The 138,275-nt window shown below is 43.6% G+C and overlaps 16 protein-coding genes across 28 annotated transcripts in view; 7 read left to right on the top strand and 9 right to left on the bottom strand.

Moving 5' to 3' along the window:
- LOC306709003 (medium-chain acyl-CoA ligase ACSF2, mitochondrial-like) overlaps positions 1-5,149 on the bottom strand; it is a 6,358-nt gene extending 1,209 nt beyond the window's left edge. The window contains exons 1-13 of the mRNA XM_079177008.1: positions 4,978-5,149; positions 3,366-3,561; positions 2,769-2,897; positions 2,503-2,556; positions 1,830-1,948; positions 1,532-1,694; positions 1,330-1,425; positions 1,095-1,246; positions 919-1,010; positions 732-808; positions 519-626; positions 281-432; positions 23-164 (exon numbers count right to left, since the gene is read on the bottom strand). Coding sequence (XP_079033134.1) covers positions 23-164; positions 281-432; positions 519-626; positions 732-808; positions 919-1,010; positions 1,095-1,246; positions 1,330-1,425; positions 1,532-1,694; positions 1,830-1,948; positions 2,503-2,556; positions 2,769-2,897; positions 3,366-3,561; positions 4,978-5,081 — 1,584 coding nt within the window. The 5' untranslated portion in view covers positions 5,082-5,149. The remainder of the gene's footprint in view (positions 1-22; positions 165-280; positions 433-518; positions 627-731; positions 809-918; positions 1,011-1,094; positions 1,247-1,329; positions 1,426-1,531; positions 1,695-1,829; positions 1,949-2,502; positions 2,557-2,768; positions 2,898-3,365; positions 3,562-4,977) is intronic.
- Positions 5,150-15,638: 10,489 nt separating this feature from the next.
- Positions 15,639-22,059, bottom strand: metrnla (meteorin like, glial cell differentiation regulator a). The gene is made up of 4 exons (XM_079178126.1): positions 21,710-22,059; positions 19,680-20,068; positions 16,709-16,768; positions 15,639-16,564 (listed from the first exon to the last, which is right to left on the bottom strand). The coding sequence occupies exons 1-4, from the start codon at positions 21,808-21,810 to the stop codon at positions 16,251-16,253; spliced, it is 864 nt and encodes a 287-aa protein (XP_079034252.1). The 5' UTR covers positions 21,811-22,059; the 3' UTR covers positions 15,639-16,250.
- A 26,571-nt stretch (positions 22,060-48,630) lies between these two features.
- On the bottom strand, positions 48,631-69,047 carry tbcd (tubulin folding cofactor D). Of its 2 annotated transcripts, none has more exons than XM_079177857.1 (34): positions 68,961-69,047; positions 67,805-67,937; positions 67,019-67,064; positions 66,337-66,469; positions 66,095-66,237; positions 65,948-66,008; positions 65,752-65,826; positions 65,491-65,585; positions 60,429-60,585; positions 58,113-58,170; positions 57,995-58,024; positions 57,602-57,687; positions 56,720-56,800; positions 56,364-56,437; positions 56,131-56,248; positions 55,985-56,045; positions 55,879-55,901; positions 55,759-55,790; positions 55,580-55,642; positions 55,439-55,497; positions 55,103-55,184; positions 54,882-55,000; positions 54,647-54,738; positions 54,185-54,325; positions 53,439-53,522; positions 52,874-53,032; positions 52,615-52,753; positions 50,710-50,831; positions 50,217-50,294; positions 50,039-50,125; positions 49,869-49,956; positions 49,320-49,429; positions 49,157-49,241; positions 48,631-49,076 (listed from the first exon to the last, which is right to left on the bottom strand). In XM_079177857.1, the coding sequence occupies exons 1-34, from the start codon at positions 68,969-68,971 to the stop codon at positions 49,053-49,055; spliced, it is 2,949 nt and encodes a 982-aa protein (XP_079033983.1). In that variant the 5' UTR covers positions 68,972-69,047; the 3' UTR covers positions 48,631-49,052. The 2 variants fall into 2 exon arrangements, with proteins under 2 accessions (XP_079033983.1, XP_079033984.1); XM_079177858.1 differs by having other exon boundaries at positions 48,631-49,073.
- Positions 60,759-65,418, top strand: znf750 (zinc finger protein 750). The gene is made up of 3 exons (XM_079177418.1): positions 60,759-61,760; positions 63,192-64,456; positions 64,565-65,418. Exons 1-3 carry the CDS (start codon positions 61,719-61,721, stop codon positions 65,136-65,138), a joined length of 1,881 nt encoding a protein of 626 aa, XP_079033544.1. The 5' UTR covers positions 60,759-61,718; the 3' UTR covers positions 65,139-65,418.
- A 999-nt stretch (positions 69,048-70,046) lies between the features above and the next one.
- On the bottom strand, positions 70,047-71,458 carry LOC306709227 (tubulin-specific chaperone D-like; the record flags this gene model as incomplete). Its single annotated transcript, XM_079177294.1, has 5 exons — positions 71,004-71,458; positions 70,860-70,910; positions 70,660-70,757; positions 70,358-70,459; positions 70,047-70,202 (listed from the first exon to the last, which is right to left on the bottom strand). The coding sequence occupies exons 1-5, from the start codon at positions 71,179-71,181 to the stop codon at positions 70,047-70,049; spliced, it is 585 nt and encodes a 194-aa protein (XP_079033420.1). The 5' UTR covers positions 71,182-71,458.
- A 1,200-nt stretch (positions 71,459-72,658) lies between these two features.
- fn3krp (fructosamine 3 kinase related protein) lies at positions 72,659-74,594 on the bottom strand (the record flags this gene model as incomplete). Its single annotated transcript, XM_079178218.1, has 6 exons — positions 72,659-73,299; positions 73,392-73,514; positions 73,626-73,708; positions 73,858-73,949; positions 74,085-74,236; positions 74,454-74,594. 6 exons carry the CDS (start codon positions 74,592-74,594, stop codon positions 72,961-72,963), a joined length of 930 nt encoding a protein of 309 aa, XP_079034344.1. The 3' UTR covers positions 72,659-72,960.
- Positions 74,595-74,827: 233 nt separating this feature from the next.
- arl16 (ADP-ribosylation factor-like 16) lies at positions 74,828-76,010 on the top strand (the record flags this gene model as incomplete). Its single annotated transcript, XM_079177847.1, has 5 exons — positions 74,828-74,904; positions 75,201-75,255; positions 75,358-75,474; positions 75,590-75,705; positions 75,802-76,010. 5 exons carry the CDS (start codon positions 74,828-74,830, stop codon positions 75,965-75,967), a joined length of 531 nt encoding a protein of 176 aa, XP_079033973.1. The 3' UTR covers positions 75,968-76,010.
- Positions 76,011-76,607: 597 nt separating this feature from the next.
- epn3a (epsin 3a) lies at positions 76,608-86,384 on the bottom strand. 7 transcript variants are annotated; one of them, XM_079177840.1, is made up of 12 exons: positions 86,368-86,384; positions 85,602-85,693; positions 82,877-83,627; positions 81,001-81,119; positions 80,348-80,425; positions 79,834-79,923; positions 79,215-79,298; positions 78,764-78,893; positions 78,355-78,513; positions 78,164-78,238; positions 77,832-78,071; positions 76,609-77,709 (listed from the first exon to the last, which is right to left on the bottom strand). In XM_079177840.1, the coding sequence occupies exons 3-12, from the start codon at positions 83,472-83,474 to the stop codon at positions 77,423-77,425; spliced, it is 1,860 nt and encodes a 619-aa protein (XP_079033966.1). In that variant the 5' UTR covers positions 83,475-83,627; positions 85,602-85,693; positions 86,368-86,384; the 3' UTR covers positions 76,609-77,422. The 7 variants fall into 7 exon arrangements, with proteins under 7 accessions (XP_079033970.1, XP_079033966.1, XP_079033969.1 ...); XM_079177844.1 differs by lacking the exon at positions 86,368-86,384 and having other exon boundaries at positions 76,608-77,709; positions 78,355-78,510; positions 78,764-78,850; positions 79,238-79,298; positions 85,602-85,882; XM_079177843.1 differs by lacking the exon at positions 86,368-86,384 and having other exon boundaries at positions 78,764-78,850; positions 79,238-79,298; positions 85,602-85,881.
- A 1,833-nt stretch (positions 86,385-88,217) lies between these two features.
- On the bottom strand, positions 88,218-90,643 carry LOC306709679 (E3 SUMO-protein ligase ZBED1-like). Its single transcript, XM_079177926.1, has 2 exons — positions 89,421-90,643; positions 88,218-89,302 (listed from the first exon to the last, which is right to left on the bottom strand). The coding sequence occupies exons 1-2, from the start codon at positions 90,542-90,544 to the stop codon at positions 88,636-88,638; spliced, it is 1,791 nt and encodes a 596-aa protein (XP_079034052.1). The 5' UTR covers positions 90,545-90,643; the 3' UTR covers positions 88,218-88,635.
- Positions 90,644-93,430: 2,787 nt separating this feature from the next.
- Positions 93,431-94,720, top strand: rasd2a (RASD family member 2a; the record flags this gene model as incomplete). The annotated part of the gene is made up of 2 exons (XM_079177209.1): positions 93,431-94,003; positions 94,209-94,720. The coding sequence occupies exons 1-2, from the start codon at positions 93,454-93,456 to the stop codon at positions 94,718-94,720; spliced, it is 1,062 nt and encodes a 353-aa protein (XP_079033335.1). The 5' UTR covers positions 93,431-93,453.
- Positions 94,721-96,385: 1,665 nt separating this feature from the next.
- Positions 96,386-100,117, bottom strand: rsad1 (radical S-adenosyl methionine domain containing 1). 2 transcript variants are annotated; one of them, XM_079178298.1, is made up of 9 exons: positions 99,779-100,117; positions 99,415-99,548; positions 99,125-99,329; positions 98,682-99,047; positions 98,227-98,290; positions 98,000-98,147; positions 97,674-97,728; positions 97,439-97,542; positions 96,386-97,094 (listed from the first exon to the last, which is right to left on the bottom strand). In XM_079178298.1, the coding sequence occupies exons 1-9, from the start codon at positions 99,926-99,928 to the stop codon at positions 96,944-96,946; spliced, it is 1,377 nt and encodes a 458-aa protein (XP_079034424.1). In that variant the 5' UTR covers positions 99,929-100,117; the 3' UTR covers positions 96,386-96,943. The 2 variants fall into 2 exon arrangements, with proteins under 2 accessions (XP_079034424.1, XP_079034425.1); XM_079178299.1 differs by having other exon boundaries at positions 98,227-98,287.
- A 1,609-nt stretch (positions 100,118-101,726) lies between these two features.
- LOC306709381 (GTPase IMAP family member 9) lies at positions 101,727-103,440 on the top strand (the record flags this gene model as incomplete). Its single annotated transcript, XM_079177484.1, has 2 exons — positions 101,727-101,745; positions 102,416-103,440. The coding sequence occupies 2 exons, from the start codon at positions 101,727-101,729 to the stop codon at positions 103,438-103,440; spliced, it is 1,044 nt and encodes a 347-aa protein (XP_079033610.1).
- Positions 103,441-103,871: 431 nt separating this feature from the next.
- Positions 103,872-109,387, top strand: cldnk (claudin k). 2 transcript variants are annotated; one of them, XM_079177598.1, is made up of 8 exons: positions 103,872-103,998; positions 104,801-105,073; positions 105,160-105,237; positions 105,326-105,574; positions 105,658-105,805; positions 105,899-105,925; positions 106,027-107,338; positions 108,345-108,531. In XM_079177598.1, the coding sequence occupies exons 2-7, from the start codon at positions 104,804-104,806 to the stop codon at positions 106,569-106,571; spliced, it is 1,317 nt and encodes a 438-aa protein (XP_079033724.1). In that variant the 5' UTR covers positions 103,872-103,998; positions 104,801-104,803; the 3' UTR covers positions 106,572-107,338; positions 108,345-108,531. The 2 variants fall into 2 exon arrangements, with proteins under 2 accessions (XP_079033724.1, XP_079033725.1); XM_079177599.1 differs by lacking the exons at positions 103,872-103,998; positions 104,801-105,073; positions 105,160-105,237; ... (1 more) ...; positions 105,658-105,805; positions 105,899-105,925 and having other exon boundaries at positions 106,567-107,338; positions 108,345-109,387.
- A 1,665-nt stretch (positions 109,388-111,052) lies between these two features.
- On the top strand, positions 111,053-119,568 carry hgs (hepatocyte growth factor-regulated tyrosine kinase substrate). Of its 4 annotated transcripts, none has more exons than XM_079177645.1 (20): positions 111,053-111,190; positions 112,674-112,758; positions 112,889-112,964; positions 113,097-113,189; positions 113,649-113,766; positions 114,111-114,163; positions 114,298-114,366; positions 114,512-114,636; positions 115,231-115,342; positions 115,589-115,687; positions 115,768-115,863; positions 116,032-116,070; positions 116,176-116,340; positions 116,449-116,659; positions 116,748-116,920; positions 117,013-117,153; positions 117,367-117,550; positions 117,648-117,784; positions 117,890-118,072; positions 118,175-119,568. In XM_079177645.1, the coding sequence occupies exons 1-20, from the start codon at positions 111,154-111,156 to the stop codon at positions 118,313-118,315; spliced, it is 2,337 nt and encodes a 778-aa protein (XP_079033771.1). In that variant the 5' UTR covers positions 111,053-111,153; the 3' UTR covers positions 118,316-119,568. The 4 variants fall into 4 exon arrangements, with proteins under 4 accessions (XP_079033771.1, XP_079033770.1, XP_079033769.1 ...); XM_079177644.1 differs by having other exon boundaries at positions 116,446-116,659; XM_079177643.1 differs by having other exon boundaries at positions 115,231-115,348.
- Positions 119,569-119,789: 221 nt separating this feature from the next.
- On the bottom strand, positions 119,790-120,994 carry LOC306709678 (methyltransferase-like 26 B; the record flags this gene model as incomplete). The annotated part of the gene is made up of 6 exons (XM_079177925.1): positions 119,790-119,837; positions 119,925-120,003; positions 120,087-120,154; positions 120,267-120,326; positions 120,444-120,606; positions 120,795-120,994. The coding sequence occupies 6 exons, from the start codon at positions 120,992-120,994 to the stop codon at positions 119,790-119,792; spliced, it is 618 nt and encodes a 205-aa protein (XP_079034051.1).
- An 814-nt stretch (positions 120,995-121,808) lies between these two features.
- On the top strand, positions 121,809-125,298 carry mrpl12 (mitochondrial ribosomal protein L12). The gene is made up of 5 exons (XM_079177723.1): positions 121,809-121,999; positions 123,303-123,501; positions 123,603-123,671; positions 123,855-123,992; positions 124,639-125,298. The coding sequence occupies exons 1-5, from the start codon at positions 121,941-121,943 to the stop codon at positions 124,753-124,755; spliced, it is 582 nt and encodes a 193-aa protein (XP_079033849.1). The 5' UTR covers positions 121,809-121,940; the 3' UTR covers positions 124,756-125,298.
- Positions 125,299-138,275: the final 12,977 nt, after the last annotated feature.

Raw genomic sequence — 138,275 nt, 5'->3', positions numbered from 1 at the left:
CTCCAGTGGTGCTGAGTCTTACCTGCACCTCCTGTACTTTGGGATGTGTAAAGAGAAATTGCTCTATCTCAGCGGGGTAGATGTTCTCCCCTCCTCGGATGATCAAGTCTTTTATGCGTCCTTCAATGCGGCAGTATCCCAAACTGGTTAGACTGGCCGTGTCACTTTGTAGATGAAAAATCACACAACATGTAACATGTGTAGCATCAACCCTGCTCCGGTAACAGGTCTCTGGATTTTCTCTTTCAGAGAAACATGCAGTAGACATGTAGTATCTTACCCAGTCCTGTACCAGCGGTCTTGAGAGATAGCCTCTCTGGTTTTCTCGGGGTCGTTCCAGTATCCGTGCATCACACAGCTGCCTCTGATCATCAGCTCTCCTGAGGCCCCCAGAGGGACAATCTCCCCAGTATCAGGGTCCACCACTTTAGCCTATAGTAAAGACACACAGGCATAAGTCACAGCGGTGTTACAGCGATATGTAGATACAGGTTTTTGCAAAAAAAAATAAGGCATACCTCAGTGTGGCTCATGATACATCCAACAGTATTTGTCTTCAGCTCCTCGCTGTCTTGTGGGAATCCCAGAAATGTAAGGGGGCTGTTCTCAGTGGTCCCATAAGCTATCTATTAAAACATGATGTACACATGTTCTGTTATGCTGGTGAAGCTATACTCCAATGAGTTTTGAACAGCGTTATTTGAAAAGGTTTAGGACATGTCACTGCTCACCGTTATCTCTTTCATGTTCATGTCTGTTTTCAGTTTTCTCACAATCTCCGGTGGGCACGGAGAACCTGCCATGATGCCTTAAACACAGCAGCACATAAGCAAAGAGGCCTCAAATGCTTGCTGAACATCACACCAAGTTCAATACAACATATTCATCATGTTTGTACTCATCAAAGTCTTCTATTACCAGCTTCAATTGATGACAAATCACACTTGTGTAAATCCTGTTGGATGAGCATGTCGGTGAACATAGTGGGTGTGCCATAAACAAAATTACACCTTGAGTGGAAAACACAAGAATCAATTTGAGTGCATCATGTTGCATATTTGAAAGTCATTTGGGTGATGAGCTGCGCGCCGTACTTTTCGCTCTGAATGGCCTCGAGGTTGGCTCGGCTGTTGTAGCCGGCGGAAGGAAAGACCAGTGTGATACCATGTACAGCCATATTCATCCCTGCCACCACAGAGCCAAAGCAGTGGTACAAGGGTACGGGCACACACACTCGCACCTGAGGCTGAGAAGAATACGGAAAATAAGATTACTTAAAATTCACTGTGTTTTTCTCTTGCAAATCGAGAGAGAAAAATATGGACTTACTCTAGATCCATAACCCATTCGGAGGCCCATAAAGTAGGCATTGTTGACAATATTGTGGTGGGAAAGACAGGCTCCCTTCGGACGCCCTGTAGTCCCCTGAAACAAATAAACATGAATTGATCTGAATCATAGTTATGTCATAATGTCAGTCAAAGTTGTATAATAAATGTGCCTGTGTGAAAGATGCAATGTTGAAGGTTACTGATGTGAACTGGATGTTGACGAGCTCATCGGAGGACAGCTTTCTCTGCAGATCCATCAGCTGATTGTGGTGCCGACTCTCCCCTGCTTGCATGACATCATCAACGTGGAGCATCCCTGGCTGTCTGCTATCCATCACAATCACCATACGCAAGTCTGGCAACCTGGCAGACCCAAGACGGGATATTAATATCACATCCACAGAACTATTATTATAGATTGTGAAGTATTTGCAGCCTCTTACTCCCATAATGACAATAGAGGAAAAAACATGCATCTGAGATTGGCTTTTGTCGAACCTGGAGCTTTTGATCATGCCTTCTGGCGTCGTGCCGATCTCCGGGCAGAGCTCCCGCAGCATCTCACAAAAATGTTGGGTTTTAAAGCGGGCAGGGCAGACCACAGCTTTACACTGGACCTATTATGACAAATCAGTTCTGTTAAATTGACTGACATGGTCATGTGTAAGGATTACTATTTCTATGAAAAAGGTAAATTGTCAGTACAACGTACAGTGTAGAAATACTTTGTTACTCTGCATTTCAACTCGAACTAAAGTAAAAGTTCTAAAATATTTGCACCTATTACACTTAAAGGTTCACATGCTGTATAGCCTGTCTTAAAATAATGTATATCATATTAGTTCAATATAACTATTGAATGCATATTACTTCAATGTTGCAGCTGGTAAAGGTGGGGCTTTTTACAATATATATTTCTGGGTAGCTTGTAAATTTCACCAACAGATCAATAAATACTTATCTTCATCCAGAATAACACGTCATATTTCATTCGTTGATCATTTTATATTATTAATCTAAATCGGGAAAGTTACTAAAAACCTTTGTGCGAGTACGGCAGGGATACCTCAGTTTCTCTTTTATTCCTTTATGCACTTTGTGCCCCCGGTTCTGATAGCACCACTGGTGGTTATGTAAGTAGGCTAATGCCCTGTAACACAACTCGCCGTACCTGCTTTAGAGTAAACTCCACTTCTTTCACCTGATAGGCCGGGTTCAATGACACCTGCACGTATGAAAACAGTTTAAATTCAAGTGAACGTATACAGACCCACAACACACATTTTCCAAAGGGCTTTACAGTACATACCATATCATACACATATTATACTGTATTCTTGACAGCAGGGTGTTTGGTAACACAGAGCAGCCGTCTGTCTAACCACAAAGCTACACAGTAAATGTGATTTTAACATTATAAACTACTCACAAACTGACCAGTATAATTCCAGCTTTTGCTGATGCAAACTGGAAGAGGATCCACTCGTACGTGTTGGGTCCCCAAACTCCCAGTCTGTCGCCTCGCTTCAGGCCCAAAGCAAGCAGACCTGCAGCCGCCTTGTCAACCTGCAGCAATGAATGTCCCAAAAATACAAAGTAGGATCACTTCTGGACATTTACACAATTATTCTAGCTCTGTGGATGCGATAGTGCTTGATGGAAAAAGTTTCCTGTGATTTAGAGAAGCTTCGTGATGACTCAAAGAAGAGAACCAATTCATACAGTAAAACTAAATGTTATGGGTGCTGCTTCACTTAGATTCATTGACAAAGCAGACTTAGTTTTAAGGAGGCACATTGTGTGTCTCAGGGACAACACATGTGATTTCAGTATAGTTTTCAAAAGGTCAAACAACAATTCTATTAACCTAAAAAGTTAACACAGAAAGAAACGGTACGAGCTATTTGGCAATGATTTGACGTGTTGATCTGACTCATTAGCTCCAACAAATTGTCTCGTTATTGAAACAGGAAACCAATTTGCATAGCATTGAAGTGTTGGTACATGCATGGAGGCCCAAAGTAGGAGACGCACATCTTGCTGAAACTGTGCAAAGGTTTTCCGAACGCTGTCCTGCAGGAAGACCATAGCTTCGCGGTCCGGCCAGCGCTGGACTGTGGACTCCAGGCTCTGGCCTACAGTCAGGGGGAGCAGAGAGAAGGAGGAGGTACCGTGCACATAGCTGCTGGTCAGAGAGGATGTGTGCGGAGGACTGTCCACATGGAGGGATCTGGCAAACAACGATTTAGGGGAAAAGCACCGGGGTCAAATACAGTACATGGTCTAGGATTTAAACACCAAAATGTACTGCAGATAAAAAGTGCAAAAGTTCCAGCAAGTGATACACGAGATACACAATTTAAAGTAAACTAGTACAATTGAAATCAAGTAAAAATAAAAAATAAAATAAAAATAAAAAATAAACACAGCAAATACTCCCACATTTATAAATGTAAAAGCAAGATGTTTGAAGTCAATTCTCTGACAGACTGCAGCCAGTGTAAGTATTTCACAATTGGTGAAATCTAGTTGTATTTCCTAGTTTTCATCAAAATGTCTGGCTTGACTCTTAGTTATGAGAGACAGGGTTAGAGAGAGAGAGAGAGAGAGAGAGAGAGAGAGAGAGAGAGAGAGAGAGAGAGAGAGAGAGAGAGCGAGAGCGAGAGAGAGACAGAGAGAGAGAGAGAGCGAGAGAGAGAGAGAGAGAGAGAATTTTATTTTAAACGACATATTCAAAGAATGAGACCTCTCCAAAGGATAACGTTTCCCAAAGGATAATGTTTCCCTAAAAAAGACACAAACATGTTTTCTTCCGTCCTGCTTGAAACTTAAGTCGGAGGTTTGGTGGGGGTGGATTCAAGTATCACATTCCCAGTACTAGCGTCCAGCCAAGTCTCTGTTAAAAACAAAATCCAGCTTGTAAGAAGTTATGAAGTCATTGATTAAAAGTGATTCGCTACACAGGGAACATTAATGGGGCTATAGTTTTAGTTTGAATGGAGCAGGGCATGCGTTACTTGGCTTCCACGGAGGGCAATCAGATTTGTAGGATTGGTATATTTGACTGCTTATTTGATCATCTTTGCGAGAAACACAGCGGCTGAAGCGAACCATGACGCGATCGATTGGAGGAGGGGACCAGAAACTGAACAACCTGTTTACTTTGGAGCAAGAAAGAGTCGAGGGGTAGGGTGACGCCATGGTTGAGTAAAAGGACAATCGGACCAATACAATCAGACGCAGTCGCTCTTGACTTGGCCAAGAAACACATCTAAATCAGTGGACTGCTGCAAGCAAAAGCTATATGGAGGAGCTATTGTTTCCCAACAGAAGACGTCATATTATTTACTGACAGAATAGTCGTGGTCAGTCCTTGAATGCACGTGGGCAAAATGTTTTTTATTCTTTACATTGTCGGTGGAATATCAGCAACTCCTTCTTTGATTACGTGAGATCGTGGTTTCCTTATTATTATTATTATTATTATTTTATTTTAAATCAGAAAAGTTTTAGCCTGCTGGGTCCTTGTGACCTTTCAATGTTCAGATGATTTCATAGTTATTTGCAATGAACCATTAAGGGAACACTAACTTCAATACATTTTTTGCGTGACACATGTTGCCACTGAACATGAGTATAAACTTACCGACACCACGGGAGCAAACTTGTGCTGCATATCTTCCACGCCTTATGTTGGAGTCCTTCCACATGTCTGAGTTTGTAAGCACAGGAGCTCAGCAGTGCAGACATTGGTCTATAAGCACCCGATCTGTTTTAACTGGATGTAAATACTGTGTAGTTAGAGGGTACTAGGTCTTGACAACAAATGAGCTGGTTCTTCCCTGCCTACCTTTACAAGGGTTGGATTATATCATTGTGTAATCTTTAACTTCCGCTCACCTCTCTCTGTTGGCTGAGAGCCAATTGGCCACTTCAAACCCATTTCACCATATTCTAAGAAGGCATAATTATAAAGAAAATAACCAATGTAAATAATTCACCAACAGGCTATTGACAAGTTAAGATAAGATAATTCCTATAAGGTGAGCCACCATTCATTCTGCCACATTATGTTACGAACAAAATATGTATAATGTCTGCACTCTAAAAGCAAGAGACAAGAAGCTGCTAACCAACGTGAGCCATCGGGAGGGGAAAAGGCTTTTAATACACTTATTTTATAGAAGCATATTGATAAATGTATTAATTAATCAGAGGTCTAATTTATTGAAAACTACTTTGAGATCCTGCTTGAATAAGTTGTAATTCTGTTTTATGAGGTCATTTCCGTTTTACCACCCGGAGTTTGACTGAAGTCGACCTGCTTTTATGGTTTTAATAAAAATAAAAAAAGCAAATATACTGAACAAAATGTTCGTCTGAATTATTACAGCTTCACATGATGGAGCCTGTAGTGCCACCTACAGGCCATGGGTTACTTTTTCTTGTATATTAACAGGGAAAAGATCCCTTATTACCATAACTAACAGTTTTCCACTCAGACTAAATTAAAGGTGCATAACACGAGATTGGAAATATTTGAATTGGCTCTTAAAATGGCAGCACCTGAGCTGGCGGCTCATATGTGACATCAATAACAGAGCTAACAGTACAAACTACAACAAAGGTGCTGACAGAGCTTACAGAGCTTACAGTGTTTACCTGAGGGTTAACCGGTGTATGGGTGCAGTGCAGAGCGGCGCCCTGGAGCGATTCAGTGGGGCCCAAACATCCAGGAAAGGCTCACACAGGCCACCCAGCTATGTAAGTAGCTTTATTTTTTATTGTTTCTGATGTAGCAAATTGGGACTACAATCTGAAATTTCGTTATGCAACCCTGTTTTACAATGACAATTAAAATAACGTTGAACGTTGAACCTTAATTAAAGAACAGAGAAGCTCGGATAACAACATACACAGTGGGAGAGCAACTTTATTCTATGCTCAGGTAGACATTATGCCATTATATCTTTACATAACAAATAGTTGTTTGCTGTTGTTGGTGTTAGAGCAGAAGCATGAAGTACATTTAATTACTATTTCTAAGGTAAATAATGAAACTTTAAGCTCAAAGATGATATAAGCTCGCTGTACTTTTATATCAACCTTAAAACAACAAAGTAATGTGGAGTGAGATGTGAAGTAAAAGTAGAAGAATTTCAATAATCAGTAATGCCAATTCAGCAGCTAATCAGTTACAGAGTCCCAGTTCAGCTCTGGGTAAAGAAAACATTAACTCAACACTGTTTCCCAGCTGATGCACTCAAACACGGTCACAGCCATCAGGATAGTTCAGTTGGTGTTCGAGCAGAAGTATCGTACCTTTCCAGAGCCTGTCAGAGGGTAGCTGTCTACAAACATCATGTAGTGTGGGATCCTTGAAGTGAGAAATCTAGCGGAATAAAACACAACATGTACAGCCTTGCTGATTTTGAGTGTGTTGAGCAGTTTCATTGAGCACATCACCTACACTCACCTGGCCTTTGCAGAAAGCTCTTATCTCCTCTGCACTGGATGTCTGGTCCTTCCTCAGCCTGATGCAGGCACACACCTGCTCACCCAACCTCTCATCCTTCACTCCAACTCCGGAGAGTAGATTCAACACCTCGCCTCATGAGTATAACATGAAGTATATTCTCATGAATTGCACAATACAAATAACGTCTACAATTGTGTCCACATTCAGATTCACATTTCCTGTTTCACTGTGACCTTTGGATAGGTGTTGTTTGCAGTTTTATTTAAATGTGTGCATCAACTGAGTCATTCTTTTACTTCCATTGAGCTGATAGACACCTACAGCTTGAAACATACTGTTTCCCAAACGATTGTTCCAAGAAATAAATCTGATTCTAACTTATTTTTATGTATGTTTTTATTTTCTTGATTCTACTGGAAACACTTCTTCAAAATCCTCTTTTGTCCTGATCCTGTGCTCTTCCTGACCCAGCTGGAAGAATTCATGAAAATTATTCCCTTTGACCAGATGTCCAGAGCAGAGCAACACTTTCTCAGAAACTAAGCTAGTGGAAGAGAAACATCCTTACTGGCCATAGAAACCCATTGTTGAACTGTACAATACGTGTACAATTCTTGTTTCATCTAGTCAGGAGAAAAATGACCGAAATGTTTTTGTTTTTTCTCACTGTAAGAACTGCAAGAGTGTGTATGAGAGAAAAAAATGAAACAAATGAAGTGATTCCTGAAAGTAAATCCTGAAAATATGGTACAACTTTCTTGTATTTTGTGATCACTAAAATGAGTCAAAGGTTGTCAGTGTTCACAGGCCCATTGAAAACAACCTCATAGACCCCTCACAGGCGAACAACTGTTATTTTATTACTGAATTTCTTTGGAGGCGTCATGAACAGAACTTGATCTGTTGGACCATGTTTTCTTTCTAAATTTGGTATGAAACATCCCCCAACACTCACTGAAAATCGAACCCTTGTGAATACACTGATGAGTTTTTAAGTACACACTCGGCCAAATCACTCTCAGCAGAAAGCAGAGTAAAGTTTCCTTCCCTTGTGGGGTCACTGTTGTCTTTAGGACAGCGACTTGTATTTGTCCGTTTTCTGCATCAGCAGGGCAGCAGTACTGCAGGTAGTCACGGTCTTATTGTGTTCCAACACATCCACTGATACATTAGACAGATTCAAGCCAACCATCGGTGTGTGGACGGCATGTCTGCAGTACAAATGAGTTTCAGCCCTTTTGTTATGCCGTGTCAGACTTGTTCAGGCTTTGTTATGACTACAGCATCAATCTGCATTTCACCACGGCTGGAAATCTGAGCGCTCTCTCTGGGATTCTTTACACATAAAGCCTACTTTCTGTGCTCTCACTACACTGTTATTATGGGTTTGGTTTGTGGGTTAATACATAACTCGATCTTTTGGTGCTGACATGATGGTGATAAGTGAAGGGACGTACTCTGGACCCAACCTCGTCATTGTCTCAGGATTCATCATAAACAGCAGTTGCAAGAGACTTTCTTCCTGCAGGGGGCACCATCTGTCCTATTAAGAGAGATCTGTGCAGAAAGAAAATAGTCAAGAGTGAAGTTGTATGGGTCATATTTTTTCTTTTAAAGCAAAGGTGATGCTTCTGATCACCAATTCACATGTATAACTCAGATTGATGAAGTAAAATAAGTAATATTCCCCTATAATTAATAATCTCTTTTTCATACGACATCCTATAACATGATCTTAAATACTGAAGGTAAACAACTTAATGGAACTCAACAATTGAGCCTGTATGGTATACCAGTATTGCACTTCCAAAAACTTGGGTGACTTGCGTGAAACAGCTTTAAAGAATAAGTAGTGGTTCAAACTACAAAAAACACTCACATCCCTAGTAAATAGCAAAAATTGGTAGTCTCCAAGCCCAAACCTAGATGACTCTGGTGACACAATCAGAATTATTTGTTTAGGTTTGGTCGTCCAGAGCCACAGGAGATATGATACAACCCTCTCCACAGGCTGAGAAGTAGTCCTCAAATGCAGTTTCAATGAGTACACTATACATGGTTCAGGAACATTGATCTGATTTTCTATGCACATATCTGACAGTATAATGTGAAAGAAACATGTAAAACTGAGAGTGGAGTGGAGGCTTGTGAAATATTTAAGACTCCTTAGAGCAGCCTCACATTTTTTTGAACCAGAATCAAACTGTCAGCACATTGTGAGGCTCCTGTGTCCTCATGGCTACTCTCCGTCTCTCTGATTTCCCCACTCAGGCGTGTTATGCGCATTCCACAGCAGATCGGTGATAATCCTCCCAAAATCGACACATTATGTCATGCCACTGAGTGCTTGTCTCTTCAGCCTGCAACATGGGTAAACTAGAATCGACTGTGGTGCGACATTAGCCCACAGCTCCACAACAGCTTTCTCAAGAAATAGCTGCAAGTGGAGCAAAGACCCGAAACAGGCTGCGAGTCAAAAGGGATGAAATACCATTTTTTTTTTATGTTTAAGTGGTTTCCCATGTTTGTGGTCTCATTTATCAAAAAGGAAAATGGCCTGTTTTTATTCTCTTTCTGTCCTGTCGTTGCCATGTGTTCATTCTCACAAGCTCAACAGCAACATTGTAATTTGAATTCAGTTCAGCGCTTTGCAGTTGTGGATTACGTCCTCAATGCTAATTAATCAGGTTGACATGTGACCTTTGCAGTGCCAGCAGGTGCCCATCAACATAACAGGGTCCTGAACTCTGATTACGGGTCACTGACTGTCACCCGTGCCAAGCTACTACGTGAAACAGTTACATGCATGTGCATACAAGTGTGTGTGTTTATGTGTGTGTGTGTTTATGTGTGTGTGTTTATGTGTGTGTGTGTGACCCCCTGCAGCTCTACTTTCCCTACGCTCAGCCATTCTTTTCCCAGCTGACCGTTCAGCTGTTGCCAACACTTGTCCACTTAATATCTGTTGCCGTAATTCAAAACTCAGCATGCTGGTTTACGCAGTAATGATTTTAATGCAACCCCTGTGTGACACATAACCCAGCAATTCAACATGGATCTTATTTCAAAGGCTGTACAGAGAGAAACATTCTTTTAAACAATTTAACCAAGCATTTGCAAGAGTACACATTCTGTTAATCCAAGTTTGACATGCCGGGATGCGTGCTGAGCTGTGCTATATGTGAATTGGTGTGTGACAGGCCCTAAATTCCTCTGACGCTATCCTGAATTAGGCAGCGCTTCTGTTGGGTTGAGTTTAACATGTGCTCATATTATGTTGAAGAAGCACACTCGAAATATTTGACAGCTTTTATTGATTTTCTTTTATTGCCAATCACCCTCAAATTAACATAACTCGGTTAATTTTAAGATTTTAAGAATTTACACCAATCTCTGATGATACAGCATGTAGTTGTATTTACTTAAAATTAAATGGAATGAATACAAGAACTTTCAACCATCTACCACCATCACATTCAGACAAAAAAACTTCACTGGTGCATGAATTCTTTGTTGAATTTTTGTCTGAATAATCCTGAGGGATTATGGGTGAATTTTGCACATACAGGAAGATTATAACCTATGTTGTATGCTTTCCATGTCTAATTTGTATCTGCCTTATTGAAAGTAACAGAGCAACATTTGTAATTTTTGATTAGGATCACGATGGTTGCTGTCGCTTGGCTTTAAATTGTGTTTACGCGTGAAACCATCCACAATAAAAACAGAACCAATCTAAAAACTAAACAGCAGTACGATGCATTTATTCCCTCGTTTGCCCAGTCCTCCTCCCTCAAGAATCGATCTGTCAGCCTTTGTCCAAAACCAAACAGCTCACATCCGCTTCTGTGTGAAAATCTAAGTGTTCGCTTCCTACCTATCCATCACACAAGCTATTATGCCCCTCATCTAGACATCCATCAAACGTCACATGTTCCATTACACAATCCATCACGCTCTGGCTGATGATCATTTTCACCCCCCAATGCCCAAAGATGCATATTTCCTTTAGAGGCTAGAGGGCACGCCCCCGTCTCCTCCAGATTCTAATGGCTGGAACCATTTTTTTTATTTTCCCACCCAAAGGCCACAACCCAGGCCAGAGTTCAGAGGGGGTCGGCCTGGTTGCCAAGGAGGAGTCCACCGGCAGGGCAAAGCCACTGGTGCTCATTGGACTGTGCAAACAGCAGATCTGCCGAGTCTGACAGGCCTGAGAGCAGAGGAGCCCGGGCACATCGCATTATCACAATCAGACAAGAAGCAAGGGTTAATGAGTGAAAGGTTGTATAGAGCTTGCAACAACACGCTCATTCAAAGCCAAGATTAAGTCAAGAGAGCTCTAGTGACAGGACAAGCTTTTGTTATTGTGATCAGGGAAATTTTCTGTAACGGTCCATCCACAATCCATTGTATCACTTAGAGCTGTAAATGCTAGAAAAGAAGTTTATAGAACGTGTTGCCTTCACATCGGAGGGACAAAGTGTTCCGTGCTACGAGGTGGGGTGAAGAGCTGGCCATCGGATTACAGATCGTCAGTTTAAGGAAGTTATAGAACAAATCCGACCTCGGAAATGTCTGGGGGGGGAGGGGCTATCTGAAGCTATTCAACAGTCTGACAAGCAGTTTGATTGGCGTCTTTACTATGGTGATGGTGAAAGAAACTAGAAACAACAGAACAGAATTGTGGGAACATAACATACAAAACGTGATCCTTAAAATACTTGACTTCATAGTTCAAGGTTCAATAGCAAAATCCAAATTGTGGTTGTAAAAAAAAAAATCAGTTCCATTGCGATGCTGACAACTCGACTCTCTGCAACAGGCCGCTAATAACCATGACATGGTGACATCATGAGAAAGTTGTCCCCCCCGTTGACAAGGCCGACTGTTGCCATGGGCCCCTGGAAATGGCACTGCAGATCCCAGTAAATGAAGGCTGTTGGGGGCGGGGACGTGAAGGCAAGTAAATAAAAGTGCCATTTGCAGTGTGTTTGCTCGATGTCCTCGGAGCCAAATCCTGCTCCGTTATTAGGCTGCCGTGCATTGGGGGGCTCCCAGTAGCTCTGTGCAGCAGGACCCCCCACTCTGGAGGACATTGGCGTGTTTGCTGAGCGAACAGGGCACCCCGACGCGGCCTCTGGGAGCCATGTGAGCTGACAAGCGGCCGCGCACATTCACTCATTTAGAAAAGAGGACGACGGGGGACAAAAGGAAGAAGGAGACAGTCTTGTAGCAGCAGACTGCAGCAGCAAATCACCATTCACAAACAGAAATAATTAGTCATAATACAGACATCAGCCAAGAAAGAGGAATTTACATGATAAAGCTTTGCAGTGTGGAGCTTTCTATCACATGCATGGGTACTAGTTTCATCAACAGACTATTGCTACTGTATGTTTGTGAATTGGATGTGATCCCATGAGTCTCTGCCAAAATAAAGCAACCCCGATCTCCACACCATCCGATGAAGACAGTGCCTGGTCTACTTCATGCACACTACCCATTACTCAGTCGGAGCACACAACTCCCAGACCCCCTTTGATACCTGATATTTAGACATGTAGGCCCATGCTGTGACCCCGCAATCACTTTCTGCTAGAGACACCCAACACCAGAGTCCTTAATCCTGCTGCACTGCTTCGGTGGGAGAGGCGGGGCTAAGGAGGCGACTGCGAGGTATTTCATGACTGGGAAACTCATGACCCACTGGGGATTAATGAGCATTCTGTGGGGGGCTTTATTGGCTTGCTGACCCTCGCTTTCTGATATGTTCACCTCTATCTGGCTTGAATTGGAAATGACATACATGAAGTTGTACTGTTATATGTATTGTTATCAAAAGATAAATCTTATTTAGATCATTTTAGGTACTTGTATACGGGAAGGCCCATTTCAGGCACAGCAATGGATTTTTAGTGGCTGTAAGGATGACATGTCGTCAGTTAGTCAGTCCACCTATTTGACTAAAATATCTCAGACCTTTGCATGGATCGGCTTTTAATATGGTATAGATTTTCAACATCCCTAGGGGATAAATGTTAATGGTTCTGGTGCTCCGTCAGGTCAAGTTTACGATTTGCCCAATACTTTGTTGATTATCAGATAGGCATCCCTGCAAAAATGCTGTTCCCTTCAATCCCAGCTGGACTCTGTGTTAGTGCTAATTATCAAATGTTTGCAGGCTAACGGGCTAAACTGAGATGTGAAAATGGTAAATATTACCTGCAAAACATCTGCATGTTAGCATTGTCCTGTGAGCATGTTAGCATCGTAATGTTAGCATTTAGGTGAAAGCACGGTTGTGAAATCACCTACCAACAGCTTATAGCGTACTGATTACTTTTAAACTGCAATTGAAACATTCGGCTCACTTCCTTTGTTTGAAATCACAATGTTATCAAGAACAGGACCCTGGGATGACCCCCTATAAAGGTGCCTGTCTTTCTCTCTGTGTGTAACTGGACTTATTTAACCAGGGACAATTTAAATAAATCAGGAATCATCGTACAATTTTAGTCTCCCATGGTCTCCCTGACATCTGACAAACAAACACAAGGCTGAAATATATAGGCGAGGGAACCCTGCAATCCTAAATCAAAGTTGTTAAAACAAATAACATAAGAAAAGGAGTAGTTTGCACATTATTATTGCGGTGATTATTGAGATTTTAAACCTGAAATGTGAGCATGTGAGGGCTGCTTCACAGAAGTGTCAGGGCAGCATTGAGTCAGATCGGAGGTGTTAGGACCGCAGCTGCAGACTCAGTTGTGGCTCAGTGTGGGTGGCGGCTATCTCGCTTGCTGGGGCGGTGTGTTTATGTGTGCTGGGGTTAGGGCCACGCGCACAGCGCAGGCATACACACCAACACACACACACACACACACAAAACAGAGACTCTATTGATTACAGCTAATCAAGGCAGCGGCACTGAGGGAAGCCGTGCACGCGTGTGTGAAGTCAACACATTCCCCACATTCCAGCACTTCCCAAAGAGGCAAAGAATATTTGCCACTGCACTGAGCTCGCAGGCCTCCTCTCACTGCTGGGGACCTCCTGCCGTTCAACTTGACTGCTCTTCTTCCTGCTAAGTCACCGTGCACTCTGCCATTGGCTGTAGTTTTCAACAGAACTTCTTTTTTTTTCTTCCTCTTTTTTTTAATTCCGCCCACGAGATGACCACGCAGTGACTTCTGGCTGAATCACACTAACGGCACAAAGGCTCCTCATATTCACGCCTGGTTTAAACTGGTCCTCCTTAGCTATCACAAAGAAATCTGACCTCGCCCAGAACGGTGCAACCAATTGCGTGTGCATTTGTAACAGATTAGTCAGATTAATTGAACGAGCTACACCCAGTGACACTATGTCCAAATCCTTTCTTCTTTTTTTTTTAGCCTAGGCCTGCTTATGAAGTCAGTCAAACCCAGAAAGAGAGTAGCTCTTAGCCAAAAGCTATTAGAGAACAGTGAAACATTTCTATCACAGTTTTCATATAATCACATGTAATGCAAATTTAAGAAGCTGGAACTAATTGTTAATTTTGAATATAAATGCTGCCTCTGTTGTGTGCAGTTGGGGGTGGAAAGAGTTTATATGCACTGGATTACAGCGCACATCAACACGTTGGACAGTGAAGCAGATATTAATTATGTTGCAGTGAAAACAGCTGACCGCTTTGTGTATCTGAGGAAGGAGAGGGGGAGGTCTGACAACCAGGACAGAAGCAGCAAAGAACACACCAGCCAAGTTATGCCCACTGACCTCCTCTCCTTCTTCTTCCTCCTCCTCCTCCTCCTCCTCCTCCTCCTCCTGGTCTTAAAGCCGGAGCAAGAAGGTTCACAGTAAGGCATAGTTACCATAGAAACTCTGTTTGCATTTCCCAGTGAGCAATTCAGGGACCGCTGGCTTTCAGCTGGAATTCAGACATTCAATTCAAGTCATCGTGCTGTCTGGAGAAGCAATTGTCTATGCGGGGCAACTTATTGAAAGACATTCTAGGTGCATTTCCGTTTTAAGAGAAAAGGCGGACAAAAAGGGCCTCGGCCATGAAGTGGACGTCTTCTCAACAGGCCTGGCTCACAGGTTGCATCTGGTGTGGCAGCACAGCTAAGAGCTCCAATAACCTCCTCGGGCTCGTGATGTGTTCCTCATGTTTGATTTGAGGTGATGAAAATGAAAAGCCTTCGTTTAAAAACAGGGAGCCTGAGCCGGCCTGCACATGCCAATCAAAATTTGGAGTGTGGTTAGAGAGTGCTGCTTTCTGCTGCGTGCCCAGGCACAGGGCTGTATTCAGGTCTGTCTTCGGTCCTCTCGCTCTCATACCAGGCTGCTGCGCTGGAACAAAGAGGCCTTTCACATTGACCTTGACACACGGCCACCCCCATCACCACAGGAACCAACGCAGAGGAATCCAGTCCAACTCTCCGATATCAATCTCTGTACCCCTGGCAGACGGTCCCAGCTCAAGGCTGAGGTGAATCTCGGAGGAGGAGGCTAATGCACATCATATGAGTGTGGCTTTATTCTAACGGAGAATATGGGGGGGGGGGGGGGGGGGGGGGCTATTATGATTAGGGCTAAAACTATTTCAGTGCAATAATCTGCCAATTGTATTTCTAATTGTTTGGACTGAAATGTCAAAAATAGTAAGAAGCACGCACACCAAAACCCCAGAAAATAAGGTTACTATGATATAAACCAGAGAAAAGTATTTCTTTTGTTTAAATCAATAAACCAATTAACTTTTTTTCTGTTATTATAGAATTTACCCAATGCAGATTTTGTCAATTATTTATTTTACATGTAAACACCACAGACAGTAACACTCATTCAGGGAATAAAAGCTTTTATTCTCAATGGCAAAAAAGTTTTTGCTTTTTTTGGTCTGTTTTTCTACAATTGTACAGCCTGAAAAAACTAAACATGAATTCAGGCATTCAAATTGCAAATCGTTTTTTTTTTTAAACAAAATAAAAATAACAGGCTTTCACTTTATACATTTCTTTCATAAGTAATAACTTCAAAACTGTACATCAAGCTGTTTTTACAAAGCACGCAGAGCTTCAAAATATACAACGTCCATTCACATTTTATACAAAAGAAAAACCAAATGGGGGTTTGCTACATTTAAAAACTGGGAGTTACTCGTCTGCGAGAAAAGCAGTCCGAACACATTCCACGTTGCATCACGTTCGACTTTGAGAGCCGAGTCCATCCAGCATGCTGCTTGGCAACATTCAGGAGCTCCGGTCTTTGTCTCCAAAAGAGTCACGAGACAGCAGGAGAGGAGAGAGAGAGACAGAGAGAGAGAGAGAGAGAGAGAATCTGCCACTGGAACAGTCTGTCAGCCTCTTTCTCTCCACAGCATGAACTCTATTTTCAGCTCTCCTCCCCACACAGTGAGGACTTGTCATTGTTCAAAGCGAGGGTAGGTAACCCACTCAGTCTGTGTCCACGTGACAGGGGTTGGTCCCCCGCTGCTGCGCCTCGCCGTACAACCGCAGGAAGTCTTTGTAGCGCGGGGCGCAACCCATCCAGGCCTCCCCAAACCTCACCGTCCCGGTGAAGAGGAACTCGCCCTCCCCTGACCTCACCCCACACTGCAGGGGCATCTTGATGCGGCCCGTCCACCTCCGTACCCTCACCCCCCCAGACACAAAGACCTGGGTTTTCTGTCTGTAGAGGCGCTTGAGCTCCACGGTGACAGACGAGTGCTCCTCCTCCAAGTCCACCTTCTTAATGCTGCCCCGTGCCACTGAAAAACACCAAGAAGGAAGACAGGATTTAGGTTCTGGTACTGGCCGCGTTTCATGCTACACAGAGTCGTGTTGTTATTGGACATTTATGTACATACAGCAGCAGGACGCTTATAATTCCACCAAACGGCGGTTGGACTTACCGAAGTCATTGGTGCAGACGGCTAGAAGCATCTCGGCGTCGCTGCAGGGCTGACAGGGTGCTGAATGAAAACAGAGAGGGGAGGCGGATGAGTTTGGTAGAGCACGACAAACAGGAACAGGAAATGTCCACTCCGTCTTTGGCATGATAAAAATCTTCATTGGGTCCACAACGTTCCAGTTAAGTACCACTTTAACAAAACACAACTGTGGGCCAGCCATGTAGGAATTGGGGAAACAGTCATTTATATTCCCCCACAAATGATTATTTATATCCAAAAGATGGCAGAAAAAGATTTAGCTGTCATGAACTCAACTTGGTGTTGAATACTCACGGGGGCTGTTCGGTCAGCTTCCCCCGCCACTAGAGCCCATGACGCTCCGTGACAAAAAAGGACCAGATGAGAAGGGGTGAGGAGAGCACAGACAACGAGGAAAGGCTTCATCTCTGACCCGAGCAATGTTAGCGCTTCAGCGGGCCTGCTGGGACTGAAACAGTGAGCACTGTCTCAACCATAACATCCAAGTAGAGTTTTTTTTATCACAGCCTTAAAAGTGAAATCACTTGAGAAAGGAGCCCGATAAGAAGGGCACAGCCTCCCACATCAACATATCTGGTTTTGAACAATAAAAAGGCAAGCCAAGAGAGGACATGCTCTCATGACTTAAGGGCAAATAATTGGGTGGAATCGGCAGTACTTTAAAAGCCTGACCCCGGGCTACATTTTACTGGAGGCTGTAGAGCAGCAACACAGACTGCCCGCCTCCAGAGTGTTTTATAGCAGGAGAAAGGGCCCTAAATGAGAGCAGTCAAGTCGATGATTAGTTGACTCAGGTGGTCCTGCGGCCGGCTTTACCAGAACGCCTTTACTGGCCCGAGAGCTGCTGTGGTTTTACTTTGCGGCAGATTGGCACACAGGGGCAGGTGGGGTGTGGGCCGAGGGAGGGGTGTCGAGTCAGCAATGAGCCGAGGGTTGGGCAGCAGTGGGCGTCCATCAATTCAAATTGGAGAAAGAATTCTTAAAAACCGTAAACTCGGGTGGATCACCGTAGATGCATAGTGTTATGAATCCTGATATGAGGCCCATTACGCTGAATTAACCAGAGATGTCATCTTTAGCAGCTGGAGCTTATCTTTAGCTGGCCTGTCTGAAGCTGAGAGTTTAGGGGTGAGGGGTGAGCATGTCTCAGGTCAGCTTGCGAGGCGCTGCTGCATCACCGGAGAGATCAAAAAAAGGTCAAACAGCCACAAGCTCGGACGGCTTAAGAACAGCTGGAGCGCCGGGAGACTTCAGAGCGGCCGACCTCGCCCAGAGCAGAGTGCAAAGGGCCCTTTGAAGTGAGCCTACGTGCTGCTATAGCATTAGGCAGAGCGGCCCAAAGCCGAGGCCTAAACCCAGGCATGTTTTTTTTTCCTTCCCTCCGAAAGCAGAGCCGAGCTCACATGTCAGACATGAAACAGAACCACAGGAATGGACTGAGAGCAGAGTCAGCATCTCTCTCTGGCCCATGCACATGCAGCAGCACTCCAATCAGAACCACTTCACAGGAGCAGAGAGGGAGATGAGGGATGGGGCGAGTGGTGAAGGAGGGGTGGAGGAGCACCATCCAGTGTCCCTGCAACATCTGGGCCATGGTGCATTCCACTATAATGGAGCACAACTTCGCTAATACCACTCAGCACGGACAAAAAACCACTTCAAACAGCCAGGAAGAGCAGAGGGGAGATATATGAAGGGGGGAGGAAAATACTAGAATGATAAATAGACGAGAAAGGAGTTAAGGAGGTAGGAAATAGTGAGACAGAGAGGAGGAAAAAGGGATAATTTAAGTGGGAGTGACGAATAAGCCTATATGCTCCTAGAAAAGGTCCTCCCAACATCTGGGTGGAGACGCATTCCAGCTCGACGGTGAGCAACTCAATCCCAGCACAGCGGGTCACGGAGAAGAGGAGAGATGGAAGAGACAGAAAAAAAAAAAAAAGAAAGAAGAAGATGAGAAGAGGCGAAGCAGCAATCAATCCATCAGTCCAGGCTTCAGATGACACGAGACCGCTGTCTTTGTGAATCATCCCAGTGCTATCTCAGGCCACATCACACAACCAGATTATACTGCCGAGCGGAGCAGAGCACCCTAAATGTGGCCAGAACAAGTCCACGCTCACTGCTCCCTGCGTTTAACCCTCGCTGTGCCAGAGAATGACGCAGGATGTGGATGTGTGAACCCAGAGAGCCCCTAAAAACAGATGTTGGCCTGATATTGCTCATATTTTGGCTTTAGGTGGAAAAAAAAACACTGTTGCGCAGCTGGAAACTGTGCAGGTTTCGCAGGTACTCAGCGTGAAAACAGACGGTTATTTATCCAACGGAGGCCCCCCCCCGTTTGGCTGTGCCTCCACACACACACACACACACACACACACACACACACACACACACACACACACACACACACACACACACACACACACACACACACACACACACACACACACACACACACACACACACACACACACACACACACACACACACACACACACACACACACACACACACAGAAAACAATTACAGCTCAAACTAAATCAAGCGTGGATGGTTGTGAAACAAGATGAAATGTGAACGTTTAAATCCTTTAAAAAAAAAAGTTCCAGAAAGACTCTGATGTCTTGATAATCACAGCACGAGTTGGATTTTGACAGGAAATATATTTTCCCCCCAAAAAACTAAAACGTACAGACAATGCTAGCAGAGGAATGGTACTTTGGCTTCAGCATTAGCAGTCTGCTGGAGCGAATGTTCAGTTTCCTACTGTTGTGGTCCAACGGAATAAAAGTTTCCACCAGTAGATGGCTGCATTTAGTGCTCAGCACACACACCATTTGGAATTAATCAAAAGCAAGTCGGCAGACCTTTATAATGGTTACCTACAGGTTGACCACTAATATTACACCATAATGGAGGTGCATCTTACCTCCCACTGAGTGTGCCTCTGGCCCCAGCCGGTCGCTGACCAGCTCGTACTGGAACGCCGTGATCCGGCGGCTGATGTCCGTGTGCGGGACGGCCTCGATGAAGAGAGCGCCCTCCTGGATGCCGAAGCACTGCACCTTGCCCCGAGCCTGGTCCCGATCGCGCAGCAGCAACCGCAGCTTGCCTTTGCGGTCCAGGTAGACGTTGGTGCCGCCGGATTCCGCCGAGGGCTTGATGCAGACGGAGAGGCGGGCGGCGGCGGGGGACGCCGTGTTGGGTCGGAGGTTGACGATGATGGCCCCCGTGGGATAGAGCCACTCCAGGGAGCCCTGGGAGCAACGCAGGTACACCTGCTCCACATCCCGGGTGTGGCCTTCGTGAGTCAGACCACTGGGAAGGAAAAGAAAGAAGAAGAAAAAAGAGGTCAGCGGACATCTACGGCACAAATCTTAAAAGCAGCAGGCATTGTCAAGTGTAAAATCACAGAAGGCCTTCTTTGTGGAGTTTATCAAACTCAACTTCAGTGTAAAGGGAGTTATTTTGAATAGCCTGAGTTATCTGACCAAGGGGAAGACCTCTGGCAGACTGTAAGGACATTAGACCACATTCCTCCTGAAGCATTATGGCCGTCGTCGGTGCGCAAGACTGGCTGCGTGACCAGTCACGAGCCGGAGCAGCCACAGTAACCTCAGCTTCAGCTCCAGCACCCCCCCCCCCCCTCCTCCTCCTCCTCCTATACCACATTGTTCTTCCCAGAGCTTTTGGCGAAACGCACCACTGGCAGGCTGCCTTTTGGGAAGAGCTTGGAAGCAGAAAAAAGGATGAATGGAGGGACACAGGGGCTTCTGGGCAGACAACGGCAGCAACAGTAGCCGGGCCCGCTGCATGCAAGTGCAAATGCAGGTCACGCACCGAGCCCTCCCCTTTGCTTTCAAGCCACCAAAGAGACTGGAAGAGACTTGTCCGGGCAGCACTTCGGACTCTGGCGCCAGCGTGACCAAATGACTCCCTCCAGAACTTAATGCCTGGTCAGGGTTTGAAAAACTCCCGTCAGTCAGTCAGTCAGTCTGTGGCAAAGCCAGAGGCAGGAAGCCATCAGCAGTCCACCAGCATGCGCGTGCCAAGCCGGCGGTCTGACTCTAGGGAGAGAGAGAAACGCCCAGCTTCCTGAAGATGAGATGCTGAAATTCTAATTCGCCAGTAGATCTGAAAGTAACCCGCGGCACATGTCGAGCATATGCATGCCCGAGCCCCCATAACCAGGCTCTCCCCTCAGCACGCCTCTAATTAACTACTTTCTAACTCCATCACTTCTGCATGCAATTAGAGGAGATTAGTCAAGAGGCTCACTAATGAGCAACAGATCACTGGTGAAGGGCTCAAAGTGCTGCACGAGGATGAAAAACAAAAACCACACTATCTGAGGCACAGCCTCTCAAGTGCAAAGCAAGATTCCAGCAGATGTTTGATGGGAGGTTAAAATGTTCCAGTATATGCTGCCTGAGGTTTGGGAAATTGGTTAAAACCCAAAATACTTAAAAGCTCTTGGGAGATCTGTGTAATCCAGAGACTATTTCAGTATTGTGTGAGGGGGATATTAACCCTCAGATTTAAGTATGAGTAGATATATAAATGTATAATTCAGCACTATTTTTTATACTCACAAGCTCATAATAGAAAGCACTTTTTTTTTTTTAATTGGAGAGTCATATCTTGATTAAAAAACGTCGTCAGTCATTCATAAATTCAGCACCACCCAGACCAAAACTCACGTGTCTGTAAAACATCTATACAACTTTTCATTTCCTTTCACGTCGTATAATTACTTTTTAAACAGAGTACACATGTGTTATAAATATGTATTTAGTACTTTTCTCGTTAAACTCCGCCGCTTGATTTCACATCACCGCGCTCTGAGTTTCGGTCGCAGTCATTTTTTTTTTTTTTTTTTAGCTCGCTGCAGCTCACATACTTTCAGACTTCATTACGTTTTTTAAGCACATTTAGTGAACAATGGCCGGTAAAGCTCACCTGCCCTTCCAGCTGCACTGGTCGCTTGAATATTGGCAGAAAGAAATCCGACAGAGGAGCAGAAGAGGCAGCAGCAGGGAGGCCAGCATCGCGGTGAGCATGTTTTCAATCTCACTGCGCCTCTTCGTGAGCGAAACCGTGAAGAAGTCCACCGCCGTATCTCCAGCTACATGGCGTGTCCATGAGTCCCCGGTCCGTCCGTCCGTCCCGGCCGTTGGTCCCCCCGGGGTAGTCTGCGCTGATTCCCGGGAGGTTTCTGGTGAGTATACGGCGCTTGTTTTCAGACTCGGTCCAGTTGCTGACAGTGAAAACAAAAAAAGTGCGGAGAGTGAAGCTCAACTTCGTCTCGAGCCCTGATTGCTCTTCTACGTCACACCCCATCCAACAGCGGTTTATCGGGGATGCTGCCTTCAGGTGCTAGACTGAGAGTCCGATCTCCGAGCGTCACAGTATAAAACTGTGGAGTGGGTTTAGCGTCTTAAAAAAAAATAGGTTCATGTTGTTGTTGTTTTTATTTTAGAAACATTAAATGACTCCGGGGGAATTTACAGGATTATAGCAGCATATAGTATAGTGCAAACAAGAGACATAGTAAAAAGAAAAACAAGATCAAAACAAGTATTATAAATAAGTAATTAAACAGTAAAGAATATTAAATAAGTACAAAATCCACAATAATTACAAATATTATACATACAGACAGAATAATTGTTGTCTATACTTAAATAAATGTATACATGCGATAAACATTACAGTTGCAGATTAAACCGATTATTAACCCAATTATCAACAGAGTTTAGGGGAAAGAGTTGTTGTTGCTTATTTTATTGTTTTTTGTTTGTAATCATCACAATTATTTACATACCAACTGCGTCAACTGTTAACTGTTTATTTGAGATACAAACACCTTCTTTGTGAAGAATTACTTTTTTGTTGTGAACATTAAGTGTAGACTATATTTATTTTGTGAGTAAGAAACATCAAACAACAAAATACTAAAAACAACAAAGAAAATATATATATGAACAAATAGGCCAATGTGCATTATTACATTTGTTGCGTTACATTTGAGAAATGTGATTATGATAGAAAATGTGGAAAGTTCCGACAGCACTTGAAGTAAGCATACAAGTCAAGTATTTTGTTTGCAAAGGATTACAACAGCCCTACATGTTCGCCTTTATGTATTTCGACAAAACTAAATGAAGCAGTTTTTCATTTTAAGAAGGCCGATCAGCACTATTCCTAAATGGATCGAGGCTACATGAAGTTGACCCTGTACTTAACTAAATCAGGGATTTTGCAGAATTGTCCTCCAAGAGCTTTCTAATCATGTCTGTCCTGAAGTCAGTGAAGTCAGGCTAAATGGTTTGAGATGACAAGGAGGAAAAGTGGGAGCATCTGTAACTTCAGCAGAGAGGTGACTGAATACAACTTGACTAAACCAGTTCATTATTGGTACGTGGATTGGATTTAGTTACCATCATGATTACAGCTGGCTCCCTATATTAAATTAAGGATCTGATTAAAACTTTCATGAACTGTCGCCAGAATAAAGTCATATTATATTTAGCTGCAGCGTTACTGAAATAAAACTGTATTTATTGCTCAGTTTTGCTGCAAGTTTTCAGCAATTGTACAGTATGTTGACATGTAAGGGCTGAACATGGTATTTGTGTCTGAAAGAATACATTAGCAGCTACCCTGACAACCACCATAGTCAGTTATTTATATGTGAAAATAATAATAATAATAATAATAATAATGGTGGTGGTTCTATGCCTAAATAGTTCATTCATATCATTGGGGATCTAGAAAACCACACCATGCATCCAAGCTCCACGGTCAAAGAGTCATTTCAGAACATCAAATAAGAATAGTAATGCCTATTAATACTTTGACATTTGATCGATAGCTTTATGACACAAAACGTGAAGACAAACACTCCCTTTATAGTTCAGCTCTGTTTCCAAGTGCAACAAGAGCTGCAGGGACTTGTAGAGCGGCGGGGTCCGTTAACCACTGAGTGCATCTGTAAACATAAATTACTCATTACTCAAGTCGTGGATCTTTTCTTTTCAAACAAGATGTTGTTTGGCATGGGAAAGAAACCTGTCTGACAAGGAAAACCAGAGCAGTTTCTAACTGCTACTTTTCCTCTCTGGTTTCTTAGGATTTGGTTATGGCTGGTTGGTGATCGATGTCTCTATATGACCTGACATGCAGGGTACATGTCCCAGCCTGGGCCGCATGCCACCACAGAGCCCCACAAACCTCAGGTGCACAGTGCAGAACGGTCCTTAATTTGACAATAGATTCTCCCTCTTTAATAAAACTGCCCAAACTCTCAGCCATCTTCCAGACTTTCAAATTGAGCAATGTCGTCGTATCGTTTGTGTAATTTAGTCACTGTATCGGTTTGTCTGGTTTCTGTAGTCCTTGCATTGTACGCTGTCTGGCATAAGACCTCTGGATGACGTAAAAAGAACCACGAGGCGTGTCCGAACATGAAGCCTGAGGGGCCATCACAATGACACCTGCACTGTTACACCAAAGCTACCTGTAAGAGTTTCTCAATCATTTTATCATAGTTACACAATGTTTGGCTTCCTTGTTATATTCTAAGATTAAAGGAGAACAGAAGTGTCATAACACACTTGAGTCTCTGACCAAACTGTTGAATGTCAAGTTGCATTGTGGGTAATGTAAGCTTTTGTTTGAGTCCAAAAAGTATAGTATATATTAATATTGACAATGCATAATTTTAACAGCCAGTTTACAATGAAACGACTTGACTTAACTGTATTGTATAACGTGTGCAACAAATATTTCACTTTTTAGCCATCTTTGAGTATTTAACAAAGTATTTTAGCACTTATTATGCACACTGACCGTTTTTTTTGATGGACTTCAATGTCACAGCTAGAGCATAAACAATTAGTTAATCGACAGAAAAATGATCAACAACAGTTTTGACAATCATTTAAGTCAATGCCAAACATTGAGATTTGCTGTTTTTGAACATTGTAAAAGGAATATTTGGGCTTTTGAAATGTCTGCCAGACAAAACAAGTCATTTGAAAACATCACCTTGGGCCCTGGGAAATTGTGATGAGCATTTTCACTATTTTTTTGACATTTTATAGACTAAACGATTAATCGACAGATAAAATTAAGAGTGAGTCTGTCATGAAAATAATACGTTGTTGCAGCCCTATACTCAAATCCTGGTTAAATTACTATATATTATACAACACATACTTAATCTCTTCCAAGAAGAGGGTGTTTGCCCTTTTCTTGTTATTCCAGTTGCTTGATCACTTGCTCTCTGTGTTTGTTATTTTCTTAAAGGAAGCAGGTTTAGCTCTCTCACCCTCCACCTGTCAGAAGTTTCACTGGGTGGTGGGAGCGGAAAGTGGGAAACGAAGGCGGGAAAAACAACGAATCGATGACAGATAGCAGGAGACTGACAGTTAATCATACAGTGTGCTCCCGTTTTAGCTTGAAACTTGGCAGCGAAACCGTCATGTTCAACAGATAAAGAGTGAGGTGCAGATTTAATTAGAGGATCAGGTGGTAAATATGAGTTACGTATGCCTGGGATAGTGGAGTTTATTGGGAGTCGAGGAGGGGGAGGCTGCTGAACCTTGAGGGGGAGGGGCAGGATTGTTTTTTTTGTGGAGCCTGTTGTCCCAAACTCTTGCTGAGTGTGACTCACTTTCATGCCCGGAGCTAGCCTCCAGGTGAAAAAGCAGTCATAAAGTAGATTAGGCTGCTGACAGGATGTGATGTTTATGTGTGTGTGTGTGTCCTCACGGTCCCCTCTTTCTTTGACTCTGTTTTTTTTCCTTTAATCCTTTCACTGTGGGAAAACAAGAAACCAAGCTTGTCAATAATTAAACAAGAGAACTGTTTTTTTTCTTTTTTAAAACATCAGACCATGAACAAACCCATTGTTTGCACTTTCTCCTCTGGGTTCCTAAAAGGTCCAGTTTATTCATCCGTTTGGCCGAGATCTTTGGTGTTGAGGGCTGAAAGCTTGTCTGGAGTTGATTTTTAACAACCTTCCCCTCTGAACCAGTGGGGTGAACACCTAAACCTCTGCTCTGCTACAGAGCCAGTCTCAACCTGTTTCTTTAAGTCTGCTATCTTGGACAGATAAACCGTAAAGTCACACAAGCATGTCCGATATCTTGTGGTATGCAAAGGCAGAGGCTGATATCACCGAGAGGCCGTCTGCCTGTCATCATCCCTCTCTGGCTGCTTTCCAGACTGTCAGACATGCAGCTGAGCTCAAACCTGCATGAACATTTCTCTCAGTAAACAGGAACTTGCCGTATCTGAGGAGAGACATGGTGTTTGTCTCTTCCAACACCTTGCATTACTCCTTCTTGCTTAGACAACATGGTACCACACATTCCAGCTGTCAATCATCAGTCCTGGTTAGTGGTTGTATTGCAAATAGTGAAGTCCATACATCCAGTTGTGGAGCATATGTGGGAGGAAGTGACATATTTGAAGTATGCAGCAACTGGCCCATCGCACTCAAAATTCCCCGAAGTTTTTGCAAGCCAGGGAAGACAAAGCCTGTCTTTTGTTTCAGCCCTGTAATGGTGATGTATAGCTAACGTGCTTGTGGGGGGGGGAAGGGGGAGAAAAAAAAACATGTTGAAATACGGAGAAAAGAGAGGCCAAAGAGGAGAAAGACAGAAAATTGTCACGGTGGTGTTCCTTGGTGTTAGTATTGTAAGCAGTGTGAGGGGTAGCAGAGGAGATTAGCTGTTGCCAAGGCCTCCACACAGCGACATGCTCAAGTCCATGCTGAATTAGCCCTTGATGCCTTCAAGCTGTTTCCAACACCATGCTATCAGCTCCTTCATATCCCTCACTCAGCAGAAGAAACCTGAGGAACTACAGCGCTGGGTGCTCATGAGAGGAATTTGGGTCAGAGCTCATTTTGACAGGGCAGGTGGGCAACTCTTATGAAAGCAACATAATAAAAGTGAACCCAGCATGCGCTCTGCTTTCAAATTTCACAGAGATCAGATATGGATTAGGCCCGCAGATCCAGGTGGCTCAGAGGCTCCAGGATTAGCCAATCAAACACAACTTTGCAAGGGAGGAGGAGGAAGACAGGGACCAGCACTGAAGGTAAAATGTGGCTCACTAAGGAAAAGCAGCTCTGTGTCTTTACAGCAGCCTTTCTCCAGGACGACTTCCGCCCGACAGATTAGCCTCGCTGATCTGATTCTCATGGCTTCTTGTGGAGAAAGAGCTCACGGCCTTCCTTGATGTGTACACTCATTCTTCGATTCACTCGATCAGTCCAGGATGCTGTACACAAAAAGCCTCAGCCATTAGGCTCCCTGATGCTGGGTGACAGCCATGATAGACCCAGAGACTGCGGGGGGAGAGAGAAGCAGGAGCGCCTTCTTTTGTTAATGCCCAAGTTCTCTGGCTCACACAGGGAGCTCCCTCTATCTACCCAAAAGCCTCTGGCATCATTCCTGTGCAACGCTTTGGCTCTCTCTTGAACACTGCAGGAGGACATTTAAACATCTGACTATCCAAATAATATTGATTTCACGAAGGCCGTGCCGATCTCTGCGTCTCTGAAACAAAGCAAAACAGATTTATTTTATGGCGCTTCAACATTGCAGGAGATGTCGTCTGTCTTCAATCAGAGATGCAGTAATCTGCCAGCGAAGATGAGGCTTAGCCAGACTCCCTGGACATTTTCAACTGTTCATTGAAGTTGTGTTTTTTGGTCTTTATACTTCTCGGATGAGATCTTTCAGGAGATATCTCCTAGCTTTCCCCCCGTGTGGTTTTGAGGGTTGAAAAGTGAACAAAGAACACTTACCTACTTGAGGCCTTGAAGCCTTATTTTTAAAATAGTTGTTTACGAGATTGGAAGCATTTCTATTGCGTCTCAACATGGTGATGACTGAGGTGGCGTCTCAACGGTGCTGACAGAACCCCGCCGGCCGAACTATGACGATAAAGTAAAGAGACGCTTGGATAAAAAAAAAACACACACACAAAGAGTGACTTCATTATTTTTTTTTCACTTACCCTACAAATAGAAGACTTTTAGGACTCAATCACTAGTAGATAATTACTTAGCAAGATGGAGGGGTTAAAATCAGCTCCACCTTCACCAGCATTAACATGTTATTCCAATAGTGTGTTGTGTGTATAATGAGTTCTTTTACTTTTGATACTTAAATCATATTTACCTTACACCCTTTCTACACTTACTTAAGTAAAGTTTGGATGCGGGACGTTTACTTGTAATGGAGTATTTTCCCACTGTGGTATTGATATTTCTAAGGACCTGAGTATTTCTTCCACCGATGCACAGCTGACACAGCCAACAAGCACATTGATTTACATTACAAGCTCATGTGTTTACACAGGGAGAGAACGAGAAAGGGAAACGCAGGAGAGGAGAACAGTTGGCCTATTGTGTCCATCCACATGCAATGTTGTATATTATCACATGGTTTGCCTGGAGAAACAACCAACAAACTATTAAGAACATAACAATCATTAAACTAAGCACGATGGCTCTTTATGGAAATTCTGACCTAATGGTCTGGTTCTTGTAGCGCTGAAACAGAGGGGTCTTTAAGATCCTCTGGCACCCGTCTGAATGCATCTCATTCTGCCCGTAATGAGAGCTGGATTTCGGAAACCCAGAGTTCTGCCGGTTGTGTGGTCTGCTCTGAAGGCGATACTCGCCTCATCTGCTGATTCACAAGCTGGGGACAGCTGTGGTCACAGGTGACAGGAGGTGGCAGGTTGATGGGAAAGGTAGGGTTCAGGGAAAACCATATGAGGGTCAATGAGGAAGACAAAGAGTTCATGTTTGGGGTTACTAGATACAAACACTCAATCCTGAGGTTTTCAGACACTGAAATCAGGAGTTTTTACAGTGTATTGAGCTTGATCCCGTTGTACAGTAAATCCTAGAAACTTGCATCCAATTGTTTTACATGTTCTGCTCCAGTGCAATTAGGTTAGGTTTTTATGCGCCTATCAAGATTCTGCAAGTGGCGAGCCAACTGTTTAATAGCTCACTGTAAAGCAATAATGAAAAAGAAGCAAAGCTTCATAGATACAAGTCTTATTTTGGCTTTATCTGTTGAATTTTGCCTCCAAGATAAGCCTGTTGCACAAATGTAATTGTTATAATGATGCTTAATCTACTTCATATCAAATGGGCATGATACATTCATACCAGGATGTCGGAGCTGTTTCTTCTTCCCATGCCTTCTGTGAAGTATGTTCTCTATTACCTAAAATCATCGTTTGTCAGCTTTGAGCCGACTTAATGTGTAGGATATTAAATTAGGTTCCAGTGCCTTATTTGATTTGTTCTTCCTGAGTAGTGGCGCAGATGTTCCATCACTAGCTCACCGCTGCAAAGCTGAAACTTTCAGACATGTTTTAAAGGAAGTGGCACTTAACTTATCAGAGTGAAAAGGAAATACACACTCAAGCTTTTGTTTTTGAGATTTTACAACAGCTTTTCTTGCAGAGAGCATGCTGGTTGTCCCGGGTATAAAACAAACACATTTTCATCATCATCTAGTCCCTCGGTACGCTGTAAAGTGCCCGTCTCACTAATGAGGAACAGGGAAGGAAAAAACACATACAGTACTCAGTGCCAAGTCATTGCCAAACACTCAAATCCCTCCTTTGTTTCGTGGTCTCACATGAGGAAAAAAAAACAATGCGGACATGCTGAGACACGAAGCATTAGTAAAGAGCGTAACACAACACACAAATAACCTGTTAGGTCTGTATCTTCCTGTATTCGTTCTAAAGTTATGTCAGGCAGTCCGCCAACAGAGCCCGTGGTGAAACGAAGAGCCAGTTTAGGTCGAACAGGTATCCAGTAAACAATGATGGAGATGTAGTCACCATTCAGATTAATACTGTTAGTGAGCAATGAGCCTTTAGAAACACCTTGGATGAAACCACCTGCATTATTACACTTCCACTGAGTGACTAAACGCTGAAAGGCCACGTCCACATCAGGAGATTATTTCAGGGCTTAAGCAGGTGGCGCTGAATGCAGAGCGAGTCTTAATATTCAGTAACCTGGATGAGGTTGAAAGCGGCCGATGTGCTGACTGAGTGGAACATGGAGGCCAGATCAGCTGCGGGATCAGCTGAGGGATCATGCGAGCTGGGCATTGAGGCCACACTCTGTGATCTTATTATTGTGCTTTGTGTTGCTCGGCACTCTACTCCACTCTTCGCCTGCCCGGCTTAGCCAGGCTAAGTAGCTCAGCGTCTAACACACGCACACACACACCCACAAACACACACCTTTAGCAGTTCGGTGTTGAATCAGCAAGTTGTTTGGCCGGTTTGTGTATCTGACACACACACACACACACACACACACACACACTCATATCTAGATCCTCCCATATACTCAAGGCTGGCACACTCTGCACGCACCCCCAGGGTCATATGTCCCCAGTACACAGACACGCTTCAGCGGGTCAAAAGTCGTGTGGAGCCACATGTGGAAACATATCAGATGTGCTCACAGCAAAGCACAGAAAGTTCACAGTGTGAGGACAAATGTATGATAGAAGTTACACTGATGGCACGTCACTGGCAATCACATTCTGGTGTTGGATACAACCTCATCAACACGTGTTGTTAAATTAAATTAGATCAAATGTCATAGATTTAAGAAAACAACTAAATCATACTATGTATTCTAGTTAGCATGTACCTTAAGAGAAAACTCTAGTTTAGCATCATTTTTTAAATACACACACTCTTTTTGTTTTTGTATCCCTTTGCTGAATATGGCCTCATGTGAAGGAGTTCATGTTATTGTGCCGCCTGACACCTGTTGAAACACAGGAGACTCTGTCATGATGAGACATGCAGGTGAAGAGCTGCAGCAGGTGACACAGCCACAAGCGCACACACACACACACGCACACACACACAAAGGAGGCACGAGCAGAGTGCTTAGTGCAGTGTATAGCGTCCAATATAAAGCTACAACTCAATCAAAGTCATGGCTGAAATCCGACTAATCATCATCAGAAATCAAACATAGCACACATTCACACAACCTACGCAACTATTTAACACTGTGTAGCATTATTAAATGCATTATGTGTGCCTAAAACTAAATCCAGATGGATTTAGAAACTGATAAGACTTCCACAAAGCACGATTAGATGTGCCTTCACATGTGTCTGACAATGTGCAGCCCAGACTACAAGCAAAGCTAAGCAGCTTTGAGCCCCAGCCATTTCGACCGTATGATCAAAATCCCAGGATATGTCTGCAAACAAAGCCAGCGATTCAGCGGCGGGCTCGTGCTGCACCTCCACCCGGTCCCGCTCTCCTCTCGCCAAGCCTCAGATCCACCAGGAGCCTGGGGAGTTGTACGTCGCACAATGGGCCCATTGTACGTGCTGAGGTAACACCATAATTGTTACAATCTTCCCATTCAGGTGAAAACCACACCCACTTTTGACTCCCAGTGACATCTTGAGAGGTTTGTGGCTTTCAGCGATGTAGCATTAATCAGATATAATGGGGGGGGGAACGTGGGTGGCTCGCGCACCTGAGGTTGTGGCTTGAGGCCTAACTACAGTAAGCTCCTGTTTGTATCTTCATGTGTGTCTGTGTGAGCCGAGGTCCAGACCACAAGCTCCGTAGAGCCGGAGTGACAGATTTAATAACAGGCTGATATTTCCACAAGGTGGGTCGGTGATCTGCGACGAAAGAACAGTCCACTGGAGAAGTTTAATAATCCCTCGCTGCCAATGTTAAACCCCAAATGAGAAATAATTTTTCCACAAGCAGGCCATTCTGACGGAACATAAACAGATGTGCTGAAAAGAGAACATCTATATTCTCCAAGATTGGGTTTCTCTTTTTGGTTTTATTTATTTATTCTATTCTTTCCCTGGACTGCCTCTTATCATGGGGCTTTGCATTTAACGATGGGGATGTCAGGCCCGGCCTCCTCCCCACGCGCCTTACACATCCTGGGGACATAAATCACAACTATGGGTCTGCGTCTGGGAGGGGCCAGTGAGGAGGAAACAGTATGGAGGCCTGGGTGGTTCCAGCTGGTCTGCTTCCAACTCTTAGGTTGAGCCTAATGCAGCCTTGTGAGGAGCTTCCCTGCCTTTCATCCGTTTAGGAAACATCTGGAATCATCTGACGGTTGAATGAAAGCGTGCACGTGCATGTGTGTGTATTTCAGGCGGTTTGCCAGGAATGTTATCACTGTGTAAAAGATTAACCTCACTGTCCAGCAAATAAATTAAGGAAGCTCACTGGTGAATTGCCAACAGATGTTTGGGCTTTGACATCATCTCCAGTGAGCAAATTCCTGCTGAGCATCAACAAGTAGTTTACAATCAGACCCCTCCTCATTACTCCTGGAAGGACGGCCCACCGTGTATAACTGTGCCATTATCTGCTGCACTGAGAGGAAAACTGAAATATCTGCAGGCTTTATGTTCAACCACCACATAATTCTATGGCTTTTAACTTGTCAAAGACTTGCTTACAAGAGCTGAAGAGTCAAAACCAGGTACAAGCGCGTACTGTTGCTGTTCAGCAGAGTGGTTATTGTATCCAGGTGAGCAGACAAAGCCTGTGGTGGCGCAGCGTGTCTCTCCACGCCCGAAGCCCCGGCATCAGGCCTGTATGTGTCGACAGAGGTCAGGAGTCGCACCTGTCGGTAAAACACCTCTTTCTCCGCGCACGAGGCGTCGTCACCTCAAACACTAGACACGCGGAGCTGCCTCTGCACGCGCGAAAACATCTTTTTGAAGAATAACAAGTTAAAAAACATCATCAGTGCTTGCTGTGTGGTGGAAAACCTTAAAAATGTCAGCTTTAAAGAAAATAAGAATAATTACCCTGTTTTCAGTTTTTGGCCAACCGTGTATTTTTGAGGACGTTCACTTCGTATTTAAAGCTCATAGTATTCTCTTTACTTAAAGTTAAAACATGAAATATCCCAAAGCGGTTGAGATAAGTGGCTTTCACACCACCACCGCAACAACATACAAAAATATCATGCGAACATCGCTTCCTCTTTTGCCCCTCTATTTTGTGTAAACAGTGCGTAAACACCCTAAAAGATAACAGACGGCCCTCTCAGACATTACAATCTGAACAGTTTTTACAGCTGAATTTCCCGTAGCAGACTAGGTGTGTAGGGAAGAGAGTTGCTGTGTTTGGACCGGGGAGAGGATGCTTAGGTCTGGCTGCAGCGACACCAGGGGATGTGATTTTTGGGAGTATTGCGGAGGATGTTTTGCCTCCTGTGTGGTGACTCCTGACCCCCACCATCCTCTCCCAACCTGCTTCACCTCTGTCCCATTGTAGCTCTTCTCAAAAAGCAGCATGTTGTGCATACATTCAGTCCACTGGCCTGTACAGGAGATAGCACTGTCTCTGCCTCTGTTCTCATTATTGTTTTGTGAGTCATGTAACCCCCCCATGTACAGTATCTATTCCATAAGCATGTATATTTGTATGTATCGCGTCCTGTACACATTTGTTGGCCAGCTCTCCGTCCTCATCTCAGCTCCTGTGCATGGGTGTTTTGTCAGTCCTGCGTGACTTTCTCGCCTGCTAAGACAACATGGTGTCGTCCTGAGGGTGCAACGTGGCCCCTGCTGATCACACTCCGCTGACCTGCGCTCGTACCGCTTCTCATCTTCTCTAACACGCACTGACATGGCCCTTTGAAGTCATGGGGAGCAGCGTGGACCTGGGACCGGTCCCAACAAAAGCAATCTGATCCTCGGCTGATGTGTCCAAGCATGCCTGTGGCCCCCCCCACCCCCCCTCCCCGACAATGGACTAGGACAGCAGGGGCCCCTTTTGCAACTTCTGTGTGTACCTTGGAGTGGACCTGCATGTTGTTCATGGGGGAACTGGACATCTGATGAGAGAAGGTGCTGTTACACGCAGATCTTTATAGATAGCAGTGATTAAATGCTATCTCCACTGATTCCTCCTTGACTTTAGTGTGTATCATAACAGAAAGTTTGAAAAAAGTTAAGTTTGTCATTTAAAGTTGACCTTTAACTTCAGCATTTTATTTGCATTATTTTGTTATGTTTGCATACATTTGGAAATTGCTAATTCTTTATTCTTTATAGTGTTCACATTGGCAGCTATTGTGAAAATGACTATTAGTTGAATGGAACATTTAACGCCCCCACTGCAATCTTTTTCACACAGTCCCTTACATAGCCCAAACAATTCAAACTATGTACTCTTTCAAGTAATTGCCAGGTGCGTTTGAGCGACTATACAGCCTACCAATGGTTTTGATTTTCATTCTCACCTAGTTTCAGTTCACAGATTAGAGCTTATTTTGTCTAACCACCACAGCGATCCACGTCTGACCTGTAAACCCAAACCTCTAAATGCACATTTGGAAACGTTAGATATGCAAAGTTCACCTTCAGCAGTATTTGCATACAGAGAGGGAGGAGCCTTGAGTCGCAAGACAGACGTGCTTTTTGTTATCTTGACATTGCGGTCTTTGTCGTGTGTGCTTTGTGTTTACATGTGCTGATATGTAAGCATCCGACAAGTTAGAACAGCTCAAACCCAGCTGGAGGCCTTGTTCTGGACTCAAGGTCTCTCCTCCCTCCTGGAGAGTATGAGTGAGTAAAACCTTGTCTCCTATACCCGCAGCAGGTCCTATCTATGTCTGGGACCATTATGGACACAAGGACATATAAGAACTCGTTTATCTAACGTGGAAAAACATGTAATCTGGCCTTCGATGCCTCTGCAAAGAACTATTTGCCAAGAAAAGCTCCAAGTCAATTACTTGGTATTTGATAGGAATCCATACTCCAGAATGGTAAAAGACCAGTGGAAGAGGGAAACAAAAAACAGATCAAAATAGAAGAAAAACATAGTTGAGAAAGAATTTCTCAACCATAATCAGCCAACACCAGAGTCTCACTCTGCAATCTATCATCATTGCGCAATAACCATCTTTTTACGCACGCGTGACACTGCAGTCTTTATAAATAAGCCGTCTTCATTCACTTCCCATTCAGTAAACCAAAGGCTCCGGCTGGAAGGACTGTATCCACTCTTACCATGAATTAATCCTCAGGATATGGAGCACAAACCTGCTTGACTCTGCCAAAAGAAGACTATATAGAGCAACCACGGCTGTGCTCAATTCAATCCCATTTATCCGCTTTGGGATCACTCAACACGCCGACAGGAAGGGCAACACCTCATTCACACCCGCCCATAAACACTTCCTTGTTTGTCTTCAAAGTTAACACCAATACCAGCGTGCAAATGCTGTACTATTGCCAAAACTGAGCCCAAGAGTGACCTCAGCGCAGAGCAACGCAGCAAATCCATCCACTACATCTGGTTCACTTTAGCTTCAGCATCAACAAGTGCTTCCACTTCCACAGTGCATGCATTTTTATCACTCTTGCAGAGCACATAGGAACCACGGAGGATGATGTGCTGCAAAGCTTGAGAGCGTAGCACCCGATGTATATTTCATGAGGCATTAGACGCCGTTTTATTCATGCTGGTCTGTTTTGTTTGGGAGACAGAGAGCGGAACAATAGATTCATGGCATAGTGATGGAGGATTAGAATACCTGCAGTCCACAAAAGCCCACAAGCACTCTTTATTCACTGGAGGGGCCCATTCATAGTTGTATTAGGTGATTTTCTGTGGAGTAATTCTTGTAAATCATTCAGAGGAATTTCTTTACATAAAAAAAAAAAAATGAGTGATGTTATGGAGGCCGGATGAGAGAGGCGGCTGGAAACGGAAGGTTTAGTTGTGGACTGGAAGATACTGTAGCATGAGGAAATGTTTTGTGGCGGGAAACCATGAGGATCAAACTTCATCAAGAGACCGTGATGTGTTGGATAATCATCTTTCAACATCAAAACCGTGTCTGGAACTGACTAACTTTACCCGGGCGCTCTGCATGTCCCGAAGAAAATTAAACATTCACCGAACCACCTTAACATTGACCTAACCCCATCTATAAAGCTGCTTCTATACGGTCTCTGCATCCCGAACAACGCTCCCTTTGTTCCCCCGTGTGAGGAGTGGAAAATGAAGGAGACCATGGTCCTATATGCTGTAAATCACTTTGAAACAGACGGGTTCACAGGTTTTGGTTGTAGTTTATAACAGCTAAGCTTGCTGAGTATCAGTCCCATGAGCTCGTTTCTCTGCTCCAGCTGCTTTCTGCAGAGCTGACTGCAGGTAGCTCAGCAGAAAGCAGGCGCTCGCTCCTGTGGTATTTATTTGAACACATGAAATAATTCTCTACGGAGGACTCAGAGCTGTCATACAGCTCCTGATACATTCCAGTAGATGAGTGGTTCATGACGAATAGTGGGGGGAATGTTTACACCTTCAAAAAATATTTCCTTTGGTTGCGTTCATATGCAAATTTAAAGGACTGGTTGTCCTTAAAGCAGCTTTTTATTATTGTACAAAGGATGTTTAAAGCACTTAAGTTAATTAACATGTACTTGGTCATTTTAAGGCAATCCGTTTGCATGCTTGCAGACAGAGTCTTTCATGTTATGGTCTGCAACTTTGCTTTGTCTCATCGCTGTCATAGCGTTGTATTCAATCACAGCAGGCAGCTGTTTTCAGCGAAAGGCTTAAAAAAAACTTTTTACAACACCTGCCGAGCAAACAGACAAAGTTAGTGACTGGCTGGTGAAAACTAGAGCTAAAGTGCACTGAGTATTGGACTTATGTTCGCCCGGTGAACAGAAACGGGAATCAAAATAAATGTTTATGTAGCTGGATGAGTAACTAGATAAAAAGTTAAATATCAACTTAAAAGGTGATACAATGTTGGATTTGGTTTAACAGCTTGTTTATGCTACGACCACAGTCATAATATTACTGGTTTCACAAATGTATCGTGTTTTAACAGTTGACAAGAGGAAATAATCGCAAAAAGTGTGTCTTTAAGAGCATTTACCTTTACACTAAAGATATGCTCTCATAAATATATGTTTAAAAAAACAACCTATAGCAACATATTCATAAAAACATATCAACACATCAACCATCTGCATGTACCTGATTATCACTTCACGTAGCGAAGCCATTTAGATCTTGTTTTAAACAAAATACAGCCTCTGATTTTCATTTATTTGTCTTTTCTTAGGCCTCCAATTCTTTTTGTATTAGTTCTAAAGAAGATATTCTCCATATTCTAAGTAAATATGAGTCTTTTTAGATGTTGAGGATCCACAGAAAACCACGCTTCTATACATCTCTTGATACATTCCAGTGAATGAGTGGTTGGTGACAAATAGAGCTTGGGGCAGATTCTTCTCACAGCGTTTACATCTTCGTTTAAAAATACTTTCTTTGTTCCCCTCAAATGTAATATTGAAGTGTCACTTGTGTTTTTGTTAGATACAATACTTTATCACTATAACTTGTGTACCACATGGCAGGTGTTTGTAACCCAGTCATCATTTTTATAGGTGCACACCAGAAAGGTTAGTACTGGCAGTAGAGCAGAGACGGGGAAAAAAAGCAACATTGAGAAGAGCAAGAGGCAGGAACACCGAGCGAACTAATAAAAGAAGGAGCAGAGACGACAAAGTGAGCAAATCCAATTTAGCCATATGTGATCCTATCGCCACAGCAACTCTTTGTGTTTGGAGCGAGCAGTTTGTGAGCATTGGCACCAGCCGACTCTTCTCCCCGCTCTAGCCCCTTCCTTCCTGACTGCCATCCCTGAAAAGACGAGCAGGCAGATAGAAAAAGGCAAAATGTGATGTGGGACGACGTGGAGAGAGAGAGAGAGAGAGAGAGAGAGAGAGAGAGTGTGAGGGAGAAGAGGAAAAATAAAGAGCGAGCGGGGGGATAGGGATGTGATGAAGTGAGTGGAGACTTGAGAGGGGAGTCAAAAGGACATTCCTGGGCCAGCTGTGGGTTGGAGGGGGAATTCTCACTGAATGCCTGACAAATAAAACAAGACACAGGCTATTTCAGTATTCCAGGCAAAAGACCCACTGGCACATCACAGCGGAATGAGGGGGGAAAGAGAGATTTTTCGAAGGAAAAAGAGGCAGCTAATGAGAGAACCAGCAGGCTGCGTGGTCCTGTAAGGCCGGCCTGAAACCGCAGCAGTCCAGCGGTTAACCTTTCGCTGCCTCTCCCTCTCCTGTCTCCTCCAAAATGGAGGCAGAAAGCTGGCAGCAGCAGTGGCGATTCTCCTGCACCCTGACAGCACACAACACATTCCTCTTTGCACAGACAGGTGGTGGGGCTGTTTAATAAATACAGGATTTGATGGAGGGAGTCAGCAGAAGAGGGAGGGGGGGGGGGGGAGTCAAAGGCCATCACAGACTGTAAACAGCAAGAGTTGAGCAGCCATAATATGGCTACTGCTCTTCAGGGGATGCAAAACCCCGGACTCCACTCATAACTCCTTGTTAAAGGCTCACCCATTCAGAACGACTGACTACAGATGGCTCACTGTATTAAGTGGTGCTCAGCTATACAGCTATGAGGTTCAAGAGCGAGCAGTTCAAATAGTGAAGTTCAATAATTCTGCTGGAGTGGCTCAAAAGGCTCAGACCACACAAGCCGGACCAGCGTTTCCCAACGTTTTATGTCCGTCTGTCGATCCACGATGCTCACTTTCCAATTGATTTTAAAGTGCACGTTATTTAATACTATTACTTAAACGTGGATATGGTTACAAAACGGGTTTTTTTGTACAATGTATTATGTCTTTTGGGTTTGCATTTGTCCAGGGAGTGGTATAACTGGACATTTGAATCATTTATCTGTTACTTTTAGCGAACTGTTTCATCTTCTGTCCATTAGTTTTAGCTATGAGGCTAACTGTTTGTACTTTTAGCTATTTATTTTAACTGCTTATTCATTGACGTTATCCATTTGCTACTTTTAGCTGAGAATTTAAAGTGTATTTCTTTTAGCTAAATAATGACAGCTTTAACGATTTTGTTTATCCAGTACTTTAACTATTTTATCCTTTTTTTCAATGACTTATAACTGTTTATCTAGTTTGACTCAGTTTCTAGTTTTAGTGAGTTAGTTGTATACATTTGGCTCTTGATATCAACAGGTTATAAAATACTTATAGTTAAAAATGACCGTAATTATTTATCCAGCACTTTAAGATGATTTCAAATTCTCAGCTCACTTGCTGTTTGTACGATCTCAATGACAACAGGAAGTGTTCAGGTGTCACTGACTCAAAGATGTGGGAGGGTAAGAAGACACTTATTTATGTGACTTATTTTTTCAACAATTGTCCTTAAAATCGTTTACTTGATTTATTAACTAAACGTGTGCAATCAAATAAAACACAATCCAACAGCCCTTCAATAAATAAATCCAATCTTAAAAAGTGTCGTTGTTGCTGCACTTTATCAGAGAGAAATTGATTTGACTCCACTGTTGTTTGATTGAACTATATTAAGGTGTTTATAATTCAAACAAATGTTGTTTAAAGGCACAGATAACCTTCAGATAACAGCAGTCATTTCAAAGAAAAGCCTTGTCATGAGCGGAATCACTCGTAACAGCCCAGAGCTCAGAATAGAAATAAAAATCCCCTCCTTTGTTCACACTTACTCACTTCAAGAATCAGTTGATGTTGTTTCCCATCTACATCGGCATTTAATATTTCGCACTTTAGCCGTTTGATTCACCCACATTCATTTTGACAAGTGAACTCATGCTGAACTTAATCTGCTGTCAGGATGTCAGTTGGCTCACCTGGATGTCAAGAGTTTCTTCAAGATACCTTAAAGTGATAAATAATAAAAATATATATATATATATCAGAAAGGACCACACAGTAGAAGAAAGGACCTTTTAGCAAGCCACAAAGGACTGATGGTTTATAGTGTTGCATTGTTATCTTCATGGATTTCTTGCCATCATGACAAACACTTGCTATTGTTCCATCTGCATGCAGAGACGCGTAGCGTCGGCGTGCACGTCGGTAGGCGGGGTTGAGCTGACAGCCGGCAATAAGACATGACAGACTGATTCACTTGGACGAATGCCACAACGACATGTGATGGGCCGACTGCACCACCTGCATGACAGCAAGGAGTAATTTGTATAATGTGTGGTCCTGAGAGGACCTGTCACGTACGCGATTTATGTCTTGCATTCGGACTGATCAGTGTAAACTGGACTGTATCGCGTCACCAGTTGTCTCGTACCAGATTCGGGGCCCTGCAGGGAGAGGAAACACATACACTGACTTCTTTTAAAGTACTTTTTGTATCATGCAGCAGGAGACCGAGGCTTTTCACGATGAGCAGCGCTCCGCTGTTGCCACCCAGGGACAGAATTGGTGGCCATGTGTGTCAGCGGGCTGCCACATAACAGAAACCCTCCCGCCAAAGTCTTTGTGATCATCCCTGCAGCGTGCGAGCTGGCCTGCGCCCCTGCACGCGCTTTTTCCTTCCTCTGCCTCACCCCCTTAACCACATAGATGAGAGGGGCAGAGGGATACTCATTGCACAGGGGGAATCCCACATCCTGCAATTTGATCTTCTTGTCGGTTTGAGGAACCTCAGAAAAATATGATACGGTTACTTAAGGGGCGAAGGGGAAAAATAGACATGGCGTAAAGTAGACATCGGTGACAAAACTGCTGCTACTTTGACACTGGGTACGTTCATTTTCATGTGGAGAATAAGTACAGATGAACAGTTCAGTGTAGAGCAATGTGCGTACTTCCTTTACTGGAGACTGTATGTCAAAAGCCACTTCCTAGAGTTGAGTCAGTCATTTGGGATGACAGCTGCTGGTACACCGCTGCAACCGCATCCAATGTCCTTTCTTCCTCCGTCCACTCATCCCCGAGTCTCTGCTCTCTTCTCTCTCTCTCCTCAGCACTAGAATTAGTATGCACACGCTGCACCACTCTTGCATGAGTGACGCAAATCATGGATAGTTCCAAAGGCTCCTCAACGAATGGCAGTAGTGCGGTGATCTTCTCTGAACCGGTAGAGGACATTAATGTGGATGGTGAACGTGCCTCATGGAAACAGCCCCGTAGCTGCAGAAGAGCTCAGTCCCTTGCTCCGTATCCCACGTCACTGATGGAAATGATTAAGTATATTGGAGTGTAATTCCAACCCCACTCGGTCTGGCTCTTAAAATAGTGAAATAGAGAGAGCAGGGCGACTGGCCCGGGCGGATGTCTGAATTCCTCTGATTGGAGGAGAGCAGCAACTTGTTATTAGTCTGATGTCGACCCATGACCGCGCCAGCAGGCCTGCCATGTGGGGGAGAGGGGCATGGCATCACTCACTCAGAAACCCCTCTCCCCTTGCCAAAACTCCCCCCTGCCTCTTGCATTGCCAGCCCGTGGTTTTTTTGTGTGTGTATTATTCATTTTCAAAGACATTCCTTACATTTGAATGGAAACACAAACATGTGCTTGCAGTGCAACCAGAACGCGAGTGATTCCCTCCGAAGCGGACGGGCTTTGGGAGCCATGATGTATCTCTAAACATCTCATTTTTGTATGCAAAACTGTGTTTGAGTGCATTATCAGAAGTGTGAGTGAATAGCAGCTCTGTAACTAGTGTGAAATTTATCATGTTAATAACCTACACGCGTCTGGCACAGTGTAACCGCTCTGGTCATTGTGTTCACTGGAGGCTGGCGGGAAATGAGGCATGAACAGCTGAAAAGTTTCAAAGGAAGCGGGAGGTTATGCTGAGTATGTATACTCCAACCACCTGAAAGGCACAGCTTCCAGCCCTGTAATTTGGAGCGCTGCTAAAAGACAAGGCGATACAATAACAGCAGAAATAGTGGGAAAGAAAAAGAAACCGTAAAGAACTGGCGCTCTGCCGTGCTGACAGACACGGGCGGCTTTTGAACACAAGATATTGATTCGTCCCGCTGAGGTTAACCAGACTGAACCACACGTCAGATGTTACAACTCTCGATACACAAACAAACAAATAGGATTATTGAACTGAGGGGAAGGTGTCGAAAACGTACCAAAAATCTGATCTGACCAACAGATGTGCAGTTTACAATCGTCAACTGTCAAAATTGAGTTGATGCTTTACCTAAAATAGGATGTTACAGCTGATGCGCCGAACCACATAAGAGATTTGCGTTTGAAATGGTTGAGATCTGTTCGGGAGGTCCATAAAGAAGATCATTGCAACCGTGTCCTTGACAAACCTAGTTCACCATTCTGAATGGTTACTTGACTTGAACTCTTCTAAACTAAACAACCCTGAAGCCCTGAAAACAAATATATATGTATCACACCATAACACTGCACATATTCAACGTTACGGCCCCGCAGAAATACGGTGGCAGCCTCTTGCATCACATGACAGGACAACATAACTGTGGAGAAGCTGTCAACACAACAAGACAAAAAGACTTTAACAGCGACCGTATCATCTGATTTGAGAGTCCTGTGATGATCTTTTTGGGCCCCCGCAGTCGTGAAGTGTCCGTCTGTTTGCACGTCACAAGTTCAAGACCAGCCACGGTTAATACACTGCCCTGGAGAGACCAACTTTGGCTCATCAGATAAAACTCTGATGCTGCAGCCTCATCACATGCTCCGACCACACACTAGTGACTGTCTATGACCCAGTTCACTCTGCTAATTGGTAGCTTTTAGGTTTGCAAAGGAAAAATGAGCGCAAACTCCACGTTTCTCCATGCAAACTGAGAATAATCATCCGAGGCCACATGGCTGAGACGTGCAGATGTGCAAACAGATATGGAGGATGTGTGAGTGGAACATGAATCATACAACTGGAACTGATGCTATCTGATGTGACTCATCTGTTTTTCTAACTAATAAAAAGTCATCATCACTATTTTAGTTTTGCTTAATACATATTATGTTTTGTTAGAGAAAACGTCCTCTGCACCACAACTTCATTTGACATTATTTATGAATTCATTGAACTGAATAAATGTATTTGGACAGAGGTTTTATGTTACTTCTGGCTGCCATCACAGCTGTTGATTTTTATTCTCGTATAACGTGGACATTGGAATAATGGGTAACGGGTTTTTTTTTATCGAAGTGGAAAGCACATACCCATTTAAGCCAAGATCTAATAATAAAAAAGTCAACGCTGTCAAACACAATTTCAGAGACGTGGGATGAACTCAACCTGACCACGTGCACTTCTGCTGGGATGCTTTTATGATGTTGCAGCAATGAGCTGCAATCACAGTGTTTCTGACCTCTGCCAAACACTGCAAGCAGATCCAACTGGGTCCAGAGTTAACCCACGGATAGGACTACCCAGAACAGGACGAAGCGACAGATGTTTTTGATAGATTTTTTTTTTTTTAGCAAACCACAGCTCTGGCCTACTCCACGTTGTACCCCAGATGAACGTCTCTTCTCCAGCCCTCTTAAAGACCCTCCTTGAATCCTAAATCCTAGCAACTTAAGACAACTTGTCCAACTCATGGACTTGGCTCACCACCATAAGCCCCCCCCCCCCCCCCCCCCACCCCAAGGCCCTTTTCTTCCAGCCCTGGAGCCTCCAGAGCACCCACCTTCCCACTGATCCCAGGGAACGGCCGTTAATCTGAGGGAGAACGTTGGATAGAACGTCTCCTTTTAATTATCAGAAAACTCGGAGCCGGGTTGGAATAATGGTTTCCAAATGGTGAGCTCGGGCGGGGGCGGGGGCGGGGGCAGGGTTGGAGGAGGTGGCCCCCGGAGAGAGCACGAGATCAGGAGGAGGAGCAAAGAGATATGACTCCGTCTCAGGTCCTGACCTTTGGCTGCCCCCGCGCTCAGGCGCTTTGCCACAGATTGAGACCAGATTGACTGTGTTAGCCCAGGAGATGACTGAGTGACAGAATAATCTCACTAGCAGTATCGCGCACACAGCCCAGTGGAGCTATCTTCCCCACAGGGGCTATCTTTGTGGGCTGTGGATACCTCATGTACACCAGAGATCTGTAACTCAGGCTGATATTACTGATAGAGCGGCACCTCTCCACTCAGACTGTTGCATGGGTTGCTGGGGCTGGCGACTCTCTCTGCCTTTTAACTACTCTTAAACTCTTCCTCAGCACCAGAAGCCCATCGGCATTTATCTTCGCCGAAAAGTTGAATGAGTTAGAACCATAATCTCGTATGCGCCGTCCGCCTCCCTATTCCCAAGACACACAGGGGGGGCTCGACAAAGACGGAGAGATCTTGCAGCCCGAAGGCTTAGCGCTGAAGCAAAAATAATAGAATCACACAAAAACAAAACACAAGCTAATCATTATGGCTCCAAAACACATCACACATGCACACACATTCACACACACGGACTACAAGACCACCCCTGAGAGCTGACCTGGCCATGCCCCCCCCTGCCGCTCAGTGCTGGCGTGTGTCCAGAACAAACTGGGCCTCTCCGTAGGGAACAGCGGAGGCCCGAGGCCGCGCTGCTTAGCAGGCGCCGAGGGGGCGGCAGGCTGCCAGTGGTCAGTCGCTGCCGGAAGCTTCTGGGAACCGTGTCACACTCGCTCTAACCCTCATCCTCACACCAGCCGGCTCCTGGGTTCAGGGCCGGGTGCAGAGGTCGAGAGAGAGAGAGAGAGAGAGAGAACCCCGCACTCCTACGACCGAGCAGCTGGAGTCGCTGTCACGGATGAGCTCATTTTGGCCACCGTCCAAACTCGAGGCCCCCCTGACGTCTGAGCTGTCTCCGTGAAGTCACTCTCCGAGCATAGATCAAGACAGAGCAGCAGCACACGGTCTGAGCAGACAAGAACCACAAAACAAAGTCGTGAGACTTAGTTCAACCGGGGCCAGAGTGATGACAGAAAGGAGGAGGTACATCTTAAAGAAGGATGCTTCGGCAGGAGAAAAAGAAAAACATGCCTTCGAGGCTAAATTTAGTCTTATCACACCCATATGCAGGGTAATGTGAAAAAATAACAACAAATCTTATCTGCAAGAAAGACCATGACAACTCCAAGTGTTGCCAAGTAAGCAGCCCCCAGCGCCTTTCATCAAACAGACGCAGCACAAAGGAAGATTCCCAGAAGTCTGCGAGATGCTCAGCAGGCCTCTTGATATCATTTTAACCCCAACAGACCAGCTGGCCGACGGACAACCTCCTCTCCTGCTCTCTTGCTCAGCGATAACGCCGGAGCATCTGTCCCTCACTGGTTAGACAGACATAGTTCTCACACACACACACACACACACACGTTACAAATATAGTAAACATGAATGGTGAGTGAGGAATCTGTGAGGAGCTGGAGCTGATGATGGCTGTCTGACTCCTCCAGGACAGCAGCAGCAGTAAGGAAGGAAGGCTGCTCTCCGACAAAGGCCAGCCAGTCACGAGCCAAGGAAACCGTTTATCAGGTCTAAACCACACTTTGTTTTGCATAGACCACACGACTGCTGCGATAAGGTGGTCAGAGCACATACAGAGTGGCCATTGTTAAAAAAATTAAAATGGAATGGAAGAAAACTTTAAGGCTATGAGACATTGTCATGCTTGCCCAATCCAGTTTGGTAAACTTGTAGCAGACAAGTGTCTTTCTGTCCCACATGGAATCAAGAGGAACAGAGGTCAGCAGCTGAATATGTCATTTTTTATTCAATTAGCCAAATTATTTATAAAACCATCTGTGTGTGCCGTTGGTATAAAAACACTCTGCCCATTAACCTGTGGTCCATAAAAAAAGGACAGATTCTTAGCAATTAACCCACATTCCCAAACTTAGCCAGCTGCCTTCATTTCCAAAAGACTATAATTCTAAACAACGTGGTAATTTACGAGGCACAGAGCGCATGCCTGGCGCAGGCTGATTATGGCTTTTTGGAAACGTTTAAAGACCGTGGTTTCCTGGAGGGAGACCGCATCAGCTGTCATATTTCATAATTATAGCATTTCTGCTATTTCTAACAATCATGTCATTTGCGTACCTCTGCTATTTCTATCAGTCATGTAATTATCATATTCAGCCGTTTCTACTAGAAACTTAAGTTTTCTGCTCTTTCCTGACGTTGATGTCGTTACATTCAGAACAGTGTTTGTGTGTCCACCTCATTTTCAGCACGAGCTTTGCTTTGAGTGCTTGACTTGATATTTGTATGGCTAAGCCACTCCAGACTGTGATCATATGATTGTGGACAAAGACAAGACGCTGTCTTTACACGGCATCACATACAGGCCGGACCTTTCTGTCGACAGCTCCCTTTTCAAATCACATACTCGGTACGAGTACAATTACTATCTCTCAAAACTATGACAAGTCAACCTTAAAAACAATGTATGATCATATGTTTGAACTTCATTTGGAGGGCCGTAAAGCGTCCTGAACTCAAAGCACAATCTTATTGTAACAGCTGCTCCACAGTACCCTCACTCCATAAATTTAGGGCAATTAAGGCCTGAGCTCCACTAATGAAGCTGAGCAACGCGCTGGAGGAGGGCTGTTGCTCCTCCACCACCAGGTGCTGAGGCCATACACAGGAAGTCTCAGCAGGAGTAACACCTGGGAGTAATAAACTCTCTCAGCAGACAACAGCTCCATCTCAGGGCTGTGCCACAACGGAAATACGATAAAAGCTTCAGCGTATAGAAGCCATAGCGAAGCTAAACACCATGACTAAAACAGTTTAACCATAATTAGGTGCACTTCAGAAGTACCTCTAAACTATTATCAGGAACAAGTTAAATGGGGTTGGCATAATAGCAACATGTCTGACTATGACCCCCATATGAATCAGTCGGTGCACTATTTTATGTATACATATATATATATGAATAGAAAGTAAAGTAGTATTAGTAGTTCCAGAAAAGTATTCGGATATAGAAAATGAACGAATAGAGAGGTTATCTGGAGGGCAATTAGTCCAACATTTGCCTGTGTCCACCACAAGTTGAGTCATTGTTTGTTAAAAGGGGAAATGATACAAATTATACATGCTGCTGTGATGTTGATACCAATCAGAGGACCATGAGGGAAATTAGAAACACAGTTTTTCTCTGAGCAATAGTCACATTTTCCACCGGCGCACAAAAACAAGGTTGAACCATCATAAAAATCATCAGCTCTAAAAAGGTCTATAATCTGCTGTATCATTTATTTTCAGAAGGAATTCGGTATGGAGACATGGAAGTATAAACAAAATATGAATGCAGTATCAGTATTAACAATGCTGTAGACAAACCTGACCATGTTGTGCGTGGACAGATCTCAGAACAGGACTGGCCTCTCCGCTGCATGGTCGTTAACTATGGGTACCACTTAATCTCCTAATAACCAGAACAGTGGAAAGCAAAAAAAAAGAGGTCTTTCCTAATATCACACCAAACTGAGTGAACGAGGGAGCGCTGCCCTCCCTTCTCCCCGCTCCTCTAAAAGGCCACCATTGTATGTGAAGAATTGCCATGGCTACTGCCTGCGAACTGTAAGCCTTTTAGAATTATTAGCATTCCTCTCTTCCCCGAGCACTGTCGCAAAAACTGCTCGCTTTACCATCAATCCGCCTCGAGAGGAACACACCATTTCTTTTATTAGAAACTACAGGAATTTCCATCTGGCTGGGAATTAATTAAAGTCGAATTATGGGCTGCAGCAATATTGGACTAGCCAGACAAATTCAACAACACCCATGGAGGGTAAGAGTGAATGTGGCCTTGTTAACGAGCACAGTACGAGGCGAGCAAAGCCACTCGTCGGAGGCACTAGCTCAGCAGATACAGGGCGAGAGAGCCGTGAGACAGATAACAATGTGACCATTGATACGTCCATGTTCCTCGAACACAAATCCTCGAAATTCTCTTAATATCTTTAGACCAAACTAAGATATATAAGATGAAGGGTAACAGCTAAAACATACAAAGTGTGGCTTTAAATTTGAACGACCTCAGAGTTAGTGCCATTTCCTGATTCTATTAGTACAATTACATCATGTTAAGATATTTTATTTATCACCACAGAAGTAGATTAGCAGTTGTATTATGGTGCAGAGATACTAATCCAATGAAGAGATTCTTTTTATTATTTTATTTGATTGGAAATGAGAAAGTAAATGCTAGTGAGGACACATTTTAACAGCGCATGGAATCAAAGTCAACACACTCAAAAGCGTGCACAGCTGGGCTGACTGTGTTAACAAAGCAAAGTGACGACATATCTTTACATAGAACATAGTGGTTTGCTGCTACATTAATGTTCTGAATGTCTTATAGAGACCCTTTAAAGAATAACCACCAGATGTTACAAATGGTTTGGCAGCACACGCACAACTACAAGAGCTGCTGAACTACAGAAAGTCAAACACATGGGGGGAAAAATAAACAGTTTTATGAGACTCAACATATACGTCAGCTTCCATGGGAATGGCCCAACCTAGTTAAATTAATCATATTACAGAAAAATGTAATGCAATATAGTGATTACTCGGCCCGGGGAGTTTCTGCGATGTAGGATAAACAACCAGAAACCACCTAATTCTAAAATAATGTAACATTTGTATCTTTTGTCAGTGTAAGACAATGTGGCCACTATTGGACTGTAATGAGAACGCCTGGACCAACGGTGACACAACAGGCTCTGTTCAACAGGCAACCAGGGAGGCTCCGCTATCAGGCCTGGTGCTCCTCCACCGATGCAGAAAAAGTAGGTCTGCGGGGGACCCAAAAGGGGGAGCAGCAGCGGGGCCCCAGTGTCATTCCACGGCGTGTGCCAAAAAACGGCTAAATGGCAACCATTTCCCTGGAGGGTACGCAAACTAAAGGTTCAGTTCCACCTATCGGCGTTGTTCCAGGTACAGGTTACAAGTCAACAGCTCTAATGAAACCTTCTCCAAAGTGTCCTGAATGGTACATGTGAGAAAGGCGGGCGTGCACAGAAAATGACAATGAAAGCCGTTTACAGATTTGGAATTTGTAATAACAAAAATCAAGAACACTGTTGATTATTTTCACTCACTTTAATAATATTAATGTTTAGACCTCCTTCAGGCAAGGAGCCTAAAGGGCCAAAGCATTGTTAACAAAGTAAGGGAGTACAAGTGAATGTGACAGTGTGCTGGAATAGTTGATCACAGTCAAGAGTTTTAGATCTGTGCACATGCAAGAACTTCGTAGTAACGATAGCGGATGTTTTCATCATATCTATTGTTATGTAAACTGTCCGATTGTGGTTCATTCAATGTGTTGTATGTTGTCAGATGTACAGACCGATGATACAGGCAGCTTTAGAGAAGGTCCTTCTTCATTCTTACAGCGTGTGGTCCACATACATGACTTACAGCCGCAGGTGATCAGGAAACCTGGACAGCGCTCTGCTGATGAGAGAGGCGGGGTTAACTCAGTCCATCATGGGGATAAAAGATACACACATTTGCTGTTTGCATCTGCATCCTACCTTGGTAACCGCCTGTGGCCTGGGGACTGCCAACCAATCACAGAGCTGATTCCTCTGAGTCCGTACTGTGGAAAGGTCGCTCTCCCTGGAACAGACAACGCGTCACATATACATACACACCAAACGCCTTTTAACACTGAAACAATATTTAGCATCCACTAACCAATTAGTATCACTCAGCAGGGTCATGACGTCATCCAACACTTCCGGCTCTATGACATCATCGTAGGTCAGAAGCATCTCGTACATCTGGCTGGCCGTGGTCTTTCTGATCTGGAGTTGTTAGAGAGGAGCAGTTCATTATGTCGTCGCATAAAGCAATGACTAGAAGCCTGCAGCCATGCTGCCGTCATCCTGACGGGGGGGGTGGGACATAAATGTTTCACTCAAAACCACAAATGTCAACCTCGTGGTGGGGTTAGATGAAAAAAAGTCAGGGGAACACCAGCGTCATTAGGGTTAATCCTCTTGGGACCATGCATTTCAGTTCAATTCATCTAATAGCTGTTGCAATATCTCAGTCTGGAACAAAGAGGCGGACCAACCGACCAACCAAACAACTGACATTGCCACACCTAAAGAGCGAAAAAAACAACAATGCAATACAATAATATCACCGGCAGTTTGAGCAGGATGAAGACACATTTCAGCGTGTCAGTGGTTTTATAGATCTAGTAAGGACAGGTGAGTGTTCCCGTTCTTGTGAACTTACCACAGGGAAGGAATGGCAGAGCAGCATCAGCAGCTGGGACAATACTTTCTTCCTCACGTCACCCTGGAACTGGATCAGCCCACACAGGCTGGGAAACAGCAAACAGCACAGTCAGCATGGATGGTGTTTTCAGCATATAACTGAAGAAGTCAATAACGATGGAGACTTACACAGATATACAGGCGCGCAGCTTGGAAATATCTTTGGCCTTCCTGAACTCTTTGCAAAGATTCAAAAGGTCCAAACAGAACGGGTGACTGAGAAGAGAAAGGGACAGAAAAATAGAAGCTCTCACATATAGCACTGATAGTTTTTTCTTTTTTAAAATAAAACTCTTGTAACACTCACTTCTCTTGTGTGGTGAAGATTTCAAAGCAGCTGTTAGCGAGGATCTGATTGAGCATCTTAAGAAAAGGAATAGACACCCTGTAAAAAAAAACACACAGAAAACACCGTCACTGACGTCACAGAGAGAGTCTATTATGTTTTAAACTGGTAGTTTATAAGTGTATTTGTTAAGAATGAATCCCTAAACATTGACAATAAACATGAGAAAATTAACTGGAAGAACAATCGGCATATATAATCACTTTTTAAACACATAAAAGTGTTCCATCAAAAGTCATAATTTGCATAATCATATCAGCAAAGCACAAAATAAAAGCAAAATGAAAACATTACTACACGAAACCAAAAGGTAAAGAAAAATGTATTAAAGGTTAAAAACACACCACTCTGAAGTAATACATCCGTGTGTGTGTGTGTGTGTGTGTGTGTGTGTGTGTGTGTGTGTGTGTGTGTGTGTGTGTGTGTGTGTGTGTGTGTGTGTGTGTGTGTGTACTTGTCATTGCGGAGGTTGTCTCTGAAGACGCTCAGCAACGCGTCTCCAAACTGAGTGAGAGCAGCACTGTGGTCCTGAATCCCTCTCAGATAGTCGAACAACGAAAGGGAAGAGAAGTGCACCTGAAAGAAGCAGCGGAGCGCGACGGTTAATGTGGAGCAGCCGCGTGATTACAACCGTGGAATGAAACGTCCACTCGTGGTGGCGAGGTCCATGGCGATGGCTGGGACTCTTTATCTCATATTATTTCGGTCTTTAAGTGTCCTTCAGGGTAATAACTAAATGTCTGTGTGTTTATTAGCGATTGTGAACCTGGGGGGGCCTTGGAAAGACCAACTAAAATTGATGACATCATCAGGCTGCAGGAAATAAAGTGTTGAATGTCGACACTTGCAACATAGCAACAAAACATAGCAACACAATGTGCTACAGGACGACAAATTAACACGTGTTTCAATGCTTCAATGTTACTTAAAGCATTTAGAATTCATATTACCAACTATAACACACATAAATACTTGGTACAGAATAAGGTTTCTCCGTCTTGGGACCGACTGTAAATGTTTCTGCTGTTTGGCTTTTGTGCGGCCTTATGATCGCTCTACATTGAGGCAGTTCTTGGAGAGTTCTTGGATGCTCCGCCTCTCTCTGGCCGGTGTGAATGTGTGCCTGCGGTGTGAGAATGGTAATCTTGGCTCGGGTATTGATGCAGCATTGGCTCAGTTTCCCGCATGCAATCCAGTACAAACATATCAGTCCTTGAGAATGCATCTGTGGCAAAGATATAGGAGGTAAAATCAAGACGAGAGGCAGATCGTCTCCGAGGGGGGAAGATGTTTCACAGCCTTCATTAGCAGACGAGTTCAACTTCACTGCCGCTACTACAGCCTTTAAAAACGTACATCCACTAACCCTGAAAGTTAAAAATAACCAAAAGCACCACAAATCTTTGTGAGCAGCACCTCTTGTTGAATGATTGGCTGTAACGGGTTAGGTCAAACTGTAACAGGGGGGGGAGAACCTGATCGGCCCCTGTTGGGGCCCCTGCTGAGCCTCCTGCTGGGCCTCCTGAGTGATTCTGTGTAAGGGGTCAGGAGTGGGAAGTGTCAGACATGCTTTTAAGCCGTTATGAGATTCAAATGATGGGAAATCCTCGCTTGCCAGTCCCACGAGGGACCCGTCGGATCAATTTGTTCTGGATGAGTCTGGATCAATGCTTCAAGCTCAGGTGGTTGCCACAGTACTGAGAGCAGGGACACGGTGAGATGAGTCAAAGTAACACAGCCTGAGATCTGTGATTACAATAATGAATGGAAAGTCAGGCATTCTAGAGTCTGGGATTACAGTGACTTCATTAGACACATAGCTCCCTCTGTTGGCTGAAACAGAGCCGACTGTGCCAACTCGATACAGGCAGCAAGATTTACCACCAATCCAACGAGCAGTCAGGTGTTACTGTGTGAATGAAATGCGCTACGTAACAGCTTGTTGATGAGCAGAAGTACAACAATACGCCATTAAATGTCCCTATTATATGTCATTTCCAGGAGTTCTATATTTTATACCAGTAGTGAAATGTTGAAGCAGCAGATTTATTTCCCACAAACACTAGATTTTCCATCATGTGAACTTCTTGTTTACGGCCTTGACATGCGAATACAATTATAGACGCTTCTACTAAACCAACTAAAAGGAAATTAGAACATTAAGTGTCTTAATAAGGAGAGAGAAAGCATGAGATGGAGACATTTTGTGACTGCAAAAGCCAAAGCATACGATAACATCCAGTGACCATCTCGTCTGCATTCGTTTTCCCGTTTTATCTTTCAAAGTTATCCCCCCATCTATACGTCACAATGCTCTTGATTTGAGCATTTTCTACTCCTCTCGTCACAGATGACCTACTGTGGACTCGGTGATCCCTCCCACGGACACAGTGAGGCCCAGCAGGGTGTGGTACTGATACTGGGGGAGTCCAAGCAGCTGGGTGATGTACTTGAAAGCCTGGGATGGAGCATTCCAGTTCAGACTGGTTGTGGTCTCACTGAAAGACAAGTGGAGGGGAAAGATCATCAAATATCAGTTTTAAATGTTCGCAAATACAATGGTTCCACATCAAACTTTCATATTTTGGGCTGGAAGTTGAGGGCGGGGGGTGACTCACACGGGGAAAATGCTCATCAGCTCCTCCCGCTGGGGGATGTGAGGTACTGCCGGCTCCGTGCTGTGGAGGAGGCGCAGGAAGGCGTTGCCAGCGTGGGCTCTGTAGCGGTCAATCTTCTCTGCTGCCTGCTGCGCCAGGCAGCACATCATACACTTCACCCTGCAGACAGAATAGTGGGGAATAAAGTAAGGACGTGCAATCGTTTACCTGACTTCATCAGAAATCCATGCAGGGTGTCACTTCACTAAACTTCACAAAAAAAAGGTATCAACACATCAGCTGTTGTGTTCGAACGTTAACCAACTTTTCTGGTTCATGAATTAATCAATATGACACAATAAATAAGCCCGAAGGCAACAGTGCGTGTGAATTTATCCATAATCAAACTGTATCCTGTTCATTTATCCTACGTTGGGTTGGCTAAGAGGCAGAGGCATTGTGGCCACTCCTTGAGCCATTGGAACAACAGCGAAGGCTACAGTCATGAACTGACTGACATTACAACTTTTATATCACCTGCTGGTGACATTTAACACAGCGTGGAGTCTTTCCGGTTGATACTCACAGATCTGGCTGAAGGATCTCTGGAGCGCTGCCGGCCACCAGCAAAGTCACCTCCATCAGACTGCTCATCGCTGCCTCTCTCACCCTGGACACAGCGCAGGAAGAGCAAAGACTTTATGATCGCAATGACATGGGCTTGAATCTACCTTACACACACACACACACACACACACACTGACCTGGGTCAATATGATCCAAAGACTTACATTAGCAGCAACTCCTTAAACATACTCTTTTAAAACAGAGATGACAAATGATACGGTGATACATATAAAAGTTTGAAAGTCAAATTAGCTTCATGGCCGCAGGGCACACTTTGTTTATGCGAAACATTAATCAAGACGAGGTCACACCCAGAAACAGGTGCACGGCGGAGAGAAATCTCTCCCTGCGTGGGTGTGGCCTGGCAAAAGAAGATGAAATAACAGGAGAGATAAGGACGTAAACAAAGTCAATTCACGAGAAAGAAAAAGATTACGAGAGAAGTGTGAGAGAAGCCCATCCCATGTAGTGAGGACAAGTGACAAGCCCGGTGACATTCCTGGCGAGACGGCAAGCATGGCCTGGGGCTACAAGTGAGACAGGCATGTATGTCATGTCTTTGTGTCCCTAGATGGAGAGACAGAAAAACACCAGAGGCCTCGGGCCGGGGAGCATTCCTAATCCCTCAGGCGAATTAAAAGCGAATGCGTGTAATAATGTGCAATCTGTGTGTGTTTTTTTACGATGAGGTGGAAGTTAACTCACCAAGCGCCTACGTCTCCTCTGCTGTCTGTCGTGTAGTCGTTCATGCGGTGGAGCAGAGCACCGTAAACCTCTGCTACGTTCTCCGAGCACAGAGCGGAGTCTGGGGTGCCGTGGGCACAAACGGCCACCTTCACAACCACTCTGATGGAGGGTGAAAAAGAAATACAAATTTAAAAAAAAAAAGACTCCAAAAAGGTTCACCAGAGGCGATAACAGAAGCTGATGACCTGGGGAAATTAGAAACTATTCGAATTTTGAAGGAAAATGCAAGACAAAGTTTAGAGAAACAGGTCGTGCAGGTAGTCAGCCGGGTGTTTATTTTAGCATTACTGCCGACACAGCAAGCCAAGACAAAGAACAGAGGAGAGACGACACAAGCCTGAACCATAACAACTAAATTAAGTAAGAAAATAGGAAATAAGACAACAAAATGAATAAATGAAAGTGTATATGGAAACTCACTGAGCAATTGCTCTGACTGCATCTCTTCTGGACTCTGTAAAAGTCCCCTCCTTCTGGCTGACAGTGCACATCTGTGTGAGGCCTTCAAGGATCTAACACACACACACACACACACACACACACACACACACACACACACACACACACACACACACACACACACACACACGCATCTAAATACTGAGGCAGTGAGGTTATAAAATGCCTAGAAAACGTAATCATCCTCCAAACATACCTGCTTCAGTTTTCCATGGATCATAAATCCTGGCAGACAGCCGAGGGCCAGTGCAGATCCACAACGAGTGAGCATCTGGTGACTCTTCAGCCCTTCAATGTACTGAGACACCAGGACATCTACACACACACACACACACACACACGCGTGCCATGCAGAGATTACCTTCAAACTCAGCCACAAGTGGAACTAGTGGAACAAGGAAATAGTATTCAACTCACCCTGCATTTGGGAGTCCGCCGTGCCGAGCTCGGTCTGGTAGTACTCCTCACACAAAGCGGACAAAGCCGACACCACGGCAACCTGCAGACGCAGGAGGACGAAGCAAATGAGCAGTAAACTTACTGAATGAACAGCAGCAAATAAAGAAATAGTGGCACTCTCAAGTATCAAAATGAAACATATCTGTTCATTTGAATTTCTTAAGAGAAGCCTCGTTTTATCTTCTGCCAAAGAGCTGCATGTCTTTGTGAATGTGTAACATTGAACTCGTATTTAATCGGCAAAGTAAAAGGGACAATGTGTATTCTCTTTGTTCCATAATGCTACTTGCTCACCATATTGGCATCCTTCACACTACTCTTTATGGTGTCGTCAATGAGCCACTGCCAGCCAGCTGAAACAAAAGTGTCACAACATTACAGACGTTGGATGAAATACAAAACATTTAAAAAGCACAAAAGCAAGAGTTAACTTACAGATGACGGGGTCGTTCTTAAAAGGCATTTTGGACAACGACAGCTTTTCAATAAGACAGCACACTGTAGGGGAAAATAAAACTGATCATATCTACTGTATTGTGAGAACTTAGCATCATGTTTGTGCAACAACTCATGAAAACCAATGAATTGCCATTTTTCTAATTGCTGTTGCTTACTTGCTGGCCTCATCAGCTCTCCACCAAAACCCCTGAAAACAAAAGCAGAATTGTTATTAAAGACATTCTAAGAGATTTTTCAAACATGCTGCTAATGAAAAATATCTCCTTTCCACCTACCTGTACTGTTTCCTGTCATTAACCTGAAAGTAAGCCGACAAATGAACGTCAGCAACAGTTTATTCAACTTGGAGCATTTTGATTAAGCTCGTTCAGGTACACGTACCGTGTGGTGAATGTTCTTCAATGCATCCACACATTCTGAAGAAATGATGTCCACCACAGACCTGTAGGACAAATACATGAGACTCATCCCCAGCTCAAAGCAACAATTCATAGAGCAGACTAGGACACCTGGGTATTAAAGTCTACCTGTTGGTCTGAAGGCCCAGTTTGTACAGCGCGTGTGTGATCTCTGCACATGCTAGGATGGCTCCATGGCGGCCATGGAGGTCAACACCCACTGCCACGGGCAATAGCTGTGGCAAAACTGACACAAAGAAGGGGGGGGAAAGAGCAAATCTGATTATAGGTTTCAGACCATTTCCATAAGGCATGTGTATTAGGAATCAGGCTTTCTCCACAGGTAAGGTGACATTGTTTACCTGTTGTCGCCATATAATCAGGAGCTTGAGGCGTCAGGTTGTGGAGTGCTTTAGTGGAGAGCTCTCGGATCACTCTGCAAAGCATACAGCATTGTGGTCAGAACAACTATAACCCCCGTATGTGGTGACATTTATGACGACGGGCAAATAATTCAACTTAAAGTGCACATCACCCAGAGAGAGTCTGTGTACTTTATAAGTCAGGAAGAAATACACAAAATAAAACACAGGATGTTATATGCAAATTAAACACACACACACACACACACACACACACACACACACACACACACACACACACACACACACACACACACACACACACACACATGCACATGCGCAAAACAAGTACGTACCCATCCCAGTGGTTGATCTTCATGGCTATCAAATGATCTATCATGGCCTTGGTGTACTCTGGGAAACTCGCTACATAGACACTTTGAAAACAAAAAAAAAGACAACATTAGCTGCTAATGTCTACAGAAAATGAAAAGCAGCTTCAGACCTTTCACTGTGAATCCACCTCTCATCCTCTTCTACATCTGTATTCTGCTTTCTTTGTTGTGTGCAGTTCTACAGTCAGTCATACCCCGAGGCTAGCATCTTTCTCCGTTTGTTGTGCTTGAATGTTTGCTCCGCTGGTGGCGACACACTTCTGCCAAAGGTGACAATTCCTGAAAGGGTTGTGGAGCCGATGTTGATTTTGTATGCGGAGCATTTTCACATCTTACACGCCAGATATGCGCATACAAAAAGGTGGCAGAAGTTCATCATTGTAGTTGAAACAACATGTTCTTCACGAGCAGTAAACTGCACAGCTATAGCAACATTAGCAATGGCTTTCGACACCAGATTTCGATAACTTCGCTTCAGCGCCACATTAACTTTGCTATATTTAGTTGGATTCGTTAAAAAGTTGCACATTTCTGGTTACTTTACTAACCAGAAATGATGTAATGTCTGCACACAACTCTCCTTTGATCCAAGTGTATTTTTCTCTTTGGCCAATGGGACAGGAAGACGAGAAGAAAATCGTGTGGCCGCAGGTTCAGCCTTGAAGTCGGACTGGTTTCTTTTTGTCACTTTCTTTGTCAATGAGGAAGGAAGGGACTCAACCTGTTCCCACCCATTTAGTCGTGTAGGCTCTTCTAGCATTTGTAGCCCAAGTGCAGCTTCCCTCGATTACCGTGCGACTAAGAAAAAATGGCCGCCATTGTGCAGAACACACAGTTTCTTACCTGATGTTCAGAAAGCAGTTGTTGAGATTCCCTACAGCGTAGTAGTCCGCTGCAGTCAAGATGTCAATACCGTGAGGAAACGTCCCCTGTGGACACACAAGCAAGCAACAAACAGCTGAGACGTGTTCAGTGCATTGTGTAGGAACGGCACACGCTGTTCAGGGACGCAAGTGATTTGGTTCAGAATTAAAGTGATGACCTACGATATAAAGAGAGATTTGCGGCTCAAGCACTGTTGACTAATCAAATGTCTGCTGGTGCCCTGTAGCGGTCGCTTTGCTTCAAAAGCTTTCACTAACAAGGCAAGTTTGAGCAACACCCAAGTGATTGGCAGCAAATAAGCATCAAATCATAGTAATTCAGTTACCCATAATACACAAAGTAGTCACAAACCTGTCTGCCGACATTCTCCTGGAAGGCGGCCTGGAACAAATGAGATATAAAAAAAAAAATGAACATCTGTCAATGTAACTGAAGATCTTTAATTAAGGACGTCGATCGGAGAACTTACGGAGGCCGCTCTGCGGCAGTTGACGTTTCTGTCGAACACAGCTGTGATCACCAAAGAGCTGCAGAGAGAAACACAAAGAGTAGAAATGATCTGATAAAAGAAGTGGACGTAGAATTGAGTGTTTTCAGACACAGAATGCTTAAAAATTAAAGTATAAAAAGGTAGACAACGCTTATGTGCATAATTTTTTTTTTTTTTTGACCATTTTTATGCTTCGGTATCGTCCCTTTTTGCAGCGTTAACAAATGTAGATACTTTACATAGATGCGTTTAACTTCTATACCTCTGTCCTGTAAGAGTCTCTCAACATCTCAATAATTAGTTAAGGGTCTATGACGCAGATTGAAAGTGATGTTTAAATCTAGATTACATCATCACAGCGAAACTATGACTGAGGTGCACAGGTTCCTGGAAAGGCATAGAGTGCAGATACAATATGATTAACCATGAGTCTCCAGCAATACTGGAAGTTGTGTCGGAATAATGTTTTTCACCCCAATAATCGCTCCTCTGTACGCTGTCTCTACAAGTCTCAGGAGGGTGTGTGAATGTCAGTTATTGAAGGGGGGGGGGGGCAATTTACTTTCACACCCCACGCAGTGACAGCCTGAGACCAACTGCTGTTGGCCTTGTTTGCTCTCCTCCCATGTTCCCTGTTTCCTAACAGCAAGACTTGCAGTCCTGGAGCTTTACTAACTGCCCCAGCCCTGAGGGCTTGGAAACCAAAAAAAAACACTCCTGATTGCACTCTGGATAATACCCTACAGGATATTAGTGAATTGTGTCTGTGGATGATACAACTACTAAGTGAACAGAGATATAACTCTGTGTGTGCGTGTGCCTCTAAGTCACTTAGTCACAGATTTACAAAAGTAAGTTTTCTGTTATTGTCATCAAGTTGTGATGAATAGAGCAGGAACCAGCTTGTCGGAGCGTTGCTGCCAAACGGCGACCGAAACCTACAGCAACAGGCGAAACCTGGCAATCCTGTAGGCTAGGGAAAGGGAGGGTGTTGTCCCGTCTGCTGGTGGTAATGTAGCAGTCGCAAGGGGTTCAAACTGACACTGCAGAGCTGGTCTGCACAGTCAGAGGCCACAGGTTCATACACGCAGGAGGAGGCAAACCGTTACTATTGACAAAGACAGAGCGTACGTCACTGGATGATATAGCACCCTGGTTGCCGAATAGAAGCACGTGTTGTAAGATGTTACTCATTACTGTTCAGGCTGGCTCCAGCGTCTGATTCTAGAAAGAGGTCGTCTTCGTCATTTTGTATTTTAGCCCACTGACCAAAAAAAAAAAGCCCATTTCTTTTTGGTCCCTACAGCAGAGCAAATAAAACCGTTTATTGACCCCTCCAAAAAAATATTAGTCCCACTCTGGAGATAACTCATAAGCCCCTTACAGACATGCACCACTTCTGATAATCTGATGGTCATTTAAAAAGCGGTCACATGTCTGAATAAGCAACATGGCCACTTTTACGCAAATGTCTTCGAGGAAATCTAGTAACATGAATGAATCGACGTTCTACATGCAGCATGTGAGCAAACAAGACAAAAACAAGTCCCAACTGCCATTCAACGCTTGTGCGCTGCGAGTTATTCGATTACAACGAGCAGAATTCACTCTCTTATAACGTTAAAGAATTTAAATAATGCAAATAAGTCAATTTGTCTCTCTCTCTCTGCCAAATATCACGTGAGCATGCAGCTCTTTGCCTTTTAAACCGGAGGTTGTCATGAAAATGAGTGGAAGTCGCCTATGTGTTACTGGCAAAAAGCCAACAATTAAACAGGTACAAGAAGCCAGCAATGCTACATATTGCATGTCTAAACAAGGGCTTTGCAGGTTACATGTTATTTCATATTTCACTGTATCTTTTTTCTTAGAATGGCATTGCGTAATTAAGACCGACTGCAGCATACACGTATCAGCTGGTTATGTGGTGACAGGCAAGACTGATGTGGCTCAGAAAAACTGGTTTGAGGCAGTGAATGGCTCGTAAAAACCGTACGGTTATTTAAACAGTCTATCCTGCTTTCATCTCTCGAATGTAACTGCTACCTCTTTTTAAAAACAGTAGAGGAACATATTTAGAGTCTGTACATACTGGTGGGACGGTATTATTGGCGGATAGTGAACTCGTCACAAATACATTAAGTGTTGAGGGCGGCAATTATGGCATACTGGTGAGGTTATGCTGTGTAAATGTACAGTACATTCACAGGGAGGAAATGTGTTTGTATGATCAGCAAACAGCAGCAAGAGATCAATTTAAATATCAGAACATTATCACAAGCCGATTGAGGTTACCTGGCGATCTGAGTGACAAAAGGCTCGAGCTCTTTGGGTTCATAAGCTCTGGCGAAAGACCAGCACACGTAGCAGGCGGCGTCCCGCACGTTGGAGCCGACGCTGCACGCGCCCCTCTTTTCGTCGTAGGTCAGGGATTTGACGATGAGCGGCACAACTGCAAGTAGACAGCAGACATGGATGAAGAACAAGAAATAAAAACACAAGATCAAAGAACGACAGCCATGCCAATGAAACGTGTAGCATGTGCTGTGCACAATATTTGTGGTGAGCATCAGACCCAAAAAAAAAAACAACGCCCGACTACACAGAGTAACAACGAGCTGAATCAAGGTTGCGTGTGTGTGTGTGCTAGATGTAGTGTTTATTTTTGAGATGAACATTGTTCCATACACTTAAGCCTTCAAACTGTGGAAAGCATTTCAGATTGTAGGAATGGCAATTTAAAGCAACTCGTTTGCAGCATATTAAGAAGAAAAGAAAAGACAAGTGCCATCATACCGCTGATGTGTCTTTTTGAACACTTGAAATAATTTATGAAAAACAATAGAGTGAACGTTTGAAATTACAGATTTCAATTAACATCCATTAGAAGAACATGTTTTTGTTTGATTAATCATGTTCCAGAGTGAGACTACTGGAGTCCTAATTCATTGCGAGGAAATGCCGGCCCACCTGCATCAGTAAGATGAGCGTCATCGTTATTTAGTAAATGATGACTGTGCGTTATGTCAGGAAAAGAAAGCACAACGCCATTAACACTGCAGTAAAGTCAGCACACTTAGTAAACGTTCTAGTTCGGTTATACATCTGTAGCACTTTATTAGTTTTCTTTAACACAATAAACAAGATCAGCCCTAATTGAACCTGCATGTATGCGTATGTCATGCCAGCTTGCTCCTGGGCTTCACTAGAAACGTGGCGCGTTGGTGGAAATCAACAGTATTTACAGTAACTGAAGGCCTGTGTGGTCCCTTCCTCAAGAGACAGAGATGGAGCGGGTTAGAGACAGAAGGAGCGAGAGCCCCCACCCCACCCCGTCATGTAAATCATCGCTTGAGGCTTGACTAATATCAAGTACATCAATGTTGCCTGAGGGCCCTGCTGTTTGGGCTGAAGCCCCACCCACTAGTTAGACGACATCTCAAGAGAGAGAGAGAGAGAGGAACTCACCACACAACTAACCAAATACAGCACACACACGCACCATCACACACACACTCTCTGAACTTTTTATTGGAGCGACCGTCCTGACTTGTGCTGGCTGAAGACGGCGGAGCGGCTCTCTGCATGCTGAACACTGAGGAGAGGACACTGTTACAACCGAAGCTGGTAATTCCCTCTTTCTCATCATCCCTTACATTTACGTATTTACAGGACTCCGTCAAAGCCTTTCTGTGTCATTGGAAAAGACCGTCTTTGTAAAAGCTACCATTAACTAGTTGGTATAATATAGAGTTGGTATAAGCTGCGTATGCACCTGTTACTTATGGATGTTAATTAGCCCCTTCTTGACTGATTCACAGGTAACGCTTAAAGAAGACTAGATACTTAGTTAGAGAACTCTTCAAAACATTTTTAAAACATTAACACACTCATCTGACAATTTTTTTAAAACACACCACCTGAGCTGAAACCAAATATATTTATTTTAGTAAAAAAAAAATCAGAAACTAAATGTTTTGAGGGGATTCTTTTCACAGTCGGAGAGAAACGTTATAAAAAGGGATTTTTCGAGTGAATTTCAGTTCTTGAGAAAGGAGTGGCTTTGCATGCTACAAAAACTGGACAGAAACTTGAGTGACAACTTGTTGCGACAGCGCACGACAAGCAGGTTCCTCCATGCGGCACCCAGCAGCACTTAACTCACAGCTTTAGGAGACGTTTCATTTCAAAAGGCTGAAACTGAAGCGGTTCAGACGTCTCCTGCTTCACCGTTTTTTAACAAAACGGCTTTATTTTACCGATTGCCTCTCATGCTAACCGGTACATTACTATGCTATGCAATCATTAAAAGAAGTATTTATCATACTTTTGCATCTTCAGAGCCGTTGAGCTCATCAAATGATGATTTGGGAGGCTGAATGCATCCCGCAGGTGTAGTCATGGGAAGCAGGTGGCTTGTAGTTCCCACGCCGACAGCAGAGTTTAGTAAGGTTGATAGAGAGAGAGCAAGTCTCTGCATGTCCTCCGGGTCTGCAGAGGCTGCGTTAGTCAGCGTGAAGTCTGCCCAACACCTGTCTGCCTAGCGCCTTAGCGGCTCTCTCGCTCTATAAGACAGACGAGCGGGGTGACATCAGGTCGGATAGACAGGTGGACGGTCAGGTAGAGGCGTTTTTTTAGGCTGCTGCCAATCAACCAGAACCACACAAAGACAGGTGTGCACGTATGCAAACATGTGGGTACGCTTTTGCATACAGTAGACAGGTGTTCCCCTATTTAACTATTTCTCTGTTGCTATTTCTAGTCCAGTGTGCAGTAACAGTTACAGAAATATATTAGCCTGAGGGTGCGGTGTTTTGTGCAGCGAGAGATTTTTTTTTCCTGCGCAAGCAGCTTAAAAGGAACACCGAGAAAAAGCAGCCTCCCTCCACCTGAACCGGTCAGACAACTCTATTAGCCTCTTTAGCTCAGTGGACATTTGGGTGCAAAAGCTGCTTTCTTTTATACACTTTAGTGTCACATTCCCAAATAATTTAGGAGCATAAAAAAAACAAAGCAACATAATTTGCTTATCTGTATTGCGATGTATTTTTCTTTCAGAAAACATCCATTGGAATCAAGATGGAAACCGCTCAGGAACGCAAGCCGAAAAGGCCCCACTACATTCCTCGACCGCCAGGCAAGCCTTACAAGTACCATTGTTTCCAGTGTCCTTTCACCTGCAATGAAAAGTCCCATCTCTTCAACCACATGAAATATAACTTGTGCAAGAACTCCATCTCCCTGATGTCGCAGAAAAATGGGCAAACGGCCCGACAGGTGAAGCCTGCAGTACGGGAAGTCCCCGACAAGTCTAAGGACTGTGCGAGCCCCCCGCCAGCAGAGCCGAAAAATAGTCCCAAGAACCACGATGCTGAGAGCAGAGATGACACAGAAGACATAGACGTTGGGTGTGACAGTCCAGTCATTAAGGACAGCCAGAGTGCGACAAACTCAAATACTGCAATAGAGGGAGAGAACAGCAATGAGAACAAGTCTCTGCCGCGCCCGTCTGCCTTCTCCCTCGTCACGCCCAAAAGTGACAGCGCAGAAGCCTTCAAGTCATCTGTGCAGCAGCCAGAGGACTCACAAGCTCCCGTTCCCACTTTCAACCACCCGGGCTTCCCATGGGGCACTTCTTCCATTCCCTTAAAACCATTCCCTCCTCCCATGGTTCCCGAATACGCTCCTTACCTCCTGCCTGAGCGGCCCCTGTACCAACCATACTACCTCCCGGCAAACCACCACGCGAATGAGCCGAATCCTCCTTCTTTCCAGCCAGAGTTTATGGATCCCCAGAGGCCCGTGGTGCCGCAGCCCATTGCCCCGCCTCACGCCTCCCTCTTCCCCCCATACCCATACAGATACTGCCACCCTCTTCACTCGGGCCCCCCTCTGCATTTCACCCTATACAGACCCCATGAGCTCTCCATGCCAATCCCAGGACAGAGGTATCTCCCTTTGGATTTGTATGGGCCGGCCCTCGGGCCAAAGGATTATGACTTGTACATGCATTCCCGGTCCAGTCTCAACAGCCTCAACACATCTACACAAGAGGAGAGCAGACACAGGCAAAGTGGAGACAAGGAAACCAGGCGGAGTCCTAAAGAGGGCTGTTCGGCGTTGGGGTCCCCTGACAGACCCAGTCACGCACACGTCATCCAGAGAGACACAGAAGCCCCGCACTACACCACCGAGAGCGACCCACAGGCCACCACCCAACCCGGACACACAGCTACACCCGCTCAACCCGTCATAACCGACACGAGACTGGAGGAGTCTGCCAAAAGCTTGCTGCAGTTAAGAACTCTACATGTGGACGGAGGGTGAGTAAACATGTCCGAATCTTTACTCTTGGCTTAGCAGAGCTGCAGTGTGTTGTTTTTGTAATTAATGGAGGGCAGTCCTGTAACTGGGTATTTTCATCCCTTCAGATCGGCCGAGAGCAACAGGTATTCCTCTGAGCCATGTCCTGAAACAACACCGGACCGAGATGATGAGACCAGCAGAGAAGATTTGACCCCACTGAACCTCTCGACAAGGAAGCAGGACAAAGAAAAGAGTCCATCTGAGCACAGGCCGAGGTGCTCAGACACAGAGCTGCCTCTGAACCTCAGCCTGCGAGCTTCTTATAGCGGCCCCGTGCACAGCGCTGCCCTGAGCCCTTCAGAAGATCTTCAGCCGAGGCAGGACACCGATCTGGATGAAGAACCATGTGACCAGAGGCAGAATGCAGCACTGGCACTCTGTCAGCTGGCCATTGCAACCTCTGCTGCTGCCTCTTCTTCGTGTGACTTTAGCGCTGCAGACAGGCCCTCAGAGGATTCCACGGACACTAGCAGTTCTGGCTCTCCGAAGAAGACCAAACACACAGCTATGGCTAAGAAAACTGGTGTGAAACGAGCAAACAGTGGCCAGGCTGATAGCAAGTGCCACAAACCAAACAAGAGAGCGAAAGCACCAGGATGGGCTCTGAAGAAGAGGAGGAGGCGGCCTCGCTGCTGCTAAACTCTGCCTGTTGTAATTACTTGGTATGAAGCATCTCAGTATCTCTAACCTTCAACCTAAACTTGAAAAAGATCAATTTTATTGAACATAATTAATAATGTCTGCAGCACTGCCACAGGGTCAACTGTAAAAAAGAATTGTTAAATGCAAAGACTTGATTTGCATATTTTGTCTCGTTCTCACATTTTTTTATATGGGATGTTAATATTGAAATCTGTACATTTTCGGAAGATGTCGTTAATGTATTGTAAATGTAAATATGTTGAATAAATAAAATGACCAGAACTGACTTACTTACACTCTTCCATGTATTTTATGATAACTATCTCAATGGGAATATGTGGTCACATACCATCTGTCAACCTGGAAGGCAGCAGCAGGCCTCTCCTACCCAGTTCTGCCAGAGCCAGGCAGCCTCCATGCCAAGCATTGTCTGTTTCCTGGAAGCTTAAAAAAGGAACACACACACACACATACGTGAAAACATGACACACACTAGTGGAATATGTGGCTGTTTGAGAAATTGGCCATGTGCAAATAATAAAAAAAAGAAATGATAAATGGCATAACGTAGCTGATGGAGAGAGCCAAAACGCCCCAAGCATGAACCTACCTGAAGCAGTCCAGCACTGATCCAACCACCTCGTCTGCCAGCTCCTTGGGAAGCCTCCCAGTCACCCTTCCAATGCTGACGGGTTAAATAAAACAGATGGTTATTGTAACACATGGACTGATTTTGACATAAAAGGATACAGAAGACAAGCAGCGGTGAGGAGGACTTGTTAGGCGACAGATGAACAGACAGTTACCCCTTTGCTGCAGACCAGCGCACAATAGTTTCCTTATCTTTCAGTCCTAACAGCAGATGCTCTGTAAAATAAAAACGGACATTAAAGTTCCTGAGCAGAGGTAATGCAATGACAGGCGACTTAAACAGAGTGGAGGCTGAAACTGACCAATAACAGTCTCCACTTCCTCAGGAATGTCATAGTCCTCCTCCAGGTCTTGTGTCTCGGCTACAGGAGTCGGAGCGGTAGAGACTGTCGTAGATTGAGACGCGGAAAGGTTTGCTGCTAGCGAGCGGTTGCCTCTCTGATACCTAAAAAAAACATGGATTTAAAGTTTATTAAAAAGGCACTGTGGCTGGAGACCTAGCTTTTCACAACATTAGGTTTAATGAGCTGGCGTTAAGTCTGACCTCCAAGCGGCCAAACGTGGCTTCAGGAAGGTGAGGCCAAGTCTCTGGATTAGTTTGACCCCAAGCTTCCTCAGCATGGCCTGGCTGCTCTCTGAGAGACGTTTCTGCTCCAGACACTGCATAACCGCAGGAGCTGGGGACAAATAAAGACGTCAATATGATCTGTCGGAACACCGTTATAACGAATACATTGATAAACGTAGACAGGAATGTAGATATTTTGTAGGTATTTGGCTCGAGGCTACAGGTGCCTTTTTGTTGGGAAAAACTCATGATGTTGACAATTCAAAAATGTAAATATTTGCATAATGTGGTTGCATATCTCAGGTAAACAAACAATAAACAATCCTAAATGCTATTGACAAGAGTCACATGTCAGCTACGTCTGGAGAGTCTTTACAGAAAGTGCCATACGTAGTTGAATTGTAGATCATAAGTATGGGAAGGCTTTGTTTTTATACTTTTTAAATTTGGGGAAATATCCTTATGTCTGCATTCAAATATCTCCTCTCCAGCATAGGCCGTTTAACTTAGTGTGTGAACACAAATAATTCTGTTAGCAAACACAAAAGCAACTGAACAAAGACTACAATGTCACAATCACATGATTCAGGAAATTCTGTTTTTGCTTTGACCTCCACTGTAGAGATTAGAGCAGATAAAAGGGGGAAAGGGAACCAACCATACTGGAGGACGTCATCTCGTTTTGCATGTTTGAAGAGCGTTGCCTACGGGACAAAAACAAGATGACCAAAATCAGTTTAAGATACATAACAGCAGTAACACTTGGGAAGGCATCACGCCATTTTATTGCACTAACAACCACACGTTACTCTCAAAAACAAACGTCATACTAGCTAATTTCTTGACAATTGTTTTTGTCCCTTCATCGTGATTCTTTGCAGCACTTTAACATCAATGCACACATACAAGGGTCCTGTAGGTTGACTGAACACAGAGAGACAGTTTTGAACGCCCTAAGCACCACATAGGCTGGAACCAGGTTACATGGATTACAAAGAAAAGCTTTCTAAACATGTTATGCAAGTTTATGTGCCAATGATATGAACCCAATGTACTCGCTTCAGGGCTGCATTACACTTAGCCGACATTAAAATGAAATCTTGATTTGTAGTGAGAACAGGTGTATTGTGAGGGGGCGTCAGGGGGATTTCATTGGGACCAAACAGTCTCATCGCCATTCTCATTTGATGAAGAAGCGGTTATCTTAAAAGCAGTGGATTAAACTGACAGAAGTCGCTTGAAACAGCAGATCCCACACACGCAACAGGTGCATTACACACCTGCCAAAACCACGTTAGGTATTGTGTGAGACATACCAGTCATGTCAGCTCTTGTAAACCATCATTGAATAGAGCAGCGCACACAGATTAGACTGGTTTCAGACACACGCAGACAGGTGGTGCATGACAACACCACAGGTTTGAGGGGGGATCAGTATGTTTACCAGAGACTGCAGGGCACCGTCCAGCACCATAATGTCTCTCATTGACTCATCATTGGTCTGGGATATAGTGGTCAGGCTCCAGTCCAAAAACTCTCCGAGGCACTTCTGCTTCACATCGGGGCGCGTCATGAACCTGTACAGTCACGTGCAATGAAGACACACAAACAGTGAAAAGGTTTCATGTGGAGAAACAAATTCAGATGCCAGGAAAGAGTCAAAGAGCAACCTCGCCCTCTACTGGCTGAAAAACATAATTACAGTTACAATAACTTTATCTGGATTGTATTATATATTTACTGCAAGTTGCCTTATTTACATAGAACTTTTTGGAGATTGGCCCGTACTTTACATTCTAGACACAGAGCAGATGTCTGGCCTTGACATATGCAACAAGCTTTTTGTTATTATCCCAAATTCACTGAGAATAATAATGATTAGTTGTACACTTCGTGACCATAGCATACATTCAGTACAACACACGAAGGTGGATGATTGAAGATTATCATCATGTACAACAGAGTTATGTCTCTTTTTTAATGCTTTTTAAGACCTAAACAAAGCAAATGCACTCTTCCCAGTCTATTAGGGCGTGTCAATATGTTGTAAATCAATCACAATATTAAAATGTGATATTTTTACAATATTGATTTTTATCTTTTTAAAGCAAAAATCACATCTAAATGTTTAATATAATGAACTGCAAACACCTGAGACACAACTCCACATAACTACTTGTGTTAGCTTTTAATCACAGTAATTTCAACAACAGATATTTGTTCAAAACATTTTACAAAATAAATATTAAATGTAAAGCTATTGGTCAACCGTAGTGCACTTCAGTACCGGTGGGGCCGTCACCACCACCCCAGGATAAGACTGAACACAGACAAACTCAAGTCCTGACTCCGAAACAGGCCTGAGAGGGACTGAGTAAAGACCAAGTCCAACAAAGCTACATTTTAAAAAGTAAAATATGATGACAGTATCCTTGTTGTTATAATAAAATGAAATGGTTAATCGCCATTTCGCCGGTGAATAGCTTTCTTAGGGCCCTTCACGTGCTCACACCTGCCCTTCATCTCTTCTTTTGTCCGTTCTGTCAGACATTATGCTTGTTAACGTCGGCCTCCGGTGTTTTCGACATGTTTGCACTAACCTCTCGTCCATATTAACGCGTAATCAAACTCGCTGGAGCGGTCACTAGTTTAATTGACCGTCGTTTGCCTCGCGCTAAAAAACGAAGACGGGCCGTAACGTCCAGATTCTAGCAACATATCAAAGAGATGAGGTCATAAACCGTCACTTCTTCCTTAAAATACCGGCGAGCTATCATTAGCTTAGCGTCATCTGCAATTAGTTGTTTACTTCCTCAATTCCTGTAACCTGCAGGGGAAATTGCAGGAGGTCCAGGAGGCGCCCGCCAGGAGGCGCCCGTTGGAAGACCAATACGATGATGCAACATCTGGACTGTGTCACGGAGCAGGAACAACTGATGTTATTCTCCTACATGTAGCATTACATCACGAGGGTAGATCTGATATCTCATTGAGTTTTAAAATTAAAATGTGACATTTCCTCATAACCTATGTCAAGTATTGTAGATGAGAAATGAGTTGCCACTGATTTTGCGATGGCACTGACTTCATCAAAAGAGTAACTGGATTTGTTTTCATTACGATAGTATTAATACGTTCATACGTTCACTAGCCTATCAACATCAGGAATGCTCAGGGTAAGACGTGGGGAATTGTGTGGCTGCAAAAATACATTCACGTTTTATTATGAATGTCGTCTGAGTCAAATTAAGTCCAGTTGTAAGTATTGAAAAACGTTTTGTGAACAGTATTATTGTTCCAATGTGATGTTTTTGGATACAACCACAATATGAACATATGATGTATTACTTATGTGGTGTTCACGCACTTACTTTGATACCAGTACAGATGCAGCATCCCGAGGACTGTCACTGACGAGTAGATAAGACTGGAACAAAAATACATGTGTTACTCGTAGTGATAACATTAATGTAGCTCATCATCCCATTCTTAAACATTGGAGTAACTACAAACAAATCCACAAACAAACATTAGCCAGGCTTAAAAAATGTGTGCTGTCAAAACATTTAGAAAGTTTATTCAGTTATTATTGAAGATGAACAAATCCTGACAACAGAGTCAAGCCACTATGAGGAGCGAGACCTAAACATAAAGTCCAATCTCTCTTACAAAAAAACAGCATATGTTTAACTTGCCTTTGCAATAGCGAGAATGCGGTCCATGGTGGGCTCTCTGGCCGTGCCACCGTCCGACCCCAGATGACCATCCAGACGATAAAGGTCAAAGGGTATGAGGCAGGTCATGGACAGCCACAACAACAACATGTAGCGAGTTTCCCAAGTCTGGAACGAGTAGGTGGTAAAATGCACTATTGTTCAATGTTTTCTGAGGCGAACAACAACAAAAATGATATACGCAAACCTGTTAAATTTATAGAGGTGTAATTGTGAAGGCCTGAATGATCATGTTTGCCTTCGATGAGTAAGGCCAGCCTCACCTCAGAGTCTGTGGGATCCTGTTTGGACAACAGGTCCAGGACTGGCTGGACATCTGCCACCTCATGGGGGAGAAGCTGCATGAAGATTTTGTAGCCTCTGACCTGACCAGGAAAAATATATATATATATATATAAATTCAAACACACAGAGGACTGCATCACATATCAGGATTACTGAATTAGCTGGATAACTTTCCTGTGTCAGAGAAATAAGAGTTGCTAGGTTGTACTCCGTGTAGTACACTCTGGTGAGTAGTAGTAGTAGTATAACAGAGGTGAGGTAAAACCTGTGTTTGACTGACCTTACAGATGATGTAGAGAAACTTGAAGGCCAAATGAACCAATGAATCAGGAGATTTTTCACTCCTCACCAACTCCAGTATCATGTTCAGCATCCATTCTGTAACCACATTGAACAGCAGCAATAATGTATATATTATATATACACGTTCTTCAGGTCAATCTACAATACTGGTACAGATTTAATTAGGATATATTGTACCTGAGTGTGGGTCCAGCAGATGAGGTTGCTCTTGATATCTGTTCATTATCACTGTGGGAGGAAATGGGCAGTGTGATGAATTGCGAGACTAAAAACAACCAAAGCACCGATTCATTTGTTTGTCTTCGTGGGTCATCATCTCACCTAAGAACTTCTGTGTGGCGGACTCGGTTGTCACAATGTCGTCGTGGACCTCCAGTAGGCTGGAGAGGAGAGCTCTGGTCTCACTGCTCTCACTGAAGCCTCCCAACACACACGTTTGAACGATGGACTCTCCTCCCTCACCACCGGGACATCCATTCTCAGTCTCCGACAAGGCCATTGTGCCGGGCTTCTACCTACAAACACTGTCTTTGTTGAGGAGGCTGACGTTGGCGTTTGTTGTTAGCACTTATGAACAAGTTAGCTAGCTAACATTAGCATTGATTAGCAACAGGGACGAATGTGAATTAAAAATGTAGCTGAGGAAAAACAAACTGTATTACATTTATAGCTAATACACTGACTTGTTCTGGAGGGTATTGGCGTGAAAATGACTGCACGCTAACTAAAATTAATTTCACTGAACAATAGCGACGCAGGAGTCTCTCATTGCATCTTTCTTGAATGCGTAGCGGTTTGTACTCATGCACGCCCTGCCCCCGTACGGAGAGCGAGAAGGTTCAGACGTTCACGCCTATTGTAGGTCACGTGATGCGCCAAGCCCTCAATGTTGTACATTGTTTGCTCATTTCATTTTATGGTACTTTATACTTGTTCTCTACTACCTTGCAGATGACAATATTGTACTTTTTTTGACAGCTACCTATAACCTACAAGTTAGTTTTCAGATAAAGATTTTACAAACAAAAGTGATCAGTAGGCCTATAAATTATGATACCGTGTTACAGATCTAACAAGAGTATATCAACGATTTTAAATTAGCTCAACCTCAAACAACTATAACATTTAAGTGCTTTTAATGCATCAATAATAATGGTCCAGTAATGTGGTAATATCATGCTGACAGGGCCCATTCAGACAGACAAATAATCATTTGCTGTTAATACTTTTGTACTTTTACTCAAGTTAGTTACATGTTGAATGCATGACTTGCATTTGTAGTATTTGTAGTGTAGTACTTTTATCTTAAATCATTGAATACTTTTTCCATCAGTGCAATTTCCCAAGCATTTGTTAGGCTACATAGCAGAGCTGTGAATTACTGGTTCAATGGCACAGCCTGTACCACTGTGATTTGTCATTTGAAGTCAAGTTCATATAAGATTGTGAATTTATAACTGAGAAAACATTAAGAGCATAAAGACAAAAAAATAAAATATATAAAGTCTATGGGTGCATCAAAATCTGAGAGCAAGTTCTGAGTATGTCTAATACTTTGTTGTATGCCAGTGCTTGGAAGAAAGGTGCACAACGGCCTGGGAGAGGAAGCTGTTGTTCATTTTGGTGGCAGGGATCAAACTAAGACTTATTTATGATGATGGAGGTCTTACAGTCTGATTCCCTACCGTTCTCATACCAGATAGATAACAAATACAGCAGGTCAGGACAAATACTTTGGTTCATCCCAGGATGTACTGTTGACTAAGCGGTGGATATTAAATATTTCAAGGATTACTTAAAATACAGCGACATTTTGTAGGTGTACATGTAGTGACGTGAATAAAGTATAAAGTATCGCATTCACCGGGAAAATGTGATGTCCTTTGCACAGCCGTCCAATCAGTCAGTGGCTGGTTCAATGCAGCCAATACAATAATTAAAATAATTAAGAAAAGAGCTGAGGTATTGGTGTGTGGTAAGCCTTTCCTTTTTAAACAGTTTTGCATATTAAGGGTCATGTTTGGTTGTCAGCAAGCTACACACAAGTCAATATAGGAAATACAGAATTTAAAAATACCTATAGAGCATATATATCCTTGTTCAAACATGCAATTAAAGATTTCATACGAAGCACGTTGGTAGAGATGGAGCAGACAGGGCAAAAATCTTTAGCTATGTTGATTCTGTATTGTCTACACATTAGCATCTGGCAATATATACATAATACTTGGTTTGAGTTTAAGACTATGAAGCTTTCTACAAGTGAATGTTAGCGCAATTACTTCAGTAGGTTCTTCATAATACTTATTGAAGAGCCCCTGTAGCCCCCACCAAAGTGGTTCCAGTGATTCAGATAGTGGACGAGTTGGTAAAGCTGGTTTCTCTTTGCAAAGCCTGGTGCTTGAGGAATCTTTTCATGGTAAGCAGAGTGAAAAGAGCTGTTGAAGCCACCAAACATCCCTGCGATACCAAGCTCATACTCTGAGTGGCCGTAGAAGGAGGCTGGGTCATAGATGACTGGGCCCTCGGCACACTGTGCCACGTTGCCTCCCCATAAGTCTCCATGGAGGAGAGCAGGGACAATCTCCACATCTGTGAAAAACTGAGGGATCTTCAGCTGTAAATAGAAGACACAATATGTAAGTTGTTCTGTCAAAGCATTGATACAATCATAGGAACGTGTGTAAAGTATGTTTTGTGTCTGTGCACCTGTAGCTTGGCCCATAGTTCTCTGGCCTCCCTGTCTCCATAAGATTTCTCCACCATGTTAAGCTGGTGCTGCAGCCTCTGCTGGGAGTAAAACATCACCCAGTCATCCTGCCACTCATTTTCCTGGGGAGGTAAGGGACAAATACAGTAAGGACTACCGTCACATCTTCAAGACATAGACACCACATACTTAGTACACAGCCCAGTATACAGACACAATACGTTTCTTTTTACCTGAGGTAGATATCCACAGCATGTAGGTACACTGAAGCCAAATTTTTCAACAACCGCCACCTCTGATTGTCCAGCTCCTTTCCCTGTGTACAGTCAAATAAGTTATCTTTAATCAGCAAAAAACTAATTTAAATGATAAGAGTTAACTGGTATTCACTGTAGCAATGGCAAGAGGATGAAAGATGTTTTCATGCATTTGTCTATGTACGAAAGTTAGGTTATGGTGAATTACCCACAGTCTGCTGCTCTTTATTTAATTTGTCCAACTGTCTCTTGTTATGAACATGCAGATCTGCCAGCTGCTCTCCTAGGTGCTTTGAGTACCTACATTGGATTTGAAGAGAAAAATGTATTTTGTATTTTTTTTAAAGCACAAACTACACTTGCACAACTATAGTTTCATGTTGCCCTCTATTCTACTGATAAAGTGCTGAACAAATTGAATGAGAGAGATCTTACTTGGTAAGACCTCTCATGTCCAGATGCTCCATCACAAGTACACATCCTCCTGTGTCGAGTTCAATCACCTTCACAGGCTTGGGGACTTTAACAGTGTCTGTCTTTAAAATGGCTTCCAAACTCGCCATCTCCCCATCAAACATCAATTTGGCCTAAATCAAACAAAAAAAATCGGATTTGGGCTGGTGAGCAGTGCAGTGGCACATATCTTCACTACTTTGCATTGTGCGTAATAAGTAATTAAATGGGTCTCCATCGTAATATGTGCACACAGTGCACACAGTCTAACTGGCTTTCAGAGGGTGTAGCTAGTGGGCACCAGCTAAACACACGTCACTATAATAATCTGAAACAATGATGATAAAATACCTCGCTCTTGTGATTTATCTTCACAAACACTCTCCCAGTGTCAGTATCATAACTCTGGCCCTCGCTTATACATCCTCCTCCTGAGTGACCGGTGGACTTCAGCATGGCGGTGCCCAACTCTTTCTTTAACTTAGCTTCCATTATTATTTCCCACAACCAATTTTTTTGTGGACTTATCGTAGCACTAACGCCAGAAGTTCAGTTTAGTTTAGTTCCGTGGATGTTGTTTTTCTTCCGTTATATTAACACGTGATTCCTACTTCGTCCTATCACAGGGACGTATCGCGGTCACGTGATCGTCGCCATGGTGCCACATGAAGCTACATCGGTTACATGCTACCACTGTAGCTTCAGTGTCCTGCTGCAAAACCGAAATGAGCAGCAATGACATTTGTCTGCTTCTTGGAGCGACTGGTGTCGGAAAAACGTTGTTGATGAAACGTTTACAAAATATCCTTTTGGCCAGCTGAATGTTATGATCTAGAACTGGAAAAGAACCTGTAAATATAAAGTGTTGTGTAGCTTCACTAACGTTAGCTAGCTAACCCAGCTAGCTAGTTTAGCCTAGTAAACTGCTATAATGTTAGCTAGTAGCTAACGCAATACACAACCGTTAACTAAGTAACGTTACATTTAAACAATATACTAACCTAAATAACTGACCAAATATATAATATCATATAAACAGTTTATAGACGCTAATGCACTGGCTCCTGTGGATATTTTTCCTAACAGATTTAGTTTACAGCTCAGTTTGCATGGATTAGGTGAACTAGGGGAACCTCCTTCTACTCTGCCTACAGTAAGTAATATTGTAATATTTTATACTTAATACATTTGCAGGCTCAGTTTTGATGAGACCGGCCATCTCTGTAATGTCTCCGATCTCTTTTAACCTCCACAGGTAGGAACCAACCTCACAGACATGACACTGAAGAAGAAGAAGGTGACACTCAGAGAGCTGGGAGGCTGCATGGGCCCTATATGGCCGAGTTACTTCAAAGACTGCTCCTCTGTCATTGTATGTTGTTTTTTTTGTAAACAAGCTGCATCTATTTGTGACATTTGGTAGAGGTACACAAACCGACTGTCGGTGTCATTTCACTGAATGTTTGTTTCGTTTTGTTTTCTCACAGTTCATAGTGGACTCAGCCAACATTGCTCAGATATCCTCGTCCTGCATCCAGCTGCTGTCGGTCCTCTCCGCTGAGCCTCTGCACAGTGTTTCTGTGCTTATTCTGTTGAACAAGAGGTAACACTCACACACACACATACACACAACAATCCCTACTTTCACTTGCAATATCTGCAACATGTTCATGCCATCGTATATTATCTCCTTTTCCAGGGACGTGCCGTGCACCATGAGCCTCGTAGAGATAAAATCCCTGTTTAGAATGGATGACATCATTGCATCTGCTACTCAGCCAATCACGATACTGGAGCTCAGTGCCCGCACTGGACAGGGACTTCAGGAGGTGCTGAGCTGGTTGGAGTCCATCATAGTCAAGTGAACCATCATCGGTTTGGGATTCTACTCTCACATGAGTTTGGATGATGACTTCAAGCCTTTTGGTAAAAGATGTCGGTATCCTCAGTGTGCAAATACAGAGGATTTAATGATGTGTTTAGTGTTGGACCCACTGAAAAGCTGTGGCTGTATTTTTGGTACCATATAGTGACTGTTAATAAGGGCGAATGGGGAAGGAGATGTATTGGTGATATCATGGCAGGAGTGAATGATGTATGGTTGACCATTTTACCATTTGTCAAACCAACACTACTGTAGTTCTTGCCTCATGTTAAGTATTCATTATACTGGTCACTTTGAATAATTCAATCCTGCACAGATAAACAGCAGACTGCTTGGATTCGTGACCGACTACAGTGTGATCCTCATGCTCCTCTAAGAAAGGACTAGTTTTATTCTGAAACTAAATAAGCTCTTACACCTACGTTTTAACGACTAGTTAAGTGTGAGCAACACATGAGAGTGATGACTGTAAGTGACGCAGCATAGTGGTATTGAGTCACTACCAGCAGGGGGCATAAAGCGCACAACAAATATTGTAACTGGTACAGGGCGTGTGCCTGGTTTGTGATGATTTCAGAATGAAATGTGTTGATGTCACAAGAATTGAGGAAATAAAAACAAGGAAACCAACTGAAGAATGAGGCAGTGTTCCAATTATACCCTTATATTTGATGAATCAGTGGTTCACACGCAATCAATAAAACTCTTGATTCATACATTTTCTAATGTTGCCTTGCTTATAGTGAATTCTGAAGCACTTCCAGTCCTCCCAAACTACATTTCATTCAGTTAAATCCCAGAAATTCCATTTCACAATAGTAAAATCAAGTACACACTGATGTTTCTCATCAGTAACCGTATTGATGCGGCAACATTTCAAGAACCGGACAGGTCTCTAGCTCGGGTCTCTTTTAAGAAATCTATGTTTTTTTTACACTTGTATATAACAGCAGCAGTAGCCAGCGAAGCCAATCACACAAAACAGCTGAGTGAGCAAGAGACTTGTTGACGACTTGAAAAGCCCTAATACATTTGCCTGGTAATTGTGGCTAAGTGAAGCGACAACAAAATATTATCAAACTGTGCTTTTGTGTATGTTTTTTTTCTTCTTCTGATTTCAGATTGCAATAGGTTATGGCCATAAGAATGTTTACATGACACTAATGGTTTGTGATACAAAGGTGTTATTTTTTTTTATACTCTGTTACTGCATCATCAACAAGAGGAGCAGGACAGATTATTGCAGTAAGGAGCAGAACCAGCTTGCATCAATCTAAGGGTGACCGTATTATAATACAATATAAAAACTAAGAATAGTGTTTTCATACAAGTCCTTGGGGCTGAAGTTCAATCTGCAGTTAGAGTTATAATTGGAGAGCATAACCTAAAGGCATTCCCCTTTTTTCTTGGATATTTTCTCCAGTTTAGTCGATCCTCATAAGAAAGGGTTCTGTGCAGCCTGTGATCCGTCAGTGCTGGCTGAAGAGAAGGGCAACAGGGGCTCAGGGAGGGTCCCTGGCAGGCCCAGGCCAGGCTGGGTGGGGTGAGTAAGTGACATGGGGAGGCTGGCAGGCTGGTGGCTCATAGGCAGGGGCAAGGAAGCACTGTATGGAAGAGAGTTGCCCTGGGGAGCTGAAGAGAGGGCGCCGAAGCCCATTTGATTCAGAGTTAGTTTGGGCTGCTCAGCTTGGAATGGATTGTTGGCTGACGGCGCACTGAGGCCTAAACAGAAAGACACAAGAACGGATTTAAATCTAAATTTGCAGCTATCAAAGCACGTTCCTGGTCTTCCCCCTGGATCAGAGAAGGAGTGTTGCATCTACAGTCAATAATACAATAAATACCTGATAGGAAGGGGTTCATGGTCTTGGCAGGAGGATTCGCTGGGATCAGTCTATCCAGGTCTACTAAGGATGCCGCTGTGGGGCCCAGGAAGGCCTCAGGTGTCCGGCATGTACGAGGACTGGGGGCTGCCAGGCTTTCTCCCAGACGTGACAGGTCAAATAACTCAGGGCTGTCCTCCCCCCCTCTTCCATTTACATTCACCTGACCTCCATCCATGGCCTCATCAAACAGATCCCCATCTAACGGCAGAAAAAGGAGCAAATTCTCACAATGCAAGTTCTTGGGATGCACAGAATCACAATGAGAAGAGTAAAAGTAATGTATTGTTTACCTGAGGGGCTTCCAGGTCGGGGAAAATGTTCCCTGCTAGTTCCTTTGAGGGCTGAGAATGGATCAGCTCCTGATGCTACAAACATACCAAAACACAATTTACTTTTATTATTTAAATATGTCATTTAAAAAAAACATGTTGGCTTCTCACATTTATTTCATATGGCTGAGCTGTACGAGTGCACGCATCACCTGCGTTGGCAGGGAAGGCCCATTCTCGGCCGGCGGCGTTTAGGTTGCTCTGCGGGTCGTCCCAGGGGTTGACTGGGGGCTCCCATGGTGGAGGGGGGCTGTTGGATGTTGGCGGTGCCATCCAGGGAGGATCTACTCTCGAGGCGTTGTTGCTGCCTACTTTAGCAACAGAGAGGTGAATTAGAGAGAGAGGCGCCCGTTGTAGCATGTGAGCAGAGCAAACTGTACTGTGAACATGAAGAATGAGGAGGTTTTCATTAAAACACTGTGCTAATATGGTATTTCTGAAAACACCTGAAATGAATCAGGCCGCAAATGTTTCGGTCCTCAAAGAGTAAATATTTGAGGACTATAATTTACTACATTTACTACTCCTGCTTTGGTCATGGTTAGCTAACTCGAGGCTCACCCAGGGACTCCCAGGGGTCTGTGCTCCCCGGACGAGCAGCTGCCTGGCGTGGGGCATTGTTCCATCGGGGGTCACTAGGAGGCTGATCTGAGGGCAATGCAAAAACATCTACCAAGTCCATGAAGGCGGTCTGACCACAAAAACAAGAAAAAAAAAATCTGTCAGTTCAGTATATTGCTTCAACACTCTCAGATAGTTCTCTAATCCATAATGACAAAGTGATAGTTGAGTTTCAAAGAAAAACAGGTTTTGAGATTTTCACAGTGTGTGTTAATGGTTAAGATGTAAAACCTGATCAGACCCAATAATCCTGCCCATCATTATTATGTATTATAATTTAGATTTTGGTCTTTGTTCTATAGATGCATGTTCTCAAAACCCCAGTAAGCTACAGTGTATGGTTATATTGCATCACCCCCATTGAGATATTCCATACCCCAATAAATCATACCCCGCCTTTAGACTCCATCTCACGTTTGCTGTCCTCCAGAGCTTTCTTCAGCATCGACTCGTCCCCTTGGCGACTGAGTTGCTCCTGTCACCAGATACAGACACATGGACGCCGTTGGGCATGACAGCTTCCAGCAAAAATTCCCATATTGTTACATCATACTATATTTATGACTCCGCGACCGCTCACGAGCACAAAAGCCAGTTTTCCTCGGCAACCTACGTACGACCCAGATATAGATGTGTGCAATGGGCATAAACCGGAAGATTGAGCGGTCAAAAGAGAGGAGAGAGCAGAGCATCACTGTGAGCTCGAACAGAGCCGCTCTGTTGTGGCAGAGTGAGAGAGGAAAGAGACAAAGAGAGTGAGGCAGGGAGAGTGAGGTGGAGTAAAAATGTTGCAAGAGATAACACGACAGAGTGATAGGTACAAAATAGGCAAAACTAAAAAAAGCAGAAGGTAAGGAAAGATTTAGAGTCAGAGAAAATAATTAAACGTGGGGAAAAAAAAACAGAGGATGACTCCCTACTACATTTAAAGAACTCTGGTACACAATACATTGTTTAAATCCCAGCAGCTCCAAAACAAAAAGTGTCTCTTTGACACCCAGAAGCCCTACCTGCTGGTGCTCCTCCTTGCTCAGGCTCAGGGCTAACTGGAGCTGCGAGTCCTCATCCATTTCCACTGCAACAGGTGCAGGTTGGACTGGCTGCGAAGTTAACCGGGGAGGGAATTGCAATCAGTATTTGGTCAACAAAGTGTAAATAATGCTTGTAGAAACTCACAGCACTGTACATTGCATGCAAGTCTACAGGTGTCCCAGGTAGAGTGAAACGGGTCAAACCCTTTGCCATGAGTCTCTCATACTACTGAACTAAGAGGAGAGATTTAACGGTTAGTGGGACAGAAGGATGAAGCCTCGTTCGATTAGTCGCTGGAGAAAATGACACGTCCTTTTGCTGTTCATGGGTTAAGGGAGGCCATGGAGAGTGAGAAGTACATGCAGGTGTTTCTCAGAGGGGCCCAGACGGAGCGGTGAGGTTGGTTTCAGTGTACAGAGCAACAGGAGATGTGCTATAGAGCATTAGATGCAAAGGAAGAGTCATCCCTCCCTGGTCCCAGCATACTTGTACCTTCTGGGTCTCCTCCTTGCTGAGCGTCATAGCGATCTGGAGCTGGGTCTGCTCATCAATATCCACTGTGGGAGGTGGCTAAGGGTCAAGCAGGGAGGATAAGGAGGAAGACTAATCAAAGGGAAAGGTCAACGCTTGATTTTGCTTGAGTGATTCTTAAAGAAATCTAACGATTGAAGGTTGATTAAGAACAGAGGAGTATCACAGAAACGGCAGTGCGCTATGATACATATTCCTCGTCGTAGCCGAACAGAAGTCACAGAGGGCGGCGGCTGCCCTTGCCATGGAGACTTTAGGAGTGGATCAATGCACACATCCTGTCTGGCTTCTCACTCGTTGTCTCGCAGCTTCCTCACTCTTCGGCATCGCTCACGCCGTTAATGACCACATCAGAGTTGATGATATCACTTTCGGTTAAAGCTTCTGGAAAATGGTGGCCTTCCTAGAGACAGGCAGTAGGAGCGCCTCACCCACCATGACAGACCATGTCCAAGCATGTGTGTGTGTGTGGGGGAGACGTTTAATGTTTAACTGCAGCGTTACAACATGACATGTCGGCTGAGAAGCCCCTTTCTATTGGGCGCATGTGCTGTAGAGATTAAAGGTTTGTCTGTGCTCAGTGTGTGTGTGTGTGTTATCTTTGTTAGAGGTACCTTTTCACTCTCTTCTCGGCTCATAGCCAGGGCCAGCTGCAGCTGCAGCTCCTCTTCTCCACTGGTCGCGGGCCGAGCTTGCTCCATGTCTGGAGCAACTCGGGGAGAGGAAGAGGAGGCTACAGAGGAAGAGCAGAGGGGAGACGGTGTTGAGTGAGGAACAGGGAGCAGAAACATAAACAGATAGATGGAAAACAAAGAAAGAAACACTTAAGGGTGATTTTTAAAAAGGCCAGAAAAGGAGCTGGCACTGTTTTTTTGCATGTTAATTTTTTCTTCTTCCACTGCCCGTTGTTCAGGGCCTTTGCTGGCATTGCTTGCCACTGCCTGCCTGCACTGAGAACAATGGTGCTCCTGTGTGGAGAGTTGGGGCGGTGGAGGGGCGGAGGAGTGGACGATTGGAGTAGAGCCCACCTTATTACCCTGAATACTCTGGGTGGGTCCCAGGGCTCGGGTCCTGGTTTGAAAGAAGGGATGGGGATTGGGGATTGGGGGGGGGGGGGGGGTTTGATTGCTGGCAGTGTTCCAGTCTGGGTGTCAGACTGTCGGTCACAAGGCTAAGAGAGGGAAGCAGGCCACACATTGGCAAAGTTAGGTCTCAGAAACCAATCATTTCCAGTGCGCTGCCCCTCAATATCCTGCGTCTGAGCTGGAATGCTTGCTGCCAATTAGCTGCTGCCAACCTCTTGACCCCCACCCACGCCATCAATCAGCATTCTGTCCAACACTCCAACCATGTGCCAGTGTCCTCGAATCGCCAAGAGATCCACCAAGGGCAAAGCAAGTGTATATTGCAAAAGAAATAATTATTTACTGCATTTACACAGCCCAGCACACAAGTCTGTAGGTGTGAAATTGTTGTGGTTATCCAGCCTGAAAGCTGTCTGCTCCATTTTATTATCACATATAGTATATGATTTCCCTGCATATTGCAAGCCCTGCTCCTATTCGACGTGGCAACTGTTCATGCCAGATGTTTCCCCTGGCACACGTTGTTGCCTAGAAAAGTATGCGAGGAACGTGTATCAAGTGGAAAATGTACTGGAGAAAAGGGACTTTTGATGGATTATTGGAAATAAAACAGATACTAGCTGTGGGCATATCTCTGTTTAAACCATGTAACAGGCCTCAGACATCAGAGTAACTGATGCAATCATGAAGCCACAGCTCTGCTACTGACTGACTAACACCTTTTAATCAACACCATTAACCACGCAGACCACAAAAGTATATGGTACACACCAGGCATACGTTCACGAATGCTACTTGGTGCTTTTCCACAATGTGTTTTCAGGTTTGAGTCAATGACATCAGATGTCCAAACCCCTACACACTCACAGAGGGATCACTTCGGTCTTATATTATCTTGCCACCTAACCAACATCTCTGCAGTAGCGTAACAGATCATACTTTAAAGTAAACACGGTATCCAGCTGTGGCTTCACAGTAGATTGAGACAACCACACACTGGGCCTCCTCTCTTTTGTAAATCCAGTTTAGCTGACGTGACTGTAAACAAGAGAATGACAGGAATGCGGCTGCCCAACCGTCAGAAGGGAGCAAAACCCGAAAAAGCAAAAAAGAACAAGCAATTCAATAAATACTCATCAAGGCTTCCATGTTGGAATGTGCTGCTGGTATTAAAATAGCACGTACCTCCACAGGTGAGAACCGATTGGCCTACGGGTCTCAAACTGTGCAGAGACTAGAGCTATACACCTGACAGTGTCGCCACAAGTTGAAAAAGAAGATCTATGACATCACGTGGGATGATTTATCTGATAAACTTGACAAATGACGGGTCACATGCCAAAGAAAGTATTCAGCCGTCTCTCACATGATTGTGTAGATGTTATAAGATTTGCCTGCTACTCACAGTGAAAAGAGGACGGTGAGCCTCTGCACCTGCCATGCTCATCCCCATGGACCCCTGCCGCGCTGGGCTGGCTTGTGCGACCCCCCGGGTACGGAGGAGGCAGGGATCCAGAGCCCAAGCCACTGGTGGAGCCCGCCATACGCGTCTTGGTCTTCAGTGCCTGGCTCCTCTCCTTCTTCAGCTTCTCCTCGTCCTTCAGCAGAACCACCAGTTGCTTGGCCTTCTCCCGGACATTGACACCTTGGTCGCGTCCATCCCGATCCATGTACTGGAAGTCTCTCAGTGTCTGGATGGTGTAAATGTTCTCCCGGCACTCCTGGGCCACACGCTCAGAGCCTGTTTTGATCAGGTAGTCCAGCAGGGTCAGCGCCTTATAAACATGGCGCCAGTTCTTACCGTGGTCGTTGAGCCGCTTCCAGATCATGCCCATAACCTCGGTGAAGGCCACTGCATTGAAAGTCAGGTCTGCGATTTCAGACATGAGCGAGCTGGGAGGACCCCAGGGATCGTTGGAGGTGGCCTCACGGACCTTGATCTCGGGCTCCGTGAAGTTGTTGACCATGTTTTTCATCTGGCGGCGGAGCGATGAGGTCTGCATGATGGCAGTCGTGTTTCCCCGGTGTCAAGAGATAGTCCAACAGCAGGCCAGCCCACTGTGTTGCCTCAGGCGAGGTGGGTCGTTTCAGTGGAAAAATGCAATGAAGTCGGCCTTCTACTGGGAACTTCAGGGATGTCCACGAGTGGGTTTCTGCTGGAAAAGAAATAGAAGCATTCAAATATTAATGGAGAGAGCTTTTGAACAGATAATACACACACACAACACCATCTTTAGTGTTGTTACTCCTTTTGCATGAGGTTACTAACAACAATGGGGACTACAGCTGAACTCTCACACATTTGTTCACTCTTTAATTGTGTTCGGAAGGAAAGAGAAACAACTCAGCACCTCCCAGCGATGTGAAACACAACACCTGGGCTCAGTTCTCCCTGAAACCACTTGAAGAGATCTGTGTGAGTGCATACAGTGCATTGTTCATCAGTAAACAATGATCAGCTTGAAAGCTATATTCTCAATTCAATTTATCTAAATATTGTTTCCTTCACTGAAAAGCAAATATTAGTTTAGACTAAGGGACTTCAACCCAACCTGCAGGTGTAGAAGTGTGTTTTGGAGTGAAAGGGGGCAGGGGGGGGGGGGGGGCTCCACCTGTTTTTCTGACCTGATTACATCACCACAGCAGCAGTAGGGCTTCAAAGCATTCAAAGACTCACAAAACTGTAAGTCCAACAGAATCACTGATAGTGTGTGTGCATATTATACACACACACACACACACACACACACACACACACACACACACACACACACACACACACACACACACACGTATAGTGTATAGTGTATGCACTTTGCCCTGGACATTGGACTGCTTCTCTGTACACAGCCGAGGCAGTGAGTCAGTTGAACCGATAACTTTCCCCTCCCAGATCTGTCTCAACTATTCAGCTAAGAACTGAAATGGACGAACATTTCACTTAAGAGTCGAGTGCTGAGTCATGTGCAAGCATTTCCAAATGTTAGAAAAAAGGGGGGGCATGAGATGCGAGAGATGGGCTTTAAAATGGCCAATATATACTATGAAATATTTGAATAAGATCAATGTGCCATGTTGATACAGTAATAGAGAAAGTGAGCTAAAAACGTTCCAGTGTTAACTCTTTAAAAAGGACCTCAGCAGGCTTTGGGGCATACTATGAATAAAAGGTGACTAATATCAGTCACACTATGTTCTATGCTGTGAATAGATCATGAAGTGGTCGTAGGAGACAAAAGGTTTGTGATGACTAAGTCCCATTATCTCCCGATCCCCGGGGTCACTTGGCTGTCTGAAGGAATACCTAGATAGTCACTTCCTGTAACTGAACGTCGGTAGAGTGGTGGTTTTGATTCAGCTAATGACAGAGAGAGAGAGAGAGAAGTGCTGTAACAGGAGAGATCAAAGGGTTTCTAATCCAGGATGCCTCCATTGCACTCACACCCATAATGAAGATACATTCATGTTGTGACTTATCGTACAAATTACTATCACATAAGTCAAACTGATGTGTCGCCAGGGGAGGCGGCACACTCCCTCCACCTCACACATAAGGATTTATTCTGCACATAACACACATTCCTGAGAAAGGGAAGATATATCTCACACAGGTTACAGTACTGTAACTTGTGACCTTGACATGGTGACACACTGGACTCTCAAAGTATTTACTTTGTCTGCTTTCCACTTTAGGTTATTCGATTATTCTGTAAAAGCACATTTTCTTGTTGAGAAATCCAGCAAAGTGAAAAGTGAGCCCATCATTAGCGAACATTCTTTATCCATGGGGCACTTATGGGAAGCAAACTGTTCCCCGGGATCAGGCCTACGTGCTCGTATGTTTCATTGTGCCCTACATATATGTGTAGACAAACCACAGACTGTAAACACCCAAAACCGCTGGATGAAAAACACAGGTTTCGACTCAACTTGCGCCCTTTTTGTCCCAAACTAGGACGGCTGGAGCCATTGTCATGCACGTTGCGTCAAAATGGGAATGATCGCGTAGGTGAAGTGTGTGACCGTGACTCAGCTGTGCTTCCGAGTTTGAAAGTTGAAACCTCGACAGAATAAAAAGAGAGCAGAACAATCGCTACGAACCACGATCCACGATTCACTTTCCCTCTTACCTTCATGTCATAGCGCGTCGGTGGGGTCCCAACTTGGGGAGGCTTTGGGTGGAGGAAGAAACGCCTCTCGGCATATCCCGTAGAGAAAGGAACTAGAGTTAAAAAAAAAAAAAAGGTATTCAAAGCGCAGAGGAAAGGCTTGTGTACTCAAACATGTATCCACAACCACAGCGCGGCGGTGCTGTTTTGTTATCAAACTAAGTTGTGTGTGCGCGCATATCACAATCCAGGCTTGCAGAGGACACAGCCCCCCCGTTCAAATAAAACACACACACACACAGTAAAAATGGATGGAGAGGGAGGGGAGGGATAGGAGGGAGGGAGGCCCACTCGGTGCATGCAGAGTCAGACTTAACCCTGTCACTGCCGGATGGAAAACAATCTGAGCTCACTGGAGCAGGTGATCGGAGCACGCGGAAAGAATCCCACACAGGATCGTACCGCACAGCGAGGCGCAAAGTCACCACAGACTGCGCTGCGTAAATGGAGACACCTCTGTTAGGACACATCTACTAATACCCTATGTCTTTCTCCTAAATAACAGTGAGCCTAAATTACATTGTTTAGCACATCACTGTGCAAACAATCATCAATCTGCAAGTCATTTGATATTTCAATATTACAGAGAGTGCACAGACAGAAACATATTGGGATATTACAGTTACAGCAAATACCATAACATGTGTTGTCTAAACCAGTGGGTCTAAACCTATAATTGGACACCACAGACACTTTAATTTCCCATAGTTCAATGCTGGTAGCTCACCCTAGCAGAGTGAGTGAACATCCCAGCGGGATTCTTTCCTCTTCTGCAGTTTTATGGTTGCATCTCTGCTCTTTACTTATTCATCGCAGCTAATGGGATGTTGTCTGAAGTCACATGCTTATATCCATTATACAGGAGCCAAATATTTTCTGTATTTACGTTAGCTTGGATTCTGTTAAGGTGTGTGAGGCAATCTCTGCTGTCTACTAGCTGTCTATATGAAAGCACAGAGGGATCATATCATGACGCCAAAGTGTGTAATATGATTACCTAAGGCTGAGGGAGAAGCAGCAGGAGAGAGCAGTGGGGCCTTGTGGCTGGTTGACTGAGCAGGATATACAGGAAATACCAGCTCCACCTTGAAACAACAAAGGCATGAGTCTTGGAGACAACACACGAGGCAAAGTGTACAAAAATCGGAAGTTTATCAAGCAGGGAACCTGCCTCGCAAACCAGGTATTTCTAGTTCTCACAAAGGATTCAAATCAGTTAGAGTGGGAGGACATGTTGACTTGTTGCTGCTCCCTGTTTAGTGTTCATGTGACTCTCAGGGATCAGGTTGGTGGAGCCAAACTTCATATACCACCTCCAGCCCTCCTCCTCCCAGCGTTGGCACCCCTCAGTCTTTATTTCTCCTGAAAACAGATGCCTGAACACTCTTTGTTTTGCAACAAAGGCCTGATGAGGTCAGTGCAGGGGGGGGGGGGGGGGGACAAGCAGGCGAGGTCTGGGACACCAGAGGGGGAGGAGAGAGGGCCTGCTACTGCACGGAGGTGACGTCATGTGGCAGAGAAAGTCTGACTTCTCTCTGGGTTTGTGTGCATGAGCCAGAGAAGAAAACACGAAATGTATGCGATCACTGATCTGCCCACTGGAGGATCCTGTTTCTTAAGTGTTGTTGTGTGAATCTGTTTCTCTTTGCTGCCCTCTAGTGGTTGTGTGTGTGTGTGTGTTTTCTGGTGGGTCGTGTTGGGTTTTCGTCTGCTTGCTTGTGAGATATTAAACTGAAGATTATTACCAAGGCCACATTCAACAAATTGCACTATAATTCAACTGTGCAATACCCTGCCATTACTACTGCATTTATACTCCACATTTCAAGAAATAGTCTTATTTCTACTATTCTAGCATTTATATTTAACACACTTCTCAGCATTTTGTGTTCGCTTGTTTGCACTGTGAATGCTTGTTGACTGTGTTTGATGCACATATGTCTTATATTTGTCATGCCTTATTTATTGTTTACTTATATTCTCTACATATATGTTTACATGTGTTCTTGCTTATGTGTAAGAGCAACTGTAATGTACCAATTCTACCCTGCGTATCAATGAAGTGTTTCTGATTGTGATTCAATATCAACTATAAAGGGTCCTTTAGACTCCGACTCATTTCTTTTAAAGTCGTTTTTCCGACATACCAACCAATTTTAGTTAGTTACTTATTTAAGAAAAACAAATATTTACATTTGAGAAGATAATATCTTTGAATTTGGGGAATGTTTGATGTCCACCATCAACATTTTAGCTTTAGAGTATTGGTTTGGTTTGTTTCTGCCTTGGGAAATAATCCGAAAAAATATTTGTCCTTCCACATTTGCGTGGTGTTGCAAAGCACCACAAAGAGACCAAAAGTTTGTTCTATATACATACAAAATACCACAGTAAAGTGAAATGACTTCAGATGATGTGATAGAACTTTTAATTTTTGATTGGGTCGATGATGGGGTCCAATCATTTCTATGAATACAAACCTAATCACATTGTTATGCGCAAAATTCAATAATGAATTCAAAAGTAGTGTATTTCGCTATAAGTACTGCTATATGAACAAAAAGTACAACATTTGGTTTGCAAACATTTTAATTAAACAAATACAGTGCTTTTTAACAGTATTCCCTTCACACAGTAGCAGTTCAAATATTGTAAACCTCAACTTAAACATTAATGTAATCAAATCAAATATAAAACAGAGCAACAGCAAGCTAACGTTTATAAATCCGTTTTCTTTCTGAACAGGTAGCAGCAGAAACATTTTTCTTTTATCAGGGAGCAGCAGAAACAGTCTATGTTCATAGCAAGTGTCCCTGTTAGAGTGAGGTGAAGTGGTCGAGCACATACAAAAGTACACAGCTGGGATCTACTGTGCAGGAGGCTTTTTAGTCTGTGAAGTCCATGTTTGTACTGGATCTCCTTTGGAGAATCTCAGTAAAAGAAAAAAAAACACTTTCAGTGATGCAGGTTGAGTAGTTACAGACTTTACATTTTCTTACTCCTCTGCGCCGAGCCAGTTGCTGAGACACACAAGGTCATTTACATTTTCAGATGATAAAGAAACTCTCTTCTTCTGTACAATATGACCAGCAAGAGAAAACAACCTTTCACAGGGTACGGATGTTGCAGGTGTGGCCAAGTACTTCTGTGCGATGGAGGCCAGCCTGCTGTGTGAGCCTGCATGTTTGGACCACCACTCTAACGGACAGGCCTCTGTGCTGATGGTGGGCTCCGCTCTGTATCGACACACACCGCTCTCAACCGAGTCTTCCTCCTGTTCAGAATCAGACTCCGGTGAAGCAGCCAACAGGGCCAACTTTTTCTTTGGTGGCTCAGATGTCGTTGCTTCCACGGGTTGCTCTGCAGCAACCCTCTGTTCCGTGAGTAAGGTGGTGACTGAGGCCCACACCTCAGCCCTCTCAGCCCTGGGTACACACCTGAGGTCCTTGAATCTCGGGTCCAACGCAGTCGCAATCTTCAGATATGCAACGTTGTCGTTTTCCTGGCGCGTCTTCAGGGCCGTTCTGAATGTAGACTTGAAGTTGACCACGTGGGTAGGGTCGTCATCTGAGCTCTCCATCACCCGGGAGAGATGGCAAAAAGCAGGCAGAACCACAGAGCATGAAACGTACTTTTCTCCTCCCAGAAGTTCAGTCACGTCCCTGCAACAGAAAAAATATATAATCAAACCCATTTCAGTCAAAATGTATTGCATTCACTCACTTATATACACATATTCATGCTATACACACACACACACCTATATGATGTAAAATATACCTGCAGGGCTCCAGCAGCGTTTCCAACCTCTGCAGATTGTCCATTTCAGCTGTGGTTGGCATGGCAATCTCGGTGTTGTGTGTGGCGAGCGCGTCCCTCAGTGGCTGCTCGTTTCTGCGGACGCTTTTTATCATGTCCAGAGTCGAATTCCATCTGGTTGGAATGTCTTGTACAAGCGACTCCTTCTTCTGTCCGTGTTCAATTTGTTGACGTTCTAACTCTGCAGCACTTGCCGGACTGTGTTTAAAGTGGCCCACAACTTTTCGGCACGTGGCCAGGACGTCGTCAAACGCACCGTTGTGCACAGACACCGTGACAGAACGCTGGAGACTGTGCGCGACGCAGGGGACGTGTTCAAACGGCAGACGTCTCGCGGCGGCGACCGTATTGCTCGCGCAGTCTGTGCTCAGCGTGCTGACTTTGTCCGACACGTTCCACTGCTGCGCGACATGAATAAAATGTTCCGCGCACGTTTCTGCAAAATGGCTGTCTTCTGTTTTCATCACAGTCAGAGCATGTGACTGCAGCTCCCACTTTTCATCGATATAATGCACCGTAACTCCGAGGTGATGATGGTTACCCAGCGACGTCCAGTAGTCTCCGGTGAGAGCAACAGCTGGCGCACGTTGTAGCGCCGCTTCCTTTGTAGTCCTCTCCTCTTCATACAACTCGTGTATTCTTCTTGTGACGGTGCGTCTTGAGGGAGGCTCATACGTGTCGTCATTCGTTGCGATCCTAAGCACGTTCCTCAGACCGGCATCTTCCACAATACCAACCGGCCTGCAGTTTGTAGCTATCCACTTCGCTATGGCATTTCTTAGCTTGTCTTGCTTTTGTTTATCGACACTTCTTCCACAAGCTGCATCCGACGTAGTCTCGCGAAGCTTCCCTCCACTTTTTGTGAGTGTGGGTGATTTGCTGTAATCAATTTTGTGTAATGCATTTAAGTGATACTTCAGACTCGAAGTACTCCGGTGATAAGAAAACTCGCCTTTGCAGTGGGTACAAATAACTTTGGTTCTATCAACTCCGCCGTATGGAAGAGGTTTATAATTAAAATTTCCATGTAATATTTCTTTCTCCATTGTTGTGTCCCCACCAGTTCTTTTCTGTTCCCAGTTCATGTGTGCTCTGTAGCAGCCTTAGGCCCACCCGCGATGCTCTCATTGGTTGAGACGCGTGATGACGCCCATCCCAAGCCAATCCTGATCAACATCCCGCCCCTCCTGTGACCCAAGTTTGTATGTGTATTCAGAGCCAGTGAGCAACGGATTTTCAAAATAATAGTAATTTTTAAAGAAAACTGCGTTAACGCACGATAAAATAAGTGTCTGCGTTAAATAATTAATGCGTTAACGCGATAATAACGCGGTTTTTATATATATATATATATATATAATATATATATATATTATTGCTGGACATATATATATTTTTTCTGTTGCAGGGATGTGGAGAAAGAGCAAGTTCAAATCGTGGCAGCGGCAGCTAGTAGAGGCACTTCCTGTTGCAAGCTCAGCTGCATACTATTACAATTCAGCATTTTTTTACTAAACCAATTACAACTACCAACAGTCATACCTTCAATGACCTTAATGTAATGTCACATATTGTCAAATAACGACAGATAAAGGCTAAACTGCCGCGGCACCTCTCCCAAACAGTGGCAGCTGCCACAAACTTGCTGCGGCAGCTGAGCTTGTAACAGGAAGTGCCTCTCTACTAGCTGCTGCTGCCACGGTTTGAGCCAGCTCCTCCTACTGGGGATGTGACCGAACCTCTGGGAGGAGAAAGGTATGTTTCATGTTCTGTGGTTCTGCCTGCTTTTGCCGTCTCTCTCGGGTGATGGAGAGCTCAGATGATGATTGCACAGAAGAAGAGTTTCTTTATTATCTGAAAATGTAAATGACCGTGTGTGTCTCAGCAACTGGCTCGGTGCAGAGGAGTAAGAAAATGTAAAGTCGGAGGAATATGGATGAATGCAGTTAATTTTGTCATTCTGTAACTACTCAACCTGCATCACTGAAAGTGTTTTTTTTAACTGAGATTCTCCAAAGGAGATCCAATACAAACATGGACTTCACAGTCTAAAAAGTCTCCTGCACAGTAGATCCCAGCTGTGTACTTGTTTATGTGCTCGACCACTCCACCTCACTCTAACAGGGACACTTGCTATGAACATAGACTGTTTCTGCTGCTACCTGATAAAAGAAAAATGTTTCTGCTGCTACCTGTTCAGAAAGAAAACAGATTTATAAACGTTAACTTGCTGTTGCTCGGAAGTTGCCGAGTTGTTTTTCTGTAAAAAAACTAGATAAAACGTTAATGCCCTGGCAAATAGCTTTGGTTTTATATTTGATTTGATTACATTAATGTTTAAGTTGAGATTTACAAGAAATATTTGAACTGCTACTGTGTAAAGTGAATACTGTTAAAAAGCACCGTATTTGTGTAATAAAATGAAACCAAATGTTGTTGTACTTTTGTTCATATGCGCAATACACTACTTTTGAATTCATTATTGCAATTAATCGCAAAAAAAATCATGTTATTAATCTCAATTAAAAATTGTAATCGTTGCCCAGCACTAATATATATATATATAATATTATAGGCTAATGCTAACAGCAATTAGCCTAATAGTACTGTGACTAAGTGCAGTTTAGTAATAGCAATGATACACGACTGCCCTTCAGAGAGGGAAATTATAGGAGCAGTAGCATTAACTCTTGTGTTTTGTTGACTTTTTAATAATTTTCTTTTCTTCTGACCTTATTAAAACCAAAATGTAAAGTCCAATTAGCCACGAACTTACATCAAATACTGAAATGGATCTATACAGGGATTGATCAAACCTCTGTTGCTTTTCCCATCATGGTTTTCAGTTTTCTCTGAACTGCACTGTGGCAATCAGCCTATCTGTATGCCTGCATATCCAACCCACTCTTCAGATTTCCAGAAAGAGACTATGTGGGCTGTTCATTCAGAGTGGCCTTGGTGCACAGAGTGGTGTGATGGAGAACAAGCTGCACTTATTCAATATGTTCTCCTGCAATCAACCAACAAAGTACTGTTCAGGTGTACTTTTAAGTCAGGTGTCCTTCAACATTCTTGAGTTACCTGACAATCTCAAATAGAGCTATACCATATTTATTGATGCAAATGAATGCATTCGTGTCCTTTACTATAAAGCAAAGGTATGATTTGTATAGCCCTTATAGTGACGTCTTCATCACTGCATCACCAGGCTTCATAAATCCTATAGAGCAGAAAGTGATGTCTCCATCTTCACCCTGACAGTGTCGTGATCACTTCAGAAAACGATGAGGTTTGCAACCGCTCATAACAGCCTCATGAATAACTAACTCCCAGATGCACCGTTATGTTTGGCTGCTCTGGACCGTATTTTATAAAGTGGCTTCTGTTGGGAGAAGACTGTTATATTAACATAACAATAGAATAAAAAGGCAGGAATAAATAGAACTGAAAACGTACCGGTGATTATTGTCACCATGACAGCTAGAGAATGAACAGAGTTAATTAGTGCTCACACCTCCAGTGTCCATGACAACAGGGATTTGCAGATAGCTGGACACTATGTCCATCAGTTCATTCATTATCCATAATTAAACAGGAACACCTGAACGTGAGGTGCTACAATAGTACATTCATTATGTCAGAACAGATGAGAATGTTTCTGTTTTATTTACAAGGGTTTTGTCCCGAGACAAAATGTTCAAAAGCATAATATAAATCTGATTTGGATTATTTTGAACACATTTGGAAAACTACTCTTTCTATGTATTTTTAGACTATAGGAAAACTGCAGTGGTGTAAAGTGGAGATCTTGAGTGCTGTTTTTGTTTGTGGCTTCTTTGTGCTTCTATATAAGGAGCGTGCTCGCTGGATGAGACGGTGACGCAGACACTGCGCTAGGTGCTTGTGTATAAGAGGGGCCACTCGGCTCTGTTACAGCGCACACATGGGGAAGCCGGTTAGCCTCGTCTCGGTGTCTGGAGACGCTCGAAAGAACATGGAGGTGAACGCAACTGAGAAGATTTACCTTCCCGTTGATGGCATCCTCGAAATGTTCAACTCTCTCACCGGGCATCACGAATCAGACATTACGCGCCCAGTTCTTCAGAGCGCAGCCATCACCACAGTACCGCAGCACCCCAAAGTCTCAAACATATCGAAGACGAGCATGGGCATCATCAAAACGGTTAAAGGGCGCTTGAAACATCAAGACAAAAGAGCGGTTTCCCCAAGGAGGTCTTCAAGTTCCGGCAATCGGCAGGTTTCGACCGATCGACTCCCCAAAAGGTCCGTGGATCTGCTGGAGCTGGGTCTGACCAAACGCAAGAACTGTCTGAGAATAGTTGTGCTCGGCGCACCCAAAGTAGGTAAAACCAACATCCTCCAGCGGTTCTTGGGTAAAGATTTTGAAGAGCACTACGAACCCACAACCGAGGACTTCCACAGAAAACTGTTCCACATAGGAGGGGAGGCGTATCAGATAGATCTCCTGGACGCAGCTAGTGAGAGGGACTTCCCTGCAAAACGGAGGTTATCCATACTGACAGGTGAGCCCCTTGATCGTTAAGAATCACTGCAGTTGTTTTAAGTATCAATAAGATGCTTAGAAATAGCATTTTACAAGAAAGAAACTGTGCATGTGTGGTGTTTTAGGAATATGATTTCACATTAATATGTCTTTATAACCTCAGTGTAGGCTATTCCATTGTCATTCATTAACGTGATGTTCTCTCTTTCTCTCTCTCTCTCCAGGTGACACCTTCCTGCTTGTGTTCAGCTTGGATGACAGAGAGTCCTTCGATGAAGTCTGCCAGCGGCTCAACGAGATCAAGGCTGCCAAGGCAAAGCTGCTGCATTTAAAACATCCCGCGAGGGCGCCAGTCGTGATATGCGGAAATAAAGCGGACCTGGCGGCACCGAGGGCCGTCAGGCGGTCGGAGGTGACGGAAGCGCTCGGCGAGGACGTCGCGTTCTTCGAGACTTCTGCCAAAGACGGCACCGGCATGGAAGGTGTGTTCCGGGCTCTTGCCACTCTGGGCGGACTGCCCGACGAGACGAGTCCCACGCGCCATCAGACCATATCCATCCTCAGCTACCAGTCCATGTGCATCGGCCCGCGGGGCAGGAGAGGGAGCCGGGGGCTCGGCGCGCCCTGCGCCGCCGTGGAGCCTCTGGCGCGCCGCCCGAGCTTCACCAGCGACCTGCGGCTGGTGCTGAGATCCAGCACCAAACACAACAAACCCGAGAGGTGTCACATTCAATGAATCGTGCGCCTTCTCGATAAACCAATTGTAGTAGTATGCTGCAATGTCATATTATGTAAGGGGTTATACTCTGCAGCACCTGGCTGGACCAGTGCGTTCATCTTTTGTGATTTTTTTTGTATATGTAAACTGTATTTATATAATCCTATAATAAAACATTTATAATTGTCACACGTGCCTCTGCTCTATCATTCAGTTTATTTCAGAGGATTTAGGAAACAGGTCATTGAGACAGATAAAGATTGAGCTCACGGACGTCAGCAATCAATTGTTTCAAGTGATGATGATACAAAATATGACCATAAGTGTGTGGGAGGGAGCTCCTCGGTGTGAGGAGATGACTCACACAGCAACCTTAGAGGTGTTACAATGCCCGATTAATCAGCACGAGTAGCCTACACACTCATGGGTCACTATGGTGTTTGGAGGGAAAAAGCATCGTTTATGAAAGAGGGGGGAAGGTGAGAGACGTCTTGGACTCTGTGAAATCAGCACCATGGAGAGAGCCCTCTTCAAACTCTGCTCTACCACCTATAGTAGAAAGTAAATGTATTAAACACTCAGCCTTGTCTTTCTTACATATCCAACCCACTCTTCTGGTTTCTGAGACGTGTGTGGGCTCTTCCTTCAGTGTCCTTGGCTTGTGAAGAGGATGGTTTGACTGAGACAAAGCCACAGTTATTGGGCAATAGACTGACTTGGAGCATGCTATGTTCAGTTCGGCACTTTAAAGTCCGACAATGTACGACACATCTGCCACTGTTTCCTTTCTAAAGTTCCCATCAGTTCTAAAAAAATGTCTTTATACGATGTAAACTAAAACCAGTGCAGTCACTGACAGAGGTGCTGCAGAGGACTCATCACTATACATAAGCCTCATGAATCATAGCAGAGCTGTTTCACCAGCTTTTTTACCCCCGAGAGCGTCGTGATCACTGCAGAAATCCAGTAGTACTGCTCATAGCAACGTCACGAATGACAATATCACAAATGCATTGTTACGTCAGGCTGCGCAGGCAAGTATTGTGGCAACAACACGGTTGAGTCAAATGTGCACCAGTACTGGAACTGACTGGATCAGTATGTGTTTATGAATCTCTCTGGCTGTAAGAGCACTCGTTCTTAGCAGAAAGGGAGAGGACATACGTTGGTGTTCATCACATACTGTGTATTCTCTCCTGTAAGGTTTGTTATTTAATTGATATGTTGCTGAAGGAGCTGTTCAAATGAATCCACATTAAACTGACACTTAAGTAGAAACACTTTGTAACTCTAGAGAAACGTCGGAGACCGTTATTTGACTTTTGTTAGTTTAGTTTGTTGAGTTTATAAGCAGTGAGGTTGCCAGAGGAATTTCCTTCAAAGAGCTGCTCAGACTGAACAGAACATTGTCTCTATTTCTCTCTATTTCCTCTGTAACCAGTGACACATTTCATATATTCTCCAGGAACATTCCAAGGAAATACCTAGGAAAGTGTTTCAACTAACTATTATTTTTAGTGTCGCATAATCTGTCGATTACTTTCTTGATTAATCAAATTATTGTTTGGTCTATAAAATGTCAGAAAATGGTGGAAAATGTCGTTCAGTGTTTCACAAAGCCCAAGATGACGTCCTCTAATTCTTAATTTAATAGTTGACAACTCATCGATTAATCTTTGCGGATCTAAATTAGTAAATTACAGACCAGTGAAACAAAATCAAAAAGATCTTTCTCCCATTTAACTATTCATAAGGTGGATCAGTTAATAAATGAATGCTCCAAAAGCGAGTTGAAGTCTATTTTAAGAATAAGACAATTTCCTGTGAACGGGGAGAGAAATAATCATGTTTAGATGACATTCAAATGACTTACTGAGAAATGTTCAGCACAAGCAATAATTGCATGATAGCACCTAGACTCTAGAGACTATAAAATAATATATCAACATCTAATGTTCTGATTCTCCAAACCAGAGCGGCAGAGTGAATGTAATATAAACGCCCGTGGGGCCTGTTTCATTTCTCTATGAACAGGGTCAAATACGAGACTATTCCCAATGCAGCAGCAAAGTAACACTGAAGAGGAACAACTTTAATACAATGTGAAAACTGGCAAAGCCTTAAATAAGGAATTTCAATATTGAACATTAAACCAATGTAAATATCTGCCTGTTTTCAGGATTTTTCACCCTCCTGTCAGTCTAACGTCTGTGGAGTAATCCTGCTGTATTGACATTACTGTCATCGTGGGCTGGAGGTTTGGCTTTGTGTTTGTCCATCAGCATGGTGGTCACTTTGTAGCCTCTGACTGATTTGTGTTTCCAGTTCCAGCAGCAGAGCTGGCAGTATGCTGTCCAGTAAGACCAGTCCATCCCAGGAGCAGCGCAGACCTCTGATAATAAGGAAAGGAGAAAAGAAATGATAAGAGATTCAGACACAAGAGCAACTATTAATCAAGTAATTGTTGTTAAAACATTCCCTACAAGCTTCTCAAATGTGATCTTTTTCTTATATTAGTTTAAGACTACTAAGTAAAATGAGCTGAATGATTACATCAACCTCGGGCTTTGGGGAAAAAAAGCACTTTCCACTATTTTATGAATCAATATGAATAACCAGCCGATCAAATAGATAATGAAATGAATCATTGCAGCTTTACATCAGCAAGACATGTTTGTCTCACCAGTGAAACAAATAAAAGTTCTAGTTCATGTGTGGTAAAATGTCATCGGTCACCTGTCATCCAGAATGAGTTGTCTACTCTGGAGCAACTCTTGGACATCGCTGGACGTGCCAAAGACTTCACGGAGACCCAGTAGAGGGCTAAACATCTCCCAGTGCTGGTAAACATCAGAAAGTGATCAACATTATCACGTGTACCAAAATGTGCTGAATACTGAACATCTGCACTGAAAGAGCAGATCACACAGAAACTATGTAATAGTTCATGTCATGCAGGTATAAACCTCACCTTGTGATTAATGCCATCTGTCATCCTCATTCCCATCACCAACACCTCCTCCAATCTGCAAAAGAAGCATCTTCCATCAGAGAACTTCTCGGTGACTAGACCTTTGACAAGGACAGCGCAGAGTGAGCAAATAGAGTCTGATAATAGCGTTTCACGGGGACAGAATGTCTGCAAGAACAAGCACATGTACAGCGACCTCCGACATCATGTTTCTCACGCTGTGGATTGGCCGACACGCAACTGTTATATTTCACATAGAAATGGCAGCTGCCAAATACACTCATTACAAGACACCACACTTTTGCCTGTAAGTGCAAACAGCTCACAGTTCAAGATGGCTGAGCTGAATCCGCCTACGTGTCCCATGTCCCCTCTGCTGGACTTCACGGATCCAGGCGTCAGGCCCCAGAGTCTGGGTCCGCGCCTCCCGAAGGACCCCTCCCTCCCCCAGAGGAACAAACCGCCCGTGTGCTCCTGCCACGGACAAAAAAATGTTAAACTTTTAGCACTTCCTTTGATCAGTGCCTTCAATCTAATCTAGACAGCAGCTCACCTGGGCCGACGCCGATGTACTGTCTTCCCTTCCAGTAGCTGGTGTTGTGATGACTCACTGCCTGCTATGTGACACAAAGTGAAGCGTTATCGTGCCGTCGTGATTGTTCCTCCCAGACGCGCTCATGAGGCAGCGTGGCGCAAAGAACAAAAGTGACATCTGCCTTGTTGATGGTGACGTCTCATCAAAAACAAAAGAGAAAAGCAAAACATTTTGTTTCGGAAGCAATGTCTCTTTTCTAAATCTTCCTAAAACTCATTAGATGTTTACTGATATTCTCCATTCTTTAATTATGTTTTCTATTTGAAGTTATTTGTCTTATAAATGTTGTTGTGCTCCTTATATATAAAGCACTTTGCATTAAGGTTCTCCGCTAATGAACTTTCCTGTACTCTTCATGAAAGAATCAATGCCTCCTAAGGTGTGGAGGACGATCAGTGAGCTTTCCTTCTTACATGTCTTGCGAAGTTAGAGACCTCGTACTGCAGAAGGCCGTGCTGGTGGAGAGTCCTCCTCGCACACCGGTACATCTCTGCCGTCACGTCTTCAGCGGGCACGGTCACCTCTCCCCCCAGCACCTGTTTGAACAGCTGGGTGCCGCGCTCCAAGGTCAGCTGGTACAGAGACACGTGGTCATCGCACACCCTCAGCAGCTCAGACAACTCCTTCTCCCAGGATGCAACGCTCTGTTTGGGCCGACCGAACATGACGTCCACCGACACCCGCCCGGGGCACAGCCTCCTGGCCTCTTCGACAGTTTGCAAAGCCTGTAGAGAGCTGTGGTCTCTTCCCAGACTTTTCAGATCCTCGTCCTGCAAAGACTGAAGAATTGGAAATGTGATATGTGCAACTACAGTTCGTAATCTAATCGTCAGTCTTCTATAGATTATATATTCACCTGGACCCCGATGGAGAAACGGTTCACCCCCGCCCGGCAAAAGTCCTCTAACTTTGACTTTCCTACAGGAGTAGGGTTGACCTCGAGCGTGATCTCGGCCTCATCCGAGAGATACGCCCGCCTCGAAACAGTTTGGAGGACTGCGGCAATGGTCGAGGGGTGAGCCAGGCTTGGAGTCCCACCACCAAAAAACACTGAGGTGATGCTGCGGGGAGGAATGAAAATGAAATGGTGGTTGAAGGCACCCGGAAGAAAGCTGATTTCACGCGGAAGAAAGATCATCAGCATACCAGGAAACCTGACTGAGCTGCAGCAGTGTCTCAGTCTCCCGCTGAAGGCACTCGGTCATTACAGAGTCATTGTTCTCTCTGGGTATGTACTTGTTAAAGTTGCAGTAGGAGCACCTTCTGAGGCAGTAAGGCCACTGGAGGAGAAGGAGAAGAAGAAGAAGAAGAAGAAGAAGAAGAAGAAGAAGAAGAAGAGAGGGGGAAGGTCACTTTGACATGATTTAGGAAAACGTTCTAGACTTTCTAGCATTTGCAATACAAAAAAAAATAGACTGATACAATAGATTTGATTCAGTGCATGCGTGGGTATGCATATTTCTCTGCATGGAACTATTTTTATCAGTTACATCGACCAATGCTAGCTCACGTGCACGTAGAGAGACGCCTGCTTCGTGAGAGGTGGAGAACCGGTCCGTTCGAGTCCGTCCTCAGTGACTCCTCCGCCGGAAGTCTCAGAGAAGCAGCGCAGACCGGGAGAGACGGCACGCTGGCCCGCGCGCAGCGTGTGTTTAATCATTCTGTCTGTCTTACGGTATATTTATATTTATATTCTGTCTGACAGGGTGTCCTTCACTTGGACTCATGGTCCCGGACAGCGGCGACGCGAGTCAGGCTCCACCATACAGATACAAATTGTATTAAAGTTTTCATGACAACAATGTGGCCGAAGTTACTTCAAAGTGGCGTAAACTCATGTTTGTGTCTGTTTTCTTCCTGGTAGTTGTGACGTCGCTCCAAACAGGAAATACGTCAATGTGACTTCCTCTGTGTGTGTTACGCAGTTCGACCACCCAGGGGGGCTGTTTTACTGGCGTTCAGTTAGGCCTACCGTTATGTGGACAGTGACTGTACTTTGTATTCAAACTGCAGAGTCAAATACTTCAGAGTATCAGTTTGGTTTGAATTGACCCATTTCTGCAGCTTTGGACCTATTTTCCACCTGCTTTTGTAATGAAAACGTTTTAGAAATGTGGTTAATAACAACCAATAGATAAACATAAATTACTGACTTCATTAATATCCATGGGAATACAGGACAGTGAATATACTAAAAAAGGCACCTGTTTGTTTTCCAATACTGAACCTACTAAAATATGAATAATACAGCTCTTCAAATTGTACATTTTCTGGTTCCCACACTTCTGTCCACAAGTCTACCAAGTTTCAGCGTAATGTGTAAAAGCACTTACGTTTTACAAGGCTAGTTAGCAGTGCTCCTAGGCGTTCGTTTGTGTGCCACACTTATCCAAAACCTCTCCAAAATGGCTTGAATGTGCTTTTAAATATTTAAATATTTATTTTCTTGTAATGGTGCATGTCCAGGTTCTTAATCCCTCTAATTAGGAACTTGTTAAGCTGCTATTACAGTTTAAAAGAAGACTCCGGGGATCCAAAAACATACAATAAGTACCACAGGCCATAATGTGTATACAAACATCCACAACCACAGAGTGTTCGTGCACATGAGGCTGGTGTGCAGGCTTTTGTAAACACTGTTATTTGTGTCAACTAGTCACAACAAGACACTAGTCTATATTTAGAATATAAATGTGTGCTCTACTCAGACAGGATCAAACTAATTTAATGAGCTATTGATTTTTCAGATCCCAGGAAAAAAACGCTGTCTGGTGGACTGAGATAACCGTGTAGGGTCACATTTTAAATTAGAGTGTTTTTTTTCATGTCATTTTAACAGAATAACAAAAACTCTGTTTGAATGTTTATTAATTCATTCACTAATCAGGGCTACAGTTAATTAAATGTTGTATATGTCTTAAACTCACCTCTGCAATCAGTTCTTGTCATCTTCAAATAATTACCTCTGATCAGCGCTTGTGGATGATGATGATGATGATGGTTACGAATTACTTATGTGTGGCTATATAAAATGTATAAATCCCCTCCTCCATATTCACAATGTCACTAAGGAACTAACTGCAAAAGTATAAAACACAGTAGTGTATACTTAATCCAAGTATTTCATTAAGAATGCCAATAATTACGAATGTGCTCCCTGCCAGCATACAACCCTGAGGTAATTTTCCACTCAATAGTAAATCTGGTACCGATTACCTAATCAACAGAGAGAGAGAGAGAGAGAGAGAGAGAGAGAGAGAGAGAGAGAGAGAGAGAGAGAGAGAGAGAGAGAGAGAGCGAGAGAGAGAGAGCGAGAGAGAGAGAGAGAGAGAGAGAAAGAGATGTGTTTTCATTGAATATATGCAACCCTCATGGTGATGACTTCAGTCCAGGGAGAAGCTGGAGAACTTTGTGATAATCCAAATTAAACGAGTGAATCTGTGCTGTAGATCTGCCAAATGGATAAGAGGAAGAAAGGTAAGATCACTGATGTAACATATCCAGGGGGTTAACAAATGTGTTTTTAAAAAGGTGGGCTCATTTCAGTTTGCATGCCCTTTAGCAGAATTCCATAGCATTAGTTTTTAGCCATGCTAGCGGCATTGCAGTCGGTCCAGACTGAAACATCTAAAAAAAATTGTAATCGATTGCCATGAAACTTGGTACAGACATTTGTGTTACCCAGAGTATGAATCCGGATGACTTTGGTGATCCTCTGGCTTTTCTACTAGTTGATATTTGTGTTTTTGAGTGAAATGTTTGATAGATTGCCATGCAATTTTGTATAGCATCCATAACCCCCTCAGGATGAACTTTAATTACTTAGTGACCCTCTGACTTTTCATCTAGCGCGTTCATCAGGTCAATATTATAATTTTCCCGTCAGCCTTTAGCAGCACTTCTGCATTCTGTGCCGACTGGCAAAAGTTGTCATGCTGAACGGTAAACATGGCATTATACCTACTACACATCAGTATGCTAACATTGACATTGTGAGCATGTTGCCATGCCAAAGTAAGCATTTAGCTCATAGCACAGCCTCAAGATACAATGGCAAGAGAATGAAACACAATAACAATGAGCAAATGCACAATTCTTCTTACATTTACCTGGTGTTATTCTCAAAACAAACTTCACTTTGTCACAGGATCTCCTACAGAATTAAGGCTCATGGTGGTTGGCAGCAGTGGGCCTTCGCAGTTCCTATTAACAAATCACATACTTGGGAGGAAAGAGTTTGCTAAGAATGTCTCCTGCCTTTCTGGCAGCAGGAAGACTACCGGAGAGCTAGCTGGTAGACGGGTGGCTGTGATCAATGGACCAAACTTCTACGACAAGGGTATATCTCAAGTCAAGAGGAAAATGGAGTTGAGGAGGTCCAAGTGCTTGTGTATTCCTGGTCCCCATGTCTTTCTTGTCACCTTTGACATGGAGAAAATATCCCTGAATGAATTGAGAACCCCCAAACTAATGAAGGAACGCTTTGGAAGACACTGTCTGAGGCACTGCATGGTGATCCTGGCCTATGAGGGAAACCTTGAGGGAGCTGCCCTGGCAGACCGGATGCAGAAGACTGACTGGCCCCTGAGAGAATTGATCGAGCAGTACGGTGGACGCTTTCATGTTTTCAGCAAGAACCGGAGATATCGCAGCCGAGACAGAGAGCTGCTGCAGAAGATAGAGAGAATGGTGGCCTCCTTAGGAGGGGTCTGCTTCTCCAGCAGAACCTTCCTGAAGGCAGAGGACTGCGTGGAGAAGGAGGTGAAGAAGCTCAAGAAGCAGAGGACGGGAGAGATAGAGAAGGCGTGGACTGAGATGGAGAAAAAATACATAGCGGAGGATTTGTGTCACCAGAAGGATACCTACACCGCCATTGTTGGCGCAGAGATCCGAGCCAAGGCGGAGATGGACAACGGATGGCTCAGAACCTCCCTGGCAAGAGGAGTGGGTACGGGTTTTGTTGTGGGGGCTGTCATGGGTGCACTGTTTGGGTCCATAGAGGGGCCAGGGGGGATGGTTCTTTATGGGATCATAGGTGGTGCAGTAGGTGGATCAGCAGGAGGAACAGCCCAGGTAGCTATAGAGCATATGGAGGACAGAGTGGCCCCTCCTGCCAGACTCAACTTTAACTCAATCTTCATCAACCGCTTCTTTGCTACTCCTCGTCCATGACAGTGTGGTATTGACTGATTATGGCCTGTTTTTCAGGAATAAACGGAAAATAAATAAATATATATCATGGCCTCTTTGTAATCTAACTGTTGCTTATGTAGCTTTCAGGCTGACTTGATACCAAACTATATAAGGAAATGTACAACCCCCTTTAGGTTGAGACTGAAAGTTGAGCTTTACTATGCAGCCTATGGGTTTAGTCATGGTCAACAGTAAATGTCACGGTTGATTTAAACTGTAAATGTGTAAATTGAATAAATGACATTGAGTTTTGTGACACAGCATGTGAGAGTTTGTTCTTTGTTAACCACATAGCATTTTATTTAACCTCCAACATTTCCTGGTGCCTCGCTGTAGGTGACGAGTAGCTCAGATAACATTCAGGGTGGAGTCTCAACTGAGAGTGCCATTGTCTAAAGCAATGCCCCACAACACACACACACACACACACACCTTAGTGCACCTGTTCAGTGTAAATCATTTGCAGTCTCTACATACCTGAAACTGTGACTAGAAGCAGTGCGGACTGAGTTAGCTGGACAAGATTAACCTGGAGAGGTAAGATCACACTTTACTCAGTAAATATTTCACATTAGTTTCTGTTTTACTTTTGGAAAACTACTTTTTCTGTCAATTAATTCAGACTTTAAAATAATTTTTTTGAACTGCATAATCCAAGAGTGTTTCCGACATGAATGTCAGGACAAAACATTTTAGTAGTTAGCGTTGTGTTGATTTGTACTGTAGCTCCCCAGTGACGTATAAACATTGTGGTTGCTACCTGTTTGACGACATTCTCTGTTAGTATATTGACTCGATCACAAAGAAATTCCTTTTAACTGAAACGCCTGTACAATTAGAGGATTAGGCTTCACCGTGGGGAGCTTTTACCAGTGAAATGAATGTTACTTCACTAGATTAAAAAAATAAGTCTTGTATCCTGTACTTTGTGTATCATTACATAATATGAGCGGAGTGACATTCTGCTCAAGAACACGTCCTACCATTCGTCCTGCGAGTGTGAATGCTGCAAAGCTGAGTTAAAAAATATCACATTTTAGAGAAAATGCTCCTTTTTTAAGCTGTCAGTGTACATATAGTTCAACATGGAATAGTTGATTTGATATTGCAAAGCATTTATCAACTTTGCAGTATGAAGCTTTGAAAGATAGCCCTGGAACAATATGTTCTCAAATACAGTGAAAGTACATTACTGTACTTAAGAACATTTTATGGGAATTTTCAAAGAATAGATTCATTCAAACATTCACTCAACTGCAAGCGTATTCACCAGATGTAAAAAACAAAAACAAAAAAATTAAAAAACTTTCTCATACTCTGTTGACATTGTCATTTTCAGAGTATGGCCTCTACGATTAGCCTTCTCCCCGAGAAGCACTTCCTGTGCTCTCTGTGTAGAGACATCTTCACCAGCCCGGTGACCATACCGTGTGGACACAACTTCTGCTTGTCCTGTCTCAGCCACTACTGGACACGACACCAGTCCAAATACTGCCCGCGCTGCAGGAGACTGTTTAGTGACAGGCCTGACCTCAGCGTCAACCGTATTTTGGCAGAAGTCTCAGATAACTACAGGAAGGCTCGACCAGAGAAACCACCGGATGAGGAAATGGTACTTCATTGCATTTGTCAGGGATTCAATCACAAGTGATCTGATTATTAATACAGCTAGTTTATATGTGTATGTCACTGTTACAGGTTATAGATATTGAGCAAATGATTCAGGAGAGGCAGCAGAAGGCAGAAAGATTGAAATATGCTCTGGAGCTACAAAAGGTGCGTTTAAAACCTCTACATCATTAGAAATCTCTGTTTAACAAAAATGTGCATAGTTGAATGTTGATACATGATGGCGTCCAATCAGAACTCCTACCTCAGAGAGGTGCGAGAGAGCCAGAAGGTCTTTTCTGCCCTCGTACACGCTATGGAGAAGAATCACAAAGCCGTGGTTGACGCAATTGAGGGGAGACAGAGAGAGGAGGAGAAGAAGGTAGAAACATTGGTGAAGGAGATCGAACAGGAGATCCAGGTGCTGAGGAAGGAGAACACCGAACCCGACCCCCTTATTCCTGTAAAAAGTGATGAAGATGACGATACGGACCAAGTTATCGTGGTAATTGCCTTCACCTTCTGTAGATGATGCAATGGCATTGGTGCCTGGCTTCCATCCGTGAAAACTTTGTTTGTGTCATGCAGAACAGTGTTCCCACTGTGCGCCCCTCTGGGATGAAGGACTGGTCCAAAGTTACCATAGAAACTGACCCATGTGTTGGGGTCACCAGACGAGCACTGGCAGACATAATGGAGAAGATTAAGGTAGAAGTCAACAGGCTCTCCAAATCTGGTGAGTAATGCAACTTTTGTCTTGTGTATTAAATCATTAAATGAGCATTCTACAATAAATTCGTTTTTTAAATGTTTGGCTCTTCTTTGACAGAACTCAAGAGAATAGAGAAATACATAGGTAAGGCTTTGTCCACACAGAAACAAATATAAAGGGACTGTACACACATAAAAAAGGACGATTTGACCCGTTCTTGACGTTTTCTCTTCCCTCTTTCTTAGTGGATGTCAATCTGAGCGCCAAGACAGCCCACCCCTTCCTCTCCGTCTCAGATGACAGAAAACAGGTGAGACATACGGACAAGCTTCAAGAGGTACCAGATCACCCCAAGCGGTTCGACCGCGTGGCAAACGTGCTGGCCAAAGAAAGCTTCAGCGGCGGGAGGTGCTACTGGGAGGTGGAGGTCGGGGAGAAGATCGAGTGGAATCTGGGTGTCGTCAGACAGTCCATGAACAGGAAGGGCAAGTTCTCTGTCTGCCCTGCAAATGGCTTCTGGACTTTGAGCCTGAAGGCTGGAGGCCAGTTCATTGCCAACACCTCTCCTGCCACGCCGTTGGCTCTAGAGCAGAGACCCAGGACGGTGGGCGTGTTTCTGGACTACACTGAGGGCCGTGTGTCCTTCTACTGCGCAGAATCTGGAGTCCACATTCACACCTTCACAGATGCATTCACTGACAGACTTCATCCGTTCTTCAGTCCTGGTCGCCTGCATGGCGGCAAAAACGATGCTCCCCTAATCATCTCTTCTAGTTTCTGCAGCATCTAAGCATTTGTGTTTTTATTTCTATATTTATAATTCTCCAGTGTAACTACAGTTGTTGTGCATCTGATTATCTTTACAGTATCAATCCAGTGTGTCAAATATATCTATTTAATGACAAATCCATATGAAAAACTACAATGGCCCACACTTTCCCTGTCAGAACAGTGAACAAGAGGTTGAATAAGGACTGACTCACTCGAAAAAGTTCAATGAAAGCCATAAACAGATTGTAAGGGAAAGAGGAGGGTAGGCGAAAAAGAGAAGACTCTCATAAATGAACAAGTGAGTCAAAAAGAAGAGAACATGGGTTGCAGAGTTGGATGGACGTGAGGGGCTGCGGGGTTGGGACAGAGGTTGACGAGGAGCAGGGAGGGAGGGCACAGCCAAACAGCAGGGCATTGTGCTCGTACGCCAGGCACTGGGAGACACACTCAAACACATTCACTCATTCACACACTGACACAGTCGTCCACACAAGCGCATGCTTCTGCCCACTGCCACACAGACTTGCGCTGGCATCTCGGAGGGCAGCCCCATCTCCAGTCCAGTCCTGGGTGTCCAAGCCGAACGACCCGCTCTACTTCAGTGTGCCTGACTTCTGAGACAGAGCCTCCCCTTTCCTCCAGCCTTCCTGGGGACCGAACTGAATCCTCAGGGCCGTCTGTCATCCACAACTCCAGGCATTGCAACTGATCAACACAAGCAAAGGACCAGCAACACTAGCCTGTGGACCAAGGGGAGCAGCGAGAGTCCAATATACTTCTTTTGAGGTAAATATCCATAAATATCTCAAAATGTCAAAATAAATTAGACTGAAAACCGATACATTTAAGAGAAAAGTGATGGGTTTGATGGAATATATTGACTGTTCCTAGTTGTTCGTGTATTATATGTTTGGCTGTATCACAACTTAATACAGTAACACATATTTAAATAGTCTCAGTGTTAGAGGCAGGTGTATGGATCACTCGTGCCTCATTTGCGATAATTTCCTGAAAAGTATCCCAATAGACAGAGTCGTTAGTTGTATGAAAGATAAGGCATAGTTTTTGAAAGTCAGGGGCCTTTGAGAGACTTCATGAATTTGTGCACAATATTTTGTAACAGTGGGAGAATGTGGGTCTGTCAGACTGATTATTCTGGTTTCAAGGATTCGTATGATCCATTGTTATCTGCCCACTTACAAAACAGACTGTTCCACTTTATTCATATTAAATCAAATATCTCAGATTGGTTTTTATTGGATACATGTTTATCTAAAAGGGGGCCAAAGGCTAAAACTTATCCTTTTGACATTTCCCCACCCATCCATGTCATGGAGCCACCCCTGGACTGATTGTGCAGGGAGGGTTTGATTCACAGAATTGGTGAAATGTGGATACTGAGAGCAGAGATAAATAGATGACATAGGTCCTCCTGGCCCACTCTACAAGCCCTCATGAAAGATGCTTGTGTTCAGAGTCTCCTCATGTTTTTCTGAGATAATCCACTCACCAGGCAAGGCGTAGCTCGACACCCACAGCTGTGTCAAAGACGGCTATTCTCTGTGCTTCTCACTGGAATCCACTAAACATGGGCCTCGCAGCCTGTTTTCAAATATTTATGATAAATATATGCTCCATTAGTCTTTTCATACTTTACTAATATAATGCTCGTTGTTCCAAGTCGTAGGAAGTTATAAATATTTATTTTGTAGCACTATTTGTGTGATGGATAAAAAAGTATAAAAAAAATGTTTTTCTAATGTTATTTAAAATGTTATTTTCTGAATTCCAGGATACCTGTCCTTGTCTGACGCAAGCTAAACTCAACACCATCATCACTTGAGGATCCTGCAGTGGAGCACAATATATCCAGTACTGTAGACTTTCACATTTCTTTGTGGGACTATAACTTGTCCCTCTGCGACAAACAGAGACTGAAATAAAGACAAAGACAAATCCATCTGATTCAAACAACACCTTTCAACATGGCAACCACAGGCATGCAGCTGCTGGGCCTAATCATGTCCCTTGTGGGGTGGGTGGGTGGGTTTGTAGTCTGCATCATCCCCCTGTGGCGGGTCACTGCCTTCATCGGTAACAACATAGTGACGGCTCAGATCATTTGGGAAGGCCTTTGGATGAATTGCATTGTGCAGAGCACGGGTCAAATCCAGTGTAAGGTGTATGATAGCTTGTTGGCTCTGCCCAGTGACATGCAGGCAGCCCGAGGCCTCACCGTGTTCTCCATCCTGATGTGTGGCCTGGCCCTGGCTCTGGGGGTCCTCGGAGTCAAGTGTACTAAGTGCATTGGTGTAAACAGCGCCAAGGCCCGAATTGCTCGCATCTCCGGCGCCCTCTTTGCCATCGCAGGGTTCCTCTACCTTGTACCCGTCTGCTGGACTGCCCACTCCATCATCAGGGATTTCTATGATCCACATGTGGCGGCCCCACACAAGCGTGAGCTTGGCCCTGCCCTTTACATCGGCTGGGGGGCATCAGCCCTGCTCCTCATTGGGGGATCTCTGCTCTATGCCGGGTCAAGTCCCCCTGGCCTCCCAGGCTCTCCCACCTTCAGCAGTGGAGAAAGTAGTCCTCGCAGGGCCGCCTCACAAGTCAAAGGCTATGTTTAAGCTTCCAAAATGTCTGAATGCCTTCAAGTCCCACAAATGCACCCCAAACGGTGACAAACGTGATTCCTGTCCTTTTGATTTTGCTCCTTGTAATTATTTTATATTTAATGTTTTTCCAGTTAGTTTTTTTCTCTGATAAGCCGCAGGAAGCTGTTTAGCAAAAATTGAACTCATTTTATTATTTCATACCCGATATTGTTCAATAACCTCGTTCTCTGTCTGTCAGTGTAAAACACAATAAAAGTTTTGGTTCCAAATTCTCTAGTGAGGCAAATGGTGTGTGTTCACATTTGTATGATAACAGATATAAGACATAACAACTGCATATGCTTGAGAGAAGTATTATAGTAGTTTTAATAAGAAAATCTTTGTTTTGCTCCTTTATGTAAACACTACTACTGTATGTGGTTATACTGAGTGGAGAAGAACAATAGAACAATGGGGATGTGTGTACGTTTGCTTGTGGTGCCATATTGTTGAGAAGTGTGTGTGTGTGTGTGTGTGTGTGTGTGTGTCTGTGTGTGTGGTCTTCCATCTCCTGTTCCTTGTACCAGGGGCAAAAAAAAACACATCTTTCTTTCATGACATAAAGATCCTGGGATTCCGCCAGTTAACAACAAGTACAGCAAACTAGACTCTCTTAGCAAAAACCTCCTACTCTTTGTCAAATCACAACGGACCAGCCATCCCATCACCTATCTTGGACATCCAAACCGATATAATTTTAACTAACAAACAGATCAACAGAGAATGTGGAAGTTTGTAACACGTGTGTTCCTATCTGTCAGTATTTCTGTCAGAATCTCTGTACTCCTTTAGTTTGAAGTAAATGATCATCCACAGAGAGTTTCAAAACCAATTTCAGTGAATTAAAATCATTACAGACCCTTGAACTTTGGTTACTGTACATTCTGACTCTGAATTTCATTTTTTCTAAGCTACATATTTTTAAACTAGATTAACTGCATAGAAGGTTCACCCTGGTATTTGCTTTCTATTTGCTGTAAACAGTAAAATAATGTATTTCTTATCAGCAGAGGACAGAGCAACACAATGCCACTTTATAGAGCATTACAGCACCACAATAACAATGGGCACCAGTGTTCCAAGTGCCAGGTAGTGACTCATACATGACCTAAGTAGGCCTATACCAATGCTGGGACAGTAATGCTGTGAATACAGTAAGGCAGACTGTGCTGTTTAACACAACAACAGGGAAAACGTAGTGTTAGACAAGAGCACTATATCAATATCTAAGCAGTGTATTAAGGAGAATCTTGCAACCCTGGAGGTCAGGAAAAAACAAGATTTTCAGAGGTGTTAAGTTACTCTTCAGCTAATTCTAACAAGCCTATTTATATAAAGTTGGGTAGTTTAATTTACTGCTCAACAATTCATCATATTTCATATAATCACAGATTTCTAAAATCTTAATTTTGCATTTTAACTGGTATATATAACTCACATACTGTAAAGGTAGTAGAGTAAAAAGTAGGCAACATTATTTTCTTTTGAAATAGTATCTAACTTCACAACCGTATACTGCTAATGTAAATGTACTTCCACCTCTGTCTACATGATTAAAACATTAATATTAATATTTAACGTTACACCTAGTATTTCACTACTTGCATACATAACAGTCCTGTATATTATTGTTGTTATTTGTATTTATGTGTCAGTAAAGAGATGCAAAAAAAACCTGTAGTCAAATTCCTTGTATGTGCATACTTGGCCATTAATGCTGATTCTGTCAAATGTACTTGCCATTGTCTTTGTCAGTCGCTAGGGAGAGAAAAAAACGCTCCATGTTGTTGTTTCTACGCCGGAAGTGGGAAGTAGGAAGCGCCGTACAGCTGTGCTCCGTGGCTAACAGAGAAGCTAACAGGCTAACCCTCAGCGGTGAATATATCCGGGACTCGTTCACCAAACAAGACGCCTCGTCAGCCACTTTGAGCCGTTGGATCTAAGATGGGAAAGGGTGGAGGTACATTTGAGAGGCTTCTGGGTGAGTTATCAGCACATTCGTTAAGTTGGTAGTTTATCAGCCAACTGTGAGTCAAAGTGCGTTTTTTTTTCCTCTTCCAGCGTATTGTTTTGACAGACGCTGGGGCTGTGGCTCTCGGGCCAGCTAATTTTAGCCTGCTAACAATCTCGCTGCTATTGTTCTGAGGCCCGGACAAGGCTCACTTAAATCCACCAGCCCGATTAAATACATTTACGAACATATTTGTCCGTTATTTTAACCTCACAGTCGTATTAAAGCCGCGTTACGTTACCCGTGTGTTATCTCGTGCTATTAGCCAGGCTACACTGATGGGTTCCCTTTATGTTCATTGCCTCACACACTTACGATACTACGTTAACGTTAGCTCGTGATTTAGTAAATAACGTTAATGCATAACATGACTCGGCTGTTTAAGGAAGCAAGCAGCACACCAGTGACATTCGTGAGATGACCTACTTATGACTTCTATTGTTGTCCTAAGTTGTTGTTTTTAACTCCACAACAGGTTGATTAGCTCCTAAACTAGTCCTTGTTTAGCTCCTTTCTATTCAAATACAGCTGGCAAAGGTAACGTATGGTGGCTAATTAGCTTAGCTTTCACTAGCCCTACCCAGTAAAAAAACAACTTTGAACTTCTATTAATAATTGGCAGACACAGTTGCGTATTAACACACTTCTTCCTTGTATTTCCCCTGATATTGATGGGTAGATTGGTAGAACTGACACCCAGCTGATGAACAGCTCTCTGTGCATGTTGTACATTATCTTTGTTTGCTGCTTGGTGCTGTGTTCATTAGAAACACAGGAATTTAGAAACATCCACTATGTAAGCACTGTATCGACTTGTGCAATGAAGTTCCTAAAACTAAGCGAAGACAACATTTATAGAAATTTACAATAATGAAAAAGGGACCAAATCTTTTCTCATGTCACGAGGTTAACAGATCAAACTTGAATTTGTTTCCTCTTGAAAAGGGAACATCGATGTAGTTCATTTATCTCTTTAGTCATGAGAAAACACTACAGTAAGATTGCATTAAATCAAAATAAGCCTGACACAAGATACAGTGCATCTACGTATGTGTGTATATATATAAATATATATATATACATACATACATACATACATACATACATACATACATACACTTGGTTGCCGTTTTATTTTATAAATATTAGAAACTCGTTAGTGTAACACAATGAAAATCAACATGGTCACAAATTACAGCCTCCAAAATGACCATAAAGCTTATTGAACACCTCTCTAAAACAGTTTAAACAAACTGAATATTACACCCTTCATGGGGGAAGGATTTACAGGCATTACATTTATCTAGGTGTACCTAAGAGTGTAGATAGGGACGTTTACCCTACTTTATGTCTATATATAGACACAAAGACTAGACGACCATGGTTTCCATGAAGCAAGTCTATAATAATAATACATATGTTATAAAGATTCAACCATCTGTTCTAATTGCAGATAAAGCCACCAGTCAGCTGCTGCTGGAGACTGACTGGGAATCCATCTTGCAGATCTGTGATCTCATTCGACAAGGAGACGCTCAGTGAGTGATTCTTCCCTCCACGGTCATCATATCATCGGCTGCTGAAGTTGATTATGAGGTTCATTGTTTTGCTGTCTTAATTTATTGCCTCGGGTTTTCTATTGAGCACTATCTGTGTCTGTCCCTGCAGAGCTAAGTATGCTATCGGGGCCATTAAGAAGAAGCTGAACGACAAAAACCCCCATGTGGCCCTCTATGCTCTTGAGGTAACACACGTGGACAATGTGCAGCTGTCTGGTTTCATTCTTTCACTTGTTTTTTTGTGATGAAAAGCTTCTTAGGTGAAATGTGCGTAACATAGTTGGCGTAGTGAGTGATTATGACACCTCACCCTTCAGGTCCTGGAGTCAGTGGTGAAGAACTGTGGCCAGACGGTCCACGACGAGGTGGCGAGTAAAACAACGATGGAGGAACTGAAGGATTTACTCAAGGTTACCCTTACTTCATCATCCTGTTCTGTTGAATAGTGCATCTATGTATTGTGTGAACAAGCAGTGGGAAGCTTGGTCGCCGTGTTTTGCTCCACAGACCGGGGAATTTGTCTTATCACGTCAGGCAGCTGGCTGCATAACAGCGTGAGCTAGCAAGGCTTGATTGGCTCTTTGCCTCGTCATGTGACTTTAGCTCCTGCAGCCCATGCTGGTTTCCACTTCCTGATGATGTCATAGCCTTGTGACAAGGGTTGTTTTTTTTTTTCAGACCAGAACAAGGGACTTCCCACCTCCTGTTCTTGTTACCAAACACCACGTTGTTTGATTCAGTGTGTGTGTGTTTGAAAAAGCTCACTTGTACCAATGTTATTTGACAACAGAAATCTATAGATAAACTCAAGAGGGATTGTTGAGACTTTTTTTAAATTCATTGTCTGGTTCTTTTACCACCAAAAACAGACGGAACCCAATGTCAGAAACAAGATCCTGTACCTGATCCAGGCCTGGGCTCACGCCTTCCGCAACGAACCCAAATACAAGGTGGTCCAAGACACTTATCAGATCATGAAAGTGGAAGGTGAGTGGACACATGCTGTGTTTTTACTTTGTTTTCTCCCCACTGAGCTTTGCTGAAAGGAAGTTTAAGGATCTCTGAAAGAATAATTACCCAGATGAATGTTTCCCAGTCCTGTCGTGGCTACAATTACATTTAAGCTAAACACATTACTAACTTGTAATAATTGCTTAGGTCCTCTGTGATCTCTATCCTGTACGTAGCTGCCATGTCTGTAATTTTTCAAGTGACAATTCCACCGCAAAGGCTGCGTTGCAAGTTACACATTTCTAAATCCCACGAGGTCTTGTAATGCACTACTAGTATCATACCGTATGTTTAACAGGTCTGCTTTTCTTTTCTCACAGGTCATGTGTTCCCCGAGTTCAAGGAGAGTGATGCCATGTTCGCAGCTGAGAGAGTGAGACATTTACTTTTTAGAGTCAGTGATGTTTGTATATCTGGCGCTGATCTCTTTAGAAGAGGAGATGATTGTGCACAAAGCTGCAGTAACCACAGCTTTAGTGATATGTGATGTCTGTCTGCTTTGTCCAGGCCCCTGACTGGGTTGATGCTGAGGAGTGCCACCGGTGCAGAGTCCAGTTTGGAGTTATGACGAGAAAGGTAGGCTGGGCTTTCTTCAAACTAGGGCACTTGGAGATTTTATGGTTTTCTTTTTTCCATTTACAGCCGTACGTGTGCGAGTGGAGTATATGTTTATGGCGCATGCAAGGAAGTTGACCTCGATTTGTGTTCTTTGCTCCTCCAGCACCATTGTCGAGCCTGCGGACAGATTTTCTGCGGCAAGTGTTCGTCTAAGTACTCCACCATCCCAAAGTTTGGCATAGAGAAGGAAGTGCGTGTGTGTGAGCCCTGCTTTGAGCTGCTTAACAAGTGAGTCGCCACATCTCTCAGTCTGAGTGTGAAGTATGGATGGTGGCTCTGAACAGTGTCTCTCTACCTAAGGAGCTCTGCTTCATTAGCTGCAGTATGACACTGGCTTCCCCCAAGGAGTTGATTATTTTTAGCCCTGTTTGTTTGTTTGTTTGTTTGTTAGCCATTTATAATGCATTCTATCACAATTTAGAATTTGCTGATTTGTTATTTAACACTTGGATGAAACCTGGAAAAATATAATTTGATAAGCCGTAAACTCTTTTAACTGTTTGTATGACAAAAACACCATTACATTTAAGAGCACGTTGTGCAGTTTCAATGATCTATGTATCGACCCACTTTAAGCAATGCCGCAAAATACGATCTTTGGCATATGCATGACTCAATAGCAACACATCATTCTGTGTTGGTGGGATTGATTGACCTTCAGACTAGAGAGCTTAACATTCCTCCGCTCGGGTATGCGTGTTTGCAGCACTGACAGAGGAATGTGTTTTCTTCTATTCTGTCTTCGTAGTGTCTCCGGCAGCATGCTCTCCTCTAACTGACGATGTTTTTAATTCCTCCCCGATCCCCTTTTTGCTTTTCCAGCCACCCCTCCCTCTCTCCTCCACTCAGGAAAGCTGAAGGGAAGTCCCCCACCCCAGGCCCCGCAGAGCTGCCTCCCGAGTACCTGACCAGCCCGCTGTCTCAACAATCCCAGGTAGAAGTAAAAAATGAGATGGCTTAGTCGATGGTGTAACCGGTTATAGTTGAAATGCATTTTGTTGAGGATAGGAAGTGGATATCAAAGGACTCCTCCGTAGGAAAACAGATCCCCCCGTGGCTTCATCAGGCTCTGTATAAAAATATTTTTTTCACTCATCCAAATATCGTATATTATACGTATATATATATCGTAGTTTGTGGGCTGTTTCTGGATCCTACAATTGCTCTGCTCTCTCACTAGGTGCCTCCCAAGAAAGACGAGGCAGCCCTGCAGGAGGAAGAGGAGCTGCAGCTGGCCATTGCCCTTTCCCAAAGCGAGGCCGAGGAGAAGGAGCGCATGGTGGGTTGCACAGCTGACATTTGTGCTTTCTATTTTAACTCTAAAAAGACAGTGATGCATGCCTGTATGTATTCTTACAGAGGCATAAGAACTCCTACTCAATGTATCCCAAGGCTGATCCCACTCCAGTGACTTCCTCCGCTCCACCAGTCAACTCGCTCTACACCTCTCCTGTGGTGAGACCTCTTCTCAGGCTGCCTTTCTCTCTCTCTCTCTCTCTCTCTCTCTCTCTCTCTCGCTCTTGCTCTCGCTCTCGCTCTCTCTGGCAAAATGAATTATTTACTCTACAAGTTCTGGAAATATGTTTCTGTCACTGACCAATGTGAACTATACGCTCTCTTCAGAACTCCTCTGCTCCATCAGCTGAAGATGTAGACCCTGAGGTACATGTCGCATCCTTCTCTTCTTCAATACCTGCATTATAATACACTAGTGGGAATTTTACTTCTTGCGCGTAGTGCTGATGGTAATATGTCGCATTATTCCAGCTGGCTCGCTACCTGAACAGAACGTACTGGGAGAAGAAGCAGGAAGAGGCTCGCAAGAGTCCCACCCCCTCAGCTCCGGCCCCTGTGCCATTGGCTGAGCCGCTTCCACCAATCAGTCAGCCAGTAGAAAGTCATGTCCCTGTCCAGCCGGTCAGCATAGTGGAGGTATGTTGACACTCTGTGCTGGGAGCCGATGTTGGCTGTTTTATGTCTAGCAAAACCACAAAATGACTTACCGTGTTTCGCTTCCCTCTCGTCTCCGTCCTTCAGCAGCAGTACCAGAACGGCGAGTCGGAGGAGAACCACGAGCAGTTTCTGAAGGCTCTGCAGAACTCCGTCACCACCTTCCTCAACCGCATGAAGAGCAACCACATGCGCGGGCGCAGCATCACCAACGACAGCGCCGTGCTCTCACTCTTCCAGTCCATTAACAACATGCACCCGCAGCTGTTGGACATCCTCAACCAGCTGGATGAGAAGCGATGTGAGTGTCGGCATGAGTGTGTGTGTGTACCAATGCATTTGTGAGTGTCCCGGTCCCTGAACTATCGCGTCCCGTATGCCGTCCGCAGTGTACTATGAGGGGCTGCAGGACAAGTTGGCTCAGGTGCGTGACGCTCGGGCCGCCCTCAACGCACTCCGGGACGAACACAGAGAGAAGCTGCGTCGTGCCACAGAGGAAGCAGAGCGACAGAGGCACATCCAGCTAGCGCAGAAACTGGAGATCATGAGGCAGAAGAAACAGGTGAGGAAATAAGGCTCTCCACGGAGAACAATGCACGTAATGACACGCTATTCATTACAGTGCTCACAAGTGTTTTTGTCTTTGAACTGCAGGAGTACCTGGAGATGCAGAGACAGTTGGCCATCCAGCGTCTCCAGGAGCAGGAGAAGGAGAGGCAGATGCGTCTGGAGCAGCAGAAGCACACGATCCAGATGAGAGCCCAAATGCCTGCTTTCTCTCTGCCCTACGCTCAGGTACGCACCGCACGTGTCATTGGGATTAGCAAAGGAGGTCGAGAGGGTAGCTCCCACTGCAACACGTTGGCAAGACACACAGGCCTTCATGTTGCATAATGTATTTATTCGGTTTTGACGTGTAAATAAAATGGTGATTTAGACACCATGTTTACCTCTTCGTAACTCTTTGGGATTAAATGTCTGATTATATATGTATGCGCTGTTACGCAGATGCAATCTTTGCCCCCCAATGTGGCGGGAGGGGTGGTGTACCAGCCCGGTGCTCCACCCAGCTACCCGGGTACCTTCAGCCCTGCTGGTTCTGTGGAGGGTTCACCTATGCACAACATCTACATGAACCAGCCCGGGCAGACTGCCCCACCGCAGTACCAGGCCATGCCCAATGCTGCCCCAGGTGAGAAGGCGTACTTTTGACCAGCCACGTTTTTCAGTGTATTGCAGTGTGCTGCTGTGTGTGTGTGTGTGAGACTGATGGTCCTCTCTTCCTCCAGATCCCAACATGGTAAATGCATACATGTACCAGGCTGCAGGCACTAACGGGCAGCCTGCTCCTCCTCCTGGTCAGGCTCCGCCCACAACTAGTCCACCCTACTCCAACTATCAGCCCACACCCACACAGGGCTACCAGGTCTGATTGACTCTCACTTTCTTTTCACGATTTAAAAAAAAACTACAGCCAAAATATTCAAAGAGAAATAATTAGCCCACTCAATGTTGTCCTTGTTCTGTGCAGAATGTGGCCTCTCAGGCCCAGAGTATGCCCCCGATGTCCCAGCCTGCCCCAACCAACGGTATGGGTTACATGGGCTACCAGCCATACCCCATGCAGAACATGATTTCAGCATTGCCAGGACAGGACCCCAATATGCCCCCACAACAGCAGTACATGCCAGGCCAGCCGCCCATGTACCAACAGGTCAGCCGCTTTTTACTTCTTCCTTCTAGGTTAATGATTTATTCTTGATTTTTACATTTTAAGGTTAGTTCAGTCCTCACTAAACTCCATTTATCTTGCTAGGTGGCTCCCCCTGGTGGCCCGCAACAGCAGCAGCAGCAGCAGCAGCAACAGCAACAACAGCAGCAGCAGCAGCAGCAGCAGCAGCAGGTCCCTCAGGCTGTGCCCGGCAGCGCAGAGGCACAGCTCATCTCCTTCGATTGAAAGCCTGCAGCATGCATGCTGCAGAGTCTGACCCACTACACCCTCTCTCCTCCTTCACTCTCCGGACTCTCTCCTCTCTGGAAACACACACATACACACACACACAAACACACCTCTCCCACCTTCCACCTTGCTGTGATGTTGTGGCAATGTAAGATATTGTGATGATGTTGCAGAACTGTCGCCCTCCTTGCCTCTCCCCCACTAAAGTATGGGAATGCAGGGTGAAGCTGCAAGAGAGGGCACCATAACCCTTTCACCCTCTTCCTCCCTCTTTCCAGCTGATATGTATGTAGTATTTCCTTATTAAATGAATAACTGAAGGTCAGAAATAGTCAGTGGTATTAAAGTAAAAAAAAAAAGAAGAAAATATGATCATAATTGAGGACAAAAAAAGACAAGACACAACCATCCTTCGTCTCATATTTTTCTAAAGCAAAATCTGCATGTTAAAGTTTCATTATTTTCTGAAATGGAAGTGAATTCGACGTATCCTATCGGTTTGGGCAGTGATTGAGAGGCATCTTTGCGTGCTGTTTAAGAGATTGTGGGTGTGAGGATGAAGGTGAAGCACAGTGAAGAGGCCTGAAATATGTGGCTCTAACTCAAATCTCCATCATGTCACTGCAGCTGTAGGTTCCATCTTGTTTTGGCATTTATTTGTTGTGCACTGCTTTGGATTAACAACGGTCTTTATGTCGTTTCTTGAATAATTAAATGTATTTCAGGGATTGGACTTTGTGGGAGGAGTGTTAATTAGCTGGGTGGTTGTTTAATCCTCAATAAATACCCTTTCATCATTTTAATAATTTAAATGACACAGCTAGTGACCATAAAACAAACTAAAGCTGTACAGTAGCTCTAGCAGCCCGCTTCTCTTTATTAAAATGATTTGTGTTGCAGATAAAAGTACTGCCACATCCAGTTAACAAAGTACGTTAACCTATAATTAACTGAAAGTGACCTCCAGGCACCCCGTCTGTCTGCATTCGTTTATAACGGTCACAGGTGAGGACATCGACGTAGTAAATAAAGGTGGGAGCACGTTTCTAAAGTGTAGTTGGCTCTCCAGAAATGTGGAAATGCTGGCAGAGCAAACAGTTTGTGCCGCATGTATGTATCACGCACCCACTCGGTGATTTCTGTAACCCTTCAGTTGCCATCTGTGAACTTCTTTATTCCATCACACTGATCTGTCTGACTTTAAAGGTAATTTTAAAATTATATTTAATAAATATCTGGTTGTTATTGTCCGCTTGCTTTCACTTTGATTTTTTTTTTTGTGTGTGTATAACTTAAGGATTGAGAAAAAGAAAGAGGTGTGACAACTTTTATTCATGTGAATATAGTGTTCCATGTCACATTCATTCATGTTTCAATAAGGGTGAAGGCCACAACACGACATGGATGAGATCTACTTTAACATATAACATAGTTTTGCGCATAAGTATACAAATTGTGCACTTTGGCGTCTTCATAGTTTTCTGAAGATGAGGCATTTGTAGTATTCTTCCATCTCGATCTGGAAATGGAAAAACGATACGGGTGTGAAAGCTATCGTGAAGTTATTCCCAGGTATTGTTACCCGGTGCTGAAGTATGTGACTCACCATCCTCTCCATGCGCATCCCGTTCCCAAAGGCCAGCTGTCTCAGCACATCGATGTCTGGAAGACCCCACTCTGGATTCCTGTGTTAAAAAAAAACAAAAAAGCATTAAACATGTCAGTCTGAACCATATTGTTGCATTAGGGGAAATAAACGGCCACTCACATTTGCCGTAGCTCTGCATCCAGGTGTTCGTTACAACTCGGTGTGATGGTGCCATTGATGGCATACACCTGGAACATGTTTAAGATTTGGGAATGTGTCAGCTTTTGCACTTCACACTCTCATGACGACATCACGACAGTATTTTGAGTGCATAGAAACCTTCTGACTGCTGGTACGAACCGCATATGTTATCAAAAGGCCATTTTGTCTGAGGGTCTGACCGGCTCCAGTGAAAACACCCTAGGGAAATGATCAAGAAAAATGTTTATGAAACAGGTTCTGGCACACCCTTCACAAAATATGATCAATTATTTATCTCATAATCTTGTTTCTTTTTAAATAGATAAGCAGGCCTACCTGTGCTGTGTTAAATGAGCTGTATTGCAGTAAGTTAATGGCAATAATAACGTCACAGGAGTTGTGAGAAAGGCCGGCCCATTTCTCCCACGGTTCGCTGGCATCCAGGTGGACAGGCTGCAGCACATTCTTTGCATGGGTTGCAGCAATGTATTCCTTGATACTGTAGGTGAGTATGCAGACTTAATCTTACATGTGTATTTCAATATGAAATACTCAAATCACTTGCTACTATTTCATATCTACATAACTGGAAAATGCAAAACCACAAAGCTTACTGTCATACACACTTGACTGTATGACATATAGCCAACGTAAATGTTAGAAGCCTTTTTCCTGTAAGACACAAACCTGTCCCGAGACTCTTCTTTGATGTCTGATGGCTGCCAGGTGACAAAGGGCATCTTCTGGGCAAAGCGTATGACATGCTGCCCAGTTCCAGAGCCCAGCTCTAAGGCGAACAGCTGCCTGTGGGACTGGTACTCCAGCACTTCTTCAAGCACTGAACACAGATCCTCCCAGTTCCTCTCTGCCAGTGGAGACAGCAGCATGGTCTGGAGGAGAAAAGCAGGGGGACAATGTTACCCTATTCATCTTGTATGCCAGTCTATGCGTTGATGTTCTGTCTCAGAGGATTCCTCTTACGTTAACTTGTGCTGGTTGAGAGAAACTAGCTGGCAAATGGCATATTGGTGGAGACTGAATGTGGTGGATGACTAACAGCAGATGGGTGCAGAGATTACCTGGTTAAGAGGATTCCCTCTGTGCTCCTCCCCAGTGTTCAGCACTGACTGGTACAGGCAGTAGGCTACAGGTATGACACACAAACAAACAGAGGGACCGAGATCGATCCACACAATACGTTTCTCTCTGGAAAGCAATGCTAACCAACATGATAACCACATGAAAACAACCATAGTCATACAGTACTGTGTGCAATCATATTGCATGGTGGCGTATCATACCTGAGTATGTTTACAACCGTGAGTGTTTACTGTCACCTGGTGGTCATAGTGAAAAACTGCAACAATATAATAATATAAAATGATTATGTTGGTTTAAATATATACAAACCAACATATATTATTATAATATATTTAATTATAATAATGTAATATTATTATTTATGATATGTCTGGTACAACAGTATGCGATGTATCAATGCAGGTACTGTTAACATTAGCTAGTAGTATTATCTATGAATACACGTATTGATACCATACACTTTTAAAATAATATAACCCCATAAATACCAGTGGTATGCACGGATATTTATTTATACTTTTCCCGATGCTATTCCCACGTCCCTTATGGGTTCCCGTAGATTTTCCTCCAGTTCACGCAATGCCTTGTGGGTAGGTCAGCAGCAGAGAGGACCGAGAGGACGCCATGTGCTTATGAGGCAGAGCGACTAAAAAGGGGACTCGCCTGTGAGAAGACTTGGCTTGTTGTATTTTTAAGGCACACCGGGTGAAACGGCTCCCGTTAACGTTAAGCATGTACTGCACCAGACGCTGCCTCCGGACCGCGCTGCGGGTTGCAGCGACCTCACACCGGTACGTAACGTCAGCCCAACTGGCATCGGTCAGTCACGTCAATGGAGGCAACGGTCCGCGGGTACATCACAATCTGACTGCCTGCATCTTCAAGGGCAGACAGTCGGTGACTACTGCCGGTTATTTCGGTTATAAAACATGCCTCTGTAGCTCGTGCGAGCACAGAATCTGTAGTTAGTCCGCAGTCATGTAACGTTTCTGTGAAGTATGTTAGCTAACGTTAGCTTTAGCCGGCAGGAACGTTAGCTGAACACTTGCAGGCTTTCACTGCGGAACCATGACTTAAATTCTGCATTTAATCATATTAAAACACGTTGTGCTCTCCATTAGTTTGGTGGTTAACATTTAAAACTACCATCTGTGTGACATGTTCCCCCACGAAGCGGTGAACATCACCAAGGTCACACTCGTGTGACTGGGAATTCATTCAACTAACTGCACGCTGCATCTCTTAATAACTGGCTCGGTGCACTGGTCATTTACAATAACTACAGGTTATTTGTTCAGGAACCAACCGAGTTCAACTGTAGCTCCCAGATATGTTGGTACTGATGCCAGGCCAGCACAGCTTTGGTTCTCATCTTGGTGTATATGTAACCTCCCCAACAAAGAGTCATGGTGTATATCTGAGTGATCACAAGCATGTTTTGACTGACCATCGTTTATTAAATCATGTTTGCTTCCATGGAAGTCACATAAAAGTAGCAAATCCTCACAACTGAGCAGCTGCAATTAAGGAGTGTTTGTTATTTTTGATTGAAATGATATAATCTGTTATCAAAATAGTTGCTTGGTCGGTTAGTAATCAATGAATTGACATAGTGTTTTAGTTTTTCTTCTAAATTCATGAATTATTTTACTTCTTCAACCTCTTAAAATGATTCAAATCAGTCTAGAAAAAAATACTCATTTGAACTGGTCTCATTCATTTTGTGCGCATTCATAATGTGCACAAACCACACAGTGTGTCAGCTGATCACAGGTAGACCGGCGTGAATACATCGTGATCCAGTAACTTAAGCCAGATTGTGAACAACTGGTCAGTGGTACGTTGTGAATGCATCCATTGAATACATGTTGCAGAATGAGAAACACTGCCTAAACATTCAGTGTGCTGATGCCAGACACGGATTGGAAGTCCTGACTGTAAACCTCATATCTTTTTGTGCGGCGGAGCACTTTTTTGATAAATGCTATTTTCAGTTTGTGCATCGACAAAGTGTTCTGATGACGGATGCACATCTGGATAGGCTGCGCCTTGAGCTCTTGAGCATCTCGGTTAATCCATCTTCTCATTTTCCAGGCAACAGCTTCAGCGGCAAACACCAGCCTTGTGTGCGCTCAGACTTCTGAAGACCAGCCCAGCCAACCACTCAGACGCCATCGCCACCCCTTCTCTCGACGGAGCAGCCAAACAGTATTCCACCAAAATCCAACAGCTCGTCGGTGACATAGCCAGCCTCACTTTATTAGAGGTGTCGGACCTCAACGAGCTCCTCAAGGTTTGTGTGAAAAGTCCCTGAATGTGAACCGCAGTACGTCTCGTCAGACCGTTGCGGCGCATCTTGAGTGATGATCTGTGTTTTTTTTTTTTTTGTTGCAGAAAACTTTGAACATTCAGGATGTTGGAATGATGCCGATGGGGGCGATGGCGTCGGCTGTACCTGCGGCTGTAAGTACAGAAAGTAGACACGTTGCAATATAACGTCATCTGTCAACACCACAACTTCCAAAAATATTTTTGAGTTGAAGCAACACTTCTCTGCCACAGGATATTTATGTTTTTATTTACTTGTTTCTTATCGTTTTCCATGCTAAAATTTAATTTCAATTTGTTTTCTCTGTGTGAAACTAGGCCGCAGAAGAGGACGAAGTACCAGTCAAGAAGGAGCAGACTCACTTCATAGTAAAGTTGACCGAATTAAAGGCAGCTGAAAAAGTTAAACTTATAAAGGAAGTGAAGAACTGCATCCAAGGCCTGAATCTGGTGCAGGTAGGTCTCATCATTAGTGCTTAGTCCTTGGTATAGAGTCATCTAAAGGTACCCGTAGCTAACGCTAAGGAATACTGTCTGCTGATTGACAGCAGGTGGCAGTAACGTGCCGTTAGAGAACATGACTGTCAACAATGCAGATTTTAAATATTCTAGGAAACTGAAGCATTTAACACGTTTGTTCCACCTCAAGAGTACACAGTGTGTTAAGTTGAGAAACTTTGTTTACAAAGAAACTCCACAGGGTTCCCTTAATATTCTTTTAGACTATACTTGTATTTTCCCAGATGATACAGCTTTGTAGTTCCAAAAGTAGACCCACGATAATATATAACAAGAAAGGTCTGTATAAAGAAAATATAGTGTTCTTCACAGATTTTCTTTTTTTTTTAATGGTGTTTGGTGTAATATCTGTAATATCTATGGATATAATATCTATTAATCTGATAAAGCAGGAATATTTCAGCAGCCTCTCTTTCAACACCACAATCAGACTTTCTAATATTGGTCCCTTTTTTTAGAAATGTATATTATTAGTTTCTGCAACGTGTTTCATATTGGCTCAGGACAGTATCCTAGTTCCTGTTTTCACAGATTGGGTAACACGGCACACTAAATCTTCTTTTCTCTGTCTTTCCTAAACCAGGCTAAGAAACTAGTGGAGTCTCTTCCTCAGGAAATCCGAGCCAATGTATCCAAAGAAGAGGCCGAGAAACTGAAAGCAGCCTTGGAGGCAGCGGGCGGCACCGTCGTGTTGGAGTAGATCTACGTCCCCACCTGTTCTCCACCGTTTTGCTGCTCATGCACTTCATCCTTCATTCTGCTATTTTCTTTTTTTTTAAATGACAAAGAGGAGCATCCTGGGAAACAAAGAAATGCCTTCTGACATTAATACTGTCTCTTAACAGCATCAGATGGGGCAGTACAACTCGGACTGAACTTTCCAGGCACACAACCTGCACGAATGGCCGCCCAGATGTTTGCGTTTGTTTTTGTCTGCACATGTGTCGTTCTGATACTTGTGACGCAAACAAGCTACAGAAATACTGGCCTGGCTGACGAGTATAGCAGTTGGTGAATTTTTTTTGTGTGTATGTTTAACTTTTTACAGAAAAAAAGATTATGCAGTAGGGACATGGTTACCAATCCCTATGTTGAAGAACACCAGATACTGTATCTCGTTCAGGATGGCAGGCTGAGTCCTTATTAGTTATAGAATTGTTAATAATGTGATTAAAGTCTACATATCCATAAATATTTGCAACATGTTCTTGTGTGTGATTTAATGCAAACTATTGGATATAAAAACTTAATGATGACAATGAAACTGTGTGTTCTGTTAAATGTATCATGACGCACAGACTGAAAAGTTCACTGTGACTAAAGGATAGAAGTGAATATTTTAAACTACAGTAGAGTGCATCCTGCCCTCTGACCACTAGACTCTTTTAATGACAGTTTGAAACATTCTTTTAACCTTTTAAAACATAGACTATTATATAAGGTTACATTTCACAAATGCTAGACATGTACATAAATCGGTTTCTGTCTGGGATGATGGGAAACCAGTTTCTAGATGTTACTTCACAAAGGTTTATGATATAAAGGGAATCTGCATCTGAATGAGACAAAGACATAAGTCATTGGGAGTGAGATGTATCAGGTGATGTATCAGGTGCGATGCCCAATGAGTGCTCACGAGGCGAATTAACCATCAGTCTGTATACTGTTTGTTACTCGAACTGATTACAAAACAGTCGTTCCCTGACCGGGAATCGAACCCGGGCCGCGGCGGTGAGAGCGCCGAATCCTAACCACTAGACCACCAGGGACGGTGGTGAGTCGGATAACACTGTAGGTTTATAAAACATCAGCTATAAACGAGTTCATCGCAGACTAAAGTTTTTTTTAGTTTCTGGTCACCCCTAGAGATCCATCCATTGGGCAATAGCCCGAGCAGTGAAGAGCCAGAGGCCTGGGACACCTTCCATCGTGCCCCAGCGGTGCAGGGCGGCTTCACTCCAATGCCTCTAATGGTGTCTGCTCAGCCCCATAAGTCTAACCATCCTGCTCCAGGGCCAGACGGCAGAACCCAGGCACCACTGGCCTTCTTCCATGACTTGAGTTACATAACCTGTGATGAAATGTAAAGCATACATAAATGAATCTCACACAAGGGTTGTGAAAAGAAGGTTTATTGAAGCCAGAGGTCTTCAACGTTCATCAACTGATCACTCCTGTGGTCGAGCATCAGGCAACTACACCTTTTAATACTAGGCTTTTTCTGCCCTCTGGGGGACAGTGTTACACTGACAAATAGTGTGCCTATGTTTACTGTGTATTTGTTGTTGTAATGATGCAGAATGTTAGCGCATTTGTACCAGATCATTTTTGGTGACCATTGCCTAAAAATGAATATTTAAAAGTTTGTGAAGGCAAGAGGATGTTTCTTGACATTGCACTTGAAATGCTGCAGTTGGTAGTGAGAACAAGACATGATGTATTCAATAAAACTGTCTCCTCTCTCTTAAACAGAAATACTTACTTAAGCTGGCTGGTTCAGCATGTACAAGACTGAACAAAAGCTACCAATTAAGAGCACTTTTATACAATATAACTTTGCTTTCGTGAGGACAATCAGCAGTTTTTTGTTACATAATCTCCACGTGGAGATACAGATGCTTGACTCTTAAATTCTGAGAAAAGAGTTGTGAGTGTTGGTTCAGCTGCAGTGTGTGGGTTGGTGGCTTCTTATTGTTCCAGGTGTTATTTTACAAGTATTGCTCCTACAATCCATTAAATTCAGCTTTAAAAGACACCTGATCTTTTTCCATGCCCCCACGGTTTACGCACTGTCTACACTGAGGCCGGTGTTAGAGGAATGATTGTGACAGCTTTTTTCTCTTCATCCTTTGATGGGTAAAAGTAAAGAAGAATATGTTTAAAAGAACATATCCAAATCAGCTCTTCTGTTGCTTAATGGACAGGTTATATAACCCTGTTGAATCTGTGCAAAAACCTGATCTAGTGGTGAGACAGTTATCATCTGTGGTTGTCATGGAGCTCACTGAAGGAGCGACGCGATGACAGACTGGTAATGACACGTAATGCAGCACATTCGTCCTTTTTCAGTGTACGTCATGCTTTACTTTGTAGTGAAGATGCAGGCTTATGTTTGTAGTTTGCTCTTTATCAGGCACTCTATCGCTGATAGATTACAGACCGACCACTGGGCTGGGAAGCATCCACTGGGGATGCAGTCAATGATGGCAATGACCCGCACACACACACACACACACACACACACACACACACACACACACACACACACACACACACACACACACACACACACACACACCTTCTTTCTCTCTCAATCTTTGTTTCTGGAAAAATAAGGGAAAGAGACCTCAAACTGACTGAATTTGAGATTTCCGACTGGAGTAAATGTTATTCCAGATGTTGTGCGTACATAACTAAGCACGCAAGGACAAATTATTTCTAGCTTTGATTTTAACCAGATAAGATGCTCATTGCTTATATGTGAACAAATATGCTTTGTAGCTTTTTTTTTCTCCCTTTTTCTATTTTGAATCATTGAAAATCCTCTGAAAACGTTTGGGTCTCTGTGAGTCTTATCAGACAGAGCACATTTCTCTCTCACACAGAAACATGCAGTGCAAATACCGAAGACTAAACACAGTGTACATCTGTTTGATGAAAAACGGGCAAAGGACAGGCATTCAATTTCATGGTGTTGCAACAGGAGCATTAACAAGGTTTGTGTTCCACTGATATAATGGTAAACACTGATGAGATATGTGCCTCTTAATGGAAAGTCAACACCACGACATGTTATGACTCATGTCTCTGAACAGCATGTGACAGGATCGCCTGAGAAAAACTTAAATCTGAAAAAAGCCCAGGAATTGAAAATGCTTATTTCAATGCAACTACCTGAATCAGGATATTGGTAATGTTATTTCAAGAAACATGAATGACTAATCCTGACTGAATGTGTTTCGACCAATGTATAAATTGTCAACCTCAAGATTTCTTTTGCATTTGAAAGTTCAGTTTAAAGAATGGCCCTAGGTCCGCAGAGAAAGTTATCTTCTTCAACATCTCTGAAGCCTTTAAAGGAGAACATATGCTGTTTACTTAAACGGTGACTGTCCTCAACATTCCTCATCCATCTATAGATGTTTGTAAACTATACTGAGGGTAATTTGCATCCATGTTTAAAACTTTCTGGGTCACATAATCTGTTGTAAAATGAATGAGCATGTAAAAGCAGTGTTATGTTTTTCCCCTCAGCTCTGGTTTGATAAACTCCTATCCCGCAACATCAGCGTGCACCTGTTAACAAATGAACTGCACTACATTTTCACATCTGTGTGTGCGTGTGTGTATGTGTGTGTGTGTGTGATGCGAGCCAGTGGGACAACAAACACCCCAGTGATTCATATGTTGCCTACATTTTATTGACTGAAGTGGACATTTGCACGGAGCAACACTGCTTAGCTGCAATACGCTAACAACTAAATTCACTGCAAACACAATACTGACTGTGCACAGCTGCTACTTTCTGGCAGGTTGGTGTAAAGACACCAGGCGGTCACCGCTGCTCTTACTTTTTGGGTGTTAATAGGTCACAATGTAAGCGAGGTGAAGAGCGGAGAAGCTGCTAATCTACCATTTGATGATTGTTTGGCACAAGTAAGAACAATAATCTTAAGAATATAAAGAGATTAAATGGTGGTTTCCTTTGTTATACACTCCAAAATCTAAAATACAAGCGCAAAAGTGTAACGTAAGCTGCAACGGCATGTCCGGCAAATTAGCTCAGGGTTAGGTTATTTCGAAGGCCACGGGCATTTTATATGAGGCCTAAATTATACTGTGAGGTTAAAGGTTATGTAAAAAAACAAAAAAAACGTAATCAAGCACTGCTTTGCATTTCTCCACATTGTGGAAGCGGGTCCTGGACACTACTGTATTAAAAGAGAGTGTGTCTTTTAGATAGCGTTCGCCAAATACATTAATTATGTCAAGTGAAACAATTAAGCATCTAACAGACCCTATGTTAAGCAGCTGAACAGTATTATGAATATATGAAATTACATTAAATTCCTTGTCCTACAATAATGGACCCTCTACTGGTGAGGATGCAGGTTTTCTTCTGCGCAGGACACGCAGCTTTAGCCTTTTAGCACAACATCAAGTAGCCATCAAGTACATATTTAGGTCCCTTTAACGTGTTCTTGGTTTAATAAGAAACATTTTCTAAAAATCAACGCCGGGCTTTGAAGCTAATTTTACATGGCGGTTGGGAGGCAGGGGTTAAAGATAATGCTACCCGATGGATGCGGAGGATCCGGGTATTCTCATCTGAAATTTATACTTGGAAGTATTTGGTGCAGTTATGCGGCGCGATCATGGAAAGTTTGACAGACATAGCAACAGCAGTTGCTCAGTCAATTGAGGTCCCCTCCCATTGTCACTGGAGAACAGGACTGGGCTAGTTTCCCTCCCATTGCCAACCCAATGTTCTTGGTGGCTGGAGAATATCTTTGTTTGCTTTTTTAATATCCATGTCTGCAGTATCTCTACTTAAGCAGGACTTATTCATGGCACCACCTGTACAGTCCATCTGCCACTTTTCCAAAGTCTTTTCAAAGTGCTTCAGAAGACCAAATGTATGCAACAGAGGGGCCATACATCTGTGTAATTATATGGAAAATAACCAGATCCTAACTTGACAACAGTGATATTACTCTCTCTTGAGGTATTTTGTTGCCTGTTTCTCACTGGGTGGTAGAAAGTGCTGATCTCCTTGGTTTGGAACAATGACAGAGTTGAGAGAATGAGCGATGGTTTCATGTAATGGAAACATTTGTGGGATGGAGAGTGAGAGCCAAGCTTTTCTCTCAAAGTCCGACTGATGATCCGAGCCTATACGTGGCTCCCTTCTCTGCTCCTGCCTTTAGCCATTTGCAGCCAGCCAGAGCAGTGATCTTCACACAAACATGATGCAAAGCCAAATGGGGAAGACGCCACAAAGACGTTACACGAGGATCATGGTGGGACCAGAGCATCAGGACCAGAGCATCAGGACCAGAGCATTAGTCTAATTTCAGCATTTGGTGCGGAACTCACACTTTTTCTGTCTTACACATCAGTGTTAAACAAATCTGAGCAAAGTATTAAGAAGCTATTGCATGTATATATTTTCATCCGGAATTAGTCCAAACCACAAACAAAAGATGCTTAATTGTGTTCTGTGTGTTCTCTCGCATTTTCTCTAATCGTGAAGCAGCGCTAACGAGCTCTTTCAATCTGACAACATAATTATAGGAGAAGACAAAACAAGAGGCTGCTGCGACTGCTAATGATAATGATGAAGATTTTAAAAAAGCCAGCAGGTGCTGTTCAGTGAAATCTAAACAGATCAGAGGAGAGCAAACCGTTAATCTGGAACAGCAGAGATGTTTGGTAGAATTACCCAAAGACTCATGCTAACAAAGGGTATTATCCCACCGTGGTTCTGTCATCCAGCCTCTTTAGAAATGTCAGACTCCTGCATCCAAAATAACAGCTACAGTAATGGAGACATGTTGCGCGATACATCCAAATGTCCGAGGCCCATTTTCCCTGTCAGAGCAATTTAGTGTTTGCTTTAATTTCAGCCTATTTGGTGCAGCAGGAAGTGAAGTTACAAAACAAAACTGATGACTGAACTGAGGGGTTTGCATTTATCACAAGGCTTAATAACATCAGTGGACGTTCATACGCTATTAGTGGACCAAGGTAATCATATTGCCTTTCATCCCAATATAGAAACCCAGTCCTTGACACTGAACCCTGGCTGTCCTATAATAAAGGCACGACTACAACAACGGAGTGAAAGGTGGGAAATAAAAAAAAAATGCCCTTACTTCTAATGATGTAATCCACTTGTTTTGCTCTAAATTTTACTTTAAATTACGTGGAAGTGTGTGATAAACAGAAAAGTTCACTCATGCAGATCTGCAGCCCTTCTGAAGGAGGAAGCTTGTTCTCATGCTTGTTATTCTTTTGTAGTTTTTTCCTCGGGGGATGCCATTACGTGAAGATTCACATTAAAGTTACAACAAATCACAACAATTTCTTCAGCTGTCCTTAATAAAAGGCGGTACGCATGTGAATTACTTCAGAATGTGCATTTCTGTAATGCTGTACAATGGAGATACATTTTCAGTTTACTCTGTGAAATAAAACTGCTGCTGCTGCATCACACAAAACTGTTAACAAAGACTGAAGCGAACTGATTCATGGCCGACTACTTTACAGTCTCATGCATGACTTGCATATGTTTGACACTGGCATCCAGCTCTCATTGCCATAGGAACGACATGGAGACAGCTTCTTGAATAACATGATAATATCAAGAATATTGCGCACTTGACCAATGACTGTCACTGGTGGAATGTAATTAAATACATGTACTTTTACTGGAGTATTTCCATTTTATGCTACTTTATATTTCTACTCCTTTACATTTAGCTTCAGATACATTTGCAGATTCTGATCATTGATAGAAAAAAACGATATCAACAAAAAATGAGGATGTGTTGTTATAAATTAAGATACAACACAGTAGACAAAATAGCCGTTACCAGATGCAACATTCGTGAACTAAATGTGAAAGATCTGAGTACTTCTTCCACCACTGATGACTCGTGATCCTGGCTACTTGATTAGCTGCTGTTAAAAATCAGCCATTGTTGCGTTGGGAGCTGTGTGACTGTCTGCTCCTCGCTGATTGTTTCACCTGTCCCTCGTTATCACCCTCCTTTCCGTGTCACTTTAGTCTCTGTGCTCCCTTCTTCTTGTGCCAGTTCGTCATTGTTGTTGGCACTCAGTGTGCAGCGTTACAGCCTTCGTTTCTAGTGTTAATGTGTTCTGAGTGTGTCAATGATGAGAGGTCAGACCACTGAATTACCCATGTTTCCACAAATTAGAGCCAATTTACTACACATGGCAAAATATTCAAATTACTTTTCCAAAGCAAACTACAGATTTTTAGACTGATGTGTTTTTACTCCCTTTCAGGCAGCAGTTGTCTCACTTAATTAATGCCAGTGCAGCACGATAATACATATTTATTTATCTTATCTTTTGTTTATTAAGTTTTAATTGGAAAAGTCTAATTATTATGATTGGAGTTTTTTTCTTTGAGAACATCAACCTGAAATGCAAAAGGCTACACAAATGTCATTATTTTCACAATCTTCATTTGCTTAATGCGCGTGCTATGAGTTGTGTTTTCTGGCTGCACAGTTCACGGAGAGCAAGATATCTACATTCTTGCTTCTTCAACAGTTCTGAATGGACCATGAAGTTCTCAAGTCAATGATACAAACAAAAAGATTACCAATGTAAAGCACTGGTTTAAACTGACTCATGTGTTCACACAGTTTGTAGACAATGGGCTTGAACATACGGAACATGTTCTTGTTGTGTGAGTGAAACTGAGAGCCTATGCGTATGCAGCCTGCATGTCTCACGAGGCTGAGCACTGCAGACAGTCACCATAATATGTCACGTTTACTGAGCGCCAACCGTATATTCAATAGAAGATGAAACTTTACAAGATGAAACTAAAACATTCAGTCCAAATAATATTCCATATGCACAGAGTTAAGTCTCAAACAGTGTGAGGCGACAAAACAATCGTGTGCTATTTATTTTGCAATCACACATTACGGTTTATATGATTAATTGAAAAAGGTGTGGTGTAGCTAGAGAGTGATTTTATTCATTAATCACATTTCTTTGGAACATATTTGTTGATGAGCAGCTCTGCATCTTAATCTACTCCCTATTGTATGTTATTAGTCCAAACACATCTGACATTTTCAGGAATCTTAGATGGATGAGATAGGTTCTGTGTTTCTTATATTCAATTTGCTGAAACATTATGTCCGTTTTAATGGAGCATGAAACAAGACAACCGTACAACAAGTTTCTGTAACATTTCAGATGGAGACAATACATAATGAATTTGAACTGAATGGCTTTTATTTTTATGGTAAAGTGTCTCTAGCAGTTAAAATTACATGAAAACAAATACAACAATGTCCCCCTTCACTACAGCCTTGTTTGTTGTAAACAGGTCTGACATTTAGTCCAAATAGATCTCTAAAATAGTCACTTTTGCGAGCCTCTACCTGCTTCTAATTCACTTTTGTATTTTGCACGATGTGCCTCGGGATACTTCTTTTTCCATTAACACATGTGAAAAGTCATATACTGTCTTGTGGCCACATTATAAAACAATTGCTTTCATTTCCTGTTCTTGTATGTTTTCCCCTGTGGCCAATTTGACTTGATTTGAAATAAACAGTAGATTTACCTATTGATGCATATTTCAGATGATGGGGAAAAAAAACACCTGACATTATAGCTGAAATGTTATTTTGGACGCTGCTTGTTGCGGATGTCTTTAAGCTTCTCATTACGAACCTAATATGCCTCCTCTGTTAAACAGCGGAAGAACAGAGTTAGTGGGATATTGTTCTGCTCGCACCTTGGCCTCTGATATCGAAGCCATCCTGAGTGAGGCGGATGTGAGTCATTTGCAGAGCCGCGTGTCATCGACATTTGCTGCCTAAACTGTGGCAGGTCAATAGGTTTCAGCACAATGTCTTCAGAGTGAGACACTGAGCTGCAACGGGCCAAAGACGGGGGCTCATTTCAGTGTGGCATTAATCTGCATCCATCACAGAGTTTGACTTGTTTTCAATTTTCAAAGTACATTTCCTCAAGTATAATTTTGAGGTACTTGTACTACACTCAATCGTATTATTAAATAGTACACATAGTGTATACTATTCATACTTTTTGCTCTACTACATTTGTCGGACAGCTATACTTGGAAGTCACTTCTCAGATTAAACAATTTGACAAAAGAAAAATATATATCTATATTTTCATAAAATACAATGCATAGGAAATATGAAACCCTTCTTTTTTGTTTTTGAGCTTTGACAAACAAAGCAATGTCTAGTTGGGGCTTCTTGACCGTCTCAGATGCGTTTTTCGCAGCTCCACCGTTAAACGTCTCAAATGGTTGTGCATGTAAATAACTGTTGAAGGCCCCAAGAGGTCAAATTAAACAATATTTCACAAAAAAAGCAATCATTAGAGAAATTTGTCAGACACAGGCATAACGTCTGCATGACGAGTGCCTTTATTTTTGATTGTTGTAATGGAGTAGCCTATTGTACGTTGTGTAATATGTTTATTTTATTTTTTCTTATTCATTCTTTCACTGAAGTGTACACTTCCAACACAAAATTCCACAGAAAACATAAGCTACAATTTGCATGTTTTGTTATGAGCAGGGGAGAGGAAAAATAAGACATATTTGGCTACAATAATAATTATAAAACAGTCTACCGTAGATGGTATGACAGTATGTTCAACCTTTCAATGAGCGTGTGCACACATGAAAACGCACACATACACCCAGTACAGAACATCATCAAAATCACTCATTAAGTCCAAAAAATGTATATGTTTTTGAAGTAGCTTTGTCCTCTTTTTTTCCCCTCCGATTTGCTTTTTCTGTTTTTTATTTCAGACAAATGTAATCTACCACCACTTGAGAGTATATCTCCAAGTAAAACAAATAAAAGATGTTTTATGCATGTTGTAATTGGGCTGACCTACTGGTTTACCTCATGTTTCAATTTGATAGTTCGACTAATGAGATCCACTTTGCTTTGCACCCAAATGTGTCCAAAAAAGGTGAAGGAATGTGTGCACACGTCTCCCACCGAGGGGGCTCTTGACGACAGTCATTCGGATACAGGAGTGGCTGGAATGGAGGCGATGATTGCCTCTGCAGCAGAACATCAGCCGCTCTCATCGCTGGGGTTGTTCGTATTTTATGTCCTGTGGTTCTCGGTTGAAAATGTCTCTCGGGGGAAGAATGGAAGAGGTAAATGATCCAGAGAAATGACTGAGCGATACGGCGGGGCCTGAATGGGAACACTTTTGGTGCTTATCAGCTGCAGCCAGTGGAACATGATTATAACCGACTCACAGACTAACAAGGTGGAGGTTTAAAAACTGCAACCAGGATGCGATCTCGCCATGGTCCTGTCTGCATGCAGCGTTTAGCACAGCGACGGAGCCCCCGGTAAAAACAGTGTCATCACATAATGGGCCCATTAAACCCACTCAACAGAGGACAACAAGCCTCTTGAATCTCTATTTGATTAATTATCCCTGCTGAGATTCACTCTCGCAGAAGAGCTTCAAACAGAGATGAGTGAAAATGTCAGAAACATAAACAGGAGAGTTCGAGTGTGTATGTAAGGGTGTGCGAGTGTCTTTTATTCCTCAGTTCACTGCACAAGGTTGTGAGAGTGTGGGTGAAATAAGGTAGCCGGATGTTAACTCTTGGCAGCCAGTGCTGGAAAATGATTCCCAGCAGGCACCACAAGACTTCTACAGCTTGTGTGGTGGCAAGCAGAGTTCCAGCTCTCACCTTTCGCTGCATGCAGCACACGTGCATGTGTGGGCAGGCAGGCAGCGGAAATGTTTCCTGAAACATCTGCTAACGTGCAGATGGATCAGGATCGTACAAACACACCGTAAACACTGCTGCTGCTCATTCTGAATGACACTTTCCATCTCCACATCCTATTTGTAATTAAAGTAATTTCCTTCCAGAATTGTTTCATCTGATCGATCACATATTGGAGTCAGAGTGACATACCTAGTTGGCAGCATGGCTCTACAACTAGTACAGACATTTATGGTCCCCTCAGGATGATTTGTAATAACTTTGGTGATCCCTTCATTTTTAATCCAGTGTAACAATCTGTCATGGCAACTTTTGTTTCTTGTTCCCTGTCTCCGGGCCCCTGCTCACTTCCCTCAGGCCACACACTCTCCCCTCACTCCCCACACCTGCCATTCTGAACCATGCACCAGATGCCCCCCAGACTCTCTTGCCAGTCCAAGTCACCTGACATCCCCTCTCACCTACACACCTGTCCCCACTTCCCTAATCAGCTCTGCCAGGCCTTCCCCACCTTCCTCGTCACCTGCATCTAATTTACTCATCAGCCACTCTTCACATTTACAAATCCACTTCCTCTCAGATTATCTTAGTTAAAGTGTGTTTTTCTGTTACCTGCTTGTTGCATTTACTGCCTGTTTGGACTCTTGATGCCTCGGCATTTCTTCATTATACCTCTGAATTTGTCCTGCTGCCTTAGCTTGCTGCATTTGGGTCCCATGCAGCATTACCAACTGTTACAAAATCAGTGTTGGTTCAATCAGTGTAATACTTTCGTTTATGACCCAAAACCTGCGGAACCAATGCCACACCCATCAGTATCACCTGTACTTTGTGTTCTGTGCTAATTAGCGAATGTTGGCATGCTAACACAATTGTAAACATAAGGTTAGCATTGTCATTTCGAGCATGTTGGCACACTGGTGTTAGCATTTTGCTCCATTCGCCACAGTGGCTCACAGAGCGACTAAGGCTAAAGTAAATTGTATTCTTTACAGTTTGCCATTACACAGACTGCAGGAAGGTTGGCCAAGTTGTTAACTTAGCTTTTTTCATTATGCACTCCCAAAGGCAGTAAAGTGTGCACTTCCATGTGATAATCATCATGCAAATAACACATATTCATTAAACACTTTGGTGAAAACCACTTTTCAATTACACAAGAACAAGAAAAGCCCGTCAACTCTCTGCTAATCCCTCTGCTGCCCTGATGGTGTTTTCATCGGTGTGTCTAATGGGCGCCGGGCAGAGTGCTGTCGACCACAACTAGTCGAAAAAGATTAATTACATCTCAGCAGCATCATCCCTTCCAGCACATTCCCCCAGAACCAGTTGGCATGCAGGCTGTTGAATGAAAACAAAGTGGAAGTGTGCATAATGAAACGGAGCCTTAAGCCGAGGGTAATCATCTCGTCAGGGAGGATGCCGGTGCCATGGCACGACCGGCACTGTTAACACTGGAGCACTGAGGGGAAAACAGCCCAAAGACAATCCTCCTTTTTTTTTTATCTCAGAAAGTAGGAAGAGTTGTTGAGGGTTTTAAGTGGCTGTAGGATAAGGACCGCAGAAATTTCACCTTTTACATGATGAAATGCAGATGAGGAGCTATCCTTTTAGGTATTCGTGGAGAAAAGAAAAGGTCACTTAACAACGCTGTTCTGAAGTCCCCAAACATCAATTCGGTGGCATGTTGAAGATGGAAATGTACAATGTGGTCTAATTACTCTGCACATGGAGTGTAGGCTAATTGCCTGCCAATGGTCCACGTGTGTGACAAGTGAGATTCACGCATGTTTTTCCATTTGTCAGGTGATGTTCTGTCATTTCTGCACTGACAAACATTTATTTCCAGTTCATCTTCAATGTGGTTTGATGGCTTTTTGGTCGCACGCTGGATCCCTGGAGGGGACTCAACGCATGCAGGTTGTTCTGCTAATATGCTGATTATGTTTCTTTAGCAACTTTATTTAATGAGTTGAGTGAAGTCACAGCAGTTTACATTTCAAGTCCTATTGCTTTTGTCAGACCAACTTGTTTTTTTCTAGTTCTGAAGTCTGAAATGTTAAACTGAATGAGATAAATAAAACTTAATTTAGGTTAGAGAGGAGTTGATTACATTAACTTCCTGTATGCTAATTTTAAGTGTGTTAACAGGGAACTGGTATTTTAATCTCCCCAGCAACAATTACAAAAAAAACACCTTCTCTGAACCCACTGATGATGTAAGGAGACTTTACATGAGGAAGAGCTCTAATACAACCGTCTCTAATTTAAACTGACTCAGAGCCGACCATGCATGCAGGATCATACCTTAAGGTTAACATGTTAGACCTGAATATGGGAGACGTCCGCTCTGTGAATTTAACTCCGTGGTTCTGCATGGTGTGTTTATCTCGGTTCCTTACTAATGTGTTTGTACAGGTCTGTCTGTCCATCCATATCAAGCAACCTGTCGCTTAGATTTTTATTTTAATTATTTTCATGCAACTGCTGTGTTAATATGTTTTGGAGGAAACGTAATGCCTCCAAAATGTATTTTTCTTTTAATCAACATAATTAAGGAATGTTAAATAATGTGATTAGTGAGTAACAAAATGTTGATTCTGAATGTTAACAGAGCATTTTATTTGTTTTCCCTTAATACCGTGGCAACTTAACTGATAATACTTTTTTCACTGGTTATGCACCCAATGGCACTGTTGAGAAAG

Source organism: Pholis gunnellus, assembly GCF_910591455.1.
Source record: "Pholis gunnellus genome assembly, chromosome: 17".
Taxonomy (NCBI): domain Eukaryota; kingdom Metazoa; phylum Chordata; class Actinopteri; order Perciformes; family Pholidae; genus Pholis; species Pholis gunnellus.
Note: the sequence above shows the minus strand (reverse complement) of the source record. Positions and strands in the feature narration are given on the sequence as shown.

What these genes read in the sequence shown, in the direction of transcription:
- cldnk (XM_079177598.1), top strand. Translation starts at nt 104,804, where the DNA reads ATGGCCTCTACGATTAGCCTTCTCCCCGAGAAGCACTTCCTGTGCTCT. An exon ending in ATGCTCTGGAGCTACAAAAG is followed by an intron (nt 105,238 to 105,325) that starts GTGCGTTTAAAA and finishes GCGTCCAATCAG; the next exon opens with AACTCCTACCTCAGAGAGGT. An exon ending in CAACAGGCTCTCCAAATCTG is followed by an intron (nt 105,806 to 105,898) that starts GTGAGTAATGCA and finishes CTTCTTTGACAG; the next exon opens with AACTCAAGAGAATAGAGAAA.
- rsad1 (XM_079178298.1), bottom strand. Translation starts at nt 99,928, where the DNA reads ATGATTAAACACACGCTGCGCGCGGGCCAGCGTGCCGTCTCTCCCGGT. An exon ending in CAGCTCAGTCAGGTTTCCTG is followed by an intron (nt 99,330 to 99,414) that starts GTATGCTGATGA and finishes TCCTCCCCGCAG; the next exon opens with CATCACCTCAGTGTTTTTTG. An exon ending in CAGCTCAGCCATCTTGAACT is followed by an intron (nt 97,729 to 97,999) that starts GTGAGCTGTTTG and finishes CTTCTTTTGCAG; the next exon opens with ATTGGAGGAGGTGTTGGTGA.
- epn3a (XM_079177840.1), bottom strand. Translation starts at nt 83,474, where the DNA reads ATGCAGACCTCATCGCTCCGCCGCCAGATGAAAAACATGGTCAACAAC. An exon ending in AGATGGAGTCTAAAGGCGGG is followed by an intron (nt 78,894 to 79,214) that starts GTATGATTTATT and finishes TTTTGTGGTCAG; the next exon opens with ACCGCCTTCATGGACTTGGT. An exon ending in GGCCTTCCCTGCCAACGCAG is followed by an intron (nt 78,239 to 78,354) that starts GTGATGCGTGCA and finishes GTATGTTTGTAG; the next exon opens with CATCAGGAGCTGATCCATTC.
- metrnla (XM_079178126.1), bottom strand. Translation starts at nt 21,810, where the DNA reads ATGCTCACCGCGATGCTGGCCTCCCTGCTGCTGCCTCTTCTGCTCCTC. An exon ending in CAGTGCAGCTGGAAGGGCAG is followed by an intron (nt 20,069 to 21,709) that starts GTGAGCTTTACC and finishes TTTCCTTCCCAG; the next exon opens with TGGTCTGACTCACGAAGGCC. An exon ending in AGAGGCACACTCAGTGGGAG is followed by an intron (nt 16,769 to 19,679) that starts GTAAGATGCACC and finishes GTTTTCATTCAG; the next exon opens with CACCCTGTCAGCCCTGCAGC.
- mrpl12 (XM_079177723.1), top strand. Translation starts at nt 121,941, where the DNA reads ATGTACTGCACCAGACGCTGCCTCCGGACCGCGCTGCGGGTTGCAGCG. An exon ending in ACCTCAACGAGCTCCTCAAG is followed by an intron (nt 123,502 to 123,602) that starts GTTTGTGTGAAA and finishes TTTTTGTTGCAG; the next exon opens with AAAACTTTGAACATTCAGGA. An exon ending in CGTCGGCTGTACCTGCGGCT is followed by an intron (nt 123,672 to 123,854) that starts GTAAGTACAGAA and finishes GTGTGAAACTAG; the next exon opens with GCCGCAGAAGAGGACGAAGT.
- znf750 (XM_079177418.1), top strand. Translation starts at nt 61,719, where the DNA reads ATGCTGAACACTGAGGAGAGGACACTGTTACAACCGAAGCTG. An exon ending in CACTGTTACAACCGAAGCTG is followed by an intron (nt 61,761 to 63,191) that starts GTAATTCCCTCT and finishes TTTTTCTTTCAG; the next exon opens with AAAACATCCATTGGAATCAA. An exon ending in ACTCTACATGTGGACGGAGG is followed by an intron (nt 64,457 to 64,564) that starts GTGAGTAAACAT and finishes TCATCCCTTCAG; the next exon opens with ATCGGCCGAGAGCAACAGGT.
- tbcd (XM_079177857.1), bottom strand. An exon ending in TCTGCCATTCCTTCCCTGTG is followed by an intron (nt 49,430 to 49,868) that starts GTAAGTTCACAA and finishes TAACAACTCCAG; the next exon opens with ATCAGAAAGACCACGGCCAG. An exon ending in CTGCTGAGTGATACTAATTG is followed by an intron (nt 49,242 to 49,319) that starts GTTAGTGGATGC and finishes TGTCTGTTCCAG; the next exon opens with GGAGAGCGACCTTTCCACAG.
- LOC306709679 (XM_079177926.1), bottom strand. Translation starts at nt 90,544, where the DNA reads ATGAACTGGGAACAGAAAAGAACTGGTGGGGACACAACAATGGAGAAA. An exon ending in ACGCTGCTGGAGCCCTGCAG is followed by an intron (nt 89,303 to 89,420) that starts GTATATTTTACA and finishes TTTCTGTTGCAG; the next exon opens with GGACGTGACTGAACTTCTGG.
- hgs (XM_079177642.1), top strand. Translation starts at nt 111,154, where the DNA reads ATGGGAAAGGGTGGAGGTACATTTGAGAGGCTTCTGG. An exon ending in CTGAAGATGTAGACCCTGAG is followed by an intron (nt 116,071 to 116,175) that starts GTACATGTCGCA and finishes GCATTATTCCAG; the next exon opens with CTGGCTCGCTACCTGAACAG. An exon ending in CCAGCTGGATGAGAAGCGAT is followed by an intron (nt 116,660 to 116,747) that starts GTGAGTGTCGGC and finishes TGCCGTCCGCAG; the next exon opens with TGTACTATGAGGGGCTGCAG.